At 38.1% G+C, this 102,080-nt stretch overlaps 3 protein-coding genes and 1 non-coding gene across 14 annotated transcripts; 3 read left to right on the top strand and 1 right to left on the bottom strand.

The window, feature by feature from the left end:
- The first annotated feature begins 23,388 nt into the window (after positions 1 to 23,388).
- Lrrc31 (leucine rich repeat containing 31) lies at positions 23,389 to 56,064 on the top strand. Of its 7 annotated transcripts, none has more exons than XM_040270066.2 (11): positions 23,453 to 23,540; positions 24,168 to 24,229; positions 29,557 to 29,721; positions 32,369 to 32,512; positions 35,271 to 35,438; positions 37,842 to 38,009; positions 38,241 to 38,408; positions 39,215 to 39,382; positions 42,227 to 42,394; positions 46,434 to 46,601; positions 53,848 to 56,064. In XM_040270066.2, the coding sequence occupies exons 4-11, from the start codon at positions 32,389 to 32,391 to the stop codon at positions 54,180 to 54,182; spliced, it is 1,467 nt and encodes a 488-aa protein (XP_040126000.2). In that variant the 5' UTR covers positions 23,453 to 23,540; positions 24,168 to 24,229; positions 29,557 to 29,721; positions 32,369 to 32,388; the 3' UTR covers positions 54,183 to 56,064. The 7 variants fall into 7 exon arrangements, with proteins under 7 accessions (XP_077899743.1, XP_077899740.1, XP_077899742.1 ...); XM_078043615.1 differs by lacking the exon at positions 29,557 to 29,721 and adding an exon at positions 25,405 to 25,651 and having other exon boundaries at positions 23,461 to 23,540; XM_078043614.1 differs by lacking the exon at positions 29,557 to 29,721 and having other exon boundaries at positions 23,390 to 23,540; positions 24,168 to 24,299.
- Positions 55,872 to 84,764, bottom strand: Lrriq4 (leucine rich repeats and IQ motif containing 4). 2 transcript variants are annotated; one of them, XM_078043613.1, is made up of 6 exons: positions 77,481 to 84,764; positions 71,702 to 72,763; positions 66,680 to 66,853; positions 64,061 to 64,199; positions 61,351 to 61,547; positions 55,872 to 56,455 (listed from the first exon to the last, which is right to left on the bottom strand). In XM_078043613.1, the coding sequence occupies exons 2-6, from the start codon at positions 72,722 to 72,724 to the stop codon at positions 56,303 to 56,305; spliced, it is 1,686 nt and encodes a 561-aa protein (XP_077899739.1). In that variant the 5' UTR covers positions 72,725 to 72,763; positions 77,481 to 84,764; the 3' UTR covers positions 55,872 to 56,302. The 2 variants fall into 2 exon arrangements, with proteins under 2 accessions (XP_077899739.1, XP_077899738.1); XM_078043612.1 differs by having other exon boundaries at positions 79,100 to 84,764.
- On the top strand, positions 78,164 to 97,392 carry Lrrc34 (leucine rich repeat containing 34). 4 transcript variants are annotated; one of them, XM_040270067.2, is made up of 11 exons: positions 78,164 to 78,385; positions 80,146 to 80,266; positions 80,771 to 80,892; positions 80,976 to 81,040; positions 82,202 to 82,285; positions 85,595 to 85,720; positions 86,595 to 86,690; positions 91,254 to 91,408; positions 92,971 to 93,126; positions 93,791 to 93,917; positions 96,280 to 97,392. In XM_040270067.2, the coding sequence occupies exons 1-11, from the start codon at positions 78,238 to 78,240 to the stop codon at positions 96,469 to 96,471; spliced, it is 1,392 nt and encodes a 463-aa protein (XP_040126001.1). In that variant the 5' UTR covers positions 78,164 to 78,237; the 3' UTR covers positions 96,472 to 97,392. The 4 variants fall into 4 exon arrangements, with proteins under 4 accessions (XP_040126001.1, XP_021586841.1, XP_077899746.1 ...); XM_021731166.3 differs by having other exon boundaries at positions 78,165 to 78,385; positions 85,592 to 85,720; XM_005332520.5 differs by lacking the exon at positions 78,164 to 78,385 and adding an exon at positions 78,394 to 78,637 and having other exon boundaries at positions 85,592 to 85,720.
- On the top strand, positions 90,658 to 90,764 carry LOC120884576 (U6 spliceosomal RNA). The gene has a single exon (XR_013437164.1). It is a non-coding gene; the product is annotated as a U6 spliceosomal RNA (small nuclear RNA).
- Positions 97,393 to 102,080: the final 4,688 nt, after the last annotated feature.

Raw genomic sequence — 102,080 nt, 5'->3', positions numbered from 1 at the left:
CAGCAGTCAATAATTTCTACTCAACCGAATTCCAATAAAGACTGAACACCCAGGCTCAAGTAACTTCCTTGGGAGTGTTCAGGTTATTTCAAACATCAATGCCAAGAAGGTATGTGTCCTAGACAGGTGTGGTGGTGTGCACCTGTAATCTCAGTGACGCAGCAGGCTGGGGCAGGATTGCAAGTTTGAGAATAGCATGGGCAACTTAGTGAGAACTTGTCTCAAAAATTAAAAAATAAATAAATAAATAAAAAGGCTGGGGATGTAGCTCAGTGATATAGTACCTCTGGGTTCAATTCTCCCACACCAAGATTGGGGTGGGGTGGAGAGTAAGTATCCTGACTCCACAAGGAGAGGAAAGGCAGAAGCTCTATCTTTGATAATTACTTGAACTTTTCCCTGTGCTTCTTTCATTGCCTGATTTCTTTTTTGGGGGGGACAGGGAAAACTGAAATGACAAAGAGGAAAAGGCGTAACTCCTACTGGCACAGTGGTTCATTCCTTCTGAGACCCTCTGAGAAAATGTGTAAAATGTCCTCACAATTGTCAGTCCAAGGCTTGAAAGAAAGAAACATGTATCTTTTGTGAGCCCCTAAGTTTCCCATTGGTCAAGGTTTACCTCAGGGGTGCCAACTTCCTTGCACTTCTGGGTGGGCACCCACTGTGGGATGTCTGTCGCTCAATGTGGTGGAAGAGAGGCCCAGGGCAGAGGGTCAGCCCAGTGTGCTGTCTGGTTACATCTGCATGTAGCTGGTCAGCACACCAATAGTCAGAGTAAAATGTTGGCCAAGAGGATGTGAAACAGACACACTGGCTGAACTTCCAGGAAGAGGTAGAGTTTCTGAAATCCCAGAAGGAAATATAATCTGAGGAAGACTTGAAGTCAGCACTGAGATGACCCAAGGGAGGGAGGCCAGCACTGGGCGAGGTGGCCTACGTGCAGTAGTTTCCTCAGCTGCTCCAGCCACACCTATTCCATGGCCATTAAGGTGCTCCCTCCTCCGTCCTGTTGCTGATCTTGTCCCTCCTTTATTCTCTCTCAGGCTCTCACTGAAGAAGCCCAGGCTTAGAACATAATGCAGCATGGTGACCCAAGTTCTACTACCCCTGAGCCCAGCTCACCTTTCATATCCCCCAGACCCTGACTCTGTGCAGCTTTCTTACCTCTGAAATTCTTTTATTGCCTGAAGACCAGTACATTAAAAAAAAAAATAAATACATAGTGATGAATTTTGGTAGTATTGGGGAAATTTACAACTTGTTTCCTCAGTTGGAAGTTTATTTCCTTAAGGACAAAAGCCATAGATTATATTTCTTTGCATCTATCAATACCTGTCAAAGGTGCTATAGGGAACAGACGTTCAGTAAATGTACAATTGATTGTTGATGCAAGTTCCATTCTGCAAAACTCCAAAGCAACTGAATTTCAAGGCAACTGAATGAAAACAGGGCACAGCCATGGTTCATGTGTAACAAAGGAACTAAATCCATGTGCCTTGTGAAGGCAATGAATAGATGGTCAGCCCGCTTAGGTAAGCAGATTTTGCTATTGCTCTACAGCTCATTTTCACAGGGAAATTTCTGGTAAATCCCTGAGCTTAGAACTGCCAAGATAAGAATGCACATTAGCCAGTAGAGAACAAGACAGTAAAAGTGACGTACCAAAAATATGCTTTAGAGCAAAGAATATAATGCCCTTGCTTTAGGAAATAAAACTCAAGCCACCAGTTACAGAATAATCAGAGCTTCCCCCTCCTCCAACCTTAATGTTTAGGTCAGCTTCCTGGATGGGAGGCTGCAACAGGCACTACAACTGTACACCTGTATTTTCAGTTCTTTTTTCTGTCCTGGATCACTCTTTTGAATTTAGGTGACCTTGTGACTTTCTTTGACCAATGAAATGTTCATGAAAATGATGCATGTTATTCCCAAGCAGAAGCATTTGAGAGCCAGGCCCAATTCTCCAGCTCATCTTCTTTTGCCGCAACGATCATGGAAGTAAGTATTCAGTTCGAGGCACCAGGTTGGAGGAAGGCAGATGGAGTGCATTTCTTCAAACTCTAATTATTGAGCACTGACCTTGTACAATAAACTCTATTTATTGACGCTGGGAATACACTAGAGCTATATAAGGCAAAGTCTCTGCTATCATGAAATTTCCTGTCTGGCTGAGTAGATCTCTATTTTAAATGCTATAAACTGTCAGTTAATTATTGCCTTGACTGAAATTATGAGGGAATTAGAACATGTTAAGAGATCACAAAACATGGGCATCCTGAGGTTCAAGATTGAATGGGAGGGTTGATTTAAGAACAAGTAGGAGTTAGCAACTAAAGAATGTTCCAGGCTGAGATTCCGAGACTGCCGAGTCAATCTGAAGAAAAGACAAGCAAGGCTGAACAGGAGAAAATGGGGACACAGTCGCCAGGCTCATGAAACATAAACCTCCCATGACTCGTCCACTCCTCCAGCAACTACCTCCACCCTCTGCCATCCCAGGACATCTGGCAGGGTTCTTTGGCAGAGACCAGGATTCTCTTTGGCTAGATTAGGTGGAAAGGGATCCATTGCCGGTATTAAATAGCTTACGGAGAAATAAATTCTATGTTGTATTTCTAGGAAGTCCTCCCAAAGCCACGTCGCATGACTTGGCCACCCATCATGGAAGCGACTGCCCAGCATGATGAAGAAAGACACTGCCTGTTGAAACTGAAAGTGGCTGTCACAGCTGCAGGCTGGAAACCACACACGCCAGGAAGTTGGACATCACATAACTCAATTCTTTCCCCATGTATCTCAGTTGCAAATTCAAGCCTTGCATAATTGCCAGGGCTCAGCAGATCTAAATCACATCCAGAACCTAGCTTCAAGGAAAGCTGGGAAAAGTCCCTTTAATTTTTTCATCTTTACAGTAGGGAAAGTCTACAAGTAGAGAGCTGAAATTAAGGGAGTAAAACATGATTGACAAGTGGGACTTCTCCCTTTGAAAGTCTTCCAGCTCTCACCGTAGTTTTTAAAACCCTGCACTTTATCTAGGGACACTCTCCTTTTCTTTCTGTTGTCTTTTCCTCTGTCGGGAATAAAAGCATTATGAAATATGTATTATAGATCTTTGGGCCTCAGGATTTTGTGAGGCTTGATTTCTCCAGGTGCTGGGCACAGGGGAGGTGATATCCAGGATAGGAAACCGTTGTAAGCACCTATACCCATCTGGAGACACTTTGAGCTCAAATAGTGTTTTCTGTTTATTGCCAATAAAGAGACAAATCTGCTGGAAGAGACAACTGAGGATCAACATCCCCAAATGGGAGTGGAAGAGCCCATTGGCAGGCTTATCTTTGCAGCCTTCTGGTAAATTACTGTGTAATAAGGGATGTGTGAGTGCAGGGGTTTTAGAGAAGACCAAGAAAGACTTACAGTATCGCATTGGCTACACCTAAGATCCTGCACCCAAGATTGGTCTCTAACTTCTCATTACCTTCAAAGAGGTCTTAAAGTAGAAAGGGGAGGAGGCCATGGCAAAGAAAAAAAATTCATCATTCCCTGCCCTACTTCCAGGCATTTCTAGATCTTCCCATGAGCATTCAATCACCCTACTATCTGGCTTTCCAATGGCTACCTTCTCCCTGTATCCTCACCTGAACACCCAAGCAGATATCTGGTTTCTCATCCTCTTTTTATAAGGACATCACCTTTATGATCCCATTTAATCTTAATTACCTCCTTAAAGACCCCATCTCTAATATAGTTACGTTAGGGGTAAGGGCTTCAACATATGAATTGAAGGGCAGTAGGGAACCTTTGTCTCTATAGACAGTGGCAAACACCCTGTGGGCCTTGAATTTCTACTACCTCATTACTTATTTGAAAAGAAACAAATTAAACCTCCCAAGAAGGTGACATTTCCACTGATATTGGCATGGCAGCCCAACAATGGCCTAGTTCATTTCTTAACCATTTTGGGGAGAATTCTCTGGCTCAGTGTACCTGAGCCAAAGTGGTAGCCAAAGTGCCAGTGAGACTGGCTTGCCCAGTGTCCATGGGTAATCCTGGTGTGTTTCTTGCTTTGTGACTTTGATCAAAAAATGTCCTGCAGCTAGAATGTCTTCCTTTCTTCTTAACATGCCTCCTTCTAGGACATCTAGTGTCCTGTTATCAGACGTTTATGTAATCTTAGGGAAGGAAAACAAGTACTACTAAATACCTTGATGTGCTAAGAATTGTTCTAGTTATTTCCAGATACTTTTTCACTTTATTCTCCTAGCCTGTCACTGCCCTGCACAACATTTGACAGATAATGAATCCGATAAGACTTAGGAAGATTTAATAATTTGTGTAAGTTCCCACAGTTAGTGATGCTATGATTAGCTTGTGTGTGTGTGTGTGTGTGTGTGTGTGTGTGTGTGTGTGTGTGTGTTAGATACTGGAAATAGAACCCAGGGATGCTCTACCTCTGAGCTATATCCCCCATCCCTATTTAAGGGCAGGACATCTGCTACATTGATAGCTACACTCTTCCTTGGCATGAACCAAAGAAAGTCAAGGCCCTGTAACAGCACTTACTCGTTGTCAGTAATTAAGTTGGGTTAATTATATATTTATCATATGAAAGACCTAGATATCTAAGGCCTGAGACATAGCATGCTCAGGAATTATAAGGATTCATTATAAATACTTGCTGCCTGTACTAGAAGCTAAAATATCCAAGCCAACTGGAAAATTATGGCGGGCTTTATTTGTTAAGCATTGTCACTACACTTTGAAGAAAACCACTAATTACCCAGTTAAGTCATTAAATTAATAAATGGATTAAATTCCTTTAAAATTTTGGCCAAAATGGATGTTCATTTCTTAAAGAATGTCCTAGAAAAATCTTGTTAGTCTCAAAAGGCTTTGGGAACAGGTTCCGATTCTTTAACTCTCTGAATGGCTGTATACATTTAAGATAAAATTAAGCACTTTCCTTTGTAAGTAAAATTGTATCTCTCTTTACAACTCAGCAGACTTCTTTCTGTAGTTAATCATTTTCATCAAAATTCTTAGAATACAGCAAGGATTTGTTCTATGCAACAAAGAAATCCAAACTGAAGAGAAAATACTACATTGACTTTTTACACAAATTATCATTAATGAAATTTTCAGGGAAATGTGAGATCCAGTCTTTCTTTTTTCTTTGAAAGTATGTTTCTGGAATAAGTTGGGTCGGGAATATGTCAGGTCACAAATGTGCCCTACCAGAACAACAAGAAAACCTTCTTGCTTCATGTTATTTCTAGCCACTGAGTATGGAGAGTGAGCTCATGATCTAACTTCTTTCTCTCTTGATCGATTGCCAGCTCTACATTCTAGTGGTGTCATTTTCCTGGACAGTGTGCTATACTATAATCTTGGCTTTAGGTATGGCACCACCATGAGGCAAAGCACACAAAGTCACATTAATTTCTACCAGATCATAATGGAAAGTGTTCTGTTGCTTTTGAAAAAAATTCTACTTTGTCACTTTTTGAAAGAGAAAAGCTTATACATGCAAAAGATACCAATACAACTGCAATCAGAAACATCTTGGACATCCAATGTATTGCAACACCATATTTCAAGTCTGGAAGTTTCCTTGCTTCCAACTCTGCTGTCAAGCAATACCAAGGAGCTTGGTACTGGCAAGGAGCTTTCTGTGGCCAACTTCATTCACTAAGTGATCTGAGATTGATGGCCCATCTCAGAAATGGTTATAGCTTCTAGTGCACAAAGGCAGCCTTTACTTGCCTCTTTTCTTTTGTGGAATATGGGCGTTCACTTTTCAGGCTACGTCAGAAAATGTGATTTAATAGTTTGTTGGAGAAAGGCAAAGTGGCATATTTGATGGTTACAAGCAAATTCTCCTATTTCCTGTTATTTCTTTTTTAAATATATTTTTATTCTAATTTGTTATATATGACAAGAATGCATTACAATTCATATTAACATATAGAGCACAATTTTTCATATCTCTGGTTGTATGTAAAGTATATTCACACCATTCATGTCTTCATACATGTACTTAGGATAATGATGTCTAACTCATTCCACTGTCTTTCCTACCCCCCATGGCCCCTCTCTTCCCCTCCCTTCCCTTTGCCCTATTTAAAGTTCCTCCATTCCTCCCATGCTCCCCACCACTCCATCACCATTAGCATTTCATGTTATTTTATTTTTTATAGCCACTAATTTGGGTTAAATTTTGACGTCTGTTTACTAATGCTATGGCCTCTAATAAGTCTCTAAGAGCTTATAAACCTCTTTTTATTTTCTAGTAGTTAGTTTCCCTTACCTGTTAGTGATATGCAAAATACCTGCCTTTAAAAGGATGCTTAAAGACTCTTGACTTAATGGTTGCATTTAAGATGTGTCACAAGTACTCTCCTAGGATTACCATAGAATAAATAAATAAGTAAACACATGAAAAGTGGTGAAACTTAGAGGGTCTGACAAAATATATTTTATTTTACACAGACTTTTTCATGTGCAAAATTAGAACAATTGAGAGGGTAAAAAAATTTTTTTCACAGGAAGAGGAATGGAAAATAACAATGAAAACCAACAGTGGGAGGTAGTACAGTAAAGGGAAAAAATAATCAAAGAGGAAAAATAAACTATGTTAAGTAACATAAATAAACAAATATGGCTGGAAGAACAATCCATGTCTCAATAATAACCCTAAATGTTAATGGCTTAAACTCACCAATTAAGAGACACAGGCTAGTAGAGTGGATCAAAAAAAAAATCCAACAATATGCTGCCTACAGGAGACACATTTGATAGGAAAAGACATACATAGACTGAAGGTGAAAGGTTGGGAAAAATCATATCACTCATATGGACTTCGGAAACAAGCAGGAGTGTCCATACTCATATCAAATAAAATAGATTTCAAGCCAAAGTTAATCAAAAGGGATCAAGAGGGACACTACATACTGCTCAAGGGAACCATACACCAACAAGACATAACAATCATAAATATATATGCTCCAAACAATGGTGCAGCTATGTTCATCAAACAAACTCTTCTCAAGTTCCAGAGTCTAATAGACCACCATACAATAATTATGGGAGACTTCATAGATCTTCCAAACAAAAGTTGAATAAAGAAACTATAGAACTCAATAATACAATTAATAACCTAGACTTAATTGACATATATAGAATATACCACCCAACATCAAGCAGTTACATTTTTTTCCCAGCAGCACATGGATCCTTCTCAAAAATAGATCATATATTATGTCACAGGGCAACTCTTAGACATTATAAAGGAGTAGAGATAATACCATTCATCTTATCTGATCATAATGGAATAAAACTGGAAATCAATGATAAAAGAAGGAAGGAAAAATCATGCATCACTTGGAGAATGAACAATAGGTTACTGAATGATCAATGGGTTATAGAAGACATCAAGGAGGAAATTAAAAAATTCTTAGAGATAAATGAAAACACAGACACAACATATCGGAATCTATGGGACACAATGAAAGCAGTTCTAAGAGGAAAATTCATTGCCTTGGAGTTCATTCCTTAAAAAAAAAGAAAAACCAACAAATAAATGATCTCACACTTCTTCTCAAAATCCTAGAAAAAGAAGAGCAAAACAGCAGCAAAAGAAGTAGAAGGCAAGAAATAATTAAATCAGAGCTGAAATTAATGAAATCGAAACAAAAGAAACAATTGAAAAAATTGACAAAACTAAAAGTTGGTTCTTTGAAAAAATAAATAAGATCGACAGACCCTTAGCCATGCTAACGAAGAGAAGAAGAGAGAGAACTCAAATTACTAGCATATGGGATGAAAAAGGCAATATCACAACAGACACTTCAGAAATACAGAAGATAATTAGAAATTATTTTGAATCTTTATACTCCAATAAAATAGAAGATAGTGAAGGCATCAATAAATTTCTTAAGTCATATGATCTACCCAGATTGAGTCAGGAGGATATAGACAACCTAAACAGACCAATATCAATTGAGGATAACAATTGAGGAAATAGAAGAAGCCATCAAAAGACTACCAACTAAGAAAAGCCCAGGGCCAGATGGATATACAGCAGAGTTTTACAAAACCTTTAAAGAAGAACTAATACCAATACTTTTCAAGCTATTCCAGGAAATAGAAAAAGAGGGAGAACTTCCAAATTCATTCTATGAGGCCAACATCACCCTGATTCCTAAACCAGACAAAGATACTTCAAAGAAAGAAAACTACAGACCAATATCTCTAATGAATCTAGATGCAAAAATCCTCAATAAAATTCTGGCGAATCAGATACAAAAACATATCAAAAAAATTGTGCACCATGATCAAGTAGGATTCATCCCTGGGATGCAAGGCTGGTTCAATATACGGAAATCAATAAATGCTATTCACCACATCAATAGACTTAAAGATAAGAACCATACGATCATCTCAATAGATGCAGAAAAAGCATTCGACAAAGTACAGCTTCCCTTTATGTTCAAAACTCTAGAAAAACTAGGGATAACAGGAACATACCTCAATATTGTAAAAGCAATCTATGCTAAGCCTCAGGCTAGCATCATTCTGAACAGAGAAAAATTGAAGGCATTCCCTCTAAAATCTGGAACAAGACAGGGATGCCCTCTCTCACCACTTCTTTTCAACATAGTTCTCGAAACACTGGCCAGAGCAATTAGACAGATGAAAAAAATTAAAGGCATAAAAATAGGAAAAGAAGAACTTAAATTATCACTATTTGCAGATGACATGATTCTATACCTAGCAGACCCAAAAGGGTCTACAAAGAAACTATTAGAGCTAATAAATGAATTCAGCAAAGTGGTAGGAGATAAAATCAACATGCATAAATCAAAAGCATTCCTGTATATCAGCGACAAATCCTCTGAAATGGAAATGAGGACAACCACTCCATTCACAATATCCTCAAAAAAAATAAAATACTTGGGAATCAACCTAACAAAAGAGGTGAAAGACTTATACAATGAAAACTACAGAACCCTAAAGAGAGAAATAGAAGAAGATCTTAGAAGATGGAAAAATATATCCTGTTCATGGATAGGCAGAACTAACATCATCAAAATGGCGATATTACCAAAAGTTCTCTATAGGTTCAATGCAATGCCAATCAAAATCCCAAAGGCATTTCTTGTAGAAATAGATAACGCAATCATGAAATTCATATGGAAAAATAAAAGACCCAGAATAGCAAAACCAACTCTAAGCGGGAAGTGTGAATCAGGCGGTATAGCGATACCAGACTTCAAACTATACTACAGAGCATGGTACTGGTACCAAAACAGGTGGGTAGACCAATGGTACAGAATAGAGGACACAGAAACCAATCCACAATATTACAACTATCTTATATTTGATAAAGGGGCTAAAAGCGTGCAATGGAGGAAGGATAGCATCTTCAACAAATGGTGCTAGGAAAACTGGAAATCCATATGCAACAAAATGACACTGAATCCCTTTCTCTCACCATGCACAAAAGTTAACTCAAAATGGATCAAGGAGCTTGATATCAAATCAAAGACACGGCGTCTGATAGAAGAAAAAGTTGGCTACGATCTACATACTGTGGGGTCGAGCTCCAAATTCCTCAATAGGACATCCATTGCACAAGAGTTAATAGCAAGAATCAACAAATGGGACTTACTCAAACTAAAAAGTTTTTACTCAGCAAAAGAAACAATAAGAGAGGTAAATAGGGAGCCTACATCCTGGGAACAAATCTTTACTCCTCACACTTCAGATACAGCCCTAATATCCAGAGTATACAAAGAACTAAAAAAAATTAAACAATAAGAAAACAAATAACCCAATCAATAAATGGGCTAAGGACCTGAACAGACACTTCTCAGAGGAGGACATACAATCAATCAACAAGTACATGAAAAAATGCTCACCATCTCTAGCAGTCAGAGAAATGCAAATCAAAACCACCCTAAGATACCATCTCACTCCAGTAAGATTGGCAGCCATTAGGAAGTCAAACAACAAGTGCTGACGAGGATGTGGGGAAAAGGGTACACTTGTACATTGCTGGTGGGACTGAAAATTGGTGCGGCCAATTTGGAAAGCAGTATGGAGATTTCTGGGAAAGCTGGGAATGGAACCACCATTTGACCCAGCTATTCCCCTTCTTGGTCTATTCCCTAAAGACCTAAAAAGAACATACTACAGGGACACGGCTATATCAATGTTCATAGCAGCACAATTCACAATAGCAAGACTGTGGAACCAACCTAGATGCCCTTCAATAGATGAATGGATTAAAAAATGTGACATTTATACACAATGGAATATTACTCTGCATTAAAAAATGACAAAATCATAGACTTTGCAGGGAAATGGATGGCATTAGAGCAGATTATGCTAAGTGAAGCTAGCCAATCCCTAAAAAACAATTGCCAAATGTCTTCTTTGATATAAGGAGAGTAACTAAGAACAGAGTAGGGAGGAAGAGCATGAGAAGAAGATTAACATTAAACAGGGATGAGAGGTGGGAGGGAAAGGGAGAAAGAAGGGAAATTGCATGGAAATGGAAGGAGCCCCTCATGGTTATACAAAATTACATACAAGAGGAAGTGAGGGGAAAGGGAAAAGAAACAAGAGGGAGAAATGAATTACAGTAGATGGGGTAGAGAGAAAAGAGGGGAGGGGAGGGGAAGGGAGGGGGGATAGTAGAGGATAGGAAAGGCAGCAGAATACAACAGACACGAGTATGGCAATATGTAAATCAGTGGATGTGTAACCGATGTGATTCTGCAATCTGTATACGGGGTAAAAATGGGAGTTCATGACCCACTTGAATCAAAATGTGTAATATGATATATCAAGAACTATGTAATGTTTTGAACAACCAACAATAAAAATTATAAAAAAAATTTTTAAAATAAAATTTTTTTTCACTTTCCCCTTGAAAAACAGGTGTACATGCATGTCAAGATTTTAATCAGTATAAGAATTTAAAACACAGAGAATGAAATCCTGTGAATGAAATAGATAGTCACACATTATTGAATGCCTTCACATAATGAAGACTTTTCAATATTTAGAGAATCTTCCATATACAGGAGAAGAGTCACTTCCAACTATAGAAGCTGCAGATGCCCAATTTTAAATTTCCCAGCCATCTTTCCTGGAACACATGGGCACATGACCTAGGTTTCACCAATAATTTTTTTTATCCATATTTTCCCCCCGAAACCATTTTGTTTTGAATTTTATAGCTATTTCAAGAATCTCCTGGAAAGCTCAGCAGTTGGACCATGCTGAATCCATTATGAAGGATGATTTCAGCTGTTGGAATTATACTAGACTTCAAAGGCAGCCTGAGCAAATCTTCTAGCAAGGGGCCCCAGGCCCCTCCATCAATGAGGTCAGCAGGGGATAACAGAGAGAAAACAGAGAATAAAATTGTTTGTGTCTCCTTTTGGCCAGCTTCGATTAAAAAGGAATAACTAAGACAAAAAGGACTTTAAAGATGGTATACTATGAAAGGCCTTAGTTGAAGCAAGTTCCTGGTAGTACTAAATAACTGTTTGCTTCCTCTATTTCTTATTATGAAAAACTCGTTTGTTTAAATCTTTTAATGTATTTAAAGACCTTCACGGTAATTTCTAGACAAAATAATTTTTTGAACTTAGCATTTTTTCTCTTGTATGAAAATGTTAGTTCATAAAATGTTATCCTTAGATTGAAAATGACAACACTGATGTATATTTTCATTGTTCTTCAAAAGGTTATAAAAAGTCAGAACAGCTTTTTGTTCTTTGAGTTATCACTGTGGTTTCTCATTTCTTTCTTCTTCCAAGACTTAATAAGAAAAAATGTTTTTGTCAGGTTCAGAAAACCTAATTATGATAAGAGTTTTGTTCAGACAACTTATTTCAATTCTTTTGTTCATTTGTCTGCTGTTTGCTTTGCACTTCTAAATAATACACTTACATGGTTATTTCATTTTTATTTTGTTTGTTTGATTTTGCTGGGGATTGAACCAAGGGCCTTGCACAGGCTAGGCAGATGCTCTACCACTGAGCTGCACACTCAGCCCCTGTTGTTTCATTTTTAGAGGTTAACTATTATCTTCTCTGTAAACCACATATGGATTTACTTGTTTCAACTCTATTTTCCTTTTCCTCAGCCTTACAGTGTGGTTACAGAGTTGGTGTTTTTTTTTTAATTGATACCTAACATTCATATTTTATGGCTACATAAAAGTTATTTATAGCTTAACCATAAAATAGACAAAACATATTGATGCATTTTTACTTATTTTTAATTGCAGTGCTGGGAATTAAACCCAAGGCTTTGCACATACTAGGCAAGTTTTCTACCACTGAGCCATATCACCAACCCACATTTATGTTTCTCCACATTTTGGGTTTTTTTTTTTTTTGGTAATGATTACTTTATTTTTTAAAGTAATAGCTTTATCGAGATATAATTCCCCAGATATAATGTGGACAATTCAATGATTTTTAATATATTCACAGAGATGGGCAACCATCACCAGAATCAATTTTAGGATATTTTTAGTCCCTGTCCCCACAAAGAAACCGCATATCCTTTAGTGATCACAACCTTATTTCCACATTCCTAAAACAACCACTGATTGACTTCCTGTCTCTCTCTACTTGCGAAATCTGGCTATTTAATATATGTGGCCTTCTGTGTCTGACCTCTCTCATCAGCACAATCTTCTTAAGCTCCACCTGTGCTCTACATATCTATACTCCACTATTATAACTGAATGATAGTCCATTTGTAAAATAACATTTTGTCTATCCATGCATCAGTTGATGGAAATTTGGGTTGTTTTCATCTTTGGGCCATGTGAATAATGCTGCTGTGAACATTTGTGCACAGATTAGTTCTGGTAGCTGTGCTTTCATTTCTTTAGATATATACCTGGAGTAAAATCTTCAGATCAAATGGTAACTCCGTGTTTAACTTTTTGAGGAACTGCAGACTCTTTCCAAAGTAACTGCACTGAGTTATATTCCCTCAGCAGCTTCTGATGGTTCTGGATTTTCTGCATCCTAACTTCTCAATTCTAGCCATCTACTGGTTAGGAAGTGACATCTCAATGGAGTTTTGATTTGCATTTCTCTAATGGCTGATGATTTGAGCATCATTTTATGTTTTCATTGGTCATTTGTATAGGTTCTTTGGAGAAATATCTATTCAGATCAATTACTCTTTTGAAAACTGGGTTGTCTTTTATTTGTCCCCATCATTCTTCCTATATTCTAGGTATAAACCCTTTTTGGATAGATGATTCACAAACATTTTCTCCCTGTGAGTCGTCATTTCACTTTCTTGATAGTGTCTTTTAAAGAACAAAAGTTTTAAATTTGGATGGAGCTTCATTGATCTATTTTTTTTTTCTCCAGGCTGCCTATGTTTTCTCTGTATGGTATCTAAGAAATGACAAATACAAGTCACAAAGATTTAACCTGATGTTTCTTCTAAGGATTTTTTGAAACTTACATTCAAATTGTTGATGCATTTTGAGTTAGTTTTTAATGATGTGAGGTGAGAGTCCAACCACATTCTTTTGCGTGTGGATCTAGTGTCTCAGCACCACTTGTTGAAAGAACTATTCTTTCCACAGTGAATGGTCTTGGCACCCTTGTTGAAAATCAACTGACCATAACTGTGGGGGTTTATTTCTATACTCTCGAGTCTATTCCATTAATCTCTATGTCTATCCTTATGCCAATATCACACTGCCTTGATTACTGTTGCTTTGTCGTTACTTTTGAACTCAGAAAGAGTGAATCCTCCGATGTTTGTTCTTTTTCAAGATTGTTTGGGCTATTTGGGGTCTCTAGTTTTCATGTGAATTTTAGGACCAGTTTCTTAGATTCTACAAAGAAGCCAGCTGGGATTATGATAGTGATTATAGTGAATCTGTAGATCAGTTGGGGGAATATAGCAACTTAAAAAATATTAGGTCTTTTGAGCTGAGCCTGAGCAACTGGGGAGGCTGAGGCAGGAGGATGGCAAGTTGGAGGTCAGCCTGGACAACTTAGTGAAATCCTGTGTCAAAAATTAGGTAGAAAAAGTCAGGGATTGCTAAACGTACAGAAATAAAATTGAATTTTGTATATTGATCCCACAATTGCCAAGCTTGTTTATTATTTTCTCCTTCTTCTCTTCTTCCTCCTCCTCCTCCTCCTTCAAATGAGTAGCTGAAAAATGTAAATCTTGTTTCAGTCAGCCGTGTGTGTCCAGCTTCAAAGTCTTTTATTAGGGAAAAAGAGGAAGGCAGATATTGGGAGATAACCATCAATGTCTCCCACCACGGTCCTTTCCTTTTTTAATCAGAAGCAGGTCACTCTAGCAAAAGAAACCATCCTTGGATTTGGAGACAAAACTCTTCACAGGCTTTTCTGACTTTGTCAAGTGCCTTACATCCACTTGTAGATGGAACCAGAGATTGTAACAAATCATCATCAGAAAAAGGAAGATCTAAGCTTGAAAAGTGTCAGAATGCTTACCCCAGCCAGTTCCTGATTTTTCACCTGAGTGAAGTATTGCAGGAGAAAACCGTCCTTAGGCCAAAGGCAGACAGCAATATCAAAACCCCTGTACAGCTCCGGTTGACCGAACATTCTCAACAATACTCAAGAAAAACCACAAGGAAGGCATCTCCCTCTGAATTCCACCAGTTGTATCACCCTGGGCCTGAAACCGTGTTGTTAAACAACTTGTTTTGGCTTTTCATTCTAGATCTGTTTGATGCTGGCTTTGCATTCAAGCCTTGTTTTCCAGGAGAAATGCAAACTCAACACAACTGTGACTTCATGTTCTTGCACCCTGGGTGCTGCACTTAGCCTGCAGCTCCAGGTGCTGGCTTTTCATGCTGGCTCCCCTCCTTCTCCTTTTTCTGGGGGCACCACTGGGCCCTCCCCAGTTGCCTGCTCACATCCTGGCTTCCACCGACACAGGTCTCAGTGCCTTATTACTTGTAATTGTTTGGAAGTTATTACATTTTAAATGTGCTTCCTATTGTACTTATTACCAATTCATCAGTGAATTCTGGAAGAGCTTCAAAACTCCTTCCACTAGGGCCAGATGACTCAGACAGTATTCCTTCCTCCTCTTCTTTTTCTTTGAAGGAGCCCTGTTGAAGTCACTGTTTTTCACTTTCATGGACTGGTTGACTGTAGACCTGGTTCCTGTCATACCGGGATTTCCCTGGATAGCCATCTTGGAATCCTCCTTTCTTACTGGAACTCATGTTTTTCTTTATCTTGGCTGGCTCCCTCATTTTCAAGGAGGCTTCCTGAGAGGGTTTATGAGACAGAAACTTCTTAAGACTTAGCATGTTTGAAAATACCTTCTCCTGACCTTTCCACAAGACAGTTTGCCTGGGAAGACAATATTCTATATTGGAAATAATTCTTCCTAGAGTTTTGGAGGTCTTTTAGGCTTTTAAGGTTGATGTTGAAAGCCCAGTGATATGTTGAGCCCCAATATTTTTTATGTAACTGAGTTTTTCTTCTATAGCGGCTTTTATCATCTTCTATTTCTCCTCATTATTTTGAAATTTCAAGAAGTACTTTGACATAGGGTTGATAGGTGTATGTTCCCCACCCCTATTCTTCTGATGGCCATTCAAGAGGCTATTTCAATGTAGAAATGCATACTTTTAAGTTCTGGAACTTTTCTCATATAATTTTTTTGTTTTTATTTTGTCTCTTGAAGTACAACAGATTTTTATTTTGTTGTAGTTATTTATTTATTATTGTTTCTATAATACAGAAATTATACTTGATTAGTCTATAATCTTTATACCATAATAGCTCTTTCTTTCTTCCTTTCATACTGGGGATGGAACCCTGGGGCACTAAACTACTGAGCCACATCCCCAGCCTTTTTTTTTTTTTTTGTATTTTATTTATAGACAGGGTCTTGCTGAGTTGCTTAGGGCCTCACTAAATTGCTGAGGCTGGCTTTGAACTTGCAATCCTCCTGATTCAGCCTACCAAGCTGCTGGGATTACAGGCATGTGCCACCATGCCTGTTTTATAATAGCTATTTCTTTTTAGCATTTTCATAATTTAATATCCACAGTATCAAATCACAAAGCTATTAAACACTTGGTCTCCCTTAAATACAACAATGATTCTTTTTTTAAAAAAAAATTTTTTTTAGTTGTAAATGGGTACAATGACTTTATTTTATTTTTATGTGGTACCAGGGATCGAACCCAGTGCCTCACACATGCAAGGCAAGTGCTCTACCACTGAGTTACAACCCCAGCCCAATTCTTTTTTCTTAATATTTAAATTTTTTTTAGTTGTAGATGGACATAATACTTTTATTTAATTAATTTATTTATATGTGGTGCTGAGGATCGACCGCGTGCCTCACATGTGCCGGGCAAGCACTCTACCACTGAGCCACAATCCCAGCCCACAACAGTGATTCTTAGCTCTACAGAAAAGTATGTATTCATAGATCAACACTAGTCAATTTTTCTTTCTCTTCAATTACTTTTATTATTTGAAGATCATTCTTTAGATTAGATTCTCCATGAAAAGTTTATGGCAATGGTATTTCCTGAGTTCTTAAATGTTTCTTAAAGTATGTAGAGTTCAGAATGGCTAACTATAGAGTAATTGGTTTATCCCTCCACCCCCGAATATTTAAAATATGGTATTCCAAACTGGGCACAGTTGCACACACCTGTAATCCCAGTGACTCAGGAGGCTGAGGCAGGAGGATTGCAGGCTTGAGACCATCCTGGGCAACTTAGTGAAACCTGTCTCAAAATAAAACAATAAAGAGGGCTGGGGGTGTAGCTCAATGGTAAAATTCTCTGGAGTTCAACCCCTAGTATCAAAAATTAACAATAAAATAAAATAAGCTATTCCACTATCTGGAAACAAATAATAAACTGTTGGAAAATCTGATGACTTTACCCTATAAATAACTTAGTCTATCTGTTCTTTCTTTTTCTCTTTCTATTAGTTTTATTATAATACATCTTGTTGTTATCCATTCTAAATAGATTTTCCTAAAGATATACTGTGTCATTTTGCTAGGTAAATTTAAGTTTTATTTTATTTTATAAATGTTTTCAAGAATTAAAGGTTTTAGTATTTCCTTTGGATTTCTGTGTCAGGGAAACCCATTATGTAAATGTTGGTTTGTCTCAACTCTAAATGGATCAAGGACCTGGGCATAGACCAGAGACACTGCCCCTAGAAGAAAATGTAGGCCCAACTCTCCATCATGTCAATTTAGGAAATTCCTCAACATGAACCCTAAAATGCAAGAAGTAAAATCAAGACTCAATAAATGGGATGGTATCAAACTAAAAAGCTCCTTCACAGCAAAGGAAACAAGAATGTGAAGAGAGGGCCTACAGACTGAGGGAAAATTTTGCCACCTGTACCTCCGATAGAGTGTTAATCTCCAGGATTTATAAAGTACTCAAAAAACTTAACACCAAAAAAAAAAACAAAAAACAAATAACCCAATCAATAAATGGGCAAAGGAACTGAATAGACACTATAGACACTTCACAGAATACAATCGATCAACAAATATATGGAAAAAATGCTCAAGATCACTAGCAAAAGAGAAATGAAAATTAAAACTATACGGAAATTTCATCTCACTCCAGTCAGAATGGCAATTATCAAGAATACAAGTCTCTCTGCATCCTGCACAGCGAGGGATCAGTAAACCAAATAGAGGAATTAAAAGTCTGAAGTAATTAATAAGAAATAAAAGACAAAAGACACAGAAAGGTAGTTTCAAAAGCAGGGGGCCTGGTGGGTGGCCAGACCTAATGGATCTGATCCCTAACAAATAATAAAAAAAAAAAAAAACACCGAGAATCCTTTATTATGTAGTTAAACACAACAAAGGGATTTATTGTTAGGAAGAGTTCTTCAAGGTAAACAAAGTCCACAGGAATGGCTAATGGGGGCTCATCTATTTGCGTAATATCCTCTTCTTGCTCTGGACGGCTAGTGCCTCAAGGCCATTGAATGCTCCATGTTTCTTTCACCCCAGGGCAGCAGGCATCTAAATTCAAAGATATTGAACACATAAATCCCAGGCCAGGCATGGATTCTGCCCCATTAACAGGAGCCACCTGCAAATGGATGTGTCTTCCAGCACCGTAGTATTGAGAGATACCCAAAAAGGCAGGCTAGCTGTCCAAGACTATGGAGTTCAAAACAATGATTCATTTGCCGCTGCCGACACACAAGTAATGATAAATGTTGGTGAGGATGTGGGGAGAAGGTACTCTCATACATTGCTGGTGGGACTGCAAATTGGTGCAACCACTATGGAAAGCAGTATGGAGATTCCTCAGAAAACATGGAATGGAACCACCATTTGACCCAGTTATCCCATTCCATACACCCAAAGGACTTAAAATCAGCATGCTGATGTTGAGAGCCACAGCCAAAGGGGCCCCAGCAAACTTCCAACTGCCAGCTGATGATTGGCTCACAGCGGCGCCAGCAACATCTAGCTGATTGGCTCCTCCACGGAGCTGCTCATTGGGGGACTTCTTTGGCTCCACCCACACAACCCCGCCAATCGGCCTCAAGAGCAGGAGGATTGTGGGAGGTGGAGAGGCTGGTGTGGGGGTGAGAGGCTTGTGGAAGCTGGTGGTGGCAGTTGGGCTCTGAGGGTTTTTTCCTGAGGAGCTGTTTTGTTTGGCGTTTGTAGTTCTAAAAATAAAGTTAGTTTCTTTTGACAAGTGGCTCCTGAATTGTGCCCAGACAGACTGCGGGATGCTATAGTGATGCAGCCACATCAATGTTTATAACAGTTCAATTTACAATAGGTAAGTTATGGAACTAACCTAAGTGCCCTTCAACAGATGAATGGATAAAGAAAATCTGGTATATGTACACAATGGAACATTACTGAGCCATAAAGAAGAATGAAATTATGGCATTAGCTGGTACATGGATGGTCAAATAAGCCAATGCTAAGTCAAATAAGCCAATCCCCCCAAATCAAAGGCCATCTCTGATGTTGACTAACAAGAGGTATGGAGGCAGGGAGGGAAAGTTCAACAGATTGGACAGGGTGGAGTGAAAGGGAAGGGGGATGGGAATGGGAAAGACAGTAGAATGAACTGGACATAACTTTCCTATGTTCATATATGAATACATGACCAGAGTAACTCCATATCACGTACAACCATAAAAATGGGAAGTTATACTCCCTGTATATATGGTATGTCAAAATATGTTCTAGTGTCATGTATAACCAAAAAGAACAAATTTTTAAAAAGAAGAAAAGGAAAAAAATGTTGGTTTATCTTTGACTATCTGATATTTATATCTTTTATTTTCTCAATAATCCTTTTTATATTTTAAAACAGTTTTAAGGTGTTCAGAAAATATTTTGATACCCCTTCCTGAGAAAGGTAAAGGCTATTTCTCTTGTTGGTCACTGGATTTAGTGACTCACTTCTAACCAACAGGACTGGTGGAATAGATGGTGCATGACTAGGTCATAACCGGCATCACACCCTTGTCCTTTTTCTCTCTGAGTCACTTGCTTTTGATAAGGCAGCTGCTGTGTCAGGAGAATATACCCAGGAGCCCCAAGCAGAGGCCCCTGTGGTGGACCATAGGATAAAAGGGTGGGCCAGGATCACTTCCCCAGCTCATCGTTTTCCTGTGGCTCTTATAAGGAGATAAGCAGTGTACTTGTACTTTCTGAAACTACCTTTTCTGTTCTCTTTCCCCATTTTTAACTGGATATTCTCTTTCCTGTGCCCTTAGGTCTCTGGCTGTTCAGTTTAGACTTGGCTGCCAGCAGATTTTCCTCCGTGAGGCATTTTGTCCTGGAAAGGAGATTAGTCGGTTGGTCTTGAGGTTTAATAGGGTGCAGAGGTTCCCACACCATCTAACTTTTCCTTTGCGTTCACCCCAAAAAAACCCTCCATTCCAAATCTGGCAGCTGTTCTCAAAAAGACTCAAAAGGTTTAAATGCTGAGTGAGGACATTTTAATTTGGGGGTAAAGACCATTTTATTATAGGCTTGCTGGCTCTTTGCTTTGTACCTCCTCCTGCCCACCACGCCAATTCCATGCGTTCCATGGGGGCCTTACTGCTGTCAGTCAGTCAGTCATCCCTCCCTTATATTTAGGGATTCAGGGGACGCCTCGTCTCTCTCATAGTTGGTAGAAATGGTTGTGCATTTTGGCGGACTGGAGATCAAAATTACACTATCACCACTTGCATTTGCCTGGAAACTGCTATCAAATATTTTTAATTTCTAAAAGTTCTTTTGTTCTCTGGATGTTTCCTTTCTTATATCTTCTGGTTCTTGATTTATAAGCTCTACATCATCTCTTAACTCTCCAAGTAGAGAAAGTCTTTAGAAAGTCTTAAAAGACTCTAAAGTGTCTTTTCTTCTCCATATGTTGGTCTTTAGTTTCTCCAAGTTTCCTTTTTCTTATTGTTTCTGCTTCTCCTTTTCATGCCAGAGTCTTTCCTCAACTATCTTGAGAACCTTGGTCCTCCATGCACATATAGAATTATGTGTCATATATTTGGGAGAGGTCAGTCCTTAGGCTTCTGTGTAGTGTGTTTGAGCAGGGATAGAGTCATTTAGTTGAGGGATCTCGACGGCTAATATGTAGGTCTTTTCCCTTGGGCTAGCCAGTTTCCCCGGGGTAGGTGTCTTCCACTGTGCCTTTGTTGAGTGGTGGAAGAGGGTGGTTAGGCTTGGTGGCCAATGTGTTCTTAGAGGAACAGAAGGGGATAAGGAAGGGAGTGATGGCTCAAGATATAAACTTAACTTCTTTTTTTGGATAAGGTACTCAAAACACGACCAGTATCTGAGTTTAGATCCTCTGTGTTTCAACCTGTCCTGAAAATAAGCTTTCTTTCTTAGTTTTTTTTTCCTTTGTGGTATTGGGAATTGCACCTGGGGGCACTCAAACACTTAGTTATATCTCCAGCCCTTTTTATTTTTTTTTTATTTCGAGACAGGGTCCTGCTAAATTGCCCAAGTAGGCTTTGAACTTGTAATCCCTCTGCCTCAGCCTTCTCAGTAGCTGGGGTTACAGGATGGGCCTCTGCACCAGCAAACTTTCTACCCTTTGACAGGGTGGAGAAGAGGTGGTTATCTGGCTACCCTGGAATGAGAAATGGTATTTAACATTTTAATGTCTTACAAACGAATCCATTTTTGTACGGTCCTACCCATATCCCATTTTCTTCTTCAGAATTACCTGGCATCTTCAATCACTAAGCCTTTTGAGAGTCTATAGTTGAAAATTTTGTTCTCTCAATCCTACCAGGCACTTACCTTTAAATTCAGTCAGTCTCTCTAGAGTCCAAAATTGTATTGACATCTATCCAGTTCTCTTTACCCTTATAGAGTTATGATTAATTATTATTATTATTTTGGTACCAGGGATTTAACCAGGAGGGGTTTCATCACTGAGCCACACCCAGCCCTATTTGATATTTTATTTAGAGACAGGGTCTCGCTGAGTTGCTTAGGGCCTTGCTAAATTACTGGCTTTAAACTCGAATTCCTCCTGCCACAGCCTCCTAAGCCTCTGGGATTATAGGCATGTGCCACTATGCCTGGCTAGAATTATGACTAAACAAAACAAAACAAAACAAAAAATAATCTTTAACTATTGTTTCCTTGGGGTTTCAAAAAGAGCAGGGGTGAACACATATTTACCTCTGAGATCCGTTCAATAGACATTCTGCCATTCCTTTAATAAATCTTTTTCTATTTACATTAACTGTGAATAGTAGTATTTACTAAACTTCTAGAAATATGTCTAACGATATCTTTTCAAGGTTAGAGTTCTGATAGGGATGAACTAAGCCCATCAGGCATAAAACTCAAGATACTGTATGTTCTTAAAGTGCTTTAGAATTAAGTGAAGTTTTTTTAATTACTTAGGATTTTAACTTTTAATTATTTAAAATTTATAGAGATATATATATATAGGTGTGGGTTTTAAAAATTCTTACCACACTTATGAATACATAAGAAGGAAAATGAAAGCAGAAGTTGATTAAGGTATTCCTAAAACCTCTTTACATTGAGAGTTCTAGTTCTAGGTCACTTTTTAAAAATATACTGTTAAAATTTTTAATTGAGTAAAAAACACATAACATAAAATTTATCATATTAGCCATTTTTAGGCATACAGTTCTATAATGTTGTGCATTGAATCTCCAGAACTTTTTTGTCTTTTCATTTTGCAAACCTCCATACACATTAAATAACTACCCATTCCCCACCACCACCCAGCTACCCTGTCCTTAGCAACCACCATTCTAGTTGCTGTTTGCATGTTTGACACTTTAGATACTTTGTGTAGCAGTATTGTCCTGTATTGTCTTGCTGTGAATGAGTTACTTCTCTTGCCATAATGTTCTCTAGATTTATCCAAATTGCAACATGAAACAAGATTTCTGTTCTTGTTTCTAAAAAGGCAGATTTTGTAGAGAAAGGGGAAAAATGCATCTCACTTTGACAAGCAACATTGAAAAGAGGATTCACTCTGAAATATTGAATCAAAAAATTTAAGGCCTTTGAAAAAGCATTTCTCAAAAAAATTAAAAATGTTAAGCCCAAACCTAAGAATAGAAAACAAGGGTATTCCTCAGTTCTGCAAAAGTAGCAGCTTACATGTAAGAGAAATAACCCATCAAATATGAATTACTCTTGGGGTTTTTTTGGCAATAACCTAGCTTACCGAGAATACAATAAATGTCTAAAGTAACTGCTCAATTAATGTCACTGGGCTGAATTGAAATTAATTTTCCCAAGGGGCTCTTAAGTGAATGCCTTTGGTCCCAGGAGAAGAGACAGTTTTCAGCTGCTGTAGTGTGAAGCCTGCACTGTGATCTGAAGCCCTTCCCAAATCCCGTTTCCGGGTTTATCTTCATATAGTCAAGTCCAGGCTGAGGCAAGGGAGATGCAGAAGATTTGGTTAAGCCCATTTTTAAAGCTTGAATATGGGATGCCTGAGGGTTTATTAAACTTTATCATGTAAAGAGGAATTTTCCCAAATGCATTTCGAAGACAAATATTTTTTTTTCAAAGTTGCGCATGACAACCTGCTACTTAAATGAGGATATAGTAAGCAATGTGCAGGTGCTTTGCCCTCTTAGCTCCCAAGTCTCCCTTCCTGGTAAGGGCTCATTTCTGGATTACTTCTTGCATTTCTCTCCTTCCTTTGGTTTCCTCTTCTGTTGTTTGGGTCCTGCATGGGTCTCTTGCTTGCCCTGGCTCCCCAGCTTCCTAGTGTGCTATTAACCTGCATAGATAACTCAGCAGGCCTCAGAACTGGGTGGAGTTTTGTTTGGGCAAATTACCACATCCTGGAGCACCTCCAGCAGTGTTTTCTTAAGACTTGGGGAGTTGGAGTCTGTACACTTTGGGGTGGGGTGGGGGGCGGGTAGTGAAGCCGTTCACTGAGCAGGCTTCTGAGAGAGAATGGCCTTGCATGAATCTCCAGAAGGTGAAATTGGGTGCAAACAACTCTGGAGGTAAGTCTTGGGTGGGGATTGGAAGACCAGTACAATGAAATGGGTTTATGGGGAAATTTGGGATCAGGGTGAGACAACCAGTTCTGCAGGCTCTGCCAGGTTTATGAGAGAATCTCAGTAGGGGGTCCTTCCTGTCTCTTTCTCACTTAACCCCATTTAACGACCTTGTGGGGAGGCCGATGTAATTGAAGCAATCATCTGGTTGCATTGCTGTCTGTTTCTGGGTAAACCAGGACTGGTTCCTGTTCTGATATGAAAAGAAAATTTAAAAAAAGAAAATGGGATGTCCAGGTGTGATCCTTAGGCAGCACTCCAGATGTACAAGAACATTCCATCCCACAGGCTATGATGGGTTCTGCAAGGTCGGTTTTTAAGATTTTCTGTACATAATGTTTCAAGAGCCGTTCTGGAAACATAATCACAGAAAGAACTATTTAATAGAAAGAGGACCAATTTCAAGAATCTCCGAATTCCACTTACAGTTGTATTCCTTTTATTTAAGCCTTTAACCCTCTCATAAACTGTAAGCTAATGTCTAGAAAAATGATAGATCAGACCACAGGAATCCTTTTTGCTTCTAATCATACCAGACTCCACCCCTAACCTCCATTCTTCCTTATTCCCCAGCTCCAGGCAAACCAGGATTCATGCCTAAAGCCAAGGAAGGCTCTTCTAGAACTTCAGGCCTGGTAACTTTTGAGCTTGCTGTTTTGTGCCTGGCATGGCCTTCCCTCTCTTCACGGTTTTTTGTTTGTTTGGGTTGGTTATTTTATTTTCAGAATATATATATCTCCTTTCAGTTTGCTTTTGCTTTGCTTTCTCTATCATGAATTTCTCTCTCTCTCTCTCTCTCTCTCTCTCTCTCTCTCTCTCTCTCATAGATATATGTATATATTATCAGCAAATATTCATCTATGGTCATGTCATTATTCACCTATGTTTTTTCTACTTCAATACAAACACCTAAACAAATTTTTACAGAAATGGAAAAAATACAAGCTGATATTTGATAGGTTTTTTAGAATAACATTTTTCTTCTTTTTAGGTTTATGTCCCATAACTTCATAATTACCCAACATCCTCCTCCTTCTCCACTCCAGCCCCCTGCTTTTTAATTGCTCTTCACTTTCTAGTTACCTCTTGGTTCTTCAAACTCCAGGCAATGTTACTCTTGCTCAGTCTGTTCTCTGAGGCAGGCTTCACTCACCCAGGAGGTCCTCGACTCCTTCTGCCTCTCCTCCCTGCAGCCCTGTCCCACATGATTATAGTCGTCCGCACATAGGTCCATCTTCCCATCTGGTTATGACTGCATCAATGACAAGAGCTGGGTCTTGTTTGTCCTTGAACCTCTCACATCTAGAAATAGTAATCCACCCACAGTTATTTCTTTAAAAGTATTCATGGAATGAATGAATTCTTTACTGCCAACATGTTTTTCCATGAGATGGTGGTAGAGAAAGTATGGAAATGGCAAGATATAAAAGGAGCTATATGGGAGAAGAGGCTGGGTTGCTGAAGGCAATTTCCTCTATCTTTGCAAACAGCCAGTCCTGCTGAGAGGCACAGTCCTCCTTAATTGACATCTCTTACAAGGTAGCACTAATTGGCTTCTGTAGCTTAAAGTCTGTTGGCACAGTTAATACGTTTGCCAAAGTAGTGTTTAATGATCTGTATCTCACACAATAACATAGGGCAAAGTTAAAAACTCCAATTTGCTTTGGCTTTGTATCTGTTACCATCACGGATCCTGGGTTACCTCATTCATTTTTTATGTTAAACATTACCAACAATAAACAGTTTGGAAAAGGACACAAGAGACTCATGTAAAGGAGGATGTTTTGACAGAGTATTGTTTTCTTCCAAGCAATCCTAGAAAACAGAAAGGCATCAGAAGCTGTTCTACTGAGAAAGACCCCTTCAACTTGACCATGAGTCAAAAAAGGAGGAAAAATTCCTTAGAGAAACTAAGTCCCAGATTTCATTTGCCAGCAAATTTCCTGGGTGCTCAAGACTCAGGTCCAAAGCTGAAAGCAGAAAAGACAACAGTGACTTTAAAACAACTGTACCCCAGCCCAGCAACGGGTCCCACAGGATGGCCACCTCAGACACTGGTAAACTATTAGATGCTACTATTTATTTTTTAGAATAATGTTTTCCTGTAAAGAAATCTGTGTGTTAAACCAAAGCTGATGAGTCTCTATGCTAAACATTTATGTTACTTTCATGTTTTCAATAGTTTGGCTTTTCAAAAGTTTTTACTTTTAGGTTACAAAAAGCAATACAATATTATAAAAGGTTTAGAGGAAATCTCCAACTTTCTTTCATTATAACAGAAAAGATCTTTTTTTTTTTTTTACTTTTTTTTTTTTTTTTTGAGATGAGATCTTGCTGTGTTGCCCAGGCTGGCCTCTGACTGCTGGGTTCAAATGATCCTCCCACCTTGGCCAAGACTAGGGGTACCCACAGTTGTATCCAGCTCTGTCCTTTTTTTTAAAATTGCCTTCGGTCTTTTTGCATATGTATGCATTTATGTGCAGTCAGTAAGCCAGTCAACATAGTGCCTACTGTATGCCAGCCACTGCTAGAAATACAGCCATGAAAAAAGTACATTATATAAACAATGACCCCAGTGCAGATATAATTCCAGATGTTAAGTGATATGGGTGGGGGTGGGCGCAGGGAGCAAGCTAAGAAGGCAGAGATTGATGTTGGGACTGGGCACTATTTTAGTTGGGTTTAGAGAAAGGGAGTCTCATTTGGTAGCATTTAAGCACAGATCTGAATAAAATTAGCCATGTGGAATGAATGAATGAAGCCAGACATACACACATGTTGGAAAATGCTTTCTAGGCACAGGGAGCTCCAAGTGCAAAAGCCCCAGGTGAAAGTGAGCCCAGAGTATGTGAGAGCGAGCCAGGAGGTCAGGGATGCTGAAGATGCGAGATGTGGGAGACAAGTCCAAGAGGCAGCTAGAGCCAGACAGACATCTCTTGCACAGTTGTAATGTTACAGAAAATATGGAAAATTTTGGCCCTGGAAAGAGACAAGCGGCACTTGGAGCTATAGAAGAGAAAGGTTTGGTCAGCACTGGTTGGGGCTCAGCAGGGTCCTCTCCCAAAGCTGAGCACAGTTCTTTGTTCTCAGTATCTTTTCTATAGCACAGACTTTTGGGTTTCAGGACTTTCTTACGGAAGTAATCATGATGTCTCCCCCTTTCTCCACGCAGCTTTGGTTCCTGCCATAGATGCTGAGCAAGCATGATTGCAGAAGCAGAAACTAGCAGGTTGTAGCTATTAACAGAGATAAAAAAAAAAAAATCTTAGGAAGGAGTTGCTGCTTCAGTAATAGTTTATAAATCTTTCCTGAGCTTACATGGGACCTTGATCTTACTTTCAGAACATATTCTGTTTTTCCCCCCTCTGATAACAGGTATTGAACCCAGGGGTGCTTAGTCACTGAGCCACATCCCTAGCTCTTTTTATTTTTTGAGGCAGGCTCTCACTGGGTTGCTTACATTCTTGCTAAATTGCTGAGGCTGGCTTGGAACCTGTGATCCTCTTGCCTCAGCCTCCCAAGCTACTGGGATTACAGGAATGTCCCACCACACCAGGCTCAGAAAATATTCTTTTATATGTATGTATGTATGTATCTATCTATCTATCTATCTACATATATATATATATATATGTAAATGCAATAGCTGCATCTTTTCTTGATATTTTTTGTATTTTTATTTTATTTTTATATGGTGCTGAGGATCAAGTCCAGTGTCTCACACATGCTAGGCAAGCACTCTACCACTGAGTCACTAACCCAGCCCCAGAACATATTCTTATACTGCTCAATCCCATTTTGCTACACGATGTGTATATGTCTAATTTTCATAGATGCATAATATTCCATTACATGATATAATTAGCTTCTTCTTTCACCCTCTTGCAAATACTCTTTCCTATTACCTGCTTCACTGTATTTCAGAAATTTGTTCTTTCTTCTTCTCCTTCTTCTTCTCCTCCTTCTTCTTCTTCTTCTTCTTCTTCTTCTTCTTCTTCTTCTTCTTCTTCTTCTTCCTCCTCCTCCTCCTCCTCCTCCTCTTCTTCTTCTTTTTCTCCTTCTCCTTCTCCTTCTTCTTCTTCTGCTTCTTCTTCTTCTTCTTCTTGGTATAAATTGCCAGAATAGGGATTACAAATTAAAGGGTTCTGAGAATAAAAACTGCCAAATCTCTCTCCAAGGTTATGTGTCATATTCAATGTCATCAATATATTCAATGTATTTTTAAAACATTTTATGAAAACATATACAAAAATGAAGCAAACAGTAGAAGGAGTTCCTGTGATCACCTACCGTTAGCAAGACGGACAGTATTGTTTCATTTATACCTAACTCACTTCCCCTGGATTGTTTGGCATCAAATACTAAATATAATGCTGTTTCACCAGGACGTAAATTAAATATACTTAAAGCATTTTTTGTTAAGAGAAAGTTACTGTCTACTTTTACAAGGAGACCATCTATATTAGAAAGTTGTTCATATTTGTTTCAAAGTGTGATCTGGAGCTTCAGGAAAGTGGTTAATGAATTCCTATAATAGTGCTTAAGTTAACCATGCAAAACCGAGCAGTTGGTCACCCCTGCTGGGCAGCACTGCCCCCACACCCCGAGTCCATGTTTGTCTTCTCCATTTCCATTTCTCCCCAAATCCAGGGGCCCCTGGAGTCTTGTTAATTCTGCCTTCAGAGGCCCTCAGTCCTGTTTACTCCTCTCCATGGCTGTGGTCTGGCTCTCATGGTTGTTTGCCTGCACCACCTCCACAGCCTCCTCACTAGCTTCTCTGCTTCAAGTTTGCTCTGTTGCCAACCTTCCTCCACTCTACCACTGAAGGCTCACTCTTTCTTCCTTCCTTCCTTTTTTTTTTTTTTTTTTTTGTTCCAGGGATTGAACCCAGGGGTGCTTAACCACTGAGCCACATCCCTAGCCCCTTTTATATTTTTATTTAGAGACGGGGTCTCACTAAGTTGCATAGGCTTTGTTACTTTGCTGAGGCTGGCTTTGAACTCGTGATCCTCCTGCCTAAGCCTCCCAAGCCCTTAGGATTATAGGCTTACACTACCACACCCAGCCTGAGTTCTCTTTGCAAACCAGAGATATGACGGCCTCTCATCTGCTTAAAACCCTTCACTAAGTCTCTGTTGCCTTGAAGAGAAAGTCTTCCCTCCTAAGCATGGCCTTCATGTAGAGCAGATGGATATTTCTTCATGACCTCTGCCTACCCCTGACCTCCTACCACAGCCCATATTCATCCTGTTCTCCTGACATTCTGACTTATTTACAATTTCCTGAACTGGACTTGTTTCCCCCAAGTGGTTCCCTGGGCCCAGAAAACCTTCTCTTGTGTCACCATCCTCCTCCAAAATACCCACACACCTGACTGTCACTCATTTTCAGTGCAATTCAAACACCAATTTCTCTTAGAAGCTTTCAAAAGTCACCCACCATGCCTGGGAACACTATCTCTGAGGTTCTTTTATTTATTTATTTATTGGTTGCTCAAAACATTACAATGATCTTGACATATCATATTTCGTACATTTGATTCAAGTGGGGTATGAATTCTTATTTTTACCACGTGTACATATTGCAGGGTCACATTGGTTACACATCCATGTTTATACAAACTGCCATACTAGTGTCTGTTGTATTCTGCTGCCCTTCCTATCCCCTTCCTATCCCCCCTCCCCTCCCCTCCCCACCCATCATCTCTCTCTACTCCATTTACTGTAATTCATTTCTCTCTTTTTTTTCCCTTTCCCCTCACATCCTCTTATATGTAATTTTGTATAACAATGAGGGTCTCCTTCCATCTTCCATGCAATTCTCCTTCTCTCTCCCATTCTCTCCCACTCTCTGAGGTTCTTATTGTCACTGAGGCATGATGCATACACCTACGGTGTGCCTCTATTGCGCTTCTCGTCTGCACTGTAACTGTGTCTTTCTTGTCTGTCTCCTCCGGTAACAGGTAGCCCTCTGAACACAGAACCTTGTTACCTTGGCTCCCTGAGCAGTACCATTCATGTGACCAACATTTCATAATGATTTATGGAAGTATTGCTCTTCTGGATAGTAAACAACAGAAATCAACCCTGACATTTAAGTTGGAAAGGAACTCAATGAGAAGATACTGGTGAGCTCACATAATTAACTGGAGAACCAAGAGATTTTGTTCAGACCTAAAGCAGCCATTAAGAGGGCCCAAATCATTCCACAGAGCTACTCCTATGACTACTGCTCTGTCCTCCATGGAGGGCTGGACCTCCCCCCAGCTCAATTCTATAGCATGGCTCATTTGTTTTACACACTGAGCATGATTTAAGAGATCATTTGCAGAAAATGTTTTTGAACAAAAACTAAAATAAAGTCTTTGAAGAAATGTCTAGGCAGACGTCTCCTAAGTTAGTACTCATACGTAGGCATTTTGATCAAGACATAGAGTGTTGGTTTATTTTGGTAATTAAGAACTGTAGATCCAAAATTCAATTATTTGTTCATTCAACAAATATTTATCAAGTACCTCTCAGGTAAAAGGCACTACTGAGTCCCCTGATCATGGGAGGCTTCAGTAAGTTTAAATCACTATGCTCTAGAGAAATGAGCCAGGCAGGAAATACATCCATTCTGTAGAGGAATAAACCAAGACTCAGAGAAGTGAAGTGAGTTCTTCATTTAATGGGCTCATGATTTGAACCCGGTGTTCTGTCTGTGCTGCTGTAGACTTGTCAATCATCTACAGAGCAGCCAGGTAGGTACGTGCTGGACGGAGAAGAGATTCCTGAATCTGTTTATTAGTAGGTCACTGTTGGTGACTTTTAAAAAGTGATTTGGATAGCTGAGTGTGGCAACCAGAACTGGCGGTGTGGTGAAGAAATGGGGCTGGCAAGTACAAACCACTCTTTCCAAACATTTGACAATAAAGGAAACGGTTGACAGAACAGTGACTTGAGTAGAAAAGAGAAGAAAGAAAAAGTTGGTGGGGCTGGAACTTGTAAGTTGGAGATTTTATAAAGAGAGAAATATTTTAAAATGCAAAAGTCACACACACCTATATTTGCTTTGGAGCAAAATATTCTGAGTTCAAATTCTGGCTCTGCTTCTGACTATTAATTAGTAGTCTAAGTTTCCAAACCTATGAATAGTTTGTGACTCTTATCATTAAGTTTAGGCAAGATATCCTGTACTTGTGAGCAGGTAAGAGGCAATCCTTCCCTGCCCCCTGTCCCACAGCTCTCTGCTCTGCCCCACTCAAAACTAAAGGTACTAGATAAATTACATGTAATGTGGGACATACTAAAAATAATTCTTTTTGTACCTGAAATTTGAATTTAACCAAGTATCTTGTTTTTGTATTTCTCATATCTGGCAATGCTACCCCAAATAAAATACCTTGTATCCAATGTGCCATGACAGAAATTTCAGACCAGTGTGAAAAGGTAAAATGGGGATGGTGCTGCCTCCTACTGGTAGAACCTGGCAAGACCAGCCATCATGTGTGCACCTGTTTCTTACCAAAAACAGCAAGTCACAAGATATACGGTGGTTGAGAAGTGGAGTTTTATGAACCTTCTAATCTTTTAGTCTAAACTTATTACTACCATAGCCTACTATCTTTTTAATTTTTACTGGTATTGACTATTCTTCTTAACTATGCAGTTTTATACTTTTTTTGTCAGGGTTAGTAAAATATTACTGGGCATTCAGAACTTAGGATTTCCTTTGGAATTTCAATATGCTCATTTTATATATTTAAAATTATACTTTTTAGCTGGGCATGGTGGTGCACACCTGTAATCCCAGTGACTTGGGAGGCTGAGGCAGGAGGATCAAAGCCAGCCTCAGCAACTCAGTGAGGCCCTCTGCAACTTAGTGAGACACTGTCTCAAAATAAAACATAAAAAGGGCTGGGGATGTGGCTCAGTGGTAAAGCATTCCTGGGTTAAATTCCTAATAACGAAAATAAATAAATAAAAATAAAAGTATACATTTTCACCTAACAAAACCACTTTAAAGTCACTCTCAGTACCTGCATCTTTATTTATCCTTACAAAAGAATGATGTACTTTATGTTTGTTTTACGTGCTGGCACAGGTAAATAGAGGAGAACTGGTACATAATAGGTGCTTAATGAAGTACTTTTTGTTATTATGATATCATGTTAGCATAGTGCTATTTCAGAGAACTTGTTGAGGTGTAAGAAGTCCCAAAGAGCAAGAAAGACAAATGAGGCTTTCTGAAGTCATTCTCTGGCAGGAGTTGAGAAAATACCAAAGCTCTCCAGGACACTGTTGTCTCTGGATTTCTGTGTGCCAATTGAACTATCTAGGGGCTGATCCGCACATGGTTTCCTCACTCCCGCTGACCACCTGAATCTCATTGACAGTGATTTCAATGTTTCTTTACCTGTTTAATTTTTGGAGGCAAATATCTGAGCTTCCTGCCTGTCAGTTGTATTTGCCAGAGGTATGTGTGTTCTTAGGCAGCAAGCGTCTCTCAGTTGCCCAGGAATGCAATTCTGTCTTCACACTGAGAAGTCCAGGGCAGGTCAGGAAAGAAAATCTACTGAGTGGCTCAGGCTCCTGGAGGGTTGGTGTCTGAGCACCTGGAAGCAGGAACAGGGTCAAGTTTTGTGCCTGGTAAGTGTGTCCCCTTTTGAGGTGGGTTTCCTAGGGAATGATTCAGGGTTGTTATCAGGGTTTCTTTTTCACTTGTTTCATATGGTCATTAAGCCTCTTTAATGCTATCTGTTATTAAAAGACAATTTCTCTATTTTTATATAGCGAACCCTCTCAGTTCAGAAATGCAATTGGGATCCAGGATGGAGAAAAATGATCAGTTCCTGCAGACGCTGGGCAAAAAGATCGTCAACAAGTGTCTAGATTTGAATAGCTGTGGATTAACAACCGCAGATGTGCGAAAAATGGGTTTGTATGCAGCTGACCTTGTACAGAGAAATACAGGCTTTTCTGTTGAGATGAGCAGGCAAAACACATTCAGTGACTTTGGTAGGCCAAAGTTTGCTGAGCAGTGCGAGATAATGTCAGAAAGAACTGCTGCAACACTATTTATTTATTTACGATGTTAATTCAATGGCACATGCTAGTGATCCCGGCTGTTCAAGAGGCTGAGGCAAGAGGATCCTAACTTTGAGGACAGCCTCAGCAATTTAGTGAAATCTTGTCTCAAAATAAAAAGGGCTGAGTTGGGCACAGTGGTGCATGCCCATAATCCCAGTGACTTGGGAGGCTGAGGCAGGAGGATGACGAGTTCAAAGCCAGTCTCAGCAACTTGGTGAGATCCTGTCTCAAAATTAAAAATTTTTAAAAAGGGATGGGAATGTGGCTCAGTGGCTAATGCCCCTGAGTTCAATCCCTGGTATGTATAAATGAACAGATAGATAGGGCTAGGAATGTAGTTCAGTGGTAGAGACCTCTTCTATTCGATCCCCGATACTGGAAAAAAATTAGCTGACCCTTCTTCAACCCTTCATCATTCTTCAAAGATTTGAGCTGATTTTAGATTGATTCATTTGTTTTTTTTCCTAAGCAAATTTATCTACCTAGTAATTACCTCTTTATCCTTAAAATACATCTGTTCTTGCATTTGATATAAACTCATAAAACTCATCCATAAAACTGAGCCCTGATCAGAATTTAAAGAAGTATTACGCTGTTCATTATTGTGGGATGAAAAGTATAACTCTGGGCAATTATTGCTTACACCTTTTTATAAACACACATATAAGTTCCATTTTGTGAAAAGCCCTCCTCCCCACACCACCTTTTTTTTTAACTCTCTTTTTCTTAGATATCGTAAAACAAGCCTTTAATTAGATTGTACATGTCTGCCAACAGAGAGATAAACAGAATCCGTTTTGAGTGAGGGGTCCTTAACCATTTGTTCTGATCTATTCGGGCTGTAGACTGGGTTAATTCATAAAACAGAAACCTACTTCTCACAGTTTTGGAGCCTGGGAAGTCCAAGATCAAGACTTCATAGATGGCACCTCCTAACTCTGCCCTCACAGGATAGAAAGGGCCAAAAAACTTCCCTTGAGCCTCTTTTAAAAGGGCATTAAGCCCATGCATAAGGGCTCCACCTTCATTACTTAATCACCTCCTACAGGCCCCACCCCTTAGGACTATTACACTGGGGATTAAATTTCAACATATGCATTTTGGGGGTCTGTGAACATTCAGATCAGAGCACTATTTTATTTAACATTTGGACAAGGTCTCTTAAGAGGAAACTGTGGTTCCTCATGCATATGGGATCAGAATCCACTTGCAGAGGGCATGGAAATGCGATCACCAGAATCCAGCTCAAACCTAATGAATCAGCCTTTCAGACAGGGCCCCACAATTCTGTATTTTAACAAGCCTCACATGGGGATTCTGATGCAAGCTGAAGTTTGGCCGCTGGCCTGTATGTTGTGTACGGGTATTGCATTTTCTTAATGAGATTACTAACAGGAAGGAGGCTTGATTTCCTTTGTTAAAATCAAAATTGGAGTAAAAGGTTATGGGACACAATCATCTGCTAATTCAATGTTTGATGTTAAAAAAAAAACACGTGGTTGGGGCTGGGGTTATGGCTTAATGGTAGAGTGCTTGCCTACCATATGTGGGCACTGGGGTCAATCCTCAGCACCCCATTTTAAAAAAATTAAAGAAAGAAGATAAAGGTTTATATATATGAAGAAAGGACAAATCTTTAAAAAAGAAAAAAAAGCATGTCACTGAGTTTTTTCCTTTTTTTCCCCCTAACGTATTCAATAGTTTAATCCTTTTTATAATATTTTGATTATGGTAAATAAGATGCAGTTGCTAAAGTGCTTTGCATGCTAGTGGAAACTTTTTAATTTGTCACATGGTTTCAGAATTTTGGAAGGACTGGAATTCCTGTGCCTGTAACCACAGAAACTCAATAGGCTGCTTGAATGTGACCACTATTTTAAGGTTCAAGACAGATTTAAAAGCAAGCAAGCAGAGATACATTATCTCTTCTACTCTAGCATTTCCATTCTCAAGTTTTATTGCTTCAGGAGCTAGGTGCCCTTCGAGAATCTTTTCCACAGAAAGTAAATTCACTTTTAATGAACAGTGACAGAGATTTGGAGAAGACTCCTATCAAGCTGTAAGCCTGTTCAAACCTCCACTTCTTGGTCAACTGAAGTATAAAGTAGTGATGGCCAGGTAATCAAGATAAAAAAAGAAAAGATAACAGGCACAGCCAATCTCAGCAGTCCTGGCCTTTAGAGCATTTCCTAACTCTGAGGATCCAATAGGGTGATGGGTGATGGGTGATGGGTGTCAGGAGGTTTTGCAAAATAAAGAGACTAGAATACATATCGCAGTCACAGTGGTCCCAGCAGCAGCAGTAGAATTATCATTACTACTATTGGGTTCAACCCCAATAAAGGATCTTATGAAGACATCACCATATTTTCAGGGTACAGTTATTTAGCATAGATAGAAATCATCCCAAGAAATAGGAAATTTAAATGTCATAATTTCTCCAATTGTACAGCTTGAAAAATCCCTGTTTGGCTGAAAGTCAACATGTCTTACACTTCCCCCAACCTCTTATAGTGCAAATCTAGATCTTGTGCATGTTAATATTTGAATTCTGCTTACTAAAAATTACATATACAAATCAGTATTTTCCTCTGTTTACTTCTAGTTGCTTTGCTGCCTTTTCTCCCAGACTTGGAAGAACTGGATATTTCCTGGAATGATTTTGTTGGTGGGAACCTCCCCTCAATCACTCAACAAATGCATGTTACCAGCAAGTTAAAAGTCCTGAGGCTGGCTAGTTGCAGACTTACCACTGAGGATGTCCAAGCACTGGGTATGATGAATGATTTCCTGGAAGCACCTTTGCACCTCAAACCCTCAAGGGCAAACAAATCTATATTACAGACTATCCCGGTGATCATGGTCAATATAGTGCAATGCAATGCTGTGTTGGGCACTTGTACAACTGCTGAAGACTTATGTGACCCTATACTTAGTGTTATGCTAAGCTCTGTGGATAAGGGAAGGAACAAGGCTGACCAGATAACTGCTTTCATGGAGTTTAAGTAAGGCTCTTGTAGCACTAGCTTGCTCTGAGTCTCAGTTACCTCATCTATAAAAGACAGGAGTTGGAATAGATAATATTTAAGTTCTTTTCAAATTCCAAAATAATACCTCCCCTATTTTCCTACTCCCATTTAAAAAAATTGATCAAGACAAGATTTTAACTAAAAATGATGGTTTAACTAGAACTAGAACCTCAAATAAATCAGTTGATATACTGAACATAGGATAAAATCTGTACAAAGTCATACTACTTACCCAACTTTTTGGTTAAAAGGCTAGCTGGCTTGTTAGATGTAATGAATGTTTTATATTCTTTTTTAGTCTGAAGTTTCTTACTTTGATCACTTACATCTCTTTAAAGATTTCTGTTAGCACAATGTATGCCAACTGTCTCCTGGGTTTAGTCCATGGTAAGTTGAGGCTCCTGATGTCTCTGGTCACTTTCCTGTGGCCAAGGAGAAACACTAAACATCCTGGAGTTGGCCAGATCCTGGGTTAAATCTTAGCTTTGATTTTCAACTAACTGTGTAAACATAATAATTTAACAAGTAATTTGACCTTTCTGAAACTCAGCCTGTTAATCTGATAAATGAGGCTAATAATATCTGCCTCAAAAACTGTGGGAGAACTAATTAATTTCTGTAAAGCGCCTACTACATGCTTGGTACATAGTAGGTGCTCACTAACTAATAGTTCCTTTTTTCCCTATTCTCTCATTCAAATTACCTCTCTGGAGGTGTACATGATCAATATAGCCCACCAGTTAGCAGCTGGTTATTATGTAGCAGAGTCTCAAATTTAACATATCATTAACCATGTGTGAAATCAGTTTGGTTTCTTTATTTACCTGAGCTTTCACAATGCTTTGTCTGTAGGAATCCAAGAAGTTGAATTTCTGCCTTGAGATCCATTCCACACTTACCTGGTCTTGGAGAGACTCAGCACCCTTTTCACTGAAGTTCTGTACCTTCCTCCCTGTCCCAGAGCTATTGTCTCTGGAAGAACTCCCAAATCCTCTCCCATGAAGGAGGGCTTATTTATCATCCATACTCTGTCCTCACTGAGCCCTAATGGCAGCTGGAGTACAAGGAGAACAAGTGGTTTATTGATATGATAACATCCATCAATCAGGAGGCATTTCAAAACTGTTACCTTTCTTATAATTGCTTAATGCCTTCCACTATCATGTTCATTGTAGACATAACTAATTAATCATCACTCTTTCTCTTGGATCCTGGGGATACTGTGGGGCTGTAGAAAGTCGCCTCAGGTTGACTGGCAATGACCCACAAATGACACTTGTTCATTCCTGGTTAAGATGTTGTAACTAATGGAGAATATGCATTTCAACCCAGAACTCCTGGACTCCCCAAACCTTAACCCATGGAATGAATAAACGATAGTAGAAGTCCCAGCCCAATTGCAGACAGTGGAAGAGAGGCTTTTGGATACAGGGATTTTCCAGAATCCTTAACTGATCGGTGTAAAGATTTATACTGAACATATGAGGAAGTACTTTTGCATGTGTAAAAAATCATCTTGCCCAGCCTCCATTCTAGCCTTCAGATGCTTTTCTGCATGAAATGGCTTTAGACCGGAAATAGTCAAGTTTCACCCCTCTTTCTCTGTACCTCTCTCCCCTGCGAGGCTATGTGGTTGTGGTAGCTGCTAACACCCGGTGTTCTATTATTAGTTCCTCTCTGTAGTGGCTGTTTAGCTGCACATGATATTCTTGATGTTGAGGTGAGCTTTACCCCATGGTAGCCAGTTAACGGCTTTGCCTCACTTACACCCCAAACAGATCCCAGAGAGGACCGATGAGATCAAGCAGATGGCCTGGTACAGATATTTACTACCACAAAAACAACCCAGTAGAACCATCCTATTGATAGGTGGATTTTTTTTTAACAACAACCATTTTTTTTTCTAACTTCCAATCATGGCTTCATAATTTTAGAGAGACTAGAATAGCTATGCCTGCAAATATAAAAACTCACCCTTCCGTAAGGAGATAGGAACTGGGTCCTTTTCTTCCCTCACTTCTGAGTCAGCTAGCATAGCACCTGGCCCAGTTTTCATACTCCAGAAATAATGGTTGTACCAATTTTGAAATGAATTTCTTGCTTTTCTGTGTAATGATCAACTGGATTTTTTGGCCATTCTGTAACAGGAGAAGCGCTTGAAATGATACCTGAACTTGAAGAGCTAAATTTGTCCTGGAATAGTAAAGTGGGAGGAAACTTGCCTCTGATTCTCCAGAAGTTCCAAAAAGGGAGCAAGATACATGTCCTTGAACTAATGGATTGTGCCCTCACATCAGAAGATGGAGCATTTGTGGGTGAGTGGAATTTGGAAGAATTTTTCCCAGGGAAAAAAGAATGGGAAGATGTCCATGATTGGTAGCTTGGGAATCTACATTTGCTGGGCTTTCTCTTACCCTGTATTTTAAGGGAGGCTCACTCTATCCTCAGGTCTCTGGAAACTTCATTCTCTCTCCTTCTTTCCCTGGACTTTCACATGCTATGTTTTTACAGTGTTGCTCTTCTTGTTTGGATTTCCTTTCTTCCAGGTCGGTTGCTACCCAAGCTGCAAAGTCTTGAAGTACTTGATCTTTCCATTAACAGAAACATCGGTGGTAGTCTCAACAGTATTGCTCAGGGATTACAAAGTGCCTCAACTCTGAAAGTACTGAAGTTACATTCTTGTGGATTATCACAAAAGAGTGTCAAAATATTGGGTGCGTTAACAACATATCTATAAAATATAAAATTATCATAAACCATCAGTATAGATGATGCACAAATACATATTTAAAAGCTCTTAGGAAATAAAACAAAAGGTAAACAGTAGATATATTGGGGAATATAATTATGGATGGGTAATTTAAATATTCTTCAGGTTTTATTTATTTTATTAATATTTTACAGTAAACATCATGATTACAAAAATAAGCTTTTGAAATGGCTGATTCTGAAAAGGCAGGATATTTTAGGCATGAGATAAGAGAGTGGAAAAGGGAAAAGTTTTTGTGATACTATAGCTGGCAGGTTTTCCGTGTCTTTGAAAAACTTCAGCATTATTTTATGCTCAGTGGTAGGAAGGAATTGGTATTGATAAAAATAATGGCTTCAATGGTGTCTATGGTTAAAACATTGCCCTGTGTGAAGTCTCCAGGTCGTAGAGCATGACACTGTGTTTTTTCCTCTGGCCTACAGAGCCTGTAATATCCTTCTCCTGGCAACTTGATAAGTCCAAGAGTCCACAGAAACTCCATTGCTCAAGTATAGTTGGGGGCATATAGTTGTAGGATTCAGGTCAGAACCACTGGCCATCCATGCAGATGTCAGGGAGCATGTGTGTGGAATCATGTCAGATCCACACAGCACCAGCTGGCGGAAGTGTACTTACTGGTATACCTCCTTTTGGCTTTTATCAACACAGTGTGCTCAGTCAGCCTCTCTTCCTGCAGCACTTCTGCCTTCCTTGTCACATACCTTCCTACCACCTTAAAATATGTTAAAATGCCATTTTGACTCTTTTTAGATGCCACTTTTAGATACTTGGGTGAACTGAGGAAATTAGATCTTTCCTGCAATAAGGAGCTGGGTGGAGGTTTTGAAGATGCATCAGCCCCACTGGTCATGCTAAAGCATCTAGAAGTCCTAGATCTTCACCAGTGCTCACTAACAGTGGACGACATAATGTCACTGAGTAAGTATATTCTGTAAAGGAGAGACTTTGGGGAACTTGGAAAATTTGAGATGTACATTTAAATTTAGTTTTTATGAAGTTATTGGAAGGAGCAAATTATCAAAGTTCTGGAACTATTTCAACACAGTGTTTAGCATATACTGAATGCTCAGTAAATGTTATTGAGTCTAGATTCCTCCTATGCACGGCTGTAAATGATAGATTCGGCACTTGGAGAAAAATTTGAATTTGTGTTTCTGCTTAGCAATGAATCTTTTAGTGTCACGAAGCTGATTACAAACAGGTATGTAGAGAGAATGCCAAAATGATGTTCAAACTTGCCCAGTAAAGTCAAACCACTCAAACAAGTGATGCTACAGAAAAAGAGCCAGGAAGTGGTATGTGATGGGTAAACATAATGGCTCAAGATAGGTTCACTTATTTCCCTACCATAAACATAGGTCTGTTGTTGCAACATGTTGTATGTGAATGCAATTTCCCACAGCAAACAGAGCAAGCATAGCCTTGAGATTAAGGGTTTTATTTTTATCCATGGCCACAATAAACCTTGAGCACACATTTGGAATCTGAGCACGGCTTACCATATAGACCTCTACTAGCTCAGGCCCCTGCCATCGCATGCCTAGATTATTACAAGATCCAAACAGTCTCCCTGTTCCCGCCCCTACTCTGCTTGAGTTCTCTACCCCTTTTCATTTACTCCACCCTGGCCATGCTGTCCTTCCTCACCTCTAGACACACCAGGCATGCACTGGCCTGGGGGCTTTTGCTCTTGCTCTCTCTGGACCATGGGCAACTCCAGGGTCAGTATGTGTCTCATTAAGCACCTGCACATTGCTCAAGCACAGGCACCTGCATATAGTTGGTCCCCAATATATGCATGTTGAATATATGAATAAATGAATAGATGAACGGCAAGCATGAATAAATATAATTGTAAAAAATTTTTAGTACAATTTGGGAGAAAAATAGTAAAATAGGTTTTCAGGTTTAGCATCTATCCTGTAGAACTGCTAAATTATTTCTTAGGTCCTTATCCCTTGATTTGGGGAAATGAGAAAATTTAAAGGTTTTTATGAAGATTTCTGAAGTACAAAAAAGAAAATTCCTTTTGAGCCCTACATGGAGCATTATGTGGTGTTACCATCCCCTTGACCTATCAGAGCTGAGAGTCACACCTAAGGAGACAGGTTGAGTTTTCAGGCCTCTGGATTCCCTTGGTGGAACCAAATAACATGAGTATCACATCTTATCTTATTAAATAAGGTGGATAAGAGAAAGATTAAAGTGCTAGAGGATCTCCATGGCTACCACCAGTATAACTGAGGGATAATCCTTCCTTATCCAGGTCACAACCACTAATATGGATGAACAGCCTCAGAAAGCCAACTATTATATAATAACTGGAGCAAATGGTATTGTCCACCTTCTACTTAATTTTTAAAGGCTGGAAATGCTTCATGACGCTAAATCACTGAACATTCATTTGTCTGATTGTTGCAGATAATTCCAAAGAAACTGAATTATAGATCATTTAGTCAATAACTGTTGATTAATCTTCTAATTGTCCGGGGCACCATGCCATGGTCTACGGGAAACTCAGACAATCAAAGAGCTTCAGTATGGTAGTGGCAGGAATAAAAACAATCCCTATCCGGATTACACGGTGAGGTGGGGGTATTCAAGATGCTGGAAGAGGAGGAAGCAGTTCCACCTGTTGGGATGAAAACTTCCTGCCTGGCCTGCCTTCCCTTCCTTTGCTTCCCTCCTTGCACAAGCTTTTGTCCCTCTGATCCCCATCTTAGGTACTGATCCCCATCCTGGGGTCGAGGTAGTCCCCCATACCTAGAACATTCCTTCAATGAGAGAGACAGAAAACAAATACTAAACAAGAAAATATCATACAACAGTGGGTGCTGTCAAATAAAAAATAGGGTGATGTGAAGTGACCACGGGTTTACATTAGCTTGGGTGGCCATGGAAGGATCTGAGGAAATGAGCCAGCCTCCTGAAGATCCCAGGATACTGCATTTCCCATCTTGGTAGAGCTGGGGCAAAGGCCTGGGGGCAAGAAATGCAGCACAGGATAGTGAATTAGGGGTAATGGGAACCACACTGGTGCTGTTACTGACAGGTGCCCTGATGGCTTGGTTTCAATGCCTTCCTGCTTCCTAATACTTATATTCACCCCAACTTCCCTGCTTTTTTTTTTTTTTTTGTACCAGGGATTGACTCCAGTGGCATTTTATTACTGAGCCACATCCTCAGCCCTTTTTATTTTTTTATTTTGAGATGAGATCTTGCTGAATTGCTTAGGGCCTTGGTAGGTTGCTGAGGCTAGGTTTGAACTCACAGCCTCCTACCTCAGCCTTCCGAGTTAAAGGATTGCAGGTGTATGCTACCACACCTGGCCTGGTACTTACGTTCTAAGAAAAGAATGATATCAAACTTTAATATGTGTCAGGTACTGTACCAAGTACTTTGCATAGACCAATTCGTATCTTCCTAATGATCCTGTGAAGGATGTGTTTTATGGTTGAGAAAACAAAGGTTCAGAGTGGGTAACTTGTTCCAAATCACACCGCTCTTTAGTAGTAGGATCCAGGACTGGAGCCCAGTTCTTTCTTGTCTCCAAAGTCTTTGTTCTTAACCTCTGGTCTGGGGAGAGGCTTTGAAGCAGAAAAGCCCAAGTGGCTCCCTGGGAAGAGGCTGGTTTGGAAGGTGCGTAAAGGACAGAGTCACACTGGGGAGAGTTGGTTGACTGTTCAGTTAAGAGGATTGTGACAACCCAATGGCTCTCTGTGAGATGGTGCCTAAAACATGTCACTGTTGGTATTTTAACAGCCCAGGTTATCCCTTTACTCTCAAATCTTCAAGAACTGGACTTATCGGCCAACAAAAACGTGGGCAGCTCTTCTGAGAACTTACTCAGCAGGCTCCGATTTTTACCCTCATTGAAGTCGTTACTCATAAACAACTGCGCTTTGGAAAGTGAGACTTTCACGGCTCTCGGTGAGAGAATTGCCCAGATCCCTGCAGGCACCACGCAATAACGGGGGAGGGTCCACGCTCTCTTTCTCTATGCACAAATTTCATTCCAAAGCTCAAGCCACAGGTACAATGAGGTATGTAGTCATGAAATTTATGACTATAGTTTGTCTTCTTAGGAAATATGCCCTCTTACAAGTGATCTTCTCAAGGCAAATGATTCTGGAAACTGCAGATTTTATATTTTAAATTTACCTTGTATATAACCAACTCTGGAGGGGTCTACACCCATGATAACTTAAAATTTTCCAGAAGTTTCCATCTGAATGGAGACTGCAGTACATTGATGGAAGGTGTGTGAGTCTTGCTGACTGAGTTCACTTCCTCACAGTTCTTTATTTTATTTTATCTTTTTTCAGTACTGAGGATTGAACCCAGGGCATTCTACCACTGAGCTACATCCCCAAGCCCCCTTTTTATATTTTATTAGAAGACAGGGTTTTTCTAAGTTACCCAGGCTGCCCTTGAACTTGTGATCCTCTTGCCTCAGCCTCCCGAATTGCTGAGATTGTGGGTGTGCACCACGGCACCCAGATCCCCACAGCTCTTGCTGTTCTTTCTCAGGAACCTGGGTATGCCTCAAGTTCATGGATATACCAACCTAGATCAAGGGCCTACTGGATCTGAAATTTCTGCCTATTTAGGAGCAAGAGTATGGTCAGCAAGTAGAAGGAGATATTTTGAGACAAAAGGACTTTGTAGCATTTTTCAAAATATACCACCTGGGCAACCAGCACTTTGTACTATGGTGCTGGAGGCCCCCACCTGCAGCTCCAGGTTCAGTGATTCACTAGGAGGACTCAGGTCTCAGCATGCCGTTGCACTCATGGCTAAGACTTATTACAGTGAAAGGACACAAAGCAAAACCGACAAAGGGAAAGGTACCCGGGACAAAGTCCAGAGGAAACCAAGCACAAGATTCCAAGAGTCCTTTCTCAGTGGAGCCATATAAGGCACACTTAATTCCTCCAGCAGTGAGTTATGGTGACATGTGTGACATATCATCTCCCAGTGGAGCTTGCCTGAACTTACTAAAAGTTCAGGGTTTTTATTAAGGCTCGATCATACAGGCCACCTCTGCCTGGCACATTCCAAAATTCTAGACTCACAGAAGGAAAGCTGGTGTTCAGCATAAATCATAAGTACAAACTGATTTGGCATAGTGATCTAGCCTTATCAGGGAACGGTAAGAACATTCCCCAATTCCAAGCTCCCACATGCCAGCAAAGGGCATGGTCAGTAGCAGGCCTTTTTCAGGTAGGAGTCTCAGGCTTACTATGTTACCTCTTTTTTGCACATGTGCATGTGACTAAAGCCATTGGATCCGCGTACTTCCTAAGTAGTGATGAAAACAGAGTCCTCCCCTCTGACCCTTTCTCAAGTGCTATGCCGGTTGACACTTCATGAAAAGTGTATTGTACTGTGGACCAGACAAGGGCTATTACTAATGAAATGCATTCTATTAATAAAAATAAATACATATCACTCACTCCAAATTCTAAGGGCACTGCTGACTTCCGATGCATTCACCCATGTAGACCCTGGTCCTTATCATCACTGCTCCCAAGCAGTGATCTTTCATCTCTGTGCCATGTGTCTGGATAGGGAGAAATCCCAGGTCATGCTCCTATCAGACCTGACATTCTTTATCTGGGGTCACAGAGAGTCCATAGGTATGTTCGAGGGGGCCTATCTATGAGCTCCCTAAAATTGATCACAATTATTCTGTGTTGGGGGAGTGTTTGGTACATTTCCTGCCCCCCAAAACGCCTGGAATTCAGTCTGCTTGAAATCAAATCCTGACTGTGGTTCTTGAGACCTGTGGGACCTCAGGTACTTAATATTATTGCTCCATGTTTCACTTTCCTCATCTGTAAAATATAAGATGAAATAATAGTACAAGCCTCACGAGGTTGTCAGAATTAAGTGGGTTCATGCATGTAAAGTTCTTAGAAAGCTCCTGGCAACATAGTAAATGTTCAATAAATGTCAGTTGTTGATGTTATTATGGGGAGAGAGTCTATAAATTTCATTTTTAAAGCAAATAGTGTTGGATCACTGCCCTGTTTAAAAAATTCAGTGTCCTTCCTGTCGCACCTCAGGTGATACCCCCCATTCCTCAATGTGGTTTAAATGGCCCTAGTGATCTAGCTTCAGTACCTTGACTATTCTTTTCTTTGCTCTCTGAACCCAACCTCAGTTGGATTCTTTCTGTTCCTTCATGTCACCCAAGACCATGCTGTTCTCTGTCACACCCTACCTCCAATCCCTATTCTTTCCTGGGGAGTTTTGACTCAATTTTCAGGTCCCAAGAAAACAGAACACATAAAAATGTCTCTTGTTATCTAAATTAGGAACCTGTTTATAACCTTCATCAAAATGTATAATTATGTATTTTATTGTGTGGTTGTTTAATGTCTATATTTCTTCTAGATTGTAATCTCCTTGAGGGGAGAGATTGTGTTGATTCTTTATTGCATACCTGAAGCACATTTTAGGTACTATCTACACTTAGTTAAGTTAGTTAACATTAGTTAAGTTACTAAATAAATAAACTTCTTAAAAGGGTCTGTAATTCATCAAATGGTTAGGTAGACATGACACACTCTACTGCTTAGACTAATTTATATAAGTTCCAAAAAAGAGTAAATTTGGGGTCAGCATAATATTTCATAAATATTATTCCAGTAGGGAAAATAATTTTTTTAAGAAAAAGAAAAAAATCTTGAAGAAATCAAGCTGTCCAAAGATACATGACTTTTTAATTCTAGCTGCAAAATGAATCATGATCAAGTAGATATTACACTAAATTATATCATCTGACATAACTCTACCCACTCAATTTAAATTAACCTGATGGGTAGATATACTATAAATCACTTTTTATTTATTCATTTATTTATTTTATGGTAGTGGGGATTGATTCCAGGGCCTTGCATAGGCTAAGCCAGCACTCTACCGCTGAGCGTCACCCCAAGCCTTTTTTAGTTTTTGCTTTGAGACAGGGTCTTCTAAGTTGCCCTGGGCTGGCCTCAAATTTGCAATCCTCCTGCCTCAGTCTCCCAAGTAGTACTCTACATTTCTTCTTTAAGAAAAGTTTGATTTTTCTTTATTGTACATCTTTGTATCATAAATAAGAGAGATTTTCTTACAACATACTACAAGATACTATAAAGAGTAGATATTTTCCTTTAAACACATATTATTGTTTATTCTTTTTATTTTGATATTGGGGATTAAACCCAGGAGTTACCGCTCCAGTCCTTTTACTTTTTCATTTTGAGACAGGGTCTCAGTAAGTTGCTCAGGGCCTCACTGAATTGCTAAAACTGGCCTCCAACTTGTGATCCTCGTGCTCAAAACTCACTAGTCGCTGGGGTTACAGGCATGCACCATAGCACCTAGCCATATTGTTCTTTAGAAAGAAAACAGAGCACAAAAAGTGTTTTTAATTACTATGCTTGGGAATAAGTTGTTCTGGTTAATTCTAACTCTAAGGTCAACTGAGAATCAAGCAGAAAATGTTTTCATTTTCTTTAAAAACTTTCCAGAATACATGGGTTCTTTTCCTTGCCTCAGTAATTGCAGTGAAGTAAACCCAAATATATCTTGTTGTTCCAAAGCCTTCGGGAGGCTTATCCCCATCTCTGACTTTCAGCAGTGACTGTACAGTGGAGCATGTAACCAGCCAGGGTATGCTCTGAAAATCTTGATTAGCTCTCCAAGCACTTTCCCTTTTTCTCCTTCCCAAATATGAAGAAAAAGAGAGAAAAACCCCCAGTCAATAGTGAATTCCATTTAATCACGTTTTACTGTTCTGAAGTTTCCAATGTATTCCCAACTAAAAAATCATCAATATAAATTGACGCCATGAATTTCAGGCCAGAGAAAACAATCTCTACAACTTTCTCCACCCTGAGTATATTAATATGTTGTCCTGGTCTATGCTCCTCAAGTTCAAGGCTTACGATATCTAAGTTATTCTTATCATTATCACTTTTAGTCGAAGCCTCTATTCACCTCCCCGCTCTGGAAATAGTCAACCTTTCTTGGAATAAATGTGTTGGTGGCAACCTGAAAATGCTTCTGGAAACACTAAAGCTATCAACATCTCTTCAAGTGCTGAGGCTGAGCAGCTGTTCCCTGGTGACAGAGGACGTGAAACTCCTGGGTTTGTATCAAATCATTCCAAGGCAGTCTTGGCATGCAGAGCACGGGAATGGGGGAGGGGGAGAAGGCAGGAGGCCTGGGGCTAAGGTCCGGGTAAGCTTCCCCTTTCCCCAAAATCTGTCTAGGAGAGGTCTGGTTAAAACGAGGGACAATTCTAAAAGCAAATGGCAGGGGTTGAGGTTGTGGCTCAGTAGTGGAGCACTTGCCTAGCACATGTGAGGTTCTATCACTGGGGTTCGATCCTCAGCACCACATAAAAATACATAAATAAAATAAAGGTATTGTGTCCATCTACAACTAAAAAAAATATATTTAAAAAATAAATAAAAGGAAATGACATTAAAAGTGTTTCATAAGAGGAGATGGATATAGATAGGTGAGGGGGTGCCTGTCAGGAAATAGCATTTGCTCCACACCCTCCCATATGTTGAGTCTTCAGTGTTCACACGTCCATCATTTTACTTCCACAAGGTTTGCCCTAACCACACGGTATTTGCACTACTACTTAATTTTGCCTCTGAATTGACTCTTGCTTTTATTTAAATAGAAAACTGGCCAGGCATGGTGGCACATGCCTGTATTCTCAGCTACTCAGGAGGCTGAGGCAAGAGGAACAGTAGAGGCTGTTCTGGGCAACTTAGACCCTCAAAATAAAAAAATAAAATAAAATAAAAAAGGCTGGGGATGGAGCTCAGGGATAGAGCTCCCCTTTCCTACCCAGGTTTCACTCCAGTACAAAATAAATAAATGAATAAAATAAACCAAAAATATATAGGAAGTTGAACACAATTTTCACACTGAAATATGTGTTAATTCTCATACAGATTAAAATGATGCCTGTTGAAGACTGTGAGAAGAGGTTAATTCTCTCTTTGCAAATCAATAGAAAAATAAATAAATCTTTCTCCACTTCAATTTAGAAAGCTATACAGAGAATTGAATAACTTTTGTACTGTGAGATTCTAGGCAATGTAATACCTGAAATCACCAGGCAGGTCCCACTTCCCCTTGGGAAATGATGAATTGGAGAGTCTCTGTCTCCTATATTTCCTTGTCCCCACATCCCCATTTTATTCAGCCACCAACTTTCAGATCTCTGAAGCCATGAGCACCCATGGAAATGAGGTAGCTGTATCTATGTTCTCAGTGTTTACCACCTGTTCTGCTATGAGAGGACACCTGTGCCTAAAAATCACGTGCTATGCAAAAATCACTCAGTAATAACCACAGTGTTTATGGTTAGAGGCACAGCACTTGAAACTTCATCAGTGACACATAGGAGCTAGTAGAAATACCAATAGAGTTGTTTTCTGTGTTAAATTGGCTAAGAAATACAGAAATAACAGTGAATATGGCACTTTGAAAAGATCTAAAGTTTGTCTGTGGAAGGAGAATTACCTGAGGTAGAATAGTAAGTTCCAACACCAGATGTGGTTGAGTGAGCATTGTTGTTCCCCTGAGGTGTGTTCGTGTGTACAGATTTATTCCCATGAGCAGCTGGGATGGTTTCATACGTTCACCTGGTGTTTCCTGTTGGTCATTGTGCAAAACAAAGAAGGAATTTGCATTATGCTCAAACTGTTCCCTGAGATTTCAATCTAGTTGGAAGAAAGTTGCATTCTCAAAACAAATGTTATAACAAAAATGATTGTGATTAGAAGATTGGGACAAAACATTGTGATTTTTATGTGTATTTCCCTAGTGATCGATGATGTGAAAATCTTCTTGTGTGCTTATTTGTCAACTGTACACCTTCTTTGGTGAAGTGTCTGCTCTAAATATTTTGCCTAATTTAAAAAGTTGGATCACTTGTTTTCTTATTAATGACTGTTGAGATCTGTCTTGATTTCCTGGACATTAAGTCCTTTACCAAATACGTCATTGGCAAGTATTTTCTCTGATCTGCTTTTCATTCTCTTTAACTGTTTTTTTTGCAGAGCAAAACCTTCAGTTTTGGAGTAGGTCTATTTATATTTTTGTTAATTTGTTGGATAGAGCTTTTTTGTGTTTCAACTTAGAACTTTTTGAAAATATAAAACTCTCAAGGATTTTTTTCCGGTTTTTCTAAAAGTTTTATATTTACATTTTACCTGTTATCCATTTGAGTTAATTTTATATGAGATGTGAGGTATGAATAGAAGTTAGTGTTTATTTCATATGACTTTCTAATTATTTGAACACTGTTAATTGAAAAAAAAAAAAAAAAACCTCTCCTTTCTCCATTGCATTTCCTTTGTATTTTTGTAAAAATTCAACTAGCCCTATTTGTGAGGGTCTATTTCTGGCCTTTCTTTTCTGCTCCATTGATCTGTCAATCTTATTTTACCAATATCACACTGTCTTGATTTACTTTACGTCTTGAAGTCAGGCAGTATGAGTGTTCTGACTTTGTTCTTTTTCAAAAGTATTTTGTTTTTTCTAATTCCTTGGCATCTTCATATAAAGTTGGAATCATATTGTCAATATCATTTTTAATCCTCATGGAAATTTGATTTGAACTCCATTGAATATATAGACCAATTCAGGGAGAAATGACATTTTGACAATACTGAATATTCCAATCCATGAACATATTATATCTCCCTATTAAGGTACTCTTTGGTTCTTTCATTGTTGTTTCATAACTTGCTGTATAGATCCTGCACATATTTTATTAAATTTATATCTGAGTATTTAATTTTTATGGTACTATTATAAGAGGTACTATTTAATTTTTGAATCCAAATTAATCATTGCTAATGTGTAGAAATACAATAGATTTTTTAAAATTTAAATTTTTGTTTTTAGTTCTGGTTGGACACAATACCTTTATTTTACTTACTTATTTTTTTATGTGGGGCTGAGGATTGAACCCACATATGCCAGGCAAATGCTGTACTGCTGAGCTACAACCTCAACCCCTACAATTGATTTTTGAATACTGATATTTTATACTGTAATGTTGTAATTTTTTTATACTGTAATGTTGCTGATCATCTATTATTTCTAGAAGATTTTTGGCAGATTCTGTAAAATTTTCCACAATCATGTCATCTATGGTGAAAGAAAGTTTTATCTTTCTTTCCACTGTATGTATCTTTTCCTTCTTTGTCTTGGTTATTTCACTGAGATTTCCAGTAGATGTTGAATGAGATGAAAGCAGATATCCTTGCTCTGTTCCCAATCTTAGGTGGAAAGAATTCAGTCTTTTCCCTCATTAAATACAATGTTAGCAGTCAGTTTTTTGTAGCTGCCTTTTGTCAGGTAAGGAATCCTAATTCATTAAGTGTTCTTATAGTGGATTAAAGATAGATTTTGGCAAATGCTTTTTCTATGTCTGTTGAGATGAGCAAGTGTTATGTTTTTAAATTTTTGATCTGTTAATATTGTGAATAATATTGATTTTCAAATATTAAATCAGCCTTACATTCCCAGGGTAAGCCCCATTCTGATGTTATGTATTTTTTTTTTTTACATATTGTTAAGTTTGATTTGCTAATATGTTGTTGGGGATATTTGTGTGTTATCTTTATGAAGGATAGTGATCCCATTGTTTTCTTGTAATGTCTTTCTCTGGCTTTAGTATCAAGGTACTAATGGTCTCATATAATGAGTTGGAGCATGTTCCTTCCTCTTTTATTTCCTGAGAATATTATATAGAATTGGTATTATTTCCTTCCTCAGTCGTTTCACAGAAATCACCACTGAAGTCAGCTAAAGGTGAAATTTTCCTTGTGGAATGTTTTAAATTATAAATTCAATTTCAAAAATTGATAAAATTACTCATATTATCTTCTGTAGTAAGTTTTGATAGTTTGTGTCTTTCATTTCACCTAGGTGGTTGAATTTATAGAAATTAAGTAGTTCCCTTATTATCCTTTTAATGACCGTTGCTATACACTTTTCCTCATTGCTGATATTGAAATGTGTATTTCTATCCTTATTTTCCCTTGACTAGTCTGACTAAACATATAGTTTTCCATTGCTGTGTAACAGATTAATTTGTACCTTCAAACAATATCCATGTATTTACTCCCGGTTCCATAGGTCAGAAGTCTGGCATGGCTTGTGTGTTCTGTGTTCAGAAAACCACGAGGCTAAAACCAAAGTGTCAGTCTGGTCCTGGGGATGAATCCACGTTCAAGCTTGTTCTTGTGGGGCAGAGTCTAGTATCTTCCAGCTGTAGGAATGAGGTCCTCATTTTCTTACTAGCTCTCAAATGGGGACTGCTGTCAGCTCCTAGAGGATGCCCACATTGCTGGGTACTTGCATCCCTCATATTCAAGCCAGCAAAACAGTTTCTGAGCTTCTCATCCTTCAAACCTCTCACCATTCCTAAATGACCTCCTTCCTCCTCTGCCTCCAGCAGGAGAAAATGCTCTCCTTTTAAAGTGCTAGTATGATTAGGTTAGCTCCACTTGGATAATCTCCCTTTCTTAATATGACCTGTGCCATTTCATGTAACTTATTTATAGAAGCAAAATCTATCATATTCACAGTCCTGGAGAGTAGGGTGGAAATTTGGGGGGTCCCATCATAGAATTCTGAGTACCACAGATGTTCGTCAATGTTACCAATCTTCTGAAAGAATCAGCTTTTTAAAAGTCTATTTTCTGAATTGGATACCATTAAAACATATATATTTAAAATATATATTTTATATTAACTAATAAAAAATATATATTTTAAATATATGTATTTTTAATGGTATCCAATTCAAAAGATGTATATCAAGAGAGATAACTATGTATGTGTATTTGCTATGTATATATATATAGTTATATGCATATTTGTTACCTATATATAGTTATATATATTTGTTTATTTATATTTATTTATTTTTGGTACTGGGGAATCGAACCCAGGGATGCTGTACCACTGATCTATATCCTTAGCCCTTTTATTTCTTTTTTAAAATTTTTAAAAATATTTTTTGGTACTGGGGATTAAACCCAGGAGTGCTCTACCTAATGTAGTTCAGCCCTATGTTTATTTTTTAAAATATATATTTTTTTTACTTGTAGATGGATACAATACCTTTTATTTATTTATTTTTATGTGGTGCTGAGGATCAAACCCAGTGTCTCACACATGCTAGGCAAGCGCTTCACCACTGAGCCACAACCCCAGCCCCATCTTTTGTTTATTTTTTTATTTTGAGGCAGGGTCTCACAGAGTTGGTGAGGCTGGCCTTGAACTTGTGATACTCCTGTCTCAGCCTCCTGAGTTGAGATAACAGACGTGTGCCACCATGCCAAGCTTGAAACCATTAAATATACATAAGTTAGTTATTTTATTTAAAGTTTACAATTAAAATTTGTTTCTTTAATTCATTTTATTTAGGTCGACATCAAATTTTATCAATTATACCTTCAGTCATTGTATGTTTTTCTTAATTTTTGCCGCTAGTTTTTTTCCCTTACATAAAATTTATACTTTTACATTTGTCAGGGATATTTTTTCTTCTTTCAATTTTTAGTAGCAATATTACTAAATGTGGGTTTAGCCTTTGCCACTTTTATATTGCTTTCTTTCTAAAAGAAACATTAAGGATTTGTTAATCACTGGTAGCTGGTGTTCATTTCCTTTATAAACAAACATTTTTCCCCCCATAGAGTAGACTACAAAGCAAATATTTACATGACCCACAATTCCACTACCCAGATCTTTAAAGATATAGTAAATATAAAATATTTTAAAAGAATACTGTAAATAGGGTGCTCACATATGGAAAATCCAAAAAGGATAGAAAAATGAGTGAGATTTGCTTTAAAAATACTTTTCAAAAAGGAGAGGGTAGACGAAAGAGGATTATATGAGGCAAAATTAGTGTAATGAAGACAACTGTTGAGGCTGAACGCTGGGACAGGGCAGCCACACTCTCCTCTCTAATCATTGTATATTTGATAATTTCCATAATTCAACCCCCTCACCCCCACCCCCGCCACCAGATGAGTTGCTTAGGCTGTTGCTTAGGCTGTTGCTTAGGCTGGCCTTTAACTCCTCGGCCATAAAAGCACACACCACTACACTCTGCTACAAACTTTTCTAAAGAGTGGGGCGAAAACATGCACGCTGTCTTTAACATAGGTCAGATCTTGAGAATACTGGGAGTAATGATGTGAGATAAGACATTAAGGTGACACACACTGAAACCGACACTTAGGGACAGACAGCAGCTCTTGAGTATTCAGACGACTGAGCTCTCCAGCGCCCCCTGTTGGCGAATGAAAGAGATGGGGTTGGAGTGCCCTACTTGATCTGGGATCCATGATGGATGAGAAGTGATTGAAAGACCAGGGCATGGTTAGTCCTCAAAGTGGAATTTGAGGCAGACCTGACTGTTGTCCAACACTGCAGGACTCGCATGAGAAGGAGGAGCTGAGTTTTCCAGCTAACCAGCAGAACTGATGGGTGAAAGTCACTGGGAGCAGACAGGGGGCCCAAGAAGGGATTCTTCCTGCTAAAGTGGCTTCCCAATGAACTTGAAAGGATGGTTCAGGTGGAATCATGGTAGTCACCCATAGAAGGCTGTCAAAGGGATTCCTCTCTAGTCATTGCTCTGGAGGTTGAATGGGGAGTCTTTTCATGATCCCTTGACACTCCAAGATACCTTGGCTGAAGAGGAAAGAATGTGCTATTTGCCTTGGGTATCTCTCCCACCTGTTCTTGCAGAAATTGTTATCTTCTCTTAGTTTTATCATAACTATTATTTATTAAGTGCCTTTATAGAATCTATTATGGAATATACTATTCAAAGGGGGAAATTGTCCTGTGTACTAGTGATCTCTAAAGTGAAATTATCCAAGTATGTTTTGCACACCGAAAGTGCTTGGTTAAATAATTATTGAATGAAGAATGATGGAATGAATGACTAGGAAATAACTAAACAGTATTAAACAACAAGAAGACTATTTACAAGTGGTCCTGAGTTCATGCCAATGAATCGTCTCTCCAGACGTTTAAGTCTGAAGGAAAGCCAGGGTCCAGGGAGGCAGAGAGCAGGAACTGGACAAAAATGAAATTCTTTGGGTTGAGATTTGGAAAAATGAAAAAAAAATCCATTTTCAAACTGCAAATGGCATGTACAGGGGAAATTTTGTTCAGATGCCTGAATAAAAGCTGTTAGTTAAAAACAAATTATTACTAATTACTAATATTGTCATTACTAATCCCAGAGATGCCGTGTTATGTGAGATAGGAAACAACAAGGGTAAAAAGTATTCTTGTTTCTTTGCATTGGGAGCAATACTCATTTTGTTTTGCAGCATCAGTTATACAGAGGGGACATCTGACCAAACTGCAGAAGCTTGACCTGAGCTATAATGATGGCATCTGTGATGCAGGATGGGCCATCTTCTGCCAAAATTTGTGGTTCCTCAAAGAGTTAACAGAGCTGGATATTAGCCTTCGGCCATCACACTTTCGGGACTGTGGACATTGGTTTAGATACCTGTTATGTGCTGTGACCAAACTCCCTGAAATCACTGAGATAGGAATGAAAAGATGGACCCTCCCAGCCTCACAGGAGGAAGAACTAGGATCCTTTGACCAAGATCCCAAAAGAAGAGGCATTCACTTTGACCATGGTGGGTTTCGGTAAACTGGCTTCTTAGATCTTACTTAGCTAGGAACAATTCTCTAGAGCAGGAAAAGAGTATGAGCAAATTCCAGTGTCATCAACTGAGTATCAACTTGTGGTTGTTTACTGGGACTTATGTTACAAGAGCTTTGTAAATATATGTAACTAATAATTCAATTCCAACATGTCTTTATTCTCTGTCTTATGAAAAAAGGATGACATTTTTCAACAGATTTTGTTTTGGATATATAATTAGTTCACTTACTATTTAGAAAGCCTACCAAACATGTTGAGATTCTGATAGAGTCTTTGCTTTCTTCTTACTCTGAAATTTTTTCTTTCTTGTTTTCCTATTCATGTTCTAAATATAAAGGTGTATGTGTGTGTGTACCTAAATGCACATAAATGTGAATCTAATGTAAAAGAAACTAGCTGTGTAAAAGTGCTATGTTATCTTTGCTATTATAACATAAAACTTTGTTGTGTTGCATTTTTCTCTCAGATATAAACTATGTACACTAATAATGGCCATTGATATATAAATCTTGGTTAAAAGGTAGCCAAAAATTCAAAATCCTGCATGAAAATCACATCTCATTAAAATAAAGTAAAATATTTTATAGTTAGAACAAATTGTTAACTTATCACCTCTGGGTATTTCTTATTACTAATTCATTAATAAAAACTTTTGTGTTTCTCTAAGCAATTTTTGAAAAAATTTTTTTCTTGAAACCAGGCTTGGTGGCACATACACCTGTAATCCAACAACTCAGGAGGCTGAGAAAGGAGGATTCCATGTTTGCTAAATCTGGATTTAGCAACTTATTGAGGCCCTAAGCAACTTAGAAATACCCTGCCTCAAAATAAAAATGAAAAGGGATGGGGAAGTATCTTAGTAGTTAAGTACCCCTGGGTTCAATTCCCTATACCTTCACCCCCAATATTTTTGTTTTTGTTTTTCTTATACTACTGCATCAAAGCCATTGCAGAGCAGAGATGTTTGCATACACATTTCTGTTCTGATACCATCAAATCACATTGTGTCTTGCTTTTCTCTAGCTACAATATAATTAGGATTGCAATCATTGCTTAGAAAACATGTAAATTTTAAATCAGTACTACTTCAAAAGAGTCATCAGGGTGAGTGGTTTTGAGGGCTATAGAAGGGCATATTTTGGTTAATGTGATATTCTCTTCCCTGTGCAGTGCCATGAATTTCATAAACATCTATGCTTATGCAAAGATCTGTGTATGAATGTTCATAGCAGCTTGATTTGTAATAGCCCCAAACTGGAAAGAACCCAATATCTTTCAGAGAATGAATGCTTAAAAAAACTGTGGTCTATGTAATATATTCAGAAACAAAGAGGAATAAACTTAATACATGCAATATTTTGGATGAACTACTAGTGATTATGCTAAGTAGAAAAAAGTCAATCTTAATTACAAATTGTGTGATTCCATTTATATGACATTCTTGAAATAATGGGATTTTAGAGATGGAGAACAGTTTAGGGATTGAGGTTCGTAGTGTAGGTATGACTACAAAAGAATAGCACAAGGGAGACTTGTAAAGAACAATTCTGTATCTTGATTGTGATGGTTTATAGAAAGCTCATGTTTCAAAAGTGCATTGAAACACACACACACACACACACACACACACACACACACACCAGGACATGTGCAAACTGAAGAAATCTGAAATAGTTCTGTTGATTGTACCAATGTCATTGTAGTTTTATTATTATATTACAATTATGTAAGATGTTAGCATTGAGGGAGGGTGAAGGGTGCTTGGATCTACCTGTACCATTCTTTGGAACTTCCTGTGAATCTATAATTTTTTCAAAATAAAATTTTAAGCAGACATAATATTAAAATAAACTCCTAGTACCAACCACTTGCTTTACAGTTGTTGGTTTATAGCCAATCTCTATTCTCTTCCTCCTCCCCCATATTATTTTGAAGCCATTCCCAGATATATTCTTTTGTCCATAAATAATTCAGCAAAAGTAGGAATCATTTATTATCACAAATAACCACAATTCTATAAGTTTGAGCATGGAAGGCATCTGATTCCTGGTCATTTTGCCTTCTTAATCCATTAATCACTACCTCAATTCATTAATTTATAAGAATTATTTCTTTTTTTCCTTTATGGGTTTTCCTTTTTCCACCTTCTTTCCTTTCTTATCTTTTGGAGACGTCTTTCCTTTCTTTCGTGTTTTGATTAGTTCTTCATATTTCCCAAATCCTTTCCGTACCATGGTCCCACGCCACCATGCCTGGATCTGCAAACAAAGTAAACCCAAACTTAGCATCTGCTGATGTCATGATTGTCGCCTTTTTAATTTGGTCTGTCTCCTCTGGAACTCACGTGGATACGATTCCCAATGTAATGGCATTGAGAAGTGGTGGAATCTTTAAAAGCTGCTGGGCCATGCTGGCTTAACACTCAGTCCTTGTTCTCATAAGACTGGGTTAATGAGAGCAAGAGACAACCGTTACAAAGCAAGGCCTCCACGTGTGTTTCGCCTCCTTTGGAATGGGCTCAATTGTACTTTCACCTTCTGCCATATTGTGACACCCTTTTCAGATACCATTCCTCTTGGACTTCCTGGCCTTGAGAACCATGAGCCAAATAAACCTTTATTTATTTTCTATGACTCACCTGTTCTCAGGTATTCTGTTATAGCAACAACAACAAAAATGGATTAAGACAATGATACACTGGAGATCATTAAATCTCTTTGTTCTGGTGTGTGGTCTTAAAGATGCAGAGAGTGGGAGGTGGCTTGAATTCTAAATCTTATATTCTATCTTTCTCAATCAGCCAATCAGTCAAGCAAAAAAAAAAAAAAAAAAAAAGTACTGTTCTACATTTGGGAAACAGCAATTAAATATTAGTGTCCCTGAGTTTCTGAAGCTCACATTTCAGTGGGCAGAAAAAACAATAAACACATGTATATATATATTTTGACAGATGGTGACAAGTACTGTGGAGAATGACGTGCATAGAAATGGAAGCCTGGGGAATCCGTGTGTAACATCAGTTGCTATCCAACTGGGCTCCTACCTAAAACCAGCTCCCACTAGAGCCGGATCCTATTCCCTCGGTCCTACTCTGTTCCACTCACTCAGGAAAACCTCTTCTCTCATAATAGATTCTTATCAGAACTTCCTGTGGCCCCCGAATTCTCTCCAAAATTAAAGTCAAAGTCCTTCCAATGGCTTCAAGGCCCTATCTTATTTGCTTCCTCCCATGACCTCTTGGACCCCTTAACTAGTCTCTGTCTTGTTCACTCCCATCCACGTGAGCCTCCTTCCTGCTCAGAGACACCAGACACAATCCTAAATTGGGGGCTTTGTACTCTCTCTGCCTCTAACCAACTTTCCAATGGTCAGAAGGCTTGATTCTCAAGTGTTTGCTTGATTGTCATTGCTGAGGAGTGTACTGTGTTCCTCCAAATTCAGATCTTGAAGCCTTAACCTGCCATGTGGTGCTATTTGGAGGGGGGTTAGGGGAGTTAAGCTTAGATGAGAGCATGAATGTGGGGCCCTTAGGATGGGATTAGGGTCATTTTAAGAGACATCAGAGACCTTGTGCTTCCCACCACAGTTCTGCCATTTGAGTACAATACCCTGTTATGGCAGCCCTGGTGGACTACGGCAGCAGTCTTTTCCATGAGACCTACCCTGATCATCTCCTGGAAATCAACACTCTCTCTGTTTACATACACACCAGTTCTGGCAATCTCAGTTCCCCTAAGTTTCAACTTATTTTTCCCCCAACAGCACTTATCATTTTTTACATAGTATAAAACTTTGTTTTATTTTTTTCATGCTTTTATTCCCCTCACACTAGGATTTAAAGCAATTCGAGGACAGAAATATTTGTGTTGTCCACTGATGTATTTCCAGTGCCTAGGATAGTGCCTGGGATATGGTAGAAAATTGATAGATATTTACTGATTAAATGAATGAGGTGGTAGGGCTATGCTGTCTTATATAAGGTAGATCAGGAAGGGCTCTTTCTTGTCAGAGGACTTTGGAGAAGACACTGAAGTGGGGACCAGAATCTTGCCTATATCTGGGGAAGGCATCTTTAGGCAGAGGAAAGGCCCTGAGGCAGGATGATGCTTGGTTCCTGGAAGAACACTCAGGATCTGATTTAAGTTTGAAGAGAAAGATGGGGAGTGAAAACAGGGAGGTGATTATTTAAGGAACAGTGCGCCCTCTAGAGGCACTTTGGAAACATACAGTATTTTTTGTTTGGGTTAAGCAGTCTCTCATCCTGTGATGTGTAGTCCGCATCACGACCTTCCTGAAAGGTGTGCAGGCAGGAGTAGCTTGAAAGCAATCTCTCTCCCAAGCTTCCACTTCCCTACTGCCCCTTCCTAAGATCAGCCTGGGAATACAACTGCTGATCCCCTTCACCATTGCCCTTCTGGCACTTTCCAGAGAACTGGCACACCTTGAATTCTTCTAGGTCTTGCTATGAAGTATTGCCCTGGACTCAAAATGTCTGGAGTTTCAAGAGAAAGGACAATACAAAACACAAGTGTAGCCACAAACGGCTCAAGGACTGAGGAATTCCAACTCTGCTTTCAAAAAATAGAAGAAAAAAAAAGACAGAAATTAGAAGCAAGACTAGTTGATATGTCAGCTAAGACCTGCGTTCTCCTTTTAGATATATAAATCTGGAAGAAGTTCAGAAATGTGTGAGGCATTATTATTTAAAACAAAATAATACAAAAAAACTTCCATTCTCACAACTCATCTTTGTGAATAAAGATTTACATGAGTAGAATCCATGATAAAACCTGTCTCCTTCTAGAAATTCACAATATTTATGCATGGTTATCGAAACAAAGTGCAAAAAAGTCCCTCTCATTTGGATATGTCTCACAATTATAAAAATTTGTAACAAATTTGTTCTTTTAGATGATTTTATACTATTAGTAATTGTAATAAAATGACCTAAAATATTGAAAAAACACGTTCACAGAAAAAAATTTAGTTTAAAAGTAGAATTTATATAAATGTTTTGTTGCCTAGCTGGACAAAAAGAGTTAAGGAGCCAGCGTGGTGGTATACACTTGTAATCCCATCAACTTCAGAGGCTGAGGCAAGAGGATTGCAAGTTAGAGGCTAGCCTTAGCAATTTAGTGAGATTCTCAGTAACTTAGCTAGACCCTGTATCAACTACCCCCCTCCATACTGGAGATAGAACCCAGGGCTGATTAATCGCTGAGCCACATCTGCAGCCCTTTTTATTTTGAGACAGGTTCTCACTAAGTTACTGAGACTGGCTTTGAACTTGTGATCCTCCTGCCTCAGCCTCCTGAGCTGCTGGGATTACAGATTATGCCACTGATCCTGGCCTGTCTCAAATTTTAAAATAAATAAATAGGACTGGAGATATAGCTCAGTGGTATATTTCCCCTAGGTTTAATCCTTAGTACCAAAAAGAAAAAGTAGGGGCTGGGGTCACAGCTCAGTGGTAAAGGGTTTGCCTTGCATGTGTGATCTTTTCTGGAAAAAAAAAAATCCAGAAAAGAATAAAATAAAATACATGTAAAACCTTAGTATCAACTTTGAGGGAAAACGTAATAGAAATGCAGGTTATGCTGGATGCAGTGGCCCTTGCCTATAATCCCAGCAACTTGGGAGGCTGAGGCAGGAGGATCATGAGTTCAAAGCCAGCCTTAGCAATTTATGGACGCTCTAAGTAACTCAGTGAGACCTTATCTCTAAATAAAATATTTAAAAGGGCTGGGGATGTGGGTCAGTGGTGAAGCAGCCCTGGGTTCAATTCCCAATACAAAAAAAAAAATCTAATTTACTTTATAATTTATAACACAATTATAAAATTTCTTTATGTTGTAATTTGTGTATTATTTTGATTTATTGAAATGATGTTTTGATAGGTGATATTTTCTATTAAAATTTTAGAAAAGGAGATATCACAAATATTTCTTATAAAAGGGAGGGTAGTAAGTCTGATAGGGTTGAGTCATTGGTAAAGAATCTTTCAGACCAAAGACTTTGATTCTTGCTCCAGGTGAAAGAATAACTGTTGATTTCAGCAAAGAGTAGTGCTATCCAATCTATTTTAACAGGCTTTGTATGACTATTGAGTGGAGGCAGATTATAGGGAAAGTGGATGTGGAAGTAGGGATGACAATTTGGGGACTAATGTAGTGACACTGGTAAGAGATGATGGGGACTTGACCCGCTGAAGAATAAAGAACATTGACAGGCTTGTCATGCCAGCAACTAGGGAGGCTGAGGCAGGAGGATTGCAAATTCGAGACCATCCTGAGCAACTTAGTGAGGCTGTGTCTCAACATATAAAACAAAAGGAGCTGGGGTATAACTCAGTGGTGAAGTACCCCTGGGTTCAATCCCCAGCACTGACTGAAGTGGACACCTCTCCTGGTCTGTCTGGCGCATTCTATGTCTCATGGACTCCATGGCCAAGAGCAGGATCCCAAGGCTCCTTGCCCTTTGATCCTGGCCCTGGCTCAGCAAAACTCTGGTCTTTGAGCTTCTGATCCACAAATGCTTTCATTTTTAGTTTTTCAACTTCAATTTTCTGCCTTTGTTAATACAAGCTTTTTTTCACTCAAGTGAAATCGTTCAAGAATTTTAGATTGTCCTTGGGATTTAAAGTTTTGGTTTCCTTTGCTTATGTGTTGGTTTCTTATTTGACAAGAGATAGGAGACATACAGGACAAAAATATGAGAGCCAAAATTTAAAAATTCTCTCAAAAATTCCATAAAAGTACCTAAGAGTCTCTTCCCTGAGGCTGGGATTGTGGCTCAGTGGAAGAGCACCCACCTAGGGCATGTGAGGCCCTGGGTTCAATCCCCAACACCACATTAAAATAATAAATAAAACAAAGGGGGGGCTGGGGATGTGGCTCAAGCGGTAGCGCGCTCGCCTGGCATGCGTGCGGCCCGGGTTCGATCCTCAGCACCACATACCAACAAAGATGTTGTGTCCGCCGAGAACTAAAAAATAAATATTAAAAAAATTCTCTCTCTCTCTCCTCTCTCACTCTCTCTTTAAAAAAAAAAATAAAAAATAAAATAAAATAAAAACCGGCTCCACAGAAAAATTTCCAATTTGTTTAACACTAGACCCCGCAAATGTGTTAACAAGAATCTGTGCTGATTTTACCTTTGTGACCATTATTTTCTTTCTTCTGTTTTCCTTAAGGTGGTTCCATATGGCCTCATTTCCTTGAGCACACACTTCTTCGGGGGGATCTTCCATGGGGTTGTCCATCAGTGTAAGAACCTTAAGGTTCACCAGGCGGTCCAAATTCTCTGGGAGATGGGTGAGCAAGTTGTCCTCTAGCAGCAACTCTTTCAAGCCTAGAAAGATTTTGGTTTCAAATGGATTTTGGCTGGGGATGTGGCTCAGTGGTAGAGCCTAGCATGCACAAGGCCCTGGTTCAATCCCCAGCACCACAATAAATAAATAAATAAATAATAACAACAATATATGTATATGTAAAAGGAATAAACAATGACTTTGGGGTGTAACTAAAGGAAAGTTATCCAATTAACTTTGTCAAATGGTGATTTTTATCTTAAGAACAAACAACATTAATTTGGCTCCTAAACCTGCCCAGTATTTGAGGGATCCACCTCTGCATTAGTAAGAGAAATCAGAGCACAGATGTATAAGAACGGACAAATATTTTCATTTCATCTAATAAAAAGCCCATCTCTACGTGTCTTCTTCCTCATAATAGAGAAAGTAGAAACTCAGCAATTGGATATTCTTATCCTTCTAAGAGTGGATGTCGTCTTTGGGGTTTTCTTTCATTTGTTTGGTTTTGCTTTTATTTTATAGCAGTAGTTGCCAACTGATGGCTCACTGGAAAAAAACTGCTCTCAGACTTGTTTCTTAGATCAGCAGAATATTGGAAGACCTGACTCTGTGCCTTTGGATGGGACACTCCAGTAGCCTACAAGCCTTGCTACTTCCTATTATCACTCCAGGGTTGGACACATGGATGTGACCTGTCTAGTCAATAGAGAGTGGAACGTGGGGCATCTGACTCACATAGTCATTTCTCTACCACTCTCAAGTTAATAGGCAAATTATTTTTTTGAAAAATTGTATACTTTCTGATATAAAAGTAACCTCATATAAATAAAAATGTATGCATACCAAAGCAGCAAACAAAGTATAAAAATGATTCCCCCTTTCATACCAACCCTGTCACATCTTAACTGTCACAAGGAACCACTGTTATCAGATTTCTGTGAGTCCTTACAGAAAATATCTAGGCACTTGCAAGTCTACAGATACATGCACATAAAACTTTACAAAATGATAACATACTATAATGGTTCAGGTCTATATTTTGCAAGGAATTATCTTAAACTCTTCATTGAAAGAGAAATAAAAATGACTAGTAAACCTGGGAAAGATACTCAACATCACCCAATGAAAACAAATGCAAATGAAACACCAAAATGCAGTATTTCATTAATCCTATAGGCAGAGATGAAAAGTTTGATAATACTCAGTATAAAGGAGGGAGAAGAGAAAAATTTTATTTAAATCATACTCCATGATAAATGGCTTACAAACTCAGCTACTTTTCTCTACTTGATTTACCGAAGAAAAGATAAATACAGGGAAATTTTGATTTGTATGTTTCGTGAACATAATACAAATCATATGCATAATAAAAATCAGGCAAAATTAAAATATGCATTTGTTAGTCCAGTTATTTTGAAACATTTCCTGCCATGTACAAGAGGCATCTGATTTAATGGGGCAAACCAAGTTCTCTTCTTCATAACAACAGGAAGTATTTAGGCTAGTGTAAATAAATACTAGGGACAGGAAGAGAGTTAACACTGAAAACTTTGAGAATATTTTACTCCTCCAGGGACCAAGAACAGGAGTATTCCCACACCTGACCTTGATTTTTGAAATGTCTTGTATGCAGGTGACAACTTCAACTCTCATATTTCTTCACCTCCTTTCATTGAATAGCCACAGTTTAAAAACATGTCAGTAAACCTGGAGATTCATCAGAATGTGGCCAAAAAATTTCATCTGGTCCTAGTAGGTACTCAACAAAAGCTTGTTAAGTAGATGGATGGATGAATGGCTAGGTAGACAGATGAATGGTTCCATGGATGGATGCATGTGCAGACAAAAAAATTAGCCCAGTGGAAAATATTTGGGTACTTTTTTTTTTTGGTACAGAAACTATCAAGGCACATGCAGGTCTACACATGCATGCACATAAAACTTCATCAAAATGATAAACATACTATAATGAATGGTCAGAATCTATATTTTATTTTTTGAGAGAGGATCTCACTAAGTTGCTGAGGCTAGCCTTGAACTTGTGATCCTCCTACCTCAGGCTTTCAGGAGTGTCTGGAATTACAGCTGTGTGTGACCATGCCTGGCTTGTTATGTGATTTTCCAAGTCAATCATATAATTGCAAAAGTCCATTCTTGATTTCACCATTCTATGCCATACTTTTCCTTTTATTCAAGTGACTGGTGTCCTATATGAAAATTTATTGCAGGACCCCCCACTCAAAATTCTGACATACAGGATGTATTCAGTAAACTTCTGCTGATGGTAGGTGTACTTATGCTAATTTTTTCAGCAGTTGCTATTAATTTCTCTTTCCAACTCAAATTACAACCTACGTGTGTAAAACTCTTAACCTCATGATCAGGGCCTGGCCTCTCCCACATCACTCACTAGTGAGCCCTGAAAGGAGGTAGTGGGACAGGGCTCGGTTCTCCAAGCACCGAGATGGATCTTTAATCAGGCAAGGAAGATGTTCATCATGGGACTGTTGACTGCAGACTCTCCTAGGTGTGAGTCTAATAAGTTTCTCACCTTGTGCTTGGCAAATGGCATTTGGGAGTTGCTTAAGCAAATTGTGCCGGCAATCAAGAACTTCCAGGTTAGGCATTGTTCCCAAGGATACGGGCAGGAACTCCAGATGATTGTTCTCTACATACAATTCTTTAAGACTCTGAAATAACATGATAGTACACCACAATAATCCTTATCTTGAAAAAATGAATTATAATAACCAAAATCCCCTTTGAGTGCCTATGAGCACTCAATGGAATATCATGCATTGGGATAAAAGGAAAAACAAATTTGAAGGACCATAATCAACTATTATTCTCAGAGGAGGACATACAATCAATCAACAAGTACTTATTATTCTCAGGGGAGGACATACAATCAATCAACAAGTACATGAAAAAATGCTCACCATCTCTGGCAATCAGAGAAATGCAAATCAAAACCACCCTAAGATACCATCTCACTCCAGTAAGATTGGCAGCCATTATGAAGTCAAACAACAATAAGTGTTGGCGAGGATGTGGGGAAAAGGGTACACTTGTACACTGCTGGTGGGACTGCAAAATGGTGAGGCCAATTTGGAAAGCAGTATGGAGATTCCTGGGAAAGCTGGGAATGGATCCACCATTTGACCCAGCTATCACCCTTCTCGGACTATTCCCTGAAGACCTTAAAAGAGCACACTATAAGGATACGGCCACATCAATGATTATAGCGGCACAATTCACAATAGCTAGACTGTGAAACCAACCTAGATGCCCTTCAGTAGATGAATGGATAAAAAAAATGTGGCATCTATACACAATGGAGTATTATGCAGCACTAAGAAATGACAAAATCATAGAATTTGCAGGGAAATGGATGGCATTAGAGCAGATTATGCTAAGTGAAGCTAGCCAAGCCCTAAAAAACAAATGCCAAATGTCTTCTTTGATATAAAGAGAGCAACTAAGAACAGAACAGGAGGGAAGAGCATGAGGAAAAGATTAACAGTAAACAAAGACGAATGGGGGGAGAGAAAGGGAGAGAGAAGGGAAAGCATATGGAAATGGTAGGAGACCTTCAATGATACACAAAATTATAAGAGGTTATGAGGGGCAAGGGGGAAGGAAAAAAAGGGAGAGAATTGAACAACAGCAGAGGAGGTAGAGAGGGAAGATGGGAGGGGAGGGGAGGGGAGGGGGGATAGTAGGGGATAGGAAAGGTAGCAGAATACAACAGTCACTAATATGCCATTATGTAAAAATGTGAGTATGTAACAGATGTGATTCTGCAATCTGTATTTGGGGTAAAAATGGGAGTTCAAAACCCAATTGAGTCAAATGTATGAAAGATGATATATCATGAGCTCTGTAATGTTTTGAACAATTAATAAAGATTTAGTTTCCATTTATTCGTGGAAAAGAAAATATGGAAAATTTATCTTACTACAACTTTACAGAAAAATAGTGTGGACAATTTAACTGCATTTATCACTTGCTTCCTTTCAATAACTAGTTATCCACAGAAGTTATGAGAGAATTATAATTGCTTCAGCTATCAACCTAACATTGACTTAAGTAGAAGTAGACAAAATGCACTGATAATGGGTTTGGGTTCAATAACTATTTCCAACTTTCCTGGGTAAAAATTCAGTGTTTGCATTTCACTCTTTGATTGTGGTATAACATGTACAAGGAGCTAGAAGACAAAAGTTGTTCTATGAACATAGGGTAGAGGCATGGGGAATTAGGACCAGGACTTCTATGTCACAGTGAAGATTACCTGTTATACATGCCATGTTGGTCAGTTCCATAACTGGGGGGTTTTATGGTAGCCCACACTTCTATCTATCATCTATCTATCCTATCTATCATCTATCTATTCTGAGAATTAAATCCATAGTTAACTTTTTCATTGAGCTACATCCCTAGCCCTTTCCTTTTTTTTTTTTTTTGAGGCAGGGTCTCACTGTCTCAAAATAAATTGCTGAGACTGGCCTCAAACTTGCAATCCTCCTGACTCAGCCTCTCAAATCACTGGATTACTGGCTTGTACCACTGCACCCAGCTATCTACTTTATCATTATTAAGAATTCAGTAACATGGGGAAAACACCAGTCCTTTAAAGGATGAATATATAAAAAGATGCCAGTAAGCCTCCTCTTAATGAAGCTATCTTGTTACTTTTGTAGGATTCAGCACTGTATTGTGGACCCATCATCAGCAGGAACCTGGTGCAACATAATTTGCTCATCTCCAAGCAGGGAGGGAGCTCACACCACCTCTTGGAGGGAATCCTTTCTACCAGAATGCAGACCCTGGTCGTGCCATTAGTACAGTACTCTAGCTTGAAAATAGTACAGTTTTCAGGGGACTACTTACCAATATGCAAATGTATTTGAAAGAAGTGTAACTTAATTTCTACAACTGGAACATGACCAAACCCACAATGGAAATAAATATGGCATGACATATCCAGCAGTGATCATCATGTGGTTGTTCAGTGACAGCAAAACCTCAAACTGTAAAAATGACTACTTGTTTGGAACTGAAAATCTAACATGGATGATCCTATACCCAGCTTCTGGGGCACCTTGTGTTTTCTTAGGCCCTGTATTTAGGGGTAAGTGGCCTGCTTCTGTCTTCATTTGGGACTTACCTGTAATTTCCCAATGTGTTCTGGCACTTGGGTAAGCTTGGATCCCTGGTCTTGCCCCATGTATAACTTCTCTAGAGACACCAAAGAAAAGATTTCCTCTGGGAAGGAAGAGAACTCATTTCCTGATAGTCCAAGTATCTTCAGGTTTGAAAGTAAGCCCAACTCCAAAGGCAACTAGAAGTATTCCAAAGAGATAAGTTTAAAATCAAGATTATCTTTAACAGTCAGAAAATAAATGCCACTTCTGGTTTTGAGGCAGATTGCTAAATGAAAAGTAGGGCAAGGCAGCATCTCTTACTGTGAAAAGTTTACACATGCAGTATATTTACTTGTAGATCATAACTCTGAAATTCTACCTTTTTTCCTATCACCTTTCTGGTTCCCACTTTTATGCACTACTTTAAATCAGAGTGATTATAACATGCTTTATTGCAAATTTATGAACTCACATATGATAAATGCCTGATACTTTTAAAAGAAAAGGTACTGTGGTTGTATAATATTGCAGTGATAATTAATTATTAATAAATTCAGTTACCAGAACTAACAAATTTAGTAATGTGACTCTCATCCTTTACAGTAAAGACTTTATTTATTGTGCTACCAAGGATTGAACCCAGGGGTGCTTTTTCGTTGAGCTACCTCCCCATCTCTTTTATTTATTTATTTTTTTATTTTGAGACAAGGAGGTCTTGCTAAGTTACTGAGGCTGAATTCCAACTTGTAATCCTCCTGCCTTAGCCTCTTGAGTCACTGGGTTTACAGGCGTATGCCACCACATCGGGCCCTAAAGGCTTTAATTGAGCAATTTTGAAACCCCAGTTGAAATCTCAGTTGGAAACAAACATGTGTTCATACCATTTCCAATTGGAGCATTTGGTGAAGACTATTATGACCCTCACTTGTCACGTTCTGCTTTCCAGTGAATACTAAAGCTCCAGTGTCCCATATGGGTAATAGGTGGGCATCTCACAGATAGCCAAACTTCTGGGGTTGGAAGCCTGTAGGGAGGTTCTGTGCCACCACTGTGATAACTAGCCACCTAGGCTCCTAGTTACCCATCACCTGGAGAGACAAGCTCATTACCTTCAGCCAATACCTCTAAACATCAGATTCCCTTCTTTCAACAAATCATAATCTGCATGACTATCATGTTCACCAATCAGTCTCTTTCTGGCTCTCTTGAACCTCGTGGAAAAAAATCTCATTTTTAAAATGTATATGACATAATCACACTATTAATTGTGTTACAGATTTTCTTGTAGAAAGAAAAAAGCCCAGCCATGCATCTCATCTGCTTCTCACGTACTTTTGAATTTGGTTTTATTCCTGACCAGGAAATCCTTTCTCCTAGTTCCCCTGCATTACCCTTGGGCATTCTTCCCACCCATTCCCTAATCTGCTATCCTGCTTTCCATTCTGGTTTGACCTCAGCTCATCGAAGGCCCCCTCTCCCTCACACCTCGACAGCTAGGTGGAAGAGACAGATCACTGTCTCACATTTGGGGCAAGGGCAAGCCCACCAGATGCACAACTTATCTGTTAAAGTCTCACATACCTAGAATCAACCAGAAGACATTTTTCTTTTGTGTGTGCATAAAATATGGTCTCACTTTCCCAATACTTTTAAAATGTTTTCAGTTTTAAAAATTTACTTTTTAAAAAATGTATTTTTATTTTATCATCGTTATTATTATTATTATTATTATTATTATTATTATTACCACCAGTTTGGGGCTGGCCTTAAACTTGCCATCCTCTTGCCTCGGCCTCCCAGGCCACTGGGATTAACAATCATGTGCCATCATATACAGCTATTTATTTACTTTTAAAAATCAGATTAAGTCAATCTTCAGAGAAATTGATGTTTAAACTCTTTTCCTTGGTTTTTAAAAATTCTTCATCAGGCATTTTATTTTCTTCCATACAAAGCACCTGCATGCTGGGCATGAGGTAGCACATACCTTTAATCCCAGCAACCCAGGAGGCTAAGGCAGAAGAATAGCAAGTTCCAGATCAGCCTCAGCAACTTAGCAAGACACTGAAATAATATTTAAAAAAATAAAATAAATAACAAATAAAAAGGACTGCAGATGTAGCTAAGTGATAAAGCATCTCTGGGTTCAACCCTCAATACCAAGAAGAAGGAGAAGAAGAAGAAAGCACCTGTGTTTGGTGCAATTCAAAACAATGGGAAAAGATTTTTTAATCTAATAACTTTATTTTAACTTAGTGATTTCGCTCTTATTGCTGTTTACTTAACACATAGGTTTAGCTTTTCTTTTTCAAAGTATATTGAATGTTCAGAGATTTTTTTCAGGATCCAATATCTAGATTCTCATAGTCATATTAAAGTATAATGGAAATAAATCTGGATATAGAGTGAATCTACAGCACATCAATAGAGGGGAATGATTGCTGGCACTATAATTGAGCTATGCCATTTTGATGTTGAATCCATTGTTTTGGTTTTCTCCCTTAATAGAAATCTACAGTACAAATTAAGTCCATGCATCGAACATCAGCTATTTTTTTATCCACCTAGGCAAACAGAAGCCATTGGTCAGGCTTCAAGAGCCAAAAACCCATCAGCTGAGATTTTGGGATGGGAGAGATAAGAAGCTAGTTTGAAGGACATGTGTCATTAAGGAGAGAAACGCCCTGGAGGTTACAGGTGGAATTAGCCTAAGAGGAAAACTAGAAAGAAGGACAAAAGCACAAAACATGCCATCAGAATTATTAAAGATAAAAGCAATGGTACATAGAGATTTTTGTGTTCAATATAAAAATATTTATCATGTCTACATTGCAGTACAGTTTCATTTACAGTAACTCTTGGTATTGAATAAGGCTTATCTTTGTCAACAAGCAGACTCTGTATGACTCTGACCTCTTAAAATTTCTCAAGAAAGGATTAGGTATCCTTTATAACTTGATAGGAATGAAGTCAATGTGTTTTCTTTCCCCAAAGCACTTTATGTTTTAATTTCTTTCACTTCAACTCTAGAATGAAAGGCTTGTCCACTAAAAAGAATTTCTTATATAAGCAGTTGAATAGTGGGGGGGATTTTGCTGTCATGTACAATGGAACCTTGAAAATTCTCCAAGGTGGGGTGCTACCTTAGTAGAAAGTAAGTCTTAGATTCTCTTGGTATATTTCAGATTACCATCAAAATGTAGTTTTAAAACCCCACAGCAATAGAGTGCTCAATAAGTATATATTGAATACTTTTCTATAAAATAAAATTGTGAAACCTAAAAAGAAAAGAAAACCCCATAGCAATTAGGAAAAAGTTTTAGAAATTGCAAATCAAAAATATTTAAAATATAGCTGGGCAGGGTAGCGTATGCCTATAATCCGAGCAGCTTGGAAGGCTGAGACAGGAGGAGTTCGAGTTTAAAGCCAGCCTCAGCAATGAGGAGGCACTGAGCAACTCAGTAAGACCCTGTCTCTAAATAAAATTCAAAATAGGCTGGGGATGTGACTCAGTGGTTGAGTGCCCCTGAGTGCAATCCCTATTACCCCCCACAAATATTTAAAATATAAATCCATAAGGCCCAGGATTTTTTATAACTTTTGGTGAATATATGAGATTGGTGTCCATGGCCAGGAAAATCAGAACTATTATTTGGTTCCAGATTTTGATTTCCAAAATCTCCCTTTTCTCTCTCTGCAGTTGCCCTTTGCTTGAAATAGCAACTCTATTCTTTTTAATTTTCAAATATTAAGAAATAATAAAGATAAAAACACATGCATGCCCACTGCACAAATCTTTTAATAAACACAATGAAATTCTAATATTAAAGTTGCTTCCTTATTATCCCTTCCCCATTTTGTTGACTTTCTTTTCTCTTCCAAGAGGCATCTACCATCAAGAATTTAGTAATTTTCCTTTCAATTTTTATTTACATACTTTTATTATGTACACAAATATCCATAAAAATATGTATCTATGTGTATATGTATGCACATACATATATATGAATGTATAAATGTGTGATTTTTTGTGATTTAATAATGTACAAATGGTATGATAAAGTTCCACAATTTTGTGACTTTTTAGTCAATACTAAAATTTGAGTTCTAGGCTGAGGATGTGGCTCAAATGGTAGCGCCTTTCGCCTGCCATGCGTTCGGCCAGGGTTCCATCCTCAGCACCACATACAAAGATGTTGTGTCTGCTGAAAACTAAAAAATAAATATTAAAAAATTCTCCCTCCTCCCCCCGTCTTAAAAAAAAAAAAAAAGAACTGCTGATCTAAAGTGCTCAGAACCAGAAAATATTTACTGTGATTCTTATTCTAAAATTTGAGTTCCATACACCTTCACATATATAGTTCCAGTTCTTAGATTATGATACAGCATTCTATGTTACAAATGTACCACAGTTGATTTTGCCCAATCCCCTACTAAGGGACATTCAGATTGTCTCCCATACTTCATGATTATCAACAATGCTATAATGACCAATTTGAACTATAAGCCTGCACACCTGTGGGAGATTAGGAACAAATCTGTGCAGTTTCCCACGAATGGGAACATTTAGGTCTAAATGTATGTGTAAGAAAAACCTGCTGTTTATGGAAACCCTGTCAGGAAGTAGACTTTATTATAGACCCTGGAGGCCAGCAGCTGTGGGTTGGGCTCTGGCTCTATCACTTACAGGCTGTGTGGCCTTGGACAAGTTCAGCTCCCTGCCTGTCATTTTCCTCACAAAGACAAAAAAAAAAAAAAAAAAAAAAAAAAAAGTCACTGTAAGGATTAAACAAAATAAGAGGTGTAAAATACTTAGCTTGGTGACTGGCACATACAGGTTCTAATTAAATATTAGCTGCTATTTATGATAGCCACTGCTATTTACAGGAAAACAGTACAAAGTACCCCTCCCCTAAGGATATATTTGGTCACACTGAATTTTCACCCATAAAGTCAGTTCAGATTTTCTGTTTACACACAGAACACACCAACTTAGGGCAGGAAGAGCCCCAAGAAGATAGTGACAGAGGAAAGGGAGTCAGTACCTTCCCTATTTGATTATCATCCATCGCCAGGATTTCTAGGTTCTTCAGCCCACAGATCAGTTTCGGAAAGTGGTCCAGGTGGTTCTGGCTGAGATCCAGGAAGCGCAAGTTGTCCAGCCGCTTAAAGGAGCGCCGCAGCGCGCACAGGCCGGTGTCGCGCAGGTAGAGCAGGTGCAGCGAGGTCCACTTGCAGATAAGGCGCGGCACCTTCTCGAGGCGGTTCCCACTCAGCCCCATTTCCGTCATCTCCAGGAGCTCACTAAAGGTACGCGGGATGGAATGGAGGAGGTTGTGCGATAAATCGAGCACTGATATTTTCCTACACTGGCCCAGAGACTCGGGCAAAAAGGTCAGGTTGTTATAAGCCACATAGAACTTCTGCAGCCTCGTCAGATTCCCGATTTCCTCTGGGATGGCAGTTAGTTTGTTCTCGTCCAGGTCGATGATCTCCAGGTCGTAGAGGACACAGAGTTCCTGCGGGAACTCCTTGAACTGGTTTTTCCTCAGGTAGATTTCCCTTAGTTTGGTCTGGTTCACTATTTCCTTCGGTAGCGATTCCAGGTGATTTCCAGCCAGTCCCAGCAGTTCCAGATGGCGAAGGCTCTTGCAGATCAGGATGGGAATCTCCCTCAGGTCAGTCTGGTAGAGCCGGAGCTCCCGCAGGGAGCGGAGGCTGCTGATGACTGGGAGGGAAGAGGAGAGGAGGGGGTTGTAACTGAGGTCCAGGCCCTCCAGGTTGCTCAGCGTCCCCAGCTCCAGGCACAGGTCCTGCAGTTTGTTCTTATTCAGGTAGAGGATCCTGACATTCTTTAATTGCTGAATGTCCTCGGGTATTGCTTCAATCTGGTTATTTTCCAAATGCACTTCTTCTAATTCCTTTAATGCCAAGATCTCCAGTGGAATGGCAGTCAGGCTTTGATTAGAAGCGTCAATGAAGAATGTCCTATCTGTGACCTGTGGTGGATCATTTCTCAGAAGAACTTTAGGTGAATGTTCTTGTAATTTTAGTAAATCCTTTGACATTATTTTGGAGAATAATTCAAATATTCAAAATCCAAAATACTATGAAAAGAAAAATATCAGAAATCTCCGGTCAACAGATTTGCTATCTCTATGAAAGAAAACAATTAAGATCTCACTGATTAAATTTGGTGCTTGAAATTATTATGCAACCTAAAATTTAGACTTTTGTGTTTCATGTTAGGATAAGAATTAAAGTATAGGATCCTCTTTCTCCTAACAGGCTGACTCACATGGAAAAAAGGGGGGGGGTCTAATACCAGTTTCTAAAAATGCTTATAGATAGGCTATAGAAGTTTGCAAAATATCATTGTTTTGCCATAACACTGAGGGGAAAAATAGAAATAGAATCATATTTTTAAAATGTTATTATTTTTTTTAAAGCCACTAGGCTGAAGACAGCTGAAAGAATGAAATTCTAGACATGGACCAGCTGTTTTTATGTAAGTAGAAGCCAGTGATGAGGCCCTTTCATGCCTGGCATATTTCACATTTGGGGCTGGTAGGCAGAGAAGAACTTCTGGGAGGAGGAGAGCTAGCCAAACTTATTACCAGCCCTGTGTGGGTTGGCATAGGAGGTTAGAATCTGGAGTGTTCTCATGTTTAGAATCAGTTCTCCCCACTAGATAGATGTCCTCTATTAAACTTTGGCTGACTAAGTGGCTGTAGGGAAAGTCACAGGCTGGATTAAAAAGCAGAGAACCTGTAGATTTCATGTTTTAGATCTCCAAGTCTGGCTGGAGGAATGGGCTTAAAACCCTAAGCAATATTTTTAAATGGCAGAGATTTGAACCAAAGCTGTAAACAAGAAATTAAAAACCTAAATAAATGAAGATATAAAGGATGCCCGTGGATTAGAATATGCAATAAGGTTGAAATGTCAAAGATCCACCAATTTAATCTCTAGTTTCAATGTAATAGCAATACAAATCTCAGCAAAAATTATTTTCTTTTTAGTAAAAGTTGATAAGCATTTTATATGGGAAAATCTTCCTGTTTTTCTCAGAAAGCAAGAGATAAAAAACTTCCCTGTGAAAGATGGCCTCCCTAAACCAGGAGCAAGGTAACACTCTTCAATGGGAGTTGTAGCTGAGAGAATTCTGTACAAACAGACCTTGTTAAAAATAATTCCTAGACAGGCATTCACCATGGGTTTGGTAACACATGCCTGTAATCCCAGCAACTCAGAAGGCTGGGGCTGGAGTTCACGGCCAGTCTTAGCAACTTAGACCGTATCTCAAAATAAATGAATGAATCAATCAATCAATCAATCATCAATCAATAAATGGTCTGGGGATGTGGTCAGTGGTTAAGCACCCCTAGGTTCAATCCCTGATACCAAAAAAAAAAAAAAAATCCAATCTTCCTTAAGCCTCCCCACATAATTTTGTTACTTTTCCAGAATTGCCTTTCTTTGTTCAACATAATCTAAAAGTATGTAGGTTTTGCCACTTCTTTGGGTCTACATTTTCTTACAAGGGCTCTCATACCTTGTCAAATTTATATTGTTTGTATGATTTCTTCTGCTTACCTATTTTATGTCAAATTAATTTTCAGGTTCAGAAAGGGATCCTAGTGGGTAAAGTCTTGTCTACCTTATAGTAACACTACCCTTTTCTTTGATTAAAACAAACTTCTGGGAAACTATAAAATCCCTTGAAATGAAGTTCCATATAAGCTAGAGTGAACTTCTTGTTATAAGAGAGTTAGATATTTAACAGTGGGTGAAGAGAATCTCAAAGTTTCAGCCAATCATAAAAGTAGAGTTTGGGGGGCTGGGGTTGTAGCTCAGTGGTAGAGCACTTGCCTAGCATGTGTGAAGCCCTGGGTTCAGTCCTCAGCACCACATAAAGATAAATAAATAAAATAAAGGTATTGTGTCCATCAACTAAAAAAAAATTTTTTTAAAGAGTTGAGTTTGGAATTTTTAGATCCTTGATATGTTTTGTGCTTGAGAAAAATGGTAGGAGGAAAAGAAAAACCTTATCATGGGCTTTAAAATATCCCCAGAGTTCTGATAAATAAGCTGGGATTCAGTAACTTCATCCTTTTGAAAATCTCTGATCAGGGCAGGGTCAGTGGTATACGTCTAAAATCCCAGCAGCTCAGGAGGCTGAGTCAGAAGGATAGCAAGTTCAAAGCCAGCCTCTGCAACTTAGGAAGGACTAAGCAGCTTAATGAGATCCTATCTCAAAATAAAAAGGGCTGCAGATGTGTCAATGGTTAAGTTTCCCTAGGTTCAATCCCTGGTTAAAAAAAAAAATCTCTGATCAGTTGCCTAAAGATGAAAAAGTCCTTAGCAGAATATCCCTTTGCCAGAATTGTCAGCACTTGTGTACAGCAGTGTGCCCCCATCAGCCCAACACCAAACTATTCATCTAAACAGCTTCTCAGGACTTATTTCCTTTAGATAGACTCAAAAATGGCATTTTACCCATTTTTTGGAGTGTTTCTACTCTTCATTCCCCTACTCACACCATCTCTCTGGCAATTCACAGGAAAAATCTTGTTTATTTATTTTTAAAGAATTTGTTATTTCAAACTTACCTTTAATAATGAGCAAGAAGGTATTGGTCTGTATTTCACTACCATACTTTCCCATCTCATCAGAAAATAAAAATGTAGAATTTTCATGACTCACTCTTATCCATGGGCCAAAAATTTTTAAGTAACAAAACACTAATTCTTCCACCTGCATATTCAATACCCTAACATGCATGCCTGAATAACACCAGAAGCCAGCACTCCAAATACCCCTCAGAAAATTCAATGTCAGAAATTTCAACCACAAGTCTACCCTGTTCCAGCACTTGATAGCAGCACAGTTGAGCCATCTGATAGGGGGAAAAAAAAAGATAGCTGATGGATATGTTAAGTATGAATTCCCTGAATCCTTTGAGTTCCATCTCTAAATTATAAGAAAACATCCCTAGATGGGCCATATTGAAACTGGTCTATAAAACAGCAAATTCCCTATTTCTAAAAATTGTCCAAGCTGTTCCTCAGAAGACAGGTGCAGAACCCTACAACTTGGCTTAAAATGACTTTGAGAACCTGGCTATACCCAAAGTCTTCATTGAGTAGAACACAAATAATCAGAACAGGACTTTACAGAGCAGAGCAGACCAGAACAAAGAGACTGGAAACTGCCTAGTTACAAAGTAGTCACAATTCTCCCTGGTCCCTTTTACTGGGCACAATTCCTTACCCCAAGCTGCTTAAATTCCTTTGATACACTCAGAGAGGAGACAGATTTGAGCATGCCTCCTGTCTCCTTGACATGAAAACCCTTTCTTTTCTCAAAAACGGGGTGCCGTAGTATTGGCTTCTATGGGCTTTGGGCAGCAAGCCTTTTCTTTGTGTAAGTATTATCTGGGTTTCTAGAGAAATGACACCTTTAAATTATGATTGAATGCCATGATTTTGGATTGTTACATTGAGTTAAAGCAAAAGAAGCAATCATTTAAAAGTATTTATGGATCTTCTATCAAGCAATAGTACATTGTTTATTAAGTTACTCATATAAGAATACATACTAAACTTTCCTAGGATAAGAAGCCAGAAAAATGCAAATGCTGCCCTTTATTGGAACATATATTATCTTTTGTTCTGATTTCTAGAAAGTTCAGAATCAAATTATACCTCCACTCTGGAATCTTGAATTTAAGTATTCAGCAAACCCACCCAAGTTTCCCTTACATCTGTTCAATAACATCTTCCCCCCCTCAGTGATTCTTAAGAGGAGGGAGCTTTTTGGACTACATCCCCCTCCACCTAGGAATCACTAATAAGGAGAAATGTATTGATGGAAAGTAGTTGTAGATGTGATTTGTGTCCTTTCAACTGTTTTATTCTGTATGTATTTGACATCACTGTAGTTCGGTGTAAATGCTCTCTCATTGTTTCTGCTTTGTTTTGCTAAGGTGGAGAGGAAAACAGTGCTATAGGTGCTGCTTGGTTTAAGGAAGCTCCTTTTCTATTCTGTTAGTCACTCTCTGGAACTACTTATTGTTTCCTTGGAAGAGTATTCCATCCTTCCTTAGTAGTAGCATCCTCACCCTCTTTGCTTTCCCTTACCTTCTTAATTCTAAATACTGTAAGGGAGAGATAGGAAAAGGCACATGGGTACTGGAACTGGACTCACTCTTGCTTTAGAATTCCAAGCTGCCTCTTAACTTTGTTGGGAGCACATAGTATAAATGAATACAGCGCTCCCTATAATCATCATGTTTCACCTGGAGAAAGGACATTTCTAGTGATACTCTAAAACATATAGGCAAGCAAGGTCGAGCACAATTTCATGAGATGGAGTGCTGGTTTGTTTAGGAATTCGCCCAGTACAAGAGGAAGGACTCCGATGTTTATTGTTTTAAAAAGCTAATTAGCTGAAGGAGAAGTGTGGTGGGTGTGTGTGTGTGTGTGTGTGTGTGTGTGTGTGTGTTTCTTACTGGGGATTGAACCTGGGGTCTTGCATGCACTAGTCAAGCATTCTATACTTAATTATAAGTGGCCTGTTTTCACCTTTCGCATTTTCCTCCACTTTCTCACCCGCAAGGAGTCTCAAATAGTTCCACAGTCCTCTACATGTCCCCTCCATCTCCTTCGCTTCGGTCTATGGCAACTCCCAAACAGAAGATCTTGCCCTTTTCCTACCTTGTTTCCCCCTACACTCAAAAAAGCCCCACATCCTGACCGTAGTAGTACTTTGTAATATCACTGGGTTCTGTCCCCTCTTGCCGCCTTCGGTGAAGACTCCCACCTTAGCCAGTCTCTCTTGGGTTGCTGGAGCTGCCTGTGACTAGGTTTCCCGTCTAGTTCCAGTCAAATCCATCCTCCATCATCAGCGTCTTGCGATCTGAGGGCTCCGGGGGGGCCCCTGTCCCTTAACAGTTGATGCTCCAGCTCCATCACAGTTGTGCTCCTTGGAAGATGTGCCTGCCTCTCACCTCCTTGAACTGATCCGGGTACACCCAAAGTACCTGCGCCTCTGCAACACACACTAAGCAGTTGTGCCCTCTGACAGGTTACCTCTTGACTAGTTTGGTTGTCACCTCCTCCAGAAAGTCCTCCTGGATGGTCCCGCCCCTCCACAAAACCCTTTATGTTCCCATACCGCCACGTCCTTAAAGCGTGCTGGTGCTACCATCAGTTTCCAGAGCTTGGCATCCGCAGACCTGTGCACCCTTTGCGGGTGACGGCTGTGTCATAATCGTCTCTCTAGCCCCAGCCCCTAGCCCTATATCCACCCAAATCCCGGGAACTCCTCCCTGCAAAGGAGCCGGGGAGCCCTCCTTCAGTGTGCCTTTCAGCCCAGGCGGGGTAGCCAAGGAGCCTCAGAATCTGCTTCTCCGCATGCCAGCAGGGCCTCAAGGCCCACGCGCGCGGGGCAAGGAGCGCGCAACACTCTGGACCCCGCGCTCTGGGCATGCGCCGTGGCTCCGCCCCATTCTTTCCCTGAGGCACCGCCCCTGGGCGGGCCATGGCGCGGAGCAGCGCGGCGAGCAGTTGCCAGGGCAATGTCGCCGCTGCAGCAGCGTTTAGAAGAGCACAGGATGTCGAGTAGCCTGCAGGAGAACGCCGCCGAGGCGGTGGAGACCGATGATACCCCAACTCCTACTCTCACCCCTAACCCCAACCCAGACTCGGCCTCCGCGAGCGAGAACGGTAAGAAGGAGGGTGCCGTAGTGCTCCCACCTGGCCCGGATGCAACGCGCGACGGGCAGCGGTGTCGCACCGGCTGATTCCTCGAGCAAACTGCCTGCCCAAAGCGGCGCGGCTGGAGGATGCCCTTGGGCACCCCAACTGTGGACCAGACTTTGCGGAGTCTCCAAACTCGGGCAGAAGAGAAGCCCAGACCGCCCGCGGTGTGCCCTGTGCACGCCAGTCGCGTAGCTGCTTTCCGGAGTCTGAAGGAAGGTGTGTTTAGGGGCTCTTAGCTACATTGGTCAGATCCCAGTGGAGCAAGAGAAATCTGGAGACCATTCTGACTTTGCACGTTTGGACTGCCTTAGTTTAACGAAAAAAGCTTAGCCCGAATGACACCTGTTCCCTATTTCAAATTTGGATTCTGATTTATTTATTTGAAACTAGAGACTGAACCCAGGGATGCTTTACCTACATCTCCAGCCCCTTTTATTTTTTATTCTGAGACAGGGTTTCAATAAGTTGCAGAGGTCTGGCCTCAAACTCAAGAAAGATCTTCCTGCCTCGGCCTCTCCAGTCACTGGGCTTGTTTTAAAGTGTGTGTTGATGGATGTGAAACAAGGTGGATAAAGAGCCTTAATCCTCATTGCACCGGAACAAAGCATTATTATGCTCTGTCTTTAGCATAAAAGGAAATTTAAACTCTGAGAATTTAATTTGCTTAAAGTTACATACCACAGAGTATGGGCGACAAAATCTGATTCCAACTCTTGGATTTTCCAGTATGTGGCTGTTCCGCCATAAAAGATGATCTGGAGGGAGCTGCCTCCAAAATAAGTAGGCCCGTTCTCTAGAAATTTTTAAATGTCTGCCAGAGGTGTAGATAAAAAACGAAATTTGGGTTAGATTCTTGACATTTTCCCGTGTAGCTATTGTTTCCTAGTTTTGCCTTTCAATTTGCTTTACAATTTGAAGACTGATTTAATATTTTTATGCTAATAAGAATATAGTATAGAAAGCCAATTATTGGCACCATAAAATTTCCATATATAAAACACAGGTGAATTTTAAATCAAAAAAGTAACAGGGAAATATAGCAAAGCTTTAAAATATGGCTAGCTAATTAAATAAAAATATTCTTGCAACTTTCTTAAACTAATGTTTAGGCTCTAATCAAAGATTCCTTTATCCTTCACAAAAACCACTCCTAAATCTGACACATTTCTGGTATCCTGGTCCATGGTGCAGCCAACACACACACACACACACACACACACACACACACACACTTGTGAAATCTGTTGTACTTGCTTCATTTATATTTACAGTTCATATGGCACAATGGGAAGAGTCTGAAATCGGTTTGATTTTTGCACATTCCATTATTATTACATGACTTCACATAAAATATTTCTCTGGACAGTATTTTCCTCAGCTACCAAAGGAAAGAGATTAGTTCTCCCTTTATGTCATTTCCACTGTCATCAGCCAGTGTCTGCCCAGCCTTGGTGGGTGCATCAATGGCCCTCGTAGAAATTATTCTTTATAAGGAATATCAGCATTTTTATTTGGTTTCCCATTGCTTTTATTTCTCTTCTCTTTTATCCTTAGTTCTCTCTCCTTTTCTTTAACATATTCTCTCTCTCTCTCTCTCTCTCTCTCTCTCTCTCACACACACACACACACACACACACACACACACACACACACTTTTGAAGGACATATATTGAGAAAACTTTTAGAATAATTTGTGATGATAGATACATTTATTTTTTCAAAAGTTCCAGAATCTATTGCTGGGCTCCAGGAATATTATTGTAATCTGTGTTTGGAAAACTCCAAGAAAATAAATCCTTATATATTGCATGTATTCCAAGAAGTGGATGAAGATATTAAAAAGGGGTAAGAAAAATAAGTATTTGACTACATTAGTAGTTTTACTAATTCTTAGATGTGTGAAAGTCACTGATTTTATAGCCATGAAAAAGCTGGGTAAAAATGGATGAATGTTTTGATTCAGATGAATAAGTAGATGAGTGACACTGTTGGTAGATCTTAGAGATGGTGTAGGATACTGGGAAGAGCACTAGACCAAGAGCCCTCAAGTCAGGGCTCCAGATTCCTTTTAGCTCTGTGAGCTGACAAATTTAGGCAAATTATCAATATTGTCTATGTTGTTAATATAAAGAGGGAATACTTTGCATATGTGTGTGTAAGAGAGAAATTAACTCATACAGAATACACTAAAGTCTATAGAATTCCAGTAGTTTTTAGTTACATGGTAAAAATCTACTATATACTTAGTAAATCATTCTACTACATGGTTCCAGTATCTGTCATCTTTGTATTTCAGAATCTTTTCTCCATTTTTTTCTTTTCTTTTTTTTTTTTTTGTATTTTTAACAGATTGGAAAAAAGAATCACCTTAAACATCGCGGGTAACAATAGATTAATCCCAGTAGAAAGAGTAACAGATGAAGATTTTGGGATTCTTTCCCAAATTTTAGAGACTTGCCCATATATTAATGGTATGTTTGATTAAGAATAAGTATCTCCTGCTCTTCAGTGTTCTATTTTATAAGGAATGTAAAGTTTCATCTGTGTCTTTCAGGTTTGGATGTGAGATATAATGTTCTAAGTGATGCTGGTGCATACTATGCTGCAAACCTGCTTCAGGTATTATTTGACTACAGAATATTCTTAGTTCTGTTTACAGTGAAACTACTTAGTCTAATGGCACATACACAAACACTAGTTATGCAAAATGTCAAGGTCCTGACTCTGTGCTATATTTATAACACTTGAAATACATGGAAATTCATATTTGGTCTCAGTAGAGCTGATACCCAGATTTCATGAGTTATCTTTTGCAAACTTGTATATCATTGTTAAATACATAAAGTATGTCCACACTTTTTAATAATTTTAAATATTTTAAAATTTGTTCTAATTAGTTATTCATGAAAGTAGAATGCCTTTAGACATATCATACATAATTGGAGTATAACTTCTCATTTGTCTGGTTGTACATGATGTAGAGTTACCCAGGTCATATAATCATATATGCACATAGGGTAATAATGTCCAATTTATTCTACAATCATTTCTACACCCATGCCCTGTGGGAAGCCGTTCTCAAAAGTGATTTGAGTTACCTCCCTGGCTGGGTGAGAGGCGCTTTGACAACTGTGTCAGAGCCTTCCCCACCTAGTCCCAGGTGCGAGGGCTTGTCCGTGTGGAGGTGTGCCTGACCACTGACTTGAAGACCAATCACTGACCCTGACCTTGGAATGCTGCCCTCCTCGACCTTCATTGGATGGGATTTTCCCTTGAATTTTTTGCTCCCCAATAAAAGCTCACTCCCTGGCGTGCTCTCCTTCTCTCGCTCACCGCATTAGGTGGCTGGAGGCGGGAGCTAGGAGAAGCCATCTCCGGAGCTGGTTATTAAAGGTAACGAGAGTATGTCTCTAATTTTAAAACTCACTAGTTAATTTCTATGCTTGGAACCTCTTTTATGAAGCTCGCACGCTGGTTGTGCCGCAGAATACCCCCTCCTTCACTCCTCTCTCTAGTCCAAAATACCTCTATTCTTCCCCCACCATTATGAATTACCATAGCATGTCCACACTTGGAGTTGTTGGTAAAAGTGAATACAGTAATTTTCTTTCACTTATTATTGAAAATTCATTATTTTTCCTTAACGGTACTTGCTTTTGCTGGAATTTAGTTTTTCTGGATCATAAAAATTTTCTTTGGTTAGTGTTTTTAATTAAATAAATGTGTATATGATTGATTTCCATAATACATGTATAATAGCTTCTTTTTTCTCTCTCATAGACACAGAGGTATCTCATTTACTTAAATCTTATGTTTAATGATATTGGACCTGAAGGTGGAGAATTGATTGCTAAAGCACTTCATGTAAGCATTTATGTACTTCAAACTAACATATTATTTGGGAATTTTAAGTTTTGATTGCTTGGTAACAACATAATTAAATGTTAATGTAAAACTATGTTATTTCTTTATTTCACTTTTAGTCTATTAAAGTATGGACATTACATGAGCACTTTTGAATTCATTTGAAAATAGTTTTATCAAGATTATAATACATAATAAATTTACCCTTTTAAAGTCTTTAATTCAGTGAGTTTTTAATAAAAAGTATATTTAGAGAGCTGTGCAGCCATCACCACTATCAATATTTTTAGAACATTTTCATCACCCCATCCTATAGAAACTCCAAACCTATAGCAATCCCCCCTCCATAATTCCCTCCCAGTTCTCTCCAGTCTTTAGAGGCTACTAATCTACTTACTATATGTACACTTACCTATTCTGAACATTTCATATAGATGAATCCTATGATACAAGGCCTTAATGTGTAAAGTTTCATCCATATTGTAACACGTTCCATCTGTTTTTATTAGCAATTAATATTCCACTGTATGGATATATCACATTGTGTTCATCTATCTGTTGATGGACATTTGGGTTTCTACTTTTTGGCTATTATGAATAATGCTACTATGGATAGTCACATATTTTTTATGGACTTGTTTGTAGGATACATACCTAGGAGTGAAATTGCTGGGTCATATGATGTTTGTTTAATATTTTGAAGAACTGACAATTGTTTTCCACAGTGGCTGCAGCTATCAACAATTCTACCAGCAATGTTGGGGTGTCCCAATTTCTCCACATCCTCACCAGCACGTGTTATTGCCTAATTTTAACCTTCTTAGGGAGTGTGAAACAGTTTATAGTTTTTTGATTTACTTTTCTCTAATGATGTAGACAATCTTTTCATGTGCTTATGGTTCATCTGTATATATCCTTTGGAGAAATCTCTGTTCAAATCTTTTGCCCTTTTTAGATTGGGTTTTGAGATAAGGTCTTATCATATTATTCAGGTTGGTCATTTTTTTTTTTCTCCTTCTTTGAAGCACTGAGGATTGAACCCAGAGTTTACATATGTAAATGCTAGGCAAGTGCTCTACCCCTGAGCTCTATCTCCAGCCCCTCAGATTGGTCTTGAACTTCTGGGCTAAAGAGATCCTCTTGCCTCGGCCTCCTGAGTGGCTGGGACTACAGGGGTATGCCCTGCAACTGGTGGGTTGTCCTTTTGGGTTGTAAGAATTCTTTACATATTCTAGATATGTTTCTTATCAAATACGTGATCTGCAAGTCGTTTTCTCTCATTCTATACGTTGTCTTTTCACTTCTTTGATGTTCTTTGAAGTATAAAACCTTTTAGATTTCATCAACCCAATTTTTAATTTTGTTGCTTTTCTTTTGATGTTAAATATCTAGAACGCTTTGCCCAACCCAAGGTCACAAAGATTTCCATGTATATTTTCTAAGAGTTTTGTAGTTTTAGCTCTTTTCATTTAGTTCTTTCATCCATTTTGAATTAATTTTTATATATGGTATGAGGTAGGCATCAAACTTCATTCTTAACTTCATTCTTTTATATAATGGCTATCCACTTGTCCCTACCACATTTGTTAAGAAAACTGTTCTTTACAAACCCCATTGAATTATCTTGACCCCTTTGTCAAAAAAAAAAAAAAAGCTGATGTAAATGTGAGGGTTTATTTCTGCAGTACTCTGAATTCCATTAATCCATTTTCTGTCCTTATGCCAGTACTATACTATCTTGATTTTTATAGTTTTGTAGTAAGTTTTGAAATTAATAAGTGTGAGTCTTCTAACTTTACTAATTTTTCAAGATTATATTGGATCTTCTGGATCCCTTTATTTCTATATACATTTTAGGAGTTTATCAATTTCTATAAGAAAAAGCAGCTAGGAGTTTGATAGGAATTTTGTTAAATCTGTGGATAAATTTGTAGAGTATTGCCATTTTAACAATATTAAGTCTTCCAAACTAAGAACATGGAATGTGCTCCATGTAATTTCTTTCAACTGTGTTTTGTAGGTTGCAACGTGCAGGTTTGCTATTCTTTTGTTAAATTTATTAATATTTTATTTTTTTCTGATGGTACTGAAAGTGAAATTGTTTTTATAACTTCAATTTTAGGTTGTTCATTGCTAGAGTATAGAAATACAATTGATTTTTTTATTTTGATATTGTATCCTATGCTGAATTTGTTTACTAGTTCTAACAGCATTTCTTTAGTGGATTCCTTAGGGGATTTTCATATTCAGTACAAGATCATGTCATATCCAAGCATTTTTTCTAATTTGGATTTTTTTTCTTTTTCTTGCCAAATTTCCCTAGCTCTAACTTTCCATATAGTGTTAAACAGAAGTGACCAGAACATACTTCTCTTCTTCCTGATCTTAAAGGAGTTTGAATTCATTTTAAACAGATAATTATTTACATTATTATATATCCTAACATGTATTCATTAGAATAATGAAATAGCTATAATTTTGTTATTTAATCAAGAGTGAAATAAGAAATGGAATTAAATCTTGCAAGTGTCTGAGAAATTATATTGCTTTAAAATGGGAGTTAGGAATTTAACATTGCAACAACAAAAAAGTGATGGTATAATGGAAAATGACTGCTGAATGGGTTCAGGACTACTTTTAGAAGTAATGAAAATGTTTTGGAACTAGCTACAAATGATAGCTACACAACATTGGGAATGTAGTAAATGCCACTGAGCTGTATACTTTAAAATGGTTAATTTTATTATTATGGATTAATAAATCCATTATGTGGATTTCACCTCTATAAAAAAGTGGTGTAATTTCTTAGAAAATAAATTTATATTTTCAATGAAAGGAAAGTTTATTAAATGTGTTTTATTTACTGGTTATTGACTGGACTTCTGTTTATTGGTCATTTGTTTTATTAAACTAGTAGATTTTTATCTACTGTTGGAAATTGAGTATTACCTTTAAGGAACATCCTAGTCTATCTCCTTGAAGATTACATGTGTTTATAAATGGTAATATTCCCTCTCCTAACTCATTTAATTTAGAGAATTCCATGGATTAAAAAGTTAAATTAACAGCTGGGCGCAGCAGTGCACACATGTAATCCCGGTGTCTCGGGAGACTGAGGCAGGAGGATCGTGAGTTCAAAGCCAACCTCAGAAAAAGCAAGGCACTAAGCAACTCAGTGAGACCCTGTCTCTAAATAAAAAATAAAATAGGGCTGGGAATATGGCTCAGTGATTGAGTGCCCCTGGGTTCAATGCCCAGTACCCCCCAAAAAAGAGTTAAATAAGTTTTGATTCTTTTCTTTTTTAGAAGAATACAACTTTGAAATACCTGCGAATGACTGGAAATAAGATTGAAAATAAAGGTGGAATGTTTTTTGCTTCAATGCTGCAAATTAATTCATCCTTAGAGAAATTAGATCTGGGTGACTGTGACCTGGTGAGTAAATTTGTTTATGAAAAAAATCACCAAGATAATGTGTTATTCTCCCAGGAAATCAGCATATAGAACCATCCAAGAAACCAGTTAAATGGCAGTCTTATGAATTGTTAATCTTGTCCCTAATGTCTAAAATAAGAGAAAAGATGGGATTTTTTCCTTGATATAATAGTACAGACTGTTAATAAAATCAGATTATAGTAAATATCATAGAAAAATATACAGTATAATAAAAATATTCCTAAACTTTTGTCCATACTCATCTTACCCTGTAAAGGATTTTTAAAGAAAACAATCATGTTCATTTTTAATTAAACAAATACTAGTTCTCTAGTATAATACAAATTCCTTTACTTTGAAAATACTTTGTAATATTTACATTATGGCATAAAAAATTTAAAATAATGCTAAAAAAATAAAAGAAAAATACTAGGATGGTAAAAGCTACTCTGAGCCTGAAAATGAAAAATGTGGTTTTTGCTTGTCTTCATGTGCTATATGAACATAAAAGAATGCCTGTGCAAAGTCATATATTGCATAAGTAGTATGATCCCTAGCTGGGGTCCACATCTTGAGGACCCCACACAAAACCTTGAGGGCCAAGAAGCAAGACTAGAGTCAGACACCCAAGAAATGAATACTGAAATGTTAAGAAACTCCTTGTGTGTGTTGCAAACAGATTTTAGGCTAGGGAAAGAAGACTACAATAACAATTTATTTCTGAATTCAATCAACCTATAATTCAAAGAGCAATCTTTTTAAAAACAAAGTTTGATTTATTAGAATTCAGATAAATGATCTTGAAATATTTATGTAGAGAGATTAATTTATATAGTGTCAGTTTCCTTAATGAATTTTCCTATTTATTTTTTAGGGAATGCAAAATGTGATAGCATTTGCAACAGTACTATCTCAAAACCAAGCAATTAAAGGAATAAACCTAAACCGACCTATACTGTACGGGGAACAGGTATGTTTTCAAAGTGATGATAGCTAGTATAACAGCATGTGAATAAAACTGAGTTCTTAGTGAAGTTTATAGTGTATGAATACATTGTATTTTTGGAATTATCCTTATATCTTGTAAACTACTACTTACAAATAGAAATTTTTTAAAGGAAAATTATTATATTCTTGATAAGACTTTTAAAATTGAATATGCTTTTAGATATTGCTTATTTAAGCATCAAATGTCTTTTTTTCTTGAAACTCAAACTCTGAATGAATAGACCTATAGGGTTAAGACATTCAAGACAAAAATAATATATGGTAAAAGTTTTATTAAAGGCCAGGATGTAAGAGCCCAGTGTCAACTGTCTTTTTATTTGTTGAAATGTGACGAAGCATTGTATTTTTGAAACATGGTAACAAATAACAGTAAAATGTGTCTGCACAGCAGTTTGGCAAGTTGAACCTATGTGTAGTTAAGGTGCATGTTGGAGATAGAAAAGACATGGTTGCTTCTTTCAGGCTTCTTTTTCCTTAACAAATATCCTTTAAGCCACTTTAGAGTGGCTTAAACTTACTTAAATAGTGTTAGAGAGAGAGAGAGAGAGAGAGAGAGAGGGGGGGGGGGGAGGGAAGGAATATGACTAATTAGAACAAATTTAAAAATATTTTAAATTTTATAAAAGTTAAAAAAGGAATAAGAACCCCTTTTTTATTGGTCTAAATAAAAAGAGATATATCTACTAAAAGGAAAAGTAAATATCCAAAGCACTTTTTTTTTTTCTTTAAATACTGAGAATTTGAACCCAGGGATGGTTAATCTCTGAGCTATGACCCCAGTCCTTTTTCTTTTTTGTGAAACAGGATATCAGGAAGATGCTGAGGGTCTCACTAAATGCTAAGGTTGGCCTCAAACTTGTGATCCTTCTGCCTCAGCCTCCCAAGTTGCTGGGATTATATGTGTGCACCACCAAAGCACTTTATATAGTCCAAAAAATAAACTTAATATTAAAAGTTCAATGTGAAATGTTTAATGTTTTAAGTTCAATATTTAAGTGAGTTTTGAACTTCCAAATGAAATTTAACAAAGTTCAAAGTTCTTTAAATAACTTAAAATTAACTACTTGATAGTTACACCGTAGTATGAGTAATTCAGAACCATATTTTAAGTACTATTTTTCACATTCAGAAATGTATCTTGCATTCTTTGCCTATGTAGATCTCTCCCTTTGAATTACCTCTGTACTTTACTAACATTTTTTGAGTTTTATATCATATTGTTTCATAAACAGAAATTTAATCTGTTCAACAAGACACCTAGAATCCTCAAATAATAGAAACATACTTTTAAAAATGCTTTGAATACCAGCAAAATACCTGGCTCAAAGTAGACACACAGTGAACTGCTTCATTTACGAATCATAAATATTTGGATGCAACCCTAAACCAGACAAAATGCAGGGTGACAGAAAAGATCAAATCATATGACCCTGTCTTCAGGAGTTTTCAGTCTGTGTAGAGGGAAATCAACCAGTCTAGAGAATGATGTGCTCGGGGTGCCACAGGAGCATAAGGAAGGCACTGAAATCAAAGCAGGGAGAGGTGAGGCAGCAGGGAAGGATCTCAGATTGAGGACCTGACAAGTTTGACAGTTAAATTAAAAATTTTTTGGACCATATCTTTTAGGAAATAAGTATGTTTAAATATATGAAATCACATTAGATGCAATCCCTCTTCTAAATTTGTTGAGTGGTGTCATTAATCACAAATCTGTCTGAGAACAAATATTAAAAGCCCAGGGCTCCTATGTGGGGCCATGTTCTTGCCTAGCCTGATATTTCAGGCCTCCTCTCTTTTCTAAGGTAGACATCACTATATGTATCCTAGAGGGTATTAGTCCACTCTTTAGTATTTGTAGAGTAAAAACCTTCTTTCCTATACTGTGTAGTTCCCAAATAAAAGCCTGCAAACCTGTTGCATTTAAGGTTTAATGTTCATTACCATAGAAAAATCAGGATGATAAGATAAAAAGTTGTAAATGTTGACCTAACCTTTGATGCTCATTGATATTATCTGGGAAGCTTAGATAAATAGTGATGCCAGGTGCAACTAAATTAAGTCACAAACTCAGCAAATGGGAACAATATCTCTCCTTCTTAGTTTAAAAATGCACTCAAGGTACAAACACAAAAATGTATTATGTCCTCTTGTCAACAAGAAGCAGAGCAATAGTGGACCTGTAAGTGGTCAGTTTGCATTTTTTAAGATTCCAGACTATACAGCATTTCTTTAGTTATATCTTTTCAGTAATTTCAACAAATCAGATACAGAATTTTGGAAAACTGAACAATAATAAATGATTTATAGTTTACTACAGAATACTTATTTTGTGGCAGGTGCTTATTTGTTGACTTAACTAATTCTGTGAGGGAAGCATAATTTCACCTATTTTACAGAAAAGTAAATTGAGACTGGGCTAGATGAAATTTGCTGAAATTCATATAGTCCAGGAAAAAGGTAAAGCTAACATCTGGACAGTTTTGATTATTATAAAACTCATGTACATTTTGCTATTACTATTTTGTTTCCTTTAACTTTTAGTTTATCTCAATGTATTTATACATAATAAGAATATGTAGTTGTCCATGTTCATCATCAATATTTCCAGTGACTGTAAAACTACTTATGTTACAGAGCAATCTTAAGATTTCTTACCACAAAATACCTGGGCTCATTCATTTTAAGATATGCTTCAATTTTTCTAAAAACTTAAAATGCTTAGTATTCAAACTTTAGTTGGGACTACGTATATAATTTTTCTTAGAAGTAGCTAGACTGTGAAATTTTAAAAATGAAAAAAAAAGTCTTCTGGTGATCAGAAAACAAGAGTAGAACACATTCTTGACATATATATAAAAGGAAAGTAATCAAGTATATCACAGGGTTAATGAGTATATTTTAAAAGTAAAATCAAGATTGGAAATGTCTTTGTATTTTGTCTTAAACCATTAAGAGTGGAGATTAGGACTGGGCCTAGTAGTGCATACCCATAAGTCTGAGAACAGCCTGGGCAATTTAGCAAGACCTTGTCTCAAAATGAAACAGACAAAAAAAAAAAAAAAAAAGGGCTTCATGTATAGCTTAGTATTAGAGCACTGGGTTCAATCCCCAACACTATAAGTAAAAAGAGAGTAGAAATCAGGGGCAAAGTTCAGGAACATGCAGAGGATATAAGAAAGTTTCAGAGACTCTTGAGGGTCCAGCCAGCAGTAGGGGAATTTACGTGTTTAATGTAGGATTAACCAATTATTTTTATTTTTTCCCTCATGAAATGACTGATTATTGTTTTTGTAAATCAAACTCTCCATCTTCTTCTACATCCTTACTCACTGCATCTTACAAGTGCCTGATACCTATTTCTAAGAGGGTACAAGCCAGGAACTGTGACACAAACTGTAATACCAGCTATTTAGAAGACTGAGGCAGGGGGATTACAATTTTGAGGCTAGCAAGACCCTTGGCAACTTAGTAAGACCCTATCTCAAAATAAAAATTTAAAAAAGGGAGGGGGATGTATGTAGCACAGTGATAGAATGCCCCTGGGTTCAACCCCTAGCATTGCATGCATAAATAAACAAACAAAACAAACAAATAAATATATGATTTGAGGCAAAGATGATTTTTTTTCTTAAGGCCAAATACAACTTTGAGTAGACTAATAGTCTGAAACAGTATAACCTTTCTTTCTTTCTTTTTTTTTTTTTTTTTTAAAGAGAGTGATAGAGGGGGAGAGGGAGGGAGGGGGGGAGAGAGAGAGAGAGAGAGAGAGAGAGAGAGAGAGAGAATGTTTAAATATTTATTTATTAGTATTTGGCAGACACAACGTCTTTGTTTGTATGTGGTGCTGAGGATCGAACCCGGGCCGCACGCACTCCAGACGAGCGCGCTACCGCTTGAGCCACATCGCCAGCCCCAGTATAACCTTTCTTGTGCTCGTTTCGGCAGCACATATACTAAAATTGGGACGATACAGAGAAGATTAGCATGGCCCCTGCACAAGGATGACACGCAAATTCGTGAAGCATTCCATATTTTTTTCTACTGTCATGTATGACTAAAAAATAAATTAAAAAAAACAGTATAACTTTTCTCATGTCTGGCATCGTTGTACATGTCAAATTATCCTAACTATGGTGGCTGAAGCAGGAGGATAACAAGTTCAGGGCCTGCCTGAGCCACTTAGCAAGAAAGTCTCAAACTTTTGGGCTGGGATATTAGTTTGGTGGTAGAGCACTTGTCTGGTGTGCATAAGGCCCTGGGTTCAATCCCCACTATACTGCAAAAACAAAACAAAAATATATATATTTCTAAAAAGCTAATTTAAATAGTAGCATATGTTTGGAATAAACACGCATTGCTTCAAATTTGTATTTTTTTAAAATGTATCTTTCATTTTATTTATTTTTTATATGTGGTGAGGATCAAACCCAGGGCCTCACACATGCCAGGCAAGTGCTCTACCACTGAGCTACAACTCCAACCCTTCAAATTTATATTTTAAAAACAAGATTTTATCTATTTTCAGGAAGAGTCCACTGTCCATCTAGGCCATATGTTGAAAGAAAACCAATGGCTTGTTGAACTACACATATGTAAGCATGGTATAAAAAACTGTGGTATGCAGAAGTTATGCGATGCACTGTATCTGAACAGAAGCCTGCGTTACCTTGATATCAGCTGGTAAGTGATAATTTACTTGTTACTAAATCAAAAGTTGTACATGAGATATTTTGTTACACACTATTTTCAGTGATTGGGAAAGGCAACCATTGTCAACTTTTCATCCTAAGCCTTAATATTTATTAATTTAGATAATATTGTTATTATGTCTCTTATAATCTCATCTTTTTTGCTTTTTAAATTTTTTATTCTAATGTATTATATATGACAGCAGAATGCATTACAATTCATATTACACATATAGAGCACAATTTTTCATATCCCTGGTGGTATACAAAGTATATTCACATCATTCGTGTCTTCATACATGTACTTAGGGTAATGATGTCCATCTCATTCCACCAACTTTCCTACCCCCATGCCCCCTCCCTTACCCTTCCACCCCTTTGCCCTATCTAGAGTTTGTCTATTCCTCCCATGCTCCCCTCCCAATCTCACTATGAATCAGCTTCCTTATATTAGAGAAAACATTCAGCATTTGTTTTTTGGGGATTGGCTAACTTCACTTAGCCTTATCTTCTCTAACTTCATCCATTTACCTGCAAATGCCATGATTTTATTTTTATTCCTGAGTAATATTCCATTGTGCATGTATACCACATTTTCTTTATCCATTCATCTATTGAAGGGCATCTAGGTTAATTCCAGTTTAGCTGTTTTGAACTGTGCTGCAGTAAACATTGATGTGGCTGTGTCCTGTAATAGGCTGCTTTTTTAAGTCCTTTGGGTATACATGGAAGAGTGGGACAGCTGGGTCAAAAGGTGGTTCCATTCAGAGTTTTCCAAGGAATCTCCATACTATTTTCCATATTGGCTGCACCACTTTGCAGTCTCACCAGCAGTGTATGAGTGTGCCTTTTTTCCCCACATCCTCGCCAACATTTATTGTTGTCTGTATTCTTAATAGCTGCCATTCTGACTGGAGTAAGATGAAATCTTAAGAGTAGTCTTGATTTGCATTTCTCTAATTGCTAGAGATGTTGAACATTTTTTCATATATTTGTTGATTGATTATATATTATCTTCTGAAGTGTCTGTTCAGTTCCTTAGCCCATTTATTGATTGGGTTATTTGTTTTTTGGTGTTTAGCTTTTTGAGTTCTTTATATACCCTAGAGATTAGTGCTCTATCTGATGTGCAAGTGATAAAAATTTGTTCCCAAGCTATAGACTCTCTATTCACCCCACTGATTATTTCTTTGCCGAGAAGAAGCTTTTTAGTTTGAGTCCATCCCATTTATTAATTCTTGTGCTATAGGAGTCTTATTAAGGAAGTAGGGGCCTAATCTGATATGATGAAGATCTGGGCCTTCTTTTTCTTCTATGAGACACAGGGTCTCTGGTTTAATTCCTAGGTCCTTGATAATCTCATATCTTGAATGAATAATTTAGTTATGTTAATCAGATATGGAACAATATTTTATAAATTCATTAACTTTTTTGGAAATTGAGTGAGCTAAAATAGAAAGTACTATTTATTATGTTTTCAAGCATCTTACTACTGTAAATAACAAAGCAGTACTTTGTATTTTCAAATATTACCAAATATTTTTCCTTTCACAGCAATAAAATAACTCGTGATGGAATGGAGTATTTGGCTGATGTTCTGAAAAGCAATATCACCCTGGAAGTTTTAGATCTTTCTTTTAACAGAATAGAAAATGCAGGAGCAAACTGTCTCAGTGAAACTCTTACTTCTCACAACAGAAGTCTTAAAGTGTTAGTATGGTTTTATATTTAATCACATTAACAGAAAAACATGCCTTTTTTTTTTACAATACTAATCTCAAACTCCTTAAATCTTAAATTATGATAAAATGTGAAGATTCAGTTTCTAAATCTTTCCCTACTAAGTTACAGTAAATATTTAATTTCTATTTTTCAAAAGTAATGCCTTTTAAATATTAGATGTTTAGCCCTTGAGAGGTGCTGGGGATATAGCTCAGTTGGTAGAGTGCTTGCCTAGCATGCACAAGGCCTGGGTTCAATCCCCAGCACCACAAGAAAAAAGAAAGAAAAATTCATGAGAAAATTCTTGTTGATTATATTATGTACCTTGAATTATATTGAAAAATCAGAAACATTCACTATGATACAGACTTATATCTACAATCTACCCAAACATTTACTGAATAATATAAAGCAGACTACTTTTAAAAGCTAGGCAGCTTTTCTAATTAAATGAAGCATATTATAAGAAAACTTAAGTTTCTTGAACTTTAGAAATTATATGGCCAATATTTTGTTCACATTAAAACATTAAAGAGTAATGCTGAGATTTTACATGTGAAAATGGCTGTAATAAATGTTATTGCTAACTTACACATTTTTTTCTTTGTTGAACTACTGGTTTCTAGCATTATTACCTTTTGTTTTTCTACAGATTATCAGTAGTCAGCAACAATATAGAGGGAGAAGGACTTGTTGCACTTTCACAGTCAGTGAAAACAAATCCCACATTATCTAATATCTACATTTGGGGAAACAAATTTGATGAGGCCACATGTGTGGTAAGTTTTTCGTCAATGAAGGCTTTTTCTGGAACTTCTCTATGACAGACATTATTTACATGTGCCTCAGAAATGGTTCCAAGATTAAGGAGATGTATACTAAATATACCTGTATTTAATGTTTTGTCTTAAGAGAATACACACATGTACGCACACATACACACAAACACATGTATATTGCACTCAACTTTGTTTTAATTGCCATGCAGATTTGAACAGAACAGAATCTATTCATGCAAAATATAAGAAATGAAAACCTTATTTAGAATATTTGTTAGTTGGAGTTTCTTGGCAACATGATATTATACATTGGGTATGTGGATGTACAGCCACGTACATATATATGTATGTGTGTGTGTGTGTGTGTGTGTATTTTTATTATTTATTTATTTTGGTACCAGGGATTGAACTCAGAGGCACTTGACCACTGAACCACATTCCTAGCTCTATTTTTTTGTATCTTATTTAGACATAGGGTTTCAATGAGTTGCTTAGTGTCTCACTTTTGCTGAGGCTGGCTTTGAATTTTTGATCCTCCTGCCTCAGTCTCCCCAGCCAATGTGATTATAGGCATGTGCTACTGGGCCTGGCCCACATACAAATATTTTTAAATTCGTTGATTTAGATATTTTAGTCTCTCAATAGACTTAGATTACTTAATTTGAGACTCCATTGTTAAAAATCATGGAGCCAGGTGCAGTGGCACACCCCTGTAATCCCAGCAGTTTAGGAGGCTGAGGCAGGAGGATCACAAATTCAAAGCCAGCCTCAACAACTTAGCAAGGCCCTAGGCAACTTAGTGAGACCCTGTCTCAAAATAAAATATAAAAAGGGTTTGGAATGGTTAAGTGGTTAAGGGCCTCTGGGTGTTCAATCCCTAGTAACTCACCCCCTTCAAAAAGAAATTGTGGAGAATTGAAAGAACTGACCTTTTTTTTTCCCCCCCAAGAAGGTGAGAGGGATAGAGTATAGTATGCTTCTGAAAATTTCAATAGTTTATTCTTATGGGGAATACCAAGAAAATGTGTATTTGGCTATTGCTAAGTATGATATATACCATTTTATATTTGTTTTATATTTATATTTCCAAGTGTCTTTCTAAGAGGAGAATAAATAATAAGGAATTACTGGGGGAAAAAAAGAAGATAAAATTCTCGAAATTTGCAAAAGGACTAACCAAAACTCCACTACTTACAGGGTACTAAAATACATACTACTGTCTAACAAACACTCATAAATTTTGAAAAACATCAGTGTCCTTTAGTAGTTCTATAAACTAGAAGGTATGTAAGTTGATTTTGGAACCACTGATAATTACAAGCTAAATATGGAAAGCAAAACAAACCTTTAAATCTTTTTTCTTAATTTTGATGATGCCAGTGATCAAACCCACATCCTGGGCATGCTAGGCAGGTACTCTACCACTGAACTGAACAACATCCTTAACACTTTTTTTCTTTTCTTTTTTTGGGGGGTGGGGGAAGTACTATGAACCCAAGGGACACTTTATCAAGGAGCTACATCCTCAGTCCTTTTTATGTTTTTGAGAATGGGCCTCATTAAGTTGCTGAAACTGGTCTCCCAACTTGTGATCCTGCTAACTCAGTCTCTCAAACTGCTGGGATTACAGGCATGCACCAACATGCCCAAATTCTTTTTAAAATTTTTGTTTTGAGACAGGGTCTTGCTAACTTGCCCAGGCTGGCTTTGAACTTACCATCCTCCTTTCTTAACCTCCTGAATAGTTGGTATTACAGGACTTTGCACTGGGCCTGGCCTAGCTAAATCTTTTCATGTCTAAATTTCTGCCTCTTTCTATAATGTAAACCTTATTAACAAACCAATTCACCGTAATTGTATGATACCCTTATATAGACACCAAGGATCCAAGAGATATGCAAAGAAAATTCTACAATGAAGAAATAATAGGCCAGCATGTAATACTGTGGAATTCTTGAAATGTCCAAATCCTGGGGTTCCATTTATTTTTTCTGAGGAATGGGTCCCCAGCTATCATCAGATTTTTCAGAGCAACCAAAACAACCCTCTACTCAGTGCACCATCACCTTGTAAGACTTAAAATTTGACTGTGAAACCTTTGGTCCACTTACTATAAGGAATTGAAGAGTTACAAAATAACAAAACATGCCTAATACATTAAAAACTTAAAAAAATTTTTTGCAATATTACAATTTCATTGTAATTAAATGAATTAAAAATATCTGGAAAATATTAAAATTCAACCATGTTAAGAGTATTTTAAACTACAAAATACATGGCTAAATCAAATGTTTATATTTGTTTCAGCATTGTAAGTTGAATAAATTATATTTCTAATGATAATTTTTCCTAAAAATCCTAGGCATATTCAGATTTAATTCAAATGGGCCATCTAAAACCAAACAATACAGATGTGGAGCCATATGTGGTGGATGGACATGTGTATCTTGCAGAAGTTTGCAACGGCCTTAAAAAGCATTATTACTGGACACCAACTCATAGAGATGCCAACAGCCCCTCATCTAGTGCAGATTTTGCTGTGTTGTTTCAGTAGGTCCATATTTCTGAAAAGCAAGCTCTAAAATAATTTTCATATAATTACTTCTGTTGGATTTATGTCCTATTCTCTTTCATAAATTAGGTTACTTTTATGAAATGTGTAAAATTTTGTATAGCTGTCATTGTGAAAAACTGGGTAATTTAAAAAAAATTTTACAATATGAAGATTAAAATTTTAGGGCCAGGGACATAGCTCAGTTGGTAGAGTGCTTGCTTCACATGCATAAGGCCCTGGATTCGATCCCCAGCACCACCAAAAAAAAAAAAAAAAAACAAGACTAAAATTTTAATCCTGAAGAAACCATACTAATTATTTTTATAATGAAAATACAACCAAGTAGTGAAACAAGATACAGATAAAGGTCACTACAGATACCTTAACTGAAAGTTGTTTACAAAATGGTAGAAAGGTTTCAGGTGACAAATTCCCAGTGAATTTAAAGGGTTTTCAAAGTTTAGAAGTTGAAAAAATATTCTATGTATGTATCCTATTTAGGTATTACAGATAGATTTTAATAACTATTTCATAAATACAGGCAAATAAATATATACCCTTTCCAAGGAAGTGAGTGCTGCTAGCTCCTCCAACCCTCCTCTCATAGACAACTACTATACTGACTTTTAATACTACAGAGTCTTTCTGCCGATTTTTTATCTTTATGTAAATGGAATCATATAATCTTTTTGTGTCTGGCTTCTTTTATTCAACATTATATACATGCAATTCCTGTTGTTGAATGTAGAGTAGTCCATTTTTAATTGTTTTGAAGTATTCTATCATGGGCTGGGGATGTGGCTCAAGCGGTAGCGCGCTCGCCTGGCATGCGTGCGGCCCGGGTTCGATCCCCCAGCACCACATACCAACAAAAATGTTGTGTCCGCCGAGAACTAAGAAATAAAAAAATGTTGGAAATTCTCCCTCTCTCTCCCTCCTCTCACTCTCTCTTAAAAAAAAAAAAAAAGAATGAACTTTAAAAAAAAAAAAAGTATTCTATCATATGCTTGGAAGTAGAATAGTCTAAAGGATTATGAAAAGATATGGCCTTTCAGGCTAAGACACAGCCATGTTAAAAGAAGTCTCTTTAGCAATATAGTTTGCTTTCTCAGGCTACTGTCTATTCCTGTATGGTATGGAATGGACCCACAAGTTCCTATATTTTTGGAGAGGGAGATTTATAAGATAACTAAAGGGGAAGCAACGGGGCTCTCCTGAGCCTACTGTGGAATGAATGGCAAGTGATAAATCTGCAGCCTGACCTACATTAGACTGCTTGAAACAGAACTGCAGGTGGCAGAGCCTTAGAGATTTCTCCAAACCCAAGAGAACGGAGGTGAGGCCAGTTTAGCCAAGAACCACCAGGCTCTGACCGAGTTAGGAAAGACTTGATCATATATTTTTATAAGCCACTGCCTTAACTATATCAGAGGCCAGTAGGATGCCCAGAGAATGGAAGAGCTCAAGATCCCTCACACTAATGCCATTATGTCATATAAGCCCTCTCCATACATCTGGACACAATTTGAGAGACAAAAGGCAGAAGCCAGATAGCATTTCCTAGCAGATAAAGGATTACTTTAGATACCTTAAGTTATTATATTTTATATCCCCTTTATATCAGAGTATATGGTAAGTTTTCAACTGGCTAAGATCAGAAGTTAATTTTCTATGGACTTACCAATAGGTAGGGTTTAAGAAAGTTATATTAGTTCTGTAAGAAAACTCCATTTCCTCTGCACATCTTAATCATAATGAGTAAATCTGCAACCATATTGTATAACTTTTGCCCATTTTCCTCTTAGCAATTATCCTTTTTTTTGGTGGGGGGGGACGGTGACTGGGAATTTAACTCTTGGCTCCCCAAACTTCATTTCTTCCTTTACAGATTGCTTTTCTCTGCTTACTCATAATTTCCTTTAGACTTTAACTTAGCTACATCCCTGGTCCTTTTTTATCTTGATACAGGATCTTGCTAAGTTGCTTAAGATCTCACTAAATTGCTGAGATCTACTTTGAACTTGGATCCTCTTGCCTTGCCTCCAGCATCCCTGGGATTACAGGCATGCACCACCAAGCTTGGCAGCTATCAGACTCAGCTTAGCTAAGCATAGTGGTACACACCTGTAATCCCAATGACTCAGCAGTTAGTCTGTCTCAAAATAAAAATATAAAATTAAAAATAAATTTTGAGATGTAGATCATTGGTAGAGCGCTCTTGGTTTAATTCCTGTTACTACAAAAAGATCCAGCTTAAATATAGCTTATTACATAGTCACAGATCATATTACACTCCTCCTTTCAGATTTGAAAGCAAAATGGAATAAAGTAATATACACTTTCAAATAATGTTCTTTACACATTGTCACTTTCAAATTTCTCCAGTACTATTCATTCATTATGTCTTAATATCTACTTCTCAAATAGTATCCATCTGGCTCCTACTGTATTACACTGCAGCTGCCTTCTCAAATGATAATCATGCTTCAATTCTCTAACCCAATTATGTCTTTGATTTGCATTCTACCTTGTGATCACTGTAAAGTTCCATTTGAGAAACTTGCACAACTCTGGATATCTTCCTGTTTTTCTGTTATTTTCACCTCCTTTTCTGTCTTTGCACATACTTTATATACATTTCCCTCAATTTTTGGTCCTCATCTTTTATTCTCCCACATCATCTCCCAGGCTGCCTTCATCATTTCAATAAATTATTGTTGGCCTCATACAGAGCTGCAAGATCTACATTTCTAGATTTAACAATTCCTAGGCTTGATTTCCAAATATTGCCAGCCTATCCCAGTACCAATCAAATATATATCCAAGATCACCTTCCAGACCTACACCTTATCTTTCTTTCACAGTTGATATCACCATCTTCTCAATCACCAAGTATTCAAAATCAAGAGTCCAACTTGGGGTTGTCTGACTCCAAGGAACAGATACTCTAAAGCCCATTTGAGAAAAAGGGGATTTAATGCAAGGACACAACTGTCAAAATCACTGGCATCCAGTGGAGGAAATGAAGCACTGTTGTGACCCCTCCTCATGCATGGGATTACAAAGCCCAAAACCAGGGCCACTCCTTCCTCTCTGGAGCAGTCTCTTGGCTCCCCAAACATATATTATTTTTTGACAGTCTGAATTTTATGGCTCAAATTCTTGAGAAAGAGTCTGTCCAGGTGTCTGGTCCAGGAAACTGTTTCTTAAGGTATCCAGTAGATGGGGGTCCCAAGTATAGAATCGTGTTACAAATGCAGATCCAGAAGTCAACTGGGATTGTTGGGTGAGATCATGGGTTATAAAGCTGGCTATCTGCATCTGCTTTAGCAGACATTGGTAGAGGACTATTTCAGGTAAGTCGGTGTGGGTACAATGCTGGACATTTCTCTCACTCCTGTATCTATTCATTTAATACTTCTCCATTCTTCCTAGTTCACTCCTCAGTCAGCTTCGTGCTACTTCCTCTGTTCAGCCATTTCCTGTTTGTCTATCCAGGTGGGCAAAGGCCCTTTCTCTATTTAACTCCCACTTACTGCTTAACATTTCCTTTCTTGCCTTCTGTTACCATAACACTCAACATTCTGGCTTATTTTACTGCTAGTTATAGTAAGGCTGGCTTTTTCCATGATTATACTTAAGGGTAGAGTTTATCTTATTAATTTTTTATCTTCACACATTCTGTATTTGTTCTAGCATTTGAAATACTAGCCAGATATTTTATCCAAATCAGAGGATGTTCACCTCCAGTGTTTACTATCCCCTTCTCAAAATTAAAGACGCTAATTCTGAAAAGTTACTATGTTTACACTCTAATTACCTACTTTCTTAAATACATCAAACTTTACTTGAATGAATGGGGGCAGGGGTTGCAGAGGACAGAAGAGTCGATTATATCATGGTGTCAAGAAATTACTGCTCCAATAACTAAATTTCAATTATTATTCAAAAACAGTGGGTAAAAATTTAGAATTTAAATTTTTTAAAAATATTTTTTGTAGTTGGACATAGTATCTTTATTTTATTTTTATGTGGTGCTGAGGATTGAACCCAGGGCCTTGCACATGCTAGGCAAGTGCTCTACCACTGAGCAACAAACCTAGCCCTAGAATTTAAATTTCTTATTTTAATATGACTCCTTTTTACGTGATGGTGTTTCTAGCTAAGAAATGGCAACTCAAAGTCCCCTAAAAGATGGAAAATTATATTCAAGAGCTTCTTTTTAACTGCTTTCCAAAGGTAGAAAACCAAGAAATGTTGAGGATAATAGTTCCCAGTGTTTGGTATATATCACTTGTGGAGCTTTTCCAGCATGTATATATTTCCTGGAGATTGTCTGATTTATTAAGTCTAAGGTGAAGTGGGCCTGGATATTGCTCTTTCTTAAACTCATTTCTGATTATGAATTAAAATGTTACAGGCGCAGGAAGGCATGCCTGTAATCCCAGTGGCTCGGCAGGCTGAGACAGGAGAATCAAAAGCCAGCCTCAGCAATGGCAAGGTGCTATGTAACTCAGTGAGACCCTGTATCTAAATAAAATACAAAACAGGGTTGGGGATGTGGCTCAGTGGTCCAGTACCCTTGAGTTCAATCCCTAGTATCAACAACAAAAAAAAGTTAGTGCTATTAGTCTAGAATATTTCTTTAAATTAGTACCTGTACACTTCTATTTTTTTTTTTGAGAGAGAATTTTTAATATTTATTTTTTAGTTTTTCGGTGGACACAACATCTTTATTTTATTTTTATGTGGTGCTGAGGATCGAACACAGCGCCCTGCGCATGCCAGGTGAGCGCGCTACCGCTTGAGCCACATCCCCAGGTCTTACTGTCTATTTTAACCACTTTCATGTGCACAATTTCTATAGGATTAGAATATAGAGAAAAGATGATAAATACTACTACAATGGAAGTGATAGAAGCTCTCACTTTGGGGAAAAAAAATTTCTAAAGTGTGTCTACCAAAATTATCCTGTGAAATTAAACATAAAAAAATACCATTTTAAAATAGCAAAAAAATCATTTATAAATGATCTATGATTTCCTTTTATAAAGTTTAAAACCTAGCAATACAGTAGGAATCTAGTATAAAATTAATTCATTTAGAAAATAATATAGTTTCTCAGAAAGATATTCAACATTCTAAAGACAGACTTTCAAAAAATTCTGTAATACTTGACTAATTAAATCTTTCCTGCATTGCTTAACAAATATATTTAAAGGAGTTAATTAAATGATTCGTGTGTTATCATGATTACCAGACAAACTAAAATACAAGCATATTATGATAAATAGTAAAATTATAAGGGATACTGTCGTCAAGCTCTCTTGGTCTATAATTAGTGAAAAGGAGAGGATAACAATGACTCAAGCAATATTAAAGTAAAATTATTTTAGCTAAGCAGATGTGATTTTAAAAAAGCACAACCCCAATTTTACTAAATAATACTAAAAATAATAACTTTGTAGGCTAATTTATGCAAAGGCAAAATACTAATTATCATTATATTTGAAGAAATTTGACCATTCTTGTCCTCACAGAATTATGCCATGGCCATAGTCATTTTTTAAAAAGAAATTTTATCCATTAGAAGTTTGGATTAATGAAGA

The sequence above is a fragment of the Ictidomys tridecemlineatus genome, chromosome 3, assembly GCF_052094955.1.
Source record: "Ictidomys tridecemlineatus isolate mIctTri1 chromosome 3, mIctTri1.hap1, whole genome shotgun sequence".
In the NCBI taxonomy this organism is placed as follows: Eukaryota; Metazoa; Chordata; class Mammalia; order Rodentia; family Sciuridae; genus Ictidomys; species Ictidomys tridecemlineatus.
This window is presented reverse-complemented; position numbering and strand designations above follow the sequence as displayed.

What these genes read in the sequence shown, in the direction of transcription:
- Lrrc31 (XM_078043614.1), top strand. Translation starts at nt 23,498, where the DNA reads ATGAATCTCCAGAAGGTGAAATTGGGTGCAAACAACTCTGGAG. An exon ending in GGGTGCAAACAACTCTGGAG is followed by an intron (nt 23,541 to 24,167) that starts GTAAGTCTTGGG and finishes CTTATTCCCCAG; the next exon opens with CTCCAGGCAAACCAGGATTC. An exon ending in GGACGACATAATGTCACTGA is followed by an intron (nt 39,383 to 42,226) that starts GTAAGTATATTC and finishes GTATTTTAACAG; the next exon opens with CCCAGGTTATCCCTTTACTC.
- Lrriq4 (XM_078043613.1), bottom strand. Translation starts at nt 72,724, where the DNA reads ATGTCAAAGGATTTACTAAAATTACAAGAACATTCACCTAAAGTTCTT. An exon ending in AACACATTGGGAAATTACAG is followed by an intron (nt 64,200 to 66,679) that starts GTAAGTCCCAAA and finishes ATGTTATTTCAG; the next exon opens with AGTCTTAAAGAATTGTATGT. An exon ending in AGAAAATAATGGTCACAAAG is followed by an intron (nt 56,456 to 61,350) that starts GTAAAATCAGCA and finishes CTTTGTTTGCAG; the next exon opens with ATCCAGGCATGGTGGCGTGG.
- Lrrc34 (XM_021731166.3), top strand. Translation starts at nt 78,238, where the DNA reads ATGTCGCCGCTGCAGCAGCGTTTAGAAGAGCACAGGATGTCGAGTAGC. An exon ending in CGTTACCTTGATATCAGCTG is followed by an intron (nt 91,409 to 92,970) that starts GTAAGTGATAAT and finishes TTCCTTTCACAG; the next exon opens with CAATAAAATAACTCGTGATG. An exon ending in CACAACAGAAGTCTTAAAGT is followed by an intron (nt 93,127 to 93,790) that starts GTTAGTATGGTT and finishes GTTTTTCTACAG; the next exon opens with ATTATCAGTAGTCAGCAACA.